General features: G+C 44.1%; 4 protein-coding genes across 8 annotated transcripts; 2 read left to right on the forward strand and 2 right to left on the reverse strand.

Annotated features, from left to right (window-relative positions):
• The first annotated feature begins 12,700 nt into the window (after positions 1-12,700).
• Positions 12,701-98,017, forward strand: LOC112566249 (transmembrane protein 135-like). 4 transcript variants are annotated; one of them, XM_025242301.1, is made up of 14 exons: positions 12,701-12,887; positions 14,205-14,332; positions 22,367-22,456; positions 24,780-24,872; positions 36,092-36,125; positions 39,897-39,962; positions 64,370-64,416; positions 92,272-92,313; positions 92,667-92,934; positions 93,737-93,904; positions 94,471-94,611; positions 94,891-94,989; positions 95,372-95,439; positions 95,754-98,017. In XM_025242301.1, exons 6-14 carry the CDS (start codon positions 39,918-39,920, stop codon positions 95,890-95,892), a joined length of 1,017 nt encoding a protein of 338 aa, XP_025098086.1. In that variant the 5' UTR covers positions 12,701-12,887; positions 14,205-14,332; positions 22,367-22,456; positions 24,780-24,872; positions 36,092-36,125; positions 39,897-39,917; the 3' UTR covers positions 95,893-98,017. The 4 variants fall into 4 exon arrangements, with proteins under 4 accessions (XP_025098086.1, XP_025098087.1, XP_025098085.1 ...); XM_025242302.1 differs by lacking the exon at positions 24,780-24,872; XM_025242300.1 differs by lacking the exon at positions 22,367-22,456.
• Positions 98,018-103,902: 5,885 nt separating this feature from the next.
• LOC112566945 lies at positions 103,903-108,592 on the forward strand. Its single transcript, XM_025243375.1, has 3 exons — positions 103,903-103,910; positions 104,731-105,002; positions 107,317-108,592. The coding sequence occupies exons 1-3, from the start codon at positions 103,903-103,905 to the stop codon at positions 107,604-107,606; spliced, it is 570 nt and encodes a 189-aa protein (XP_025099160.1). The 3' UTR covers positions 107,607-108,592.
• Positions 108,593-108,700: 108 nt separating this feature from the next.
• On the reverse strand, positions 108,701-112,435 carry LOC112567274. Its single transcript, XM_025243904.1, has 3 exons — positions 111,123-112,435; positions 109,428-109,529; positions 108,701-109,223 (listed from the first exon to the last, which is right to left on the reverse strand). Exons 1-3 carry the CDS (start codon positions 111,214-111,216, stop codon positions 108,790-108,792), a joined length of 630 nt encoding a protein of 209 aa, XP_025099689.1. The 5' UTR covers positions 111,217-112,435; the 3' UTR covers positions 108,701-108,789.
• A 1,942-nt stretch (positions 112,436-114,377) lies between these two features.
• On the reverse strand, positions 114,378-117,622 carry LOC112567247 (B-box type zinc finger protein ncl-1-like). 2 transcript variants are annotated; one of them, XM_025243870.1, is made up of 5 exons: positions 117,198-117,622; positions 116,155-116,301; positions 115,615-115,762; positions 114,944-115,214; positions 114,378-114,745 (listed from the first exon to the last, which is right to left on the reverse strand). In XM_025243870.1, the coding sequence occupies exons 2-5, from the start codon at positions 116,291-116,293 to the stop codon at positions 114,512-114,514; spliced, it is 792 nt and encodes a 263-aa protein (XP_025099655.1). In that variant the 5' UTR covers positions 116,294-116,301; positions 117,198-117,622; the 3' UTR covers positions 114,378-114,511. The 2 variants fall into 2 exon arrangements, with proteins under 2 accessions (XP_025099655.1, XP_025099656.1); XM_025243871.1 differs by lacking the exon at positions 117,198-117,622 and having other exon boundaries at positions 116,155-117,188.
• Positions 117,623-118,900: the final 1,278 nt, after the last annotated feature.

Here is a 118,900-nt window from a genome sequence, read left to right on the forward strand (position 1 = left end):
TGTCAGTTGTTTTTAGCATTGTGCTGAATAGGGATACGACTGATGAAGTGTTTGTCACGATGTTACTTGTAGACAACAACGGTGTAGAAAGCGTCGATGTTGTATATCTGGTGTTTGATCTTTGTTTACGCTTTTCACCAGCAATCGTACATTTGTTGGTTTTAACAGCTCGTGTTCTTGTAGACCTGGCACTGCTGTAGGAACATCTCTTCGTTTTACAGAAAGTTCAAGACTTGCCTGTGTTGTATAAATGACTGGATAAAAATTGCTTTGGAAATGTTTGAGAAAATTCTTGAGTATGGTGTGGGGATGAAGTTCAACAAATTAGAGATCGGTATATACTCATCTCTGAACAAGGTTAATCCACAAGGCGTTTGTAGCCAGTATTTTTAGGAAATGAGAATGAGTAAAAAATAACTTTCCATCTGAGTGTTGAAGAAACATCCAGCAACAGCACATCGTGTCCTAATCTTTTTTTTTAACCGAGAATGCATCTCTCCTCTTCAAATTCAGCTTACACAGATAAAGCTATTTTTAGAAATACTGCTTTTTTGTCAGTTTCAACGTTTTCTCCACAAATCCAGGTGTGATTAAGAGAGAAACATTAATATTATATTTCTCGTGCCTTCTCGTCATAAAATACCACGGAAATATGTTTTGTGATATTTTATGTGTGTATATGTATATAATACGTGATATTTTGCAATATTTGTGATATTTATTTTCATCGATGTTCGTTGAACGCTCGTGTTGCCCTTTAAACCTATGAGAAATGTTTCCCTTATGATATCATTCAAACATAGCCTTCAAAACTTGTTTACTTAAAGGTAATTTTTTTAAAGGAAAATCTATTTCTACATAAAAAAAAGAATATTTTATATTTACGTGAAAAAAACTTGCACGATAAAGCCGATGTTAAAAGGTCAATAACAATACAGTACACGTGTGGCCGGAGGATGAGGTGGAGGTTAATGTGTTGGCTATTTTATTCAAAGCCGAAGTATCTTTCCTCTTTTTTCATTTCATCCTGTACTTTATTATTAAAAACTATAGTATGTGGACATCTTTTAGGCTTTAGAGAAATCAAAGTCGAAAAGTGAACTGTTCGTTCTTCGGTCGTCTTCCATAACGAACTAAAATATCAGCTTAAAGTGTAAAAAGTAGACCTCCTAGCATCTGGGACAATGGATCCTGATTAATGGATGGCGGTCTACACCTCCTGCGCTATCTACACTAAGCAAACCAATTTTCTTCGTCCTTTGCTTGACAGACTAAACGTTCGGTGTCAGGTAAGGTAAAGGTCGTCCCCTGACCTTTCCAGGACCTTGGGGAGTGAAGAGAACTCACTTTTCTCTGAATCCTCAAATCCGAGTGAAAGGTGAAATAAAGTTGTTAGTTGCTTGATGTTAACATTTCGCTTTTCTTAGAACCGTCCTATCCAAGAGTTGACCAAGAAAGACATGAACATTGGCCGATAATTTTTTTTAAACTTTGGGGTCAAGATCACGTGTTTCAAGAGAGGGCGAGTGATTATCGACATAAAGATGTCGGGGACAGATCTGGATTCCCTCATGGAAGTGTTGATGATGTCCGTGATAAAGGAAAGGAGTAGGGCAAAAAAACCTGAGAGAGGCTGGCAGGCTGTCATGCTCCCAGGTCCTAACGGAAATGAAGGGGATGGTGTTGAGACTTCCTCCGGAGTCATGAAGTGTAAGGAGGAAGTGGACTACCAAAACAAATCGGGTTAGGTGTGTATGGTAAAGGACTTTGCGTCTAATATCTCACGAAGAGAGATTGATTCTTGAGAGAAAGAAAAAGGAAAAACAGGAAGTAAATCTTAAGATGGTTGGAGAGATAGTGGTAGCTCCAAAGGAAATCGTTTTGTTAGTAACTTTCAGTTTTATTCTATTTATTTAGTTGTTTGTAACACAGTGACACACACATACAGTGACACACACACAGACACAGAGATAGAGAGAGAGAGAGAGCTGATGTTGAATAAAGTAGAATGTCCTGTGCTATACAGCAGAGCAGGTGAATAATCATCTTAACCTGGTAACTGTCTACAACAGCAAAAGAAAGAAAGGAAAAAACGAAAACAGAGAAAATAAAAAGGGAAATAAGGGGGAAATTATACAAAGAAAATGGTGAAATTAAGAGAGAAAAAAAAGATCCAAAGAGAGAAAGAAGTAAAGAAAGAGTGAGACTGGATAATGACTGTTTAAAGCAGAAGCTGAGGTGAAAGAGCGGTGATGTTGATTATGGAATGGACATTTCTTTTTGTGCGTGTGCGTATGTGTGCATGCGTGCGTCCGTTTGTTACTGAAAAAACTGAGAGAGGTAAGAAAGAGAAGGAAAAAAATGTAAAAATTGGAAAGCACGACTCTAAAAATGTACAGAGACAAGACCTATCACTTATGAGGAATATAAACGAACTTTGCGAAAACTTTCATGGCTAGCTCGGAGAGTAAACAGACCTCGCGTATCACTGTGGGGGAAATAAAACTGAACTTTAATGGGGTGGAGGATGAGAGGAGGAGAGGGGTAGATTCCATTCTCGGCGACGTCAAGTTAAAAAAAAAAAAAAGAAGTCTGCAGCTGGAAGAGCAGACAGCGATAAGAACAGACACGTTCACACGCACGGGCGCGCACGCACCTAACCATGCACGAACGCACCTGCATACCTATCCACGGACTCACACACACACACACACACGCGCACACACACACTATCACGCGCTAATCACTAGATACCTATCTGCGCGCGCCGCGACTGCTTTTCCCGTCAACCCTCGCGAGGAGTCGCGCCGTGCCAGAGCCAGCAGCGGAGGATGCTCTTCACGAGCTGTCAGGGAGGAGGTGAAATTTCAGCTTCTACAGGGTTCGTCTGGAAAAACAGTCACCCTCCCTCCGACTGGGGTCAAATGATATATCAGTCCCGGGATATCCGTTGCCTCCGAGTGAATATCGATTGGAATTCTTGGCCACCGATACGAGTACCGTGAAATTAATAACTGATTCACTTGGGAAATCACAGCCAGAAAATAACAAGTCAGCTGATTTCCCTTTCTAGCTATCCTGTAGAGCAGGGGTGGGCAAACTTTTTTGTTGCGAGGTTGACAAAAGCGCGTAAAATCGCCAAAATGTAAACAAACGCATTTCACATGAAATATGTAACACTGTAGGAATAAATATAAAACCAGAATGAACAATTAAGCACACACAATTAATGAGAAAAATGTTTTTGAATACAATTTTGCTGAACAACTCCTCAGGTAGATACTCTCATAACTGACTGCAGTTTGCATCTGAATGAATATTCATGCAGGAAAAACTCTCACAGATGTAACTGAACCAAATATTGAAAATAGGCTGGGCAGCAAATGTGACAGGAATAAAACCTTTCCTTCAATGCATGATCCTTTCAAGTCATCCGGTCAAGAGTCACACTGTCAGAAACATCAGGATTTCATGCCGCAAGTCCCACTCGGTTTAACAACTTCCTTTAAATTGTCTTGCTCTTGAATTGTATTGAGTTACACTTACTACAGGATCTATAATATGTTTCATATCAAGTGCTCTTTGCATAAATGTCCTGGTGAAGAATGCAATGGAATGACTTGTGATTTCTTGTTTTCCATTGCATGCCCTTGCACCATCAGTAGTAATACTAGCCAAGATGTTCCATTTCAAACCGCTTCATCAACTGCTTTAGAACACAATCACATATATCTTGGCCAGTTGTTGGTCTTTCATGGACTCATTGCTAGTAATTCTTGTGTGATTGTAAAATTTTCATCGACCCACGAAGAAAAATTAACTGGCAGTATCCTGTATGTCTGTGCTCTCGTCCAGTAATGAATAACACAAAAAACTTTTACTTGCATCCGTCAAGTTCTTCACTAATCATTTCTACACGTCGAACAACAGTTCTCCTTGATAAAAATATTCTCGAACTTGTTTTTCATTTCCGGACACATTATAGTTACGCAATCCACCAACATTGTTTTACGAACAATGAGAAAGGTCTGTTTTGCTTCGAAATTAAGTAAGACACTTTAAAACTTGCCTCCAGCGCAGTATCCTGATTCGATGAATGTTTTTTAAACAGAGATTGCTGCTTGTCCAGCTTTGAGACATATTCCAAAGCCTTTTTTCTTCTTTCTCCAAGATTGCATCCGAAATCTCCGTCTTTGTTTGATAATGACGCCGTAAATTGTATTCTTTCAGCACACCAACGGTATCTTGGCACAGTAAACATAAGACCATTCTTATTAAAACACGACCTTCGAGTGATTGGCCAGCTGCCTTCTTTCCACTCTCACTTCCACAACTCAAAGCCTTGTAGTCTTGTACACTCAAAACTACACTATTTATTCTGTCCCAGTCGAACGTTCCAGAATGGGTGATCAGCAAGCACTGTCTGGTCATGACCTTCCTAAGTCTCAGTGTAACAAAGGTCCACTGCTACCGGCGAGACAGTTCAAGGCCTGCCATTACGTACGCAGCAGGCGTGGGAGGAACTAAGTGTAACTTGTTTTCGGTAATATTTTTTTTGTGTTGCCAAAGGGCTTCTGCGGGCCGCAGAGAACCACTTGGCGGGCCGCATGCGGCCCGCGGGCCGCTATTTGCCCACCCCTGCTGTAGAGTGATCTCTAACAATAATCCATAAAGAGTGGTACTGGAGGGGATGTCCTTCGGTCCATGTTGAGTAACAAGAGTAATGTGGATTAAAGGAAGTCTTTAGATTATTCTGGATAGACTACCTTCAACCCCAGTCAATGAAGCAGAAAAAAATATCGTTGTTGCCTTGTATTGTGAAATCAATTATTTAAAAAAAATGAAAGAGAGAAGATGGAAAGAAAAAAATGATAGGAGGTAAAAAAAAACAACCCAACTTTAGTGCGTACATAAAATAGATACATACATTAGATACATTTAAAAAAAAAGCGAGAGAGAAAGAGTGGATGGGTGGATGGGTAGATATGGTTAAAAAAAATATCTCGACAAACACTGGGGCATTAACGACTGACTTTATTTGTGTTTCAGCATCTTCACGGACGCAGTGTTGGTAGTGCTAATGCCATCCCCAGACTCGCTGTAACCGACTCCTTGCCGATGTTAACGCCTCCCACTCAACTTTTTCATATAATCTGATGTTTATTTTTATTGACACCTTTCCCCGGAGGGACGTTTGTCTAAAACTGTGCGAGAAGTGAGTCAGCTGCTTGACAGTGATTCTCTTGATAGTTATTTCCAGTGTCTCCAAATCTCCTCCCCCTCCTCCCATCTTCTCTCTCTCTTTCTTCTTTGTTTCTCTTTATTCCTCTTTCTGCTATTCGCAAACACATAAAATGTTCTGAACACAGCTGTAAAAGAAACAGTTAGCAACTCAGATTGCTTCTGAGGTTTTACTGCTGCGTGCCGCCTTAATTTGCTTGTAAAATTCTTAAATTAAAAAGGAATCTTTCTCCTATTAGTGTTCCTTGTTTGAATATTTTGCTAAGTTAAGCGAATTTGGGGAAGTTATGGGACTCGTTCTGTGTGCTGGAGTATTGCGGTCCCTGGAGGTCCGGGTGCAGAAAGCAGCTGGGCGCCCATCGGCATTAAGTCGGGTCAAGAAATAAATGGCCGTTGGCAGGAATGAGATGAGCTGTGCCATCAGTCACCCACCATCCTCTGTCTCCTGCTTTCAAACAGACGATTTGTGCTGATCAAACCCCGACAGGCCAAGAACACTGAGCCTTTGTAACTTGTATCTTAACAGCAGGTCTACAAAAAAAAAAATAAAAAAATAAAAAATAAATTAAAAAATAAATTAAAAATATAAACAAAAAGGTTAAGTAAAACAAAATAAATAATTAGAAATAAAAAGGAGGGATTCGTTATTCGAAGCATTTATTATAATGATGAAAATGATTATGAAGATAATAAATATGATGATGGGAAAAACTAAATTGAAGGATAGTTGTTTACAAATAGTCCATACTTGCTGGACGAAATGAGTCAACATAAATATATGTGGTCTGAAAATTAATTGTGGAACAACAGACAGATTTGTAGGCCAACAGTTCAGCAATGAACTTCAGCAACAGTGAAACCTTATCTACACTTGACGACCTGTCTGTAGAAAGATGGAGTTTTGAACATTTGTTAAGAATTTTATTAGGAGCAAAAAGACAAAATAATATCATCTTTTAAAGGGAAATCATGTTCAAAATGCTGCTCGTCTGAGTAGTCTGAAACCTAGGAACAAGCTCCATTATACACTATGAAACTTTTCAGTGTGTTGAAAGAAAGCTAAATACAGATATTGATTGATTGATTGACTGATTGATTGATTGATTGATTGATTGATTGATTGATTGATTGATTGATTGTGCTTTAATTCGTCACTTGTCTCAGAAAAGTAGCAGCAACATCCCCCTTCCAACTGAACTGTTTTACAAGTATGGTTGGTATCGCATGACGAGCTGAGAGAAACTCTACAATCAGATGACGACGACGACGACGACGACGACGACGACGACGACGAACAAACCAACAACAACAAAACCAAAAAAGAGAGAGAGAAAAATTACCTGTAGGGAAACGGATTACCTGTACCACAATTCTTTTGGATGACCGATGAACCCCAGATTGGCCTTACAACGACAGGCTTATCAGATTTCTTGATTCATCATTTCATGCATTAATTATTCATTGTTCATTCATTTATTCAGAAGAAAAAAATGCATAAAAAATACAACATGAAGTTCCCCTTATTGCACATTCACCGGTAATATGTGAAATGCATGCTAAAGACACACGGCGGTTTACTGTTGACAGCAGAGCTTTAGGACATGTCAGGGGCACAATGACTTCATCATGTGTATAAATTATTCTCTGAGGAATTTTAAGTGGTCACGTAAGCAGTTATATTTATGTTAAAGAGGCAGTAACACCGACCAAGTCTTGTGGTGGTCCTATTTTGTGTCACACACAAACATACATGGACGTTTCAGCTCATTGGTTGAATTTAAAGGTAAAGGTCGTCCTCTGACCTTTTTATCAGGTCGTTAGGGAATGAGATGGTATAGGATTTCCCATTTCTCGACACTAGATTTATGCGAGGGCGTTGCCCATCTCCTTCTCCCTCCCCTTCTGTCCAACTTTCCCAACAACTATTGTAGTAAAGTACCAACTCTTGACAGCTGTATTGACTGGGGGAAGTTTCCAGGTATCGAACCAGAGCGCCTCTCTTGGTTCGGACGCCACTGCTCTAACCACTCGGCCATTTTGATACCTTTTCTTGTGAGCTTTAGCACTGCGCATGCGTCGACAGCAAAACGTGTTTATGTTGCTCTCATTGGATCCCCCATTCCTACACCAGTTGCTTATCGGGTCAGAACTTTTTTAAAGACTTTTTATATTTTTTTAAACCCCTCATTTCTCAGTTAAACATCGACTACCTTTATAAGAAGTCGGAAGAATATATTGTAGGAGATCATTTTAAAAGTTGACGGTTTAATGATATTCTCAAAGGAATACAGTTATAGTTACGAAAAGTCTTGTGGCTACAGAATCTTTATTACAATCCGGCATTTATCAGGCATCAATAGCCTTATAGTACTTCAACTGACAGGTCAGGCTGATAAATATATGAACACCAGATGAACACCCACTAAAATTTTTGATGGAGAAAACAGTTTTGTAGCAGAATTGATTTGAGCTGTAGGATTAAGAATTTTTTAAAGTTATACCTGACAGAATACCTGGATACTGACCATCCGCCTCTGTGAGGACCATTGAAAATGTATAAAGAGCTGAAGAATTATTTTAAGGATTTGCAACTGATGAAAATGAAGGTTTTTAGCTGACTCTGACACCATCACTAATGCAATCTGCTTCCTGACACATGACGATGCATGCAACACTCTAAATAAAAAAAAAAACAAACAACAACAAATCAATATGCCAAAATTGCAGGGCGTTGGCTGTTACAGAAGTCCCACAGTTAACACCGGCAGCATTTATGTTTCAGAAGTAGTATTTATATTTAAGAGTTTGTCGGAAAAATAATCAGCCTGCCGCATGCGCAAACGGTCTTTTGTTCTAAACGAATGTGAGTGACACACATGCTGATTACTGGCGCCTGAAACTACACCTCCAGGTCCATATTCCTCTTGGCAACAAGAAGACCCATAAAGATGGTCCCCATATCGAAGAAACCGCTTTACATATCGAAAACCTACCTTAACTTTGTGGTGAATGCATTTCTTTGGATAACCGCCTTACACACGTATCGGGACCAACCCGGAGTAGCTATATAGCTTTACCTCCACGAGTAAGGGGAACCGTTAGAGGGGGGGGCTTGAGGAAGACCGCAGCAGTAAAAGAGAACTGCATTTGGCAGCCGGCATGTCATTAGCATGTGATTTATTCGTTGTGCTTCGCGCTCTTGCCAACTGATTGCACTTCAACTTAAAAAAAAAAAAAATTAAGTTAAAAAGAAAAAAAAGGAAACCTCCAACAGTGGGATGCCACGTTTTGACTCTTACATCCTGAGGCCCGTAGCTTTGAGGTTTGTTTTCAAGCTAAGAGAAACAGAGCTATTAGCAAAGTGTTCAAACCTCTTCAGACTGCCGTTGTAGTAGTTTACGACTACACACGTAATAAAGGGAGGGAAAGCTACGTCACGCTCATGTCGCTGCTTTATTATCGTTCCTGTTTTCTATCTTGGCGGCGTGTTATACCAAAATAACTTCGCTCCATTAAAGAAGGCTGGATGAATTGAAACACAGCTGCATGACCATGCACGTACATGCATAAAAGCACACACCAACCAAACTTACAAGCACATCTATGCACAGAAAGGCGGGCACTCGCACACACAAACGCACGTACCTACGCATACTCATAAACAAATACGCACACACAATCACACATACACATGCCACTGTGGACTCGTTGTCTCGTAACCAGAAATGTTCACAGTGACCCTGATGTCTGAGCCTGCAGTTACACCCGGGTTTGACGAGTGCACCCAGAGATAAGCACGTGATGTGCAGGGGGTCAAACAGCATCACCACCAAGTGTTGATGTGAGACGGACAAGGGCAAAGATAATGACAACATTCTAAGAGAAGAAGGGGATGAAGCAGCAATATGCGACACCTTCCCTAAGCATACTTAAACCATTTTATGATATTCTAGGCAACTTTTAAAGACATGGTAAAAAAGATAAAAAATTATAATTTATATTTTAAAATAAAATGCTGAAATAACTCATGCACGAAAATGAAATTGTCTGTATAGAGGCGCCCGCTGTTTCCATCACACTCCCAGTTGGTTTAAAATCGTTTGAAGAGACCCATTATAACTTGGAACAACCTCCTCTCCCCACACACTGATCCTCCTGGGCAACTAGTTTCAGTTCTTTTTGTAGGGTAAGGTTCGATGCCCAGCTCCCACAGTTGTCGCCTCTCTCTTCCCAATCTTCCTGGTCTTGTTTTTCATGCTCTCTTGCAAACTTTTTCTTCATTTGTCATCTTTTTTTCGTGATTTTAGTTCTGGTCTCTTTTTGTAGAGAGCTCCACGGTAAATATTCCTAATTGTCACTTTAAATGTAGTGGTCAGCCACGTTTACTGAGAGCTGGGAGAAATAGTCCTTCCTGCCATCACTAGCACCAGGTCTTTGTGAAAAGTGATGAAAATACTTCTTATTTCTCATTAATGTTGTAAATGTCTTTGAGATTCCTCTCACTCGGGAACTATTTTTTTCTCGGAAATTGATTTCGGCCAGTAAGCAATCAGCAGGATGTTTGGAGGATGCTATGTTTGGAGACAAGGCTGTGAAGGAAACAGTAGTACAGTGTGTCGATGTTGCAATACCATCAAAACTGATGATGTCGTCCATCCTGGCCATTGCTGCTGTCGCTGTTGTAGTTCCTGCCGCAGCTCCCACTACTGGATGGTGTGGCTTGTAGTCGGAAGTTACAGATGTTGTTAGCCTTACACATCGATGATCATTATTTGTACGGTTCTGAGATGATCCATTAATTGGTAATTCTTTCTATTTTCATACTGTTGTCTTTCTCTATTTCAATCGTCTTCTCTAGGGACTGCTTATATAATAAACTACTTGTATATTTATATATAAGATAATGTGTAATGATGTGCATATTGTGTGTTTCTATGTATATATACTACTAAATTTAAGAAAAGAATTAGAAAAATATTTTTTCCTTTCACAATCAATCATGAGTGGTGGGCCTTGAAACGTCATTTTTCTTCTTTGGCTTTTCGCTCTGTCTGCAAACAAAGGGGAGGAGGGGCAGAGGTCACGCTTGTGTTTTTCCTTATCCTACTGATGAATCGATTGCGAAGGTGGAGTCGCGCTGTGCGCATGTCAACTGACCAAGGCTGCTGTCCTCCACCATGAGCGCTGTTTGTCCACAGGGCCGGGCCCCGTCGCCGCCGCACGTTCTGCTGACCACGAGTGTGGACAGGGGTGAGGGGCAGCACTGGCTTCGTCGCAGTGTTGGACAACTGCACTTGCAGCATTGATGGATTCCAGGCAAGACAACAGCCGCCGTCACGTCTGGCTTTGGCCTCTTGCTGACACAGGAAGTGACGTGTTTGCCTCCTTCCTCCTCGTGCGGTACTTCGCGCCACCTGCTGGTTTGGCGAACCGCACGCTGGAGTGACTTGGGAGAATTGACTTAAAGGTCACGTGGTGTGCAAGTGTTTGAGGTTCGTGGCTGACTGCTGTACGTACACGTGAACACTATAATATTTAGTATTAAACAAGGACAACATTGCCCGGGTCTCTAACTCCATTCTTGACACTGTCTGTGTACCTGTGCGTGCTTTGTGTGTGTGTGTGCGCGCGCGCAAACCTACATTCCTATTCGTCTGACTACACGCAATTTCCCTGCTCTCTTCTCAAACACTTTCTCTCAGCGTCATCTTCCTCAACCCCTTCATCGTTTAGCAAATGGAGCAGGAAACTCACAATAATAGGTATTGTGAATTGATAAGGACCGATGGCCTAATCAATAAAATATTCGTTGGTTACTTTCTCTGTTTTAAGACAATATGGGCAACAATTAAGACATGATTTGTTCCAAAGATACGGAACCTACTTAGCTGGACTAGGACTACATTGCCAGAACAGCAGTTTCATTTTCACCAATTCCGTGGCTTGTGATGTAACAAGCAGTTTCATAAACTGTAACTAAAGGTTCATTCACAATCATTCATACCATTAATTGTCTACACCATTTATTCAAGCAAACTCAACAAAATTTCATGTTTTCCAGTTTTTGATTCAAACCAAATTAGCAATAGGCGTGAAAATGAGGAAAGAACAAAGCGCCGACTCGTATAAAGGAAAACAACACAGTGATACAGTAAATACTTTCTCAAACCACTGATCAACCATTCTCCCAGTCGGGCGCACAATTCAGGTTTGTGAGATGCTGAAACTGACGGGATTGCGTTTCCAGTAAATAATAACATGTTTGCCTTCATGGATGCTTATTCACTGCTCGTAAATAAAAAAATCTTGTGCAATGTAAACGATGAATATGGCAATATAACGTGATCAACTCATGAGGACATCATCATGTGTTCATAATTATTTTTAAGCTTCCTCTAACCTACCCGACACCTTCAGCGCTAAGAGCATGCTCCTTAGGAGTGGGAGTATGCGCTATTTAAACTTTGCTGTTTTATTGTTGTTGTTGTTGTTGTTGTTGTTGTTGGTGTTGTTGTTGTTGTTGTTGTTGTTGTTGTTGTTGTTGTTATTGGAGCAACTGTTACAACAGAGACTAGGGCACGATTTATTTTTAAGACATAGAATATAATTCACTAAACTGTGATGTCATTAAAGAACCTCATTCAGTAGCGTGTCACCTTGCTGGATTCTGAAAACTTTTCTCAGCCAGTAATGTCTAGAAGCGCTAGCTCTTTACTTTTTATGCAACATTTGTACAACCTAAGTGACACCATCAAGCTGGAAAATCGCAGGCATTTGCGAGCTGAACTGAGCCAAACTTGTGTCGTAGTGAGGGCCCAGCGTGCCAGCAGGACTGGTATCTAAGATAAGCGCGACAGCTGTGAGGTGCAATAAAGGCATCTATAGTTTGAAGGTGGTTTTTATAGGCTAGCAAACAGACATTAACTATACACTGTTTACTTTTCATTACTTATCTTCTGCACTCTTGTTTGCCTCCCTTCTTTCCCGAACTTTAAGTATAAGTTGGTTTGATAACTTAGCTCCCAGCATGTTCAACCGTGAGCGCAGACAGCGCGCTTATAGCTCAGCGAAATACGATATCCGAATGAGCTTGCAATTAAAGTGTAGCATTACAAGCTTTAAATCAACTGAAAGATGACTGGTAGATCAAAACTCTGCACAAGTGTAACAGATGGCATCATAACATTGCACTGTTCTTTCTGTTGTCAAATCGATCACCTCAATCGCTTCTCTAGCAACGCCATAGAAACGCGGACGACTGGGTACGATTCGAGGAGCAGACAATTATAAACTCAGACTTTTTTACAACTATTCATATTTCTCGTCCAAAATAATAATATAGATATGAAGACTTACTTCTTTAAAGCTCAGAATAAAGCACGAATTTTTGAATAATTGAGCAGAAGTGCGAAAGTAAAAGGGAAGTTTGTGGAGTACCAACTGCTCCCTGGCTGGTGAAAGCTGATTGGTTAAAAATCGCTCTTCCTGCGGGACGACACTATGGCGATCCTCAGCAAACCTTTGACCCTACACTGTACATGTTATGAACTGGGTCATTGTTGGACACCTTACTGCTTACAAGCTACAAAAGACGTCGCGAAAAATGTGTTTAAGAAGCGATAAAAATATATGGAACTCTGTATTTGGTAAGTCATTGTCAGAGTACCTGTCGTTTGAGCAGACGATTTTCGTGTCGCTTGCCATCCATTCGATAATCCTTAACAAAAATAAATGTATTAACAGTATGCTCTTTGCTTGGAAAACATACACACACAATCATACACATCTTAATAATAATATTATTAATATTATTCTTTAACGTTCACTTTTTTAAGATCTTTATATTTCTGATTCGTGATAAAATTTGTTAACACAGTTTGAAGAGAATGTTTACATTGTTATAGAATGGCATTGAAAGTCTTATATACTGTAAGACATTTCGAAAAGAAAGTGGCATCAAAAACTAAACCATTTCAGTAAAATCAAATTATTGTCTTTTGTAATAATACTGATTATAACCGCCTTTTTGCGAAAAGATATGTTACAACTATTGTCAGACTGAACTGTCAACTGAGATGATTTTTATTAGTTTTGACTGCATTATTTCACATTTTTGTAAATACCGAAGATCACGTACATTATTAATCTCAGTTTATTAAATAAAGTTTATTGAGTCAGATTACTAAATTAAATTTTATTAGGTTTATGTATATACCAAACTGTTTAAATGAGTGAATGCATTGCATGTAGAGATTACTATGAAGGCAGTCTTATTCATCTCTATCTTATTACTGTTATAATTGTTAGTTAATCAAGATTTAGCCATAATGATTTTCTCAGAATAATGGTCTATACACATATAAAATAAAACAACAGTATGAAAACTTATTTGTTCACATTAATTTCCAACATCTTATTGTGAAGCATATTAATTATACTGATTAATGAGTCAGCATTTGACATGATTATGCTATATTCTTTTGTGTTATTTTTATTTCAAGTCTTATGTGAAGTAATTGCATAATTATGTTTTCCTTGCTTGTTGATTAAGCTTTTTAAAATGGACATTTTGTTGTATTTTGAATAGCTAAGTGTGAGTGGCCAAATAATTGTCACCTGCACCAGGATCTAGTGTCTTGCCTTTAGTACCTGTGATTTATCTCTGGATGTAGTATCAGTAGCATTAATGGCCAGTTCATCATGAACGTGGCATCCTGAAAAGTGTGAAAGATAGAAGCAAACATGTTTCTTTATTACACCAGATGCAGTGTCACAAGCTAAAGAATTAGTTTTAAGAGATATATACCCTTACAATACTCTGAAACAGGTTTAGCTGTAGACAGATTTGTTCTAAACATTTGATTCTGGAGAAGTATACAAGTGTTTACACTGTGTGAACTTATATGCTATATTCATTGGTTACTAATTTTACCATAATACTTTTTAAATACGACATATTGCAGATTACAGCACTATTGCGGAAACGTGGTTGGAGCTACTATATAAAGAAATTTGTACCTGAGACACTTCGGTCAAGTCTTTTCCTGACTGTTAATGGCTCACTTTTTATCACCCTTTTTTGTATATGGAGGTAGGAAGTAAATTTATTCTTTTGTTATATAATTATGCTTATTATTGATACAACAGACTTTTTGTATAGACTCATGCACAAAATGTGTGAACATGATTGCTCAAACTCACATGCACGTGCACACATACACAGAGTAAATCTTACTTAATCTGACAGTTGAATAATAATCTGAAATTAAAATTGTATAAGCATCATATTTAGGTTCGCACACATTTAGACATCTTAAAATGTGTTTATTCTTCACTATTTAGTCTATTATATTAAGCCAGCTTTCTTGGACAAATTGCAGCTTCTTTTATTGATTGATATTGTCTGATACTTTAACAATTTCAATGCTTTATGTCTTATTTGATTTATTTACTATATTAGTTGCTACTGATTTTACATCTCCTTATTTCCAGGAATGAGATAATGTCATTTGCATGTTGGAAACATTTTCAAACAACATAATACTTCTGCATTGTGTTGTATCCACTAACCTGCAGCTAAACCTCATCCACTAAATATGTTTTTATTTCATAGGAAAACGATATGCAGAAATTGAGTGTTTGCCAGCATTATATGGTGCATGAACTGACTTCTATTTCTGGACCAGGCAAATTGCTTGACACATTATGTCAAAAACAATATTAACACATTATCTGCCATGCATTGGTCGCTCCATATAGCTCATCTTTCATGACAATATGGATGGCATTGAAGATATTGTGCAAAGAGGTGTGTGTTTTAATGATGAATGCATTACCCTTTGCAGCTGGGAGATGTTGCTTTTTACAAGTTAATTTTTTTATTTTTTTAGTCTATTTGCAGCTTGATCATAAAAAGGAGTGACAGTTTTATTTGGTCACATGCCATTAAAGTGTCACTTGGCAACAATGGTCGGAAAAGAATTTGAGCAGCTTTGGCAGCGTGAGACAAAATGTACCTTTCATGCTATTATGATATTACTCATTTTCAGAGAAATTTAGCGGTTCATCAAAATTTTTCTGATTTTTTTAGAGCAGCTGTTGTCTTTCTGTGTGATAATAGGCATGGTTGAAAAGTACAATTTCTAGTTTTGGTCAATCAGTCTTATTCAAGAAATATGTGCATCAGATTAGTTTTTGCTGTCACATCACGTGACATAGACATTAAAGGCAAATCTGCACCAAACATGAAAATTGCTAAAAATTGCTGACAAGGAAATATGATATAGGCACTAAATGAGTTAATATTTACAATTTATTGCTATTATTTTATTTTTGTAAAACAGAAGATTTATAGATGAGTTTCAAAATTGAATAAACATCTGGCTGATGGGAGGAGGAGCTTAGATAGATGGTTGGCTGGATGAGACAACTTCTAATTTTTGAAAGTGCCTTAGAGAATGATATTTCTTTCTTTTGATTTTGTGTTCTGCCAAGAGAGGACACTTGAAATGATAGTTTGTATTGAATCATGCTGCCCAAACTTGTGACCCATTCAAAATAAAATGTAATCAATTTGGGGGTTTTCCTACATCAAATAAGATCAATGGTGAACATAAGAGACCCCAGTAATAAGCTATTAGAGGAAGTAGTATTTGGAAAAATGCATTCATCCTATGTAAGTTTTATAATTACATATCTTACTCTGATATGAAAAATACTGAGGTCATTTAAGAAAAAAAGTATGGTGTGGGTGTTTGACTTTGACAGCCATGTCGGCTTAACTCTTTAGTTTCTTATTTCAAGATTCTTGATTCATTTCACAACCCTATACAGTCATGAAGAACATATAGATTTCCTGAGCAAAACAAGTATTTGTAATGTTTCTCTGTCTCTCAGTTTTTCTGTCTTACTCCCTCAACCACCATCATTGTTATCATGTCAGCTTCATACATTGTCATTATAATCAAGCTCTTTCTCGTTTTTTTTTTCTTTCCTTCTCTTTTTTTCTTGTTCTTTTCAACAATTTTTATTATCTGCAGTATTATCTTCACATCAGTGACATGTTCTAGTAATAAACCCTCCCTCATTTTCTTTTTAACTCTCCTATTTTTCATTCATTTTGGCCCAATGCTCCACTGGGGGTGATTAGGAAGAAGAAAAAGACTTTCCATTCTTCATTCATTTCTAACATCAGTTCTAATCATTCACACATGTAGGAATTCATTTATGATATTGTCATCTTCACAGACTTTATATATGGTGTTTTAGGTTGGTTTTTTTTTAAGCTGTCTGTGATTTGAAAGTTAGACATCCATGGGTGTAGGTTTAGGGTTTATACTAGAAGTGTCATTTAAATGCTCAAAGAATTACACACTGAAATGAGCTTCATTAATATTTCTGCTTTTTGGTCCTGGCTATTCAGCAAATTCTAAAAACGTTTTCATGTCATTGATCTTTATCCACTGTGGGTTTTATGACCCTGTATGTTCTAGGAAACTATAAAGAGTTAAGATCAAGCAAAGTCTGGATGTTCACAAAAAATGGAGCCCAAATGGCTTCAGGTTAATACATGGACTATACCAGATAGGATATTATTAGGGTTTATTACATGTTATTATTATGTTATATTACATGCACGCACACAAACACACACATACGCTATGTGTTTTAGTTCCTTCTCCAGTCACAGTCATAGACTGTCCTTCACACAAGTCTTTCAGAGGTTGTCACTTCAAGACTTAGCAGATTAATTTCTCTGTGCCTCTGACTAGTAGAGGGGAACCAATTCAAAAAATCTGCATTCGGGGCTTGGTAACTCCAACACATTCAGGAACTTAATTACTGTGATTGCTGTCTGCACCTGTGGTATTTTGTGTTGTAATAATTGGCATGGGATAAATTCGTCTGCCTACCAAGGCCTTAGATAATCGAAAGCCACTGATTGAGGGTGACTTAGGTTTTCCTGGCTTGTCGTATTAGACAAATCTTAGCAATTCTGTTATTTGTAGTTTACATTATGATCTGTGACAGAACCTTCAAGATAAGAATATGTAGGTCTGGGATGTTTAGCGTGTGTTTTAAACTTATGAAGATGGATGTTATGGCTTGTTTTGGGACAGAATTCTTAGTAATGCTCAAAAGGTAAATGTGATGCATTCTAATTAGAGGCTGGTGTCAAAGCATCCTTTAGGACTTTGAATGTATTCCTTGGTTATTTTTGTATTTCCACTGTATCTACACAAATCATATTCTCTCTCACACACACATGCACACTGGGTGTGAAATTTTATCGCTGGAAGAGACTATTCGATCACTAGGATGAAGTTGATGACAAGTACTCTGTTATTTGTCTGGAGGCTTCTTTAAGATACTACTGATCTAGTGGCTGGAAGGAATAGAGTCTACCATGCTTTCAACAGCGACTGTTTCTTTATCCTCAGTAAAAGGTACATTCTGTGAGATGATAATGACAAGAAATCTGACAGCAAGAAATAATGCAGCCATGCTGTGGCAACATTTATTTGTTTGCTGTGTTTTACCACCAGTTACAATAGGTAAGATCATTTGTGTTGAGAAAATCGAAGATGAGGGCCTTGTCCTCAGGTCTTAGTGATAAAAAGTGCAGGGTAAGAGGCATTGCTATATTTTATAGATGAATAATAGTAGTAGGACAGTTTTTTAAAAGAATGAATAGGCCAATGTTTCTTTAAACATAATGCTTTTCTTCTTGCATTCTTCGTGCATCAAAAATAACTCTGATGCAGTGAATGTTTCATTTTTTTTTCACTGTTGCTAGTTGTGATAATAGTTGTACTTATGGTGTTGGTTGTGCTTCAGAAGACTTGTTTACCCTAAGTTGTTGCCTGTGTGCTAGAGATGGGTTGAAGATGGTATGTTTATCATCAGATTTCTTTCTTTTTAGTCACTAAGCTTCACTTTCTGCCCAGTCTGCATGATGAGCAGTGCAGTGTCCTCCAAGTCCCTTTTGCTCCCATAGAGCTTTCTTTTTTAGTGGAGTTCCCTTGGCCATGGGGTGTCTCTGCCTTCAGCAGGAAGCAATCCTGGAAGGATCTTCTCAGGCGTTTAGTCTTCTAAGATAGCTGTTCAGACTGTTGAATAAGGTTATGAGCCGCCCCACTAGAATCTCTGGTTCGCTCATGATTTTTACAGCAAGGGCCGGAGCTCCTGTTTTTTTTTTTTTTAAAAAAAAAAATTAGAAAACAAAATTGCACGCACGGGGAATGGAGGGGAGAAAGATTCAGTTTCATAGCCGTTACTTGGTCCATGTCTGTCTAAAATTAACCGATTCAAGCCAGATATGCCGTGACCCCGGGACAGGGACGGCTGGAAGCTTCAGACCCCAGCTTGTGTCAGAAGTGTCAAAAGCAAGGTCGATCATCAAACAGGAGTGTAGGGGACACTGGAGGAAGTTTTACCCAGAACAAAGTTTCTACTCTCATGACCTTAGTGCACGTGCTTTTCCGAAGCCAGACGTGGGGGTGATGGGACGGGAAAGGAGACGTGACCGAAGGGGTCGAAGACCACGTCTGGCGGCCGTGAATAGGGGCAGAGCATCGCCGTAAAGGGACAGAAGCCGTTTGACGTGCCGCCTGCGCGTGCTCTTTTGCCAGCATGCAAATTCAGATTCTGCCCCCCCCACCCCCCTTCTCTCTTTTTTTCTTGGCCTCGACGAGAATCGATTCTTGTAGAGAGGGATGGGTGACCAGTCCTTGCTTTCTCAAACTCGATGAAAGGCGTCGAGTGTAAGGTTACCGAGTGCTTCCAGCAATCTCCGCACACAGGCCGTTCTGTGACTATGGGAGCCATCTGATAGCGTCTCCACCATCCCTTCCCTCCCCGAGGGTCCCCCTTCTGCGCCAGGCTGCAGTTGCCGTTGCATTGGACTCTCACGAGGACGCCTTTGCCTTGCGTGGACCTCTGGACAAGCAAGTGCCGCGCTGGAGTGCCGCGTGCAACTGATGGATCCTGTTTGCTGTAGATGAGCGATGTTCACTGTAGGTTATCTTGCTGTAGATGAGCGATAGTTAAGGTAATTTATTATGTTGTGGGTGAACGATATCACATAGCTAGAACCTGTTGAGGATGTGCGATACTTATCACACGGAAGTTCTTCAGCTGAAGAGGAATGTCATGATCTGATGTAATGGAGTGATATTCCTCGCAGGCTACAAGAAATAATCGTGCAAATTCTTACATCATTTTAGAAGAGCCTCCTCGTGTTTAAATTTGAACAATCTTTGAATAATTTTTACATCTCTTACAGAAATCTTCCTCTCGAGTTCAAGAACCAGACTTCTCTCTCTCACACACACACGCACAAAATGGTATAAGGTGTTTTGGGCGTCAAAAAATATGGAAGACTTTTTTGTGTGTCTCCTCAGTTCTTGGTTTGTTGTGAAACATCTAGAGATGCCTATCCACGTAGAGCTCGGAATTTGCAGTGGCCCTCCAGCTACTTGTGATAACAACCAATGCTAGAAAATGGAGACAAAGAAGTTGAGAGGCGGCAGTCCTAGCATGCTAGCTTCATGAGAAGGATTAGCCATAATGAATTCGGGTAGGCAGGCGGAGGTAATTGATTTCGCTCAGCGCAGGCTGTCCTTTTCTTGCCGTCCCTGAAAGTAATGCACGTTAAACGCCCTATTAGTGAATATTGCAGTTGGCGGAAGGGGGAGGTGAGAATTGAAAAGAGATGCCATAGGATCCCATGACTGTAAAGTTTTTGGTATAAAAATGGCAGTAATCTGTGTGATTGTAGAGTCTACAGTTTGCGAAATTTATTGTCAGGAATAAACATCTTTCCCTCTCTCTCACTCACACACACTGAGAGAGTTGGTTGTGTCAGAAACGTATATGGCGAATAGGAATGCAAGAAGGAAAAGGAGGATACTAGTGATTGCAGAGGGAAGAATAAAGAACAAAGAATTAGGGGTATTCGAGTTCTATAATACACTCCACATGTTCTCTGGCTTGTTTGGAATGTTGCTTATCATATGAAGCTTCTGTTCATAGGCCGCAAATCTGCTGAATTACAGTCTGAGTGATCAAACACTTGGATTTTACTAATATCCCACTTGTACAATTTAATTTAAATTTCTTTAAAGCAAATGCAATCAATCCTTCTTAAAAAAGTAAATGTTCAAAATGTATTCAAACAGTCCTCAGATTTCTTAGACTGAAATCGCTTCTGCATTGAGATTAAAGAAAAAAAAAATTTCGGTGGCAGTTTCATTTTCTTTTGACATAAAGTAATTAGATAGATCATGTGAATTGAGGACTTCTAATCATATTGAAAAAGAGCGGACTTGTTTAGAAAGCAGTGTTAAAAATACACTCGTTAATTTTGCTATTTAGAAGTAATTAGGGTAATGTATTCTCGTGGCGGCTGTATTGCCAGAACATTTCGATAAAAGACGATTGAGTTTTATTTTGCGCTTCATTTAGCTCGCTGACTGGCTTTTAGCTCGCTGTCTGGATGTATGGCTGACTGCCTGGCTAATAAATTATAGAAAAACATGGTTTCAGGCTCAAGAGATACAGAAATGTGTTCTGCAGCGTACGTCGTCTTACTTTTTCATCATTTTTTTTTTGTGTGTGTGTGTGTGGCCATGAAACTATTGTACTCTATCGCGCTTTTTGTTCACGTTCACAGAAAAATAAAGATATGAAAATGATGGGAGGAAAAAGACAAAAGCATACCGCACTCCTTCCGGGACCTCCCGTCAATCAACGAACAATTGAAACGGCGAAATTTAATTTTCAAAACTTTCTTTTCACTTTGTGCAGTCTGCGAAATGCAGGCAGACATCTGGGAAGAATTCAACTGGAATATTCGAGGTCCTGGAACAAAGAGCATGAGTGACAACTTCAGTGGAATCGGTTAATGGTCACACTGAGCACAGCGTCCCAGAATTAATCAAGTTTGGGGAGCGGGTGGCGAAGTGGTGTCCCTGGCGGGGCCCGGCGCACAAGGCGTGTCCACATGTTTTGCTTCACTTTCCACCGCTTAAATGGGACTTGAGCATGCTTGTTGCAATCATTTTCCTGGGAGGTGTGCGAAAGCTAGGGGAGGGTTACGATCTGGCGGGAGGGAATGGTGGGGAGGGGCGGACGAGAGCACGCCTGTGCTTTTTTTATTCCTCCTCTCATGTTTGCTCTCACGTCCTTGCATGTGAATAATAGTAAAACTAAAAAGTTTGAAGATTACTTGATCATATTTCATTCAAAATCTTCAAAAAATATGTTGAAGGATATGCATTTTTGTGCAGAAAATGTAGAACAGCGCCTTGAACTGTCTATCAATGTGCACTGTGCAAGTCTCCTAGTATTATTAGTAGTAGTGCGTACTGTAAATCCAGAATCTGATATTTATTTGCATTAGATATGTGTAACAAAACCTATGAAAATTAAATTGTAGCATACAGAAGATATTACATGTATGCATTATTGTACAATGAATCATACAACATGAAGCTGCATTTCTTTTTAAAAATCTTTACATTAATGATGCTAATGTTTTTATTTCTAGCTAACCAGGGAACCAGGGAAGTGGCAAAGGGGGCAGCCGCCCCCTAAAAAATGTTAAGTTTGCTTTGTCTTTCACTGTCATCATAGTCTCGAATTTCTATTTGTTTGTTGTATGAGTAGGGATGTCCGGCTGTGCCACGGTTAGCGCCTGTCACCAATACAGTGAAGGTTGGCTGTCCCTGGTTCGGGTCTCGTCTCGGGCATGCCGTTCTTTCTCTGCATGTGGCATCTGTTTCCAGGGCTGGCTTCCATGTCGTCATATAGCATTAGTTGCTGGTTCGGCGTTTAAAACCAATTCCCCTCTCCCCTCAAAGCTGAGCATCTTCCTACCCCACTAAACTATGGTTTTTTTCAGGTAACATTTGTTTGTTTTTTTTTTACTGTTGTTGCTTCTATTACATCGCAAATAATTTTATATTTCTTGAATCATACTTGCATTTTCCTTAGGGACTAAGATCAGCAACAAAGGAGTACGTGGTCGCAGGGTTTTGACTGTATAAACGCTGAAGTCCCCCGTGTGCAGTCGTAGCTGTGAGCGTTCGTTATGTTGTTCATCGCGTTGGTGTGTTCCTTGCAGAAAGCTGTGCGGCTTCTACATTTTCTACAACACCTTCGTCTGCGGGATTCCTGCTTGCGCCCTGTCCATTGTGGTGGAGCAGAAATGCAGGTTTGCAGCCGCTGGGATCCATCTCCCGTGTAGATGCTTGTACAGCCCTTTTTTGTAGCCGAAACCAGTCTTTATTTTATTTATTCAAACTTTGTCTCACAATCCTTTTAGCGACTGTGTGTGCACTGGAGATTAATATGTTGAATTTTGGTTTGTTTGCTGTACCATATAACCTTTACGCTTGAGTGGTTTTTACTGACTTGTTTTCACCTTTGCTTCTTCTGGGCTTCTGTGCGCCTACTGCATGAATCTCACTGTGTGTTTGCTCCGAACTCTGACCTGTTGACACAGCGACTTTGCACGGCCTGTGTATAATACGTAAAGGGAATGTGTGGTTTCGAATGGTTACAGAATTTGTGGAGTAAATCAGGTAAAGCTCGGTCAAAAGATACTGTTTTCCCCAAATCTGAGAGAATACCCCCCTTTCGTTCTCGAGATACAAGCCCACGAACATCACCATGAACAGAAGTCAACAGCACTGACGTCAGCATTGTACGTGGAGATGTTTGCGTTGTGAAGGCCTCGTTGGGAGAGTTGGAAACCTTTGTTAACCATGTTCACTACTTTTTTTTTTTTTGTTATATGATGTTTGTAGACTTATATTTGTAGGAATGAAAGAGGAGAATTCTCTCAGTTTGGAGGAGATGGTACAAAGCTTCACCCAATCTTTAGACAACAACTTTGCACTCCACTAGTCCTTTAAGTAGCAAGAGAAGGAAACAAGCAGGACACAACTACAACCCATCCTATACATTTCTTCGTCAAGACCAGCAAACCGCCCACCTTCTCCCCTGAGGTGCCAGACCTCCCAATGAAAATAAAGCCAAATCACTGCGCCATGTTTAAACACCGCTCGGGGATTCGATCCCGGCATTGACTTTGGTTGTATGGCAGAGATATGTTGATTGTCACACAGACAAACAGGTTCAAGTGTGGCAGTGTGTTCGCATGCTCGTTTCTGTCCGCGAGCGACCGTCCGCCTGGTGATCCCAGTCGTGCGGTTGCTTAGTCACTCGACATCGTCCCAGCCCGCGTCTGGCAGTAAATTCCATTGTTGTTCCACGCGTGTGAGCCCAGTTTGTGGATGGTTGCTAATTGCTATTGGTTTTTAATGTGAATTTAAAACCTCTTTCCAATTTTGTTTGTGTTTATTTATTTTGTGGATTGCGGCTGCTAAACACAGAAAAGATGAGATGAGAAAGTTAAAACAGTTCCACGCAGCCCTGGTCTCGATCTCCGTCAGCCGCGTTTACTGCAGGACAGCCAGCAGAGATATCGAAATTTATGGGAACTGAGGGGAAATCTCATTTTGAAATGATCATGCATCACTAGGAAATAAAATTAAATACAAATTAAGTAAAGTCAAATAAATTTTAACATGTTTCACGTTTAATATATTTTTTGTTGCGCTGTTTTACTGGTAGAGACTGGGGGATAGAGGTCGTTATTGAATGTGTGTGAGCTTGTGCACGTGCGCTCGTGCATAGGAAGACTGTTTCAGGTCAGCTACAGCAAATTTGGCAAAACAGACCCGCTAGAGACAAGCTATTTTAGATTAACAGAAAGCAAATAAGGAAAGATATTCGGAAGAACCAAGAAAACAAAATGTCGCAAAATGTTGATATTAGGAGAAGAGAGATGATGGCATTATTATCCAGGGTGGGTCAAGATTAGCAACCCTTGTTCTGCCGTGTGTTGTGCCGAAATAAATAAATGTGGTGATATAAAATGGTTTTTTTTACTCAAAAAAAAAAAAAAATTAACCAGTGAGCACTCACGACTCGTATGGGGGTTAACTGTTCACTCGGCGCTGATATTGCAGAGTTGCACCGATGTTTTTTTTTTTTCTATCGAAGTCTAGATATTCTGGTTGCTGTTGCCTACAGAATGTCCAGTCTAGCCAGCGGAGAGTAGTTCTCCGATGCTCACCACTACTCCACGAGTCTTCTCCCTCCCCAAACAGGCTGAGTCACGGACGAACGTCTCGTTACCCCCGCAAAATTAACGCCGAAATCGGCGAGAATGCTAAACACGTGGGTAATTTATTGCGCACTTTTCGAACGACTCGGCGAGGGCGAAGGCAGTTAAGGAATTCACGAGGAAAGGATAAAGCGCTGCACAACCGGAGTCTGGCTGCACTGGCTTCCAAGACGGCCAACCGTGCAACAAGGGAGGCGTAATGAAAGGGAGATTTAACAGAAAAGGAGATGATGGTTGGTGTGGTTGGGGGGTGAGGGTGGGGAAGAGTGGGTGAGAGAAAGAAAGAAAAAAAATGCTCAGTTGGCAGCACATTGTTCATCTGTTGTTTTCTGTCACTCGACAGGCATCTTCTGGGTTGTTTCACTTTTCTCAGCTCATCTTTTCTGCCAGCCTATCTCGCTGCAGCCTGCGCCGTTTTGCTGGAAAGAAAAAATAGGTAGGCATCTCACCTTGCTTGCTTGCATGCTGGTAGCCTGGTACGCTTTGCCATCATTAGTCTAGTAATTATATCGAAAGGTTGGTCATCTTAAAATTTGGGTATCATACTAAGCTTGCAAGCTGCTTGCTTTTTTTTTTAGTGCATTATCTAACATCTATGAAATTATTATTTCTTTATTGTGCAGTAGTCTTTCTTTTTTAATTTTGAGTGGGGAAGGTATATTAGTATTTTTTTAAAATCGCAACTGCTTTTTTGTTTGCTTATTTATTTCAGCATCATCTTGCTTCTGTTCATGTAAACCTCCAGTACCGACCTCCCCTAAAAAAAAATTAGTGTTGAATTTTTGTTTTCTGGGTGCCTGGAGATTGAGATAAGATAAAAGGGGGAATCTCGCCGTGGCTGGATACAGAGACGGCACGAAAGAAGGACGAGAAAAAAAAAAATTAGAAAACTTTTTCCTCCTCTTTGCCCCTTTCAGCAGACAGCAAGCTGTGCCATCGGAAGTAGATGGTGGTGAGAGCTGCACTGTTTGAACTTTCCTGCGAGCGCATGCTACACCTTTCTACAGAATAAGCTGATAATAATCATCATCATGTCGACGATTGATGGTGATCATCACTTCATTATAACTGGATTTCCTTCGGTTTCCTTGGCTGTGAAGATTACCTGCGAGCACCTGTCTAACCATGCAGGGACCAGGTGCTGCTGCATGACAACTACTGTCAACTGTAAGCAGTGGTCACCTTCTCGAACAGACATTTCAAAGACTTACCTGTCCACGCGTCCACATGCAGAGCGGGACAGAAGATTCTGTTCTGTGCCAAACTTTATACACGCACGTTCTTATACACTCTCTCTGTCTCTCGTGTGTGTGCACGTGCATGTGTGTACTCATATCTTCTTTTGCATGCGGGACTTGTCGCCCGCCAAGAACCTCACTTCTGGGGATGCGGTACAGGCAGCCACCCTGGCGTCCTGCCGAGTACAGGGGGCCACAACTCGGCCTCCCGCACTGCCTCCATCGATCTCCATTTTACAACATTTTCTGGTTTCTGCGAGTTCTTCTCTACCGGCTTGCTGGTCCCTAGCAACCCTGTGGTCACGGGCCGGAGTTTGTCATACTTTCCCGAAAGGGTCTGTTCTGAGTCCGTCTGAAAATGTCTGCTTACTGATTCACTGGTCTGGTGCTTTTTGAATGCGATCCGACTGTGATGATGTTTGAACTGTTCCTACCAGATCTTGCACAATCTATTCCTGTATTTGTATATCTAAAAAGTATCTGTTGGTGGCTTCATGTTTTTGTCAACTCCTGTCTTCATCTTTGATTGGAACGTATAATTTCTTTCTCTAATAAGTTGCCGGGTGAAACTCCACGACGGTTTCTTTCTTGTTAATATTTTTATTTGTTTAGGATTTTTTTCTGTTTGCTTTTTTTTAAAGGATGGAGGTTGGAAATATTGTTCGCTTATCCTTTAATTTCATTTATCATTGAACTTCCTCTTTGTTATTGCCATAATTTCATTTTTGTTCACATCCATCTGTTTTTTGCACGGACTGTACTTTCACTTTACGTAATGCTGCCACACAAAATTATCCTAACAAGAGGCGTGAAGGAAATTCAGCGGAAGAAAGGAAGAGAGAAAACGCATCTAATTTAATATTTGTGGAAGGCATAACAAGTCAATATTTTCTTTCTCGTAATTGTTTTCCCCAGTACAAAGTACAACTTTCACGAGTGCTTTTTTTCCCTTGTCCGCGCCTTCCATGTGCTGTTTGCTTCCTTTTCGGATGTGAACATCAGAGGAAAAACAAGGAGAGGCAAGCAAGCAGACACACTAGCGAACATGAAGGAAAGATATTGTAAGGAAAGAACTCATGCATGTCATCGTTGTTACAGACGGCACATAATGCGAGTGTGGATGTTTGTAGTCTAAGAAACTCGCTCCCGCCTCAGATTGTGAAAACACTTCTGTGTAAAGCGACCAACTTAGTATACTCTCGTTTTCTACCAAATTTTCTGGTCAAGGTGAAATTGTTGAAGATGCTTCCCCACTGCACAGACTTTTAAACTGATTGAAGAGCGTGTCTTCATAATATTACAAGCACAGCAATATTTTACACTTCAAAACACTTTTGAAAGTGTTTTCGGCCAGCTGTTGTGCAACTACCAAGAAGTGACCTCAGTGGTTTTCCCATGTTATTTAATTTCGTATGTTAGCAAAATGTTAAACTGATTGTCACGGATATAGGAAGATATACACAAGTCATACCCAGAGATAAAGTCATCAGGAAGTACAGTGTAATCTGTATACCAGAATTTTTAAAAGTCGAAATTTAACAGCAACTCTAGTAAAAAAAAAAAAAATTCGAGTTTATTTTCTCGTGGTAGAATACATCTAATTGAAATTTCATCTTGCATTCATACTACTGCCCACTCTTGAATCCAATGCAGTAGAGAACCATCCTGTTCTGCTTGTAAAAACTACCCTGTGGTGACATCCCTGTGTACCACGCGTTCACCATCTATTGTCCCAAGTAAGCTTGTGCTAAAAGTATTCTCTCCCCCTCCCCTCTGCCCCATGAATCGTCCTAAATTTTGTTGCCCAGCTGCTTATGTAGAGCAAAATAGTTAAGTAAAGCAAGCACTCGATTTCTTTGTACCAGATGTCATGTAGCAGATGTTCTTGTACCAGATGGTATGGATTATCAAGTTGATGCAACAACGAAGCTTGATTGACAAAACAGCTTCGTCTTGTCTGTCATTAGTCGTACATTGTACGAAAGACAGGACAGGCATCTGACCAGAAAGACTGAGATGGACATATAGGATGGGATGCAGGCACAACATCAGCTGAGTGCAGACACTTGAATAGAACAGTGGCTGGTGTGGCTAAACCTTTGTTGTTCTTCGCCATGATTTGTATTTCTTTTGTCACTGAATGTTTACTGCTTGATGTCGTGTTTGTATAATGATGTTTGCTTCATTGTCGTAGCCGCTGGTAGCTCTTGCCATCACACGGTCGTAATGACCACATCACAATCGCCGCACATCGTGCTGGACAACAGCATCATGGGAGATTACCACAGCCATACCGGCAAGAACTCTCGAGGTGAAGGCACTATCAGAAACAAGCCTCTTAGAAATGAAGAGGATAAATCAGAACGAAAGAAAACTACTACAGGAAAACGTTGATGAAAAAGATGCACGCGAAGAGGAAACATTGAACCTGAAAAGTTGTAAAACCTGGAGAAGAGTAATGACAGCTAGTAGGAAAGCGCAAATAAAAGGCATGTCCTCTGAAGATATATGACTTGTATTAACACGAAGGACACAATAAAGTCTAGATGGCGAGGCAGGGAGGAAAATATACAGACGGCGGACACCACAGACAGGAGCATGAAGCCTCGGTCTCGGAACTAAACTATAGAAGCGAGGATGAGATACTTGGCGGAAGATAGCTTGAGACTGCACTTAGGGAACAGTGTGTGATGTGTGTCGCATGAGAGACGAGAGAAAATCTTGTGAAGACTACTACGTGCCAAGATGGACAACGTGGAAAGGAGTATTATGTTAGATGATGATGATGACGATGAAGTAGTACAGGACCATGTTCATTTAAAACAGCAATTTCGAATAAATCACCACCTCCATTGTTTGTTGCTGCTTTAAAGAAACATGTTCCGGTTCCCATATTCAAAGTTGAGAAGGTTGACCAGAGAAGTACGGTCTTACTGTCACCTTGACCTTAGATGTTTACGAGGGGAAGTCGCTCACTGGTCGCCTCGGTGATACAGGGGTCGTGAACTCAAGTTCGTGACAGCCCTTGCGGAACATACCCCCGGGGCCAGTGCAAGCACAGCTAGGGAAGCACTGTAGTCAGTCTACTGTTACGGTTTGTGTTTCTGTATCAGGTTCCATCAACGCGTTAGCTCCGTTGAGTCCGAGGCAGGTATTGCCGAGGCGGAGATGACACAGCCTGGTGGTTGAGGTTGTGAGTGGACGTCAGCTTGACGCTGGGCGTATCCCGGGTAGAGTTTGACACCCAACAGACCGAGATCCCGGTTGTTAAAAGACGGGTGGATGGCGCCTGGGTAGTCGACGACATCGATGCCTGCTGAAGGGTTTACGTGACACACTGAAAGCTGCAGCGGTTTAACGTATTTGCTGAGCGGTTCCAGCGTGGGAGAGGGAGGACAAGGGAGTTAACCGGTTCACTGAACGCTTGGCAGCGTGTGGGGCCGTTCACCTGTCGTGTCGTTGTTGGTGTCCTCATTGCATTGCCGCCGCTTGTTTGCGAGCTGCTAACGGAAGGGAAATCATTTAAAATCGTTCTGATGACGAGATGATTTTTTGTTAAATTTCTTATTGTTTTTGCATTACTAACCTAAATTCCATTCTGTGGTTCGATTTTTAATAATTTTTGAATCATCTCGATCCCCAGTTTATTGTGAAGTCTCATATTTATATCATATAGACGAATGAAGCAGTATTCTCCAACTTCCCTTTGCTCTCGTAAGGCTTTCTTTAAAGGTCAACGACCTCTGAGGCATCAGGAACTTCATATTAGCTTGTTCAGCTTCACTCCACTGACCATTAACAGTAGTTATTATATGTAGCAAAGACAGTTATGAAGTTTGCGAAGCTTAAAAGTGGGATATCCAACCGTCAAAAATAAACATTGTAACAAACAATTGTTTTACACCAGAGGACTTGAACACACCTTTCAGAAAGCCAGTTTTATTCAGCTAGAGGCACTGACAAGAGTATTGTAATGAAAGTCCTGAAAATGAATTAGAGAAACAGCTGCAAAAACAGTGATAAACGGAGTTATCGGCATTAGTCCCTGTGCGCCTTGGTTTCACACAGACGAGTGAACTGATCATCATAGAATTTAAACCTGATCCACCGGCACTGCACCCAATGCACTGCTTTCAACTGACATCACAGCGTCTTATGAGTCTGCTCCATTCTAGACAGCTTTTCATCTTTTCATCTCCAGTAATTGAAACACACCGAAGCACAGGTTTTCGATGATCCTTTCTGCCCAGTATTAAAGACGAAGGAGAAAAGACCCGGCCAATCGGCGCCCAGTAGTGTAATGGTTCAAACCTTCACTTGTCACCACTGCAGAGAAAGCCCCTGGGTTCAGATCTCGTCTCTGCATGTTCGCCATCAGGGGTTTTTTCCGGGTACTTCGATTCCCCATGCTCTCAGGCGATCCGGTGCCGCAACGGTTAGCGCCTGTCATCAATTCAGTGATGATTGACTGTCGTGGGTTCAGAACTCGTCTCGGGCACGCTGTTCTTTCTCTGTTCTTTTTCTGCGTATGTCGTCTGTTTATAGGACTGGCTGCCTTGTGATTAGTTTCTGGCTTGCTCGAAAAAAACCGATTCCCCCTCCTCCCCATCATAGTACGGAATTACCTGTAGGTGGAAGCCCTTCCCAACTCAAGCAGCTCATCAGCCCAGCAAACTAACTAGGCATTTGACCTTTATTCTATGCTCGTAAAAACTCCATCTAAGTCGCATCTGTGTTTAAACAAAACAAAACACAAAAAAACCACAAAAAAGGAAAAAAACAACAACAAACAAACAAAACAAACAAAAAAAAAAAAACAAAAAAACAACCGGTTGGCATCTGTGCATGATAATCTATGGTCTGTCACGCTTGCAGACTGTGATAATGCCCAGTGCTGCAACTGTGGTGTAGCGTGAGTTTACATGCTGCACGTTCCATCTCACCCAGCTCCAATTCTCAATTCTCGGTATCTTCATCGGGTGGCCAGACTATGCGGCGCAATGTGGCGACATCTGAGAGCCAAGAACTTCCCAGACTGTGATCAACTGATATATGATACAATAGGGATGCGAACCTTTACTCCAGGGCTTGCACTAACTGGCCTTTGTGCTTCTACCCAGCGCTGTGTTTGGAGCTGCATGATAATTTTTTTTTTTTTTTTTTTTGTTTTTTTTTTTTTTGTTCTAGATAGGAATTATTCTTCATAGTTTTGATTGGAAAAAAGTATCAAAGAAAAATGTTATGAAAAAAATGAGCTATAGAGTTTGCCTTTCGTGATCTTTTGTGATCAATAAATACAAAATAATTCTTTTAGGGATTCCATCTGTTTCGACACACATCCGTCTAATTATATGTGAAGACTGGTGTTTTCTAATTTTCTATTGAGTACAGGTCTGTCCTGCCAGTTTTGCCTTCTAGAAGAACGGACCCTGTGTAATGTTGCAAAATATTTATCACGACCTTATTTTTGCGATTTGGCATTGAACAAGAGAAGCATGCATGGCTGATATTCCGCAATACACTTACTTTCTCAGTCTTATAAACACTGTCTTGTGTGTACTACGAAAACTGTCAGAATCCTAGACGATAGCGTTCAGGCCATGGTAGAGTACTCTCACAACTATTGACAGTTTGTCATGTGATCGACATTTGGGGAGTGAAAGTCTGTGGACACGCGCTGGCACACAGGTGAAGACGATCAGTTCTGCACATCAGAGCCGCGTGCGAGCCGGCCAGTGGACAGTTAATTGCACCCAACCTTATTTGCCACTGCGGGTCGGCTGCAAGAGGTTTTAAGAGGCTGCTGGGCAACAATTTGCTATCTCCGTGAGAAAATTGTTCTGCCAGTCTTTATGAGCCTTAATTTCCTGCTTCTCTAGTTACACGCCTCGGTTGAAGGATTTCTGCCTGCCTGGAAGCAGGGGTAGGGGGCGGCCACCCGGCTACCACTACCGTCCCTCCCACCGGCACCTGTCTTGTTTTTGGGTGATTTCGGCGCTGACGATTTTCTGAACTGTCTGATTAGGAGGCGAGGGCCGTGCAGTGCCGGGGCATAAAACTTGAAGGCGGTCGTTGTTTCGGGCGAAAGCGGTGTTTGTGAGATGGTGAAGCGGTTGCTGCTGTTGTGGGGACACTATCCCGATGCTTCCATTTCATCGAGAACAACGGGCGAAGAAGGGGTGGGGATTGCAGCTCTTCCTCGGTGATAAACAACCCGACAACTTCTTTCGACAGCGGCGGTACTGATGGATTCATTAGCCCTGCTTGGATCTGGAAGAAGGAGGGGGTAAAAAAAACAACTATCAAAACAATGGGGAGAGAGTTGAGATGAGGGCCGATCAGACAATGGTAAACAGTCTTCTTTCCCTCCTCCTCTTCCCCACTCGACCAATACAATCAATGTCCATCGTACAAACCGAATGGAAATGTTCAACCGGGTAAACATCGGCGTGGAATGTTGTGCAGTTAGTATTTCGAACACGCACTCCAGGCCTCGCTAAATTCCTGTTCGATGATCTGACCATTAATGTTTGTTTTTAACAGCTGCCGGACAATGTCGGGTTGCACCGATGAGAGCGTAGGTGATTAGTACATGGGGGAAAAAAAAGGTCTGAAAAGGAGTGAACTCGAGCCTTTGTCATTCGCGTTACGTGTAAAGCCCAACGAACACAGCTTCACCCGGTAGCTGATGAGGTTGCCGTTGCCCCGTGCCCGGGCACTTGACCCGTCGGCTGGGGTCGTGGCACTTTGTAGACCCCGGGTACCGACAGGTACTCGCGAAGTAAAGCGGGTATGCGCTGAGATTAACAAGAGCGTGCGGAGACGAGAGAGCTTTGCGCGCATCAAAGGTGAGGCGGGGACGTCCGCAGCACAGGTAGGAGCGAGGTGAGCTAAGCGTCTTGACGGCGAGGTGTTACCGTCGACGAGGACGACGATGGTAATGATAAGGAGGCGTCTGGACGCTTGAGCTGTCCGCTTACAACGCGCATAGGTAACGACCTAACCGCCCACCTACTCACCTGCGACACCCGCTAGCGGAAGATGGAGGACGATTTTGATAACGAGCGATGCCTTGCATCATTCTTATGATGGCATTCCGCTGATGATGGCTGCCCTGCCCCTTTGTGTTTCCCATCGATGGACGATATTTCGCGAAGCATCTCGGCCTTCGACTGGCCACGAAGTCATCACTGCCCACCGGCACATATTTTGTTACATCCGATGTAGTTCTGGTTTGGACACCCGACTTTGGTCCTAGCGAGTCGGACTATCTTGCTCGAGGACAGCAGCTGGACGACATCTTCTCTTGCATCTTTGTCTAAAGAATCCTGTTGGCCCATACCACGGGCCCCTTTGCTATAAGATGAGAATGGAACGCAAAACACCTTCGACGAGGGTGACTTTCAAGCACTAGACCTACATGGGAAATAAGTATGTCTGTAGTTGAAAATCTGTCTTGCCCTTTGACCTGACAAAACCCGAGCAGCTAGCAGCTCATCTGTACGCCGTGCTCGCGTGTGGTATCTCGGGGGTAATGGGGATCGGAGGTCTTCACCGTGGAACAAAAACTCGCACGCCATAGAGATTTAAGATTTCATCCACTTCGGTCACCTCCATGGAACTTTTGTCTATTTTTAGCTCCACCCTGACTCCACTAAATGATTATACCCTCGCACACAAAAGCGCCGAGCGGCTGCCGTAAACACTTTAATGAGTATTATTTTACACAGACTTTCGTCAAACTTCAGTGTTCTCTAATGTCTCGATTTTTATCCTCACGTCCTCTGATATAGGATTCCGTGCAAAACGGTCTGACTATAGGGACTATAAATGCAAAGTTAAACGGTTCAGGATTTCGTAAACAGTGAGATCATTTCAGTATTCAGTGCGATTCATAGCCAACCTCCCTCCATCCCACCTTTCAAAATCAGCTAAAGATATTGTTGTCTTTTTTTATACGATACTCTTTTGTTGAGATGCCGGCTTCTTCGTCGGTGTCAGTCGTAGAGGAGTAACGAGCTGATGAAAAGAGAGGATTGGAGTGGATAGAGAGATGTGCAGCTCTCGACTGTCAACAAAACTAAGGGTGGTGCTGACAGTACACTCTCTCTGGTTTTTACAACTACAAAACTCGCTGAAAGAATGGGGAGTTACATTAAAAGACTTCGTCCAAAAAACAAACAACAAAAACCTCAACAAACAGTAAAAGAAGAGCAAGCGTGAAAGTGGTACAAAATTATGGTCCTGGTTTGATGAGAGCAGTTGAACAAAGCAAGCACTTAAGATTTGCGTTTCAGTATCACCAATTTTCATTAATGATTGAAAGATAAAGAAAACCATGATGCTCCAGACAGAAAATACATCGTAGACAAACGGCTAAACATGCAACAGGCGATTTTTTTTCAGACTTTTTTTTATATACTTTTGTATACAAACTTACCTTGTTTACATTTGTAATGTTTTGAAACATTTTAAAATACTCCTTCATTATTGCTTGTGCTTTCTTGTCAAATCTCACTGACGAACATGTCTCCACAAAGGTATATGTGAAGTGTTTCCATAGTTATCTAAAGAATTAGAGTATGAGCAGATAGAGGACGAACTAGAACTTTATTATTTCTATGTACAGTGGCATTAATTATGGGGAGTATAACAATTTTACTCTTGTAACCTTTCACTGCTGATTAAAAATATTTTGAAAAGGGAAAAAATGGCTACATTGAGCTTAGAAATCTTATACTGGGTTGGTACTGTTTTAAAAACTGTATTGTACATTGTAATTGCTGAGTGGTCCCAGACTCCCATCGGTTGGTTCTTGACAAATGTATTCATGTACTGATCGTTTGTGTTCACCTCTTGTTGTGTTCACTGATGTGTGGCTGCACATCTCGAAAAGAAAAAAAAAAAGTCGGGGCAGGGTAGATTTTAGGAAATGGTATCGTGTACCAGCGATTAGGAAAAACAATTTTTTTTTTTTTGCACTCTTCTACACCTTTCAGTCTGTGATCCAAAGGCGACCCGGGGTGGGGTTAGGCGGTTCGCATTTTTCCCTGGGAGCCTGTTGACGCTGCCAGCGCTGACCGACGGGAATGGCTTTGAATCACAAGGGGTTAATCAAAACCACGACGACCACACCAAGTGATGCGCGCGGAGACGTGTCTATCGAGGATATCGTCAACAGACGAGGAATTTCCTTGCCTTAGGCCGTTGGACAGATACAAGAAGACTGAAGAAGGTAGCACAGACAGTTGGAAAAGTCAAACACGCTGTAGGACATGGCGAGACTAAACGCGGATTGCACCTGTGAGCGCGCGGAGTGGGTGGGAGGTACACACACAAAAAAAGGAAAAAGATTGGGGTGGGGAGGGACTATAAAGGTGTCAAGGGTCTAGGCTAGGGTGTCATGGAAGGTGACAGAGAAACTTCGTTTTTTCGTTCCCTGCCTTTCGTGATTTGCTTTCGTCATCCTTTGAATGGGAGAGTATGGAGAAAGGTTATGTGCACATGGGCGTGTATTTACTAATATATGTGGATGTATGGTTGGTATATATATATACGTGTACATTCGGACAAATGTGATGTACCTACAAGTTGGGATATATTTGATGTACGTGCATGTATATTGGAGTATATGTGTAGTGAATGCATGTATTTGTAGGTGTTGATACATAAGCATGTACGTCCAGAGACGTTTGCACTGATGCATGTTTATATATAAAATGATACACGTGTTTGTATGTATATTTATGAAAGCAATAGTGTAACACAAACGATTACGAGTTTTCTTACACTTGTTTACTCAAAAATTTCAAAATTTATAAAAATTTATTTACTCTAGATATAGCTATTTTTTCAAGTTTACTCGAGATTTAAATTTTTGAATTTAATTTGTTGTTGTTGGGGTTTTTTGTGTTTGTTATTTCTTTCTGTTTTCTCCAAGATGTCATTAAGGTTTTAATCGCAACAACCTCTGGCCTCTGACTAAAAAGTAGAACATGTTTGTGAAAGCTGTCAAGTTACATTATTGTGAACACAAGCGTAGCTAACCAAGCCTTCTACATTTTTAATTAGAATAAACACCAGCGCCTCCTCCACCGCATGTTGCTCACCTTTGCCTGCGACCCCCACCTACCCCACCTACCCCTTGCTTGTTCCTGCACGACCTGTCACACCTTCACCGCGCTGTGATGTTTACCTTTCCATTCAAAGATGCACAGGTTTGCAATGTCGGCTTGTTATGACGAGCTGGTTCCTGCTCGCCCACTCAGGGGTTCATGTATAATTTTTTTTACTTGTTTTTAACATGCGCGTGTTTTAGCAAGCGAATTTTAAAGAAAATGTTGGCTAAATGTCAAGGGCATGTTCCCAGCCCGTATCTGGATCAGTTGGTAATCTGCCCGATTTGTTGTCTTTGCAGGCGGGGACCGCTGGCAGTCTACCTGACGAATCTGGTGAGTAGCGAGTGGGGTGCAGGGTGAGGGGTAGGCGAGGGGATCGAAAGCAAACAGGTTCCCATCCACCCGTATGCATACACCTACATGCGTGCGCGTACACACAGACACGCGCGAGTGGAGGGTGAGGGGTGTAATATAGTGCAAATGGTACTAGAAAGGTTTATGTATCGTATATATTTTTATTTCGTTTCCTGCTGCAAAAACAGTAATTGCTGGAGCAGCGTGCAGATGTTTGGCCACAGGAAATAATAGTTTGCTTATGCACATCCCGCCCACAGAGTCAAGCAGGCACGGTCGCCCACAGACACACGTACACTCATGCGCCGGGTGTTTGCCATCCTCCTCTCCTCCCCAACCTCATTGTCATTTATTCGTAGTCTTACCAGGCAGCTTCATGACATTCCCACATACCTGTTTTCCACGGAACCACCTCTCTGATTGAGAAACTCGCACCCTTTGTCTAAAGTCCATCTCACAAACACGCAGGCACACTCGCAAACACTTGTGGCTACCCGTATTTCGGCCCTCGACCCCCTTTGTGCGAGAACCACACACCATTGCGCGCGCAGAAAGCCCCGGCTGTGCGCGATGGCGTCACAAGGAACTGTGAAGGTGAGGTGAGGTGAGGTGAGGTGCCACATTCCTGGGTGACGGTTACTACGTGCCGGTGTGTCAGCGCTGCAGATGACGACACTCACAGGTGCACTGGCATATTGGCTTACGCCGCTAAACTGCTCCATAAACGCCTGCCTGGTCGGTTTAAATCCATCAGCCCCTTCTCAGCCCCTCCGTGCTGCCGACAACCGACACCCAAGTCGTTATCAACCTTTTCAGGAAATAAAATACAAGTGTCTGTCTCCCGCCCTCAGACCTCCCATCTTTGTTGTATACTGTTTTCGGTGTCTGTCTCCCTCCCTCAGACCTCCCATCTTTGTTGTATACTGTTTTCGGTGTCTGTCTCCCTCCCTCAGACCTCCCATCTTTGTTGTACACTGTTTTCCGTCTCCTCCCTCCCCTACCTCAACACAGCTGAACTACGATCAGTTGCTGGTCTACTCTTCTATGAAGTCAAACATTGTAAAAGTTTTTCATAGCTTCCATCACCGCGGTTTTCTCCACACTGGGGACCTGGCATTACTTGTCATCATTCCACATTATCACCGAAACATCTCGGAGACAAAGCAAAACATAGTAACATATCATAATCAACACATAATGTTTAAACCAATAATGTTGCAGATTTTCATTGAAGTAGAAGAAAAACGAGTGAGCTCTTGGTTGTATGTTAAAGAGAGAGGTATTTTCTTCCGCATCTAACACGATTTTTTTTTAAACTCTTCTCATTTTCCAATCCTTTTTCTTAAATTTATGACATTTTATTTTCTTTTGATATTTTATGCTGTATCTTTTCAAAATGCAAAAAATATATTTTTTAAAAGTGCACCCAGTGCCCGACGGTTGCGAATGCATCAACAGCATGCGTAAGGAATGTGAAATATGGTTGTGAAATAACATTGGGGTGCACAAAGATGTGAACCGAACCTGGTGACCTCATGTCAAAGTCTGTGTGAATTAGTGATGGAGAAGTCACTTCGACAGTATGCGTGAGAAGTGCTGCCTTCCACTTTTCTCTTCAGGAGTCTCAACTTATATCTCCAGTAAGAGTTGGGATACCAGTTACTTTCAAACAGTCTAACTTGACCTGTGACTTCAATTAAAAAAAAAAAAAAAATAGCAACAAATATTGTGTAGGTTGTATGATTAATTAATGTCGTCGGAAGCTGATTTTCCTCTCCTCCATTCCTCCCTCGACATTAAGGTATTATTATAAGTGTTGTGCTGTTTACGTAAGGCCTTGTCTATGATGACTACTTTATTAAAAACTGGACCTGTGATGTTATTTATTTGTTTTTCTGGATTGCCGAGTGTTTCTGAAAACCGTTTCCCCACGATTTTCCCCCTCACACCACTCACAGTCCACTGCGAGGTGAGTAGGTTTCCTGTCGGGTCACCTAGAATCACCGCCAAGTACAACCACAACAAAGTTCTGTCGAGAGAGATTCTGTGGTAGAACGGGGACCGACCCTCCGCCATCCTGTCGTTGGTGTGTGAGAGAGAACGTGACGGTCACAAACCCGGCCACGCCCCCCTCCTTGCCACGTGCGGTCCTGACTCCACCTCCGCGCGGCTGATTGACAAGCGGCATCCACAAAGCACGCGGTGAACGCGAGGGATGTCTTAGAGCGACGCGACAAACAGCGGCGCCAGCGCGTGGTGGTGGTGGACGTCAGCACGCGGCCAGAGCTGCGCCACCCGAGGTAAACATGGTAACGAGGCTGATTACAGGGGGCGCACGGCTGTGGAGGGGGAGACAGGGTGTTACTGATCAACATTGCTCACAGTAACACGTTACATACACAATCGTCGGTGCGTTCCACTGGTTCCTTTAATGCGTGAGGTGAAATAATGCGCGCGTGTGTGTGGACAAAAAATAAAATTAAAAATTAAAATTAAAAAAAAAATTCACGAACAGACTCAATAATTATTTTAGGAAGAGTGCACAAAGGTCAGAAGTCCATCGATTTCGAGATTATCGTAATGTAGAGCAAATTATTTCTTCATTACACCTTACACAGTTTACATAACACTGTCCCGACTTCAACACGTCTATGTTCTCAGACACCTAACCTGCTCCCGCCTGTAAGTTTTGCTCCTACTTACCTGTAGTAAGATAAATTGTAGATTGACTTGTTGATTACAACGCTTACCTGTAATGTCATTGGACCCTGTCATCACAGTTTGAGTAGCGGTGGAAACACCTTCACGCGCGCCAGGTTCACCCCGGTACCCGTCATTTATCTCTCAGCGACTCACTCACCCACCCGCTACCCAAGGGCCGGAAGGAGAGATGGTAGCAGGGTGGGTTTGGGTCACCGCGAGCCGGCACCTCGTTAGCACCTGTCACCAGCAGGTGACTGTAAGGCGGCGCTGCGCTCCAGCATAGGGGCCGCCACGAGTTGCTTCACCTTACCTGTCTTGATCTTTGGTCGGCGAGGTTGGCGGGTGAGGGGTCATGGGTCAGTGGTGACCTCAGCCATGCGAAGGTTGCTGCTCATTAGTGTTTGTAGTCTGCAAAAGTGACTTCATGTCCCCACAAACTCAAAGCGTAAATAAATAAACAAACCAGCAAATAAACAAGCAGAAACGAAACCAAAAAAATCAAAGACAAAATAAAAACCCGTGCAGGGCAATGTATTATCATATCAAGGATGGGGTTCGCATAGGCAGAGATTAAAAGTTAAGGTGGTAGTTGGTGTTTTAGTCTGTGTCAGCAGCTGAGCCTGTCTCACGGCAAGATTTAAGGTGATAAGGCTAAGGCTATGTACATGATGCACACGCCAGGATACAAAACATGAAAACAAGATCGTAAGAATGATTTTTAGGGGCCGATTTTTCAAGAACATTTTCTTGGCAATATCATTTTCATATTTTCTTACTTTTGTACATTTGTTTTTTTTTAGCTTGTCGTGGCTTTTGTATGTTTTTATGAAGATATTTTTTCTTCTGACTAATAAATGAAACATGGTTGATAACGTTTGGAGGTCGTGTGTACTCTGTGTGTGTGTGTTTCAGCATTCATAAAATGCCCCAACTATTAATTTTTATTGAACTTTATTATTGAATTTATCGAGATCGAGATTCAGGCGCACCTCTAGGCAATGATTTGACCCTTAACCTCAATATCCCTGTTTCTTTCTGTCCATGCAGGCATTGGAGACAGGGTTTCGAATGTTGGTCAACCGAGGACTTGTCACGCCAATCAACAACGGAGAGGTGAGTGCAGATTTCAAATATAGTTTCTAGCAGATTGCTTGTTCTAAAAGAATATCACCAAGAGTTCTGCTCTCTTCATCAATATCCTTATCGCCATCAGGATCATCATCGTCGTAGTTGAAAAGTTAACCTAAATATGGATAGAGGTTGTCAGAGAAACAAGAAGTGAAGATGCTGAAGCATCATCCGGTGGTTGTAGGTGTTGATCGCTGCTGCCAGTGTTAACAAAGTCTTGCTGTCTCTGTCCAGCCGGATATTGCCAATGCCCACCACCGCTTGTGTTAGTTAATCAAGCCGCTGGCCACGATTGATGATTGTCAGTGGAGATGGATGATTGTCGCTCCACAACGGCAGCACGTGGTCGTGATGAAACGGTCGGCGAGAGCGGTGTCGTCCGTGTCTCGTTCAGCACGAGATGCTTCCATTAACCCTAACGAAGACTAATCTTTACGGTCTGCAAACAAACCGACCGTACCCCTTTCATGTCCCTCTTACTCTCAGGCTGATATTTCCAGCTTACTGCAGTTCCATCGGGCCACTCAGACCATCCTTCAAGGGCGAGTGATAACCGGAGACGCTACCCGCCAAGAAGCCATTTAGCATGACAAGTGGGCGCATCAGGGTGGAGGGCCGTTCCCTGCTCTCCTTCACTGCTTTCTGGACCTAGAGTCGTGTCGGTATGTTTCCGGATGCTAAAAATATCGCACTAAACACACACACGAACACACAAAATAAGTGGCCTTTGCGATGCAGTGATTTTCTGGGTGACGAAGCGGGTACTGCTGACATGACCTTCTTTGTGTGGCTGTCGGAATCTGTTGACATTGTTGTTACTGGAGAAATATCTGTTTTATGGGTGGAGATCGCTAACGGGGTTGTGTGTGTGGTGGTGGTGGTGGTGGTGGGATGAGGGGGTGTTACCGGGTTTGGCTGCTATCCTCAGACTTCTGAGCCTCCCTCTGGCTTTCCACCTGGGAAACTGATGGCTCTTGTGTGTCACGAGTCGAGCAGCGACTGGCAGATTTATTGCTGAAACGCGGTACAAGTGGCCATCCACTCCACCCGTGCGGTAACAGATAGCGTGCCCCTCGACTTTACCTGTCTGCTTTGTGTGTGTGTCTCTCTCTCTCACACACACACACACGCACTCACACACACACGCACACTCTCGCTCTCTGAGGTATGTCTACCTGCGTGCTCGCTCATGTGTGAGTGTGGAGGGGCTTGGGGGGCTGACTCAATTACTCGCTCCCTCCGCCTTATCGTAATATGGTCCTATTCATTTTTTTCACCCTTCATTGAAGGCTGTTCAGTGCCTCATTAAACATCCACGTGAAAATATTGTAATCTTTATTTCTTGAGTTTATAACTTAGGTTTTCCTCCATTGCAGTGCACAGAGTCAAGTTCGGTGTTATTGCCGGTGGGTGCTTGAGGTGTAGTGTAAAATATCCGTACAGTTCCATCCGGGTGTAGTCAGCAACCCATAAGATGTTTGTACTATAAACCCTGAGAAATACTGAGTGTTAACAGCAGTCTGCTTGTTAGTACTTTAATACATAGCACGTTTCTACATATCTACAATATCTACATTGTCTCATCTAGTATGTCATCAACACCACATTCCCTGACAGTTAAAAGTCGAGAATTTCTCATATAGATTGACAAATTTGAATTAATGCTCTCTTCTTTTTTCAAAAAATAAAAAATTAAAAAAAATTGATGGCATTTAGGTCTCTAACCTATATAAAATAAATTAGTAACAACTGATATTATTCTGTCAGTCTCAAACACTTCGACACAGTTACTGCATTTGTTGTACTGTGAAAATAGTCATATATACTTCACTTAGTTCATCACAAATGGGAAAACAGCTAAAGTAGTGTTCACTCTGCTGGTTAGTCGACTGAGACGAACGTATGGTGCCTGTAATTTTGCCATAATCTATTTCTTCCATCATGTTTACATGTTTATGTATCGTCACGCACACACAAACACAGGGACTGCTTCCTGAAACAGGACAAATACTTCACTGCACACCTGGACAACCGGCAAAAAAAAACACTTGGTATGTCGGAATATCAACAAAGAAATATGGCTGATCAGTCGATAGGGTGGTCACACGTGTATCGTACAGTCGATAGGGTGGGTGACACACGTGCAGGAATGTATATACAGCCTGTACTTTTATACAATATGTTTCTCTCGTTATTTGTAAATCTGGATCTAACATTAAACTCACCGGGTGTGTTTCGCTAAGCAATTGTAGTCGTCACTGCATGTCAACAGACCAGGCAACATTTGTTGTGAGTTGAATTGTTGTAAACAGAAAAATGAATGTTTGTGCGCGCGCGCACCCGAGAGAGAGGTGGAGTGTTGGTGAGAGCCCGTGATTTCTAGCTTAAAGGACTAGTGGGTTGCAAACCTTATTCTAGTGGTTAGTTTAAGCTCAGTGCCAATATCTTAAATGTAGTTTTATCCATTACAAAATAATTTATTACCTAACTAGTCGTATTTAAATTTTTTTTTTGGTTGAAACTTTAAGTGGGACAGGAAAATCTCCCACGATTAAAGACCTCGACTGAAATTGTCGACATATCCACTCCCAGAGGAACCTTCGGTAATTAAAAGGGTCTTGTGTAAGCATTATGTAAGGTAGACGGCCTTAAGTCCCTGAGAGAGTCAAGTGTGAACAGCGGCGCGCCAGGGGGGAGCTGCCTGCAGGGGAGGTGTGAACGTCTTGAGGGTCAGAGGGCATCGCGGCGGTTGCATCTGACTGCGGGACAGAAAAAACATCGGAAGGCACTTTACACACCGTAGGACGGTGAGAAAAGTAGTCTTTGTTCTCCTTGCTGTCATCTGTGAGACCTGGGCTAGTCACAAATTAGGTGGGTTGTGATTTTATTGTCTGTTCGCGCGAGCTAGTCGATAATTTGTTGAAGGATGTGTGTTGGTGTGTTCGCCTGAGGTCGTCCCCTGTTGAGTGTCATGTGTTGATGAAGTTTAAGCAAGGGAACAAGTCTTTCCTAAGGCACTTCCTGCCACATCGTGAGTGCAAAAGGAGGACTTGGTCAACCATTGGTATGTCTTCAGCTGCCTTCCAACGCCAGTGGACTTCCAGACCGAGACTTTAGCCATGAGGACAAAGAATTGGGAGAAAGTCTGAACGCTTGGGTTAGAGAACCATCACCCAAGGGGTAATTAGCGACATGGACCATCGGGACTTCCAGCTGTTGTCGCGAAAACTGTCCACAAACGACCAGAACTAGGGTTCCCTCTCAGAGGTAGAAGTTACACTAAGGTCGGCAGGAGAAGTTGTCGTTCTCAAAGGTTGCAAAAGCCGGTGGTGGTTTTGAGAGCACTGTAAGTACGAAAAGCACCGATAACACTGAAACCCCTTTTAGATGAGCGATGTTTTATGGGGTTGTTGTTAGTTTGTTTGTTGTTGTTGTTGTTTTTTTTTGCATCACTTGAATGTTATTAAATTACTTTCTTGCGTACTTTGCGCGTCGTTAAGTCTTTTATCCGGGGAGGACCAATTATGGGGGCTCGTTGGAGATATTAAATTACTGACATGTGAACCTAGTAAGTAACATTTCCTCTACAGTATAACATTAACATGAATGATAAATGAATGTGTCATAACTGATACTCACGGGCCCAGTTCCAGGGCAACAATACTTCACGTTTGACGAGCAAACACAAGAACATTGTAACAACATTCATTATCTAAAATCTACGCTAAAATTTAGCGAGTGCTTTAGCTATAAAATGCCTACAGTGCTTTGAGTTGATAACCCAGAGGTCCCTAAACAGAAAAAAAGTGCCTGATCATGTTCATGGTCATGCGTGAGGTGAGATAAGAACGATGTGTTGTTGTTGTTTACAACACGGCGTTTATGCCGTCAAGGAGTGCGATGGGAGGAAGAAGAAGAGGGAGGGATGGCGGAACAAGATGTAGTCCGTGTCACCTGCACGACAAGCCGCGGCACGTGGGCCAATACACAGTGACAGGTGCGGCCAGTCGCGGCGGCCGAGCTGCACGTGCTCCAGGTGTTTGTGACGCGGCTGGAAGGAAATGGATGGCAGGTGCTGGACAGTAGGTCTTGATTAGCCAGGCATTCCTGTTCCACTGAGGCCGCAGACGCTGCATAGCATGGCAGTGCTGTACGCACGTGTGCGTGCGTGTTGGTTGGTGGGTTGGTGGGTGGCACTTGCATGAATATAAGTATAGATGGGCGTGTCTACTGTGTATGTTTATGTTACACGTGTGGAAAGTGAGTTCTATCATATGTAGAGGGGTTGAATCCCGCGATCGACAAGAGAGTTATTTGTTCATATTTTGGAACTTATGCTGTAACCATTCCTTTAAAAAAGAACATGTACTCGGGTAGGTCTTTAAGTGTGTGTGCCGACAGAAATACATTGTGCGTTTTACGTGAGACGCTTCATCAAAATGCGAAATGGACGCTCGAGCGTCTTAAAAACAGAGAGAACCCTCCATCCGACAGTGACACTTCGATCGCCAATCGAGTTCCGAAGGAACAAAGCATCTGGGACAGTAAGCGATCGTGAATGTGTCGCAGGAGGGCGCTTGGGGGGAAGGAAGCAGGGAGGTAGGGGTGTGAGGCTGATGCCGGGTGGTGGCGGGTGTGATTGCGCAGTCGCTGGAAGGACGGCCGGCCAAGATGGAAGAGGGGAAGCGCGACACGGGGCCCGGCCTCGTCGGTAGCCACTGACTACTAACGCTGTTTGATGCTGGCCTTCCCAGACGGAAGTCAGATCAGAAACGGAAAAGTGGAGATTAAAGGTTGGGAGGGGGTTTCTCAGAGAAAGAGATTTTTTTTTTTTTTCTTCGATGACTGAGGCTCGAGGCCCGATGAGCAAATCAAACGTCTGGACGCAAGCTGGGCCGTTTGAAGAAATGAACGCGCGAGAAAACTGATCAAAGGTTTTTTTCAGTACAAGTTTGGGATGGAGAGAGGGGGTAGAGGAATAGGGGTGGGAGTTGAAGTGGTGGGAGAAGGGCAGAAAAAATAGGGAGGGGTGGGGCGGGGAGGCTTGAATGGTGGGAGGTTCACTGGTTCCAGCGAAGAGATGCTGCAGCCTCCATGCACGCGTCCCCTGTCTGTCTGCCTGGCACGTGCAGCTTTCTCTCTCAGCAGGAGCTGGAGCGAGGTCGATGCTCAAGCACTTGCTGACCCCTTAGGCGATACACTTGTGACGTCACTACTTTTAACTGACGGTGGGACGGTTACTTCCCCAGGCTGCAGGAGAAATGGGCTCTAACTTCCGAAACTTTTCTAGAAACTTCACATTTAAGATCAACTGAGGAAACAAAGCTGTCCATTGTCTTTTGGTTGAAGCAGAAAGGATTGGATAATTAAGTTCTATTTCTATAGACGTTTATTTCCCTTAGCTGTAGTCATTTTCGGCGGAAGGATGAGGACTTTAGTGCTTATAAGTCGTGGAAGAGTTTGGAATTTCTCTTTTTTTAATGTTTTACTGCAAATATAAGCTTCAATAACTGAACGTTTATTTTTTACGGTTTAAGGCTTTCTTTTGATGGTCCACCACTCGCCATGCCATCAACCTCCGCTGTCATGTCTTCCCGATGTATCGACTTCAGGGTTAGAGATGTTTGTGCCACTTTGACCGATCATTTCCAACTAATTTTTCCCCAGCGCAGCAGTTCTGCGTTGTATTTACGACTTTTTCTTGCAGCCGCATCTCATTCGGTCGCTTGCATGCGCTCGTGCGTGCGCGCTTCCTGAACGGAGTAACTCACCATTCGCTGGATGGCTGATTGGCTGGATTTTGATCGAGGGCATTGTTTCTAAGAAAATGAAGATCCTTACCATTTTTCACCGTGTGTTCAGAGTCATCGCGCTTTTAACCCTTCCTACCTTCTGAATCTTTATCCACCCTGTACGCATCCCCGACAGGTAACAAAATGAGTTACTCGCTGATTCGGCCGCTAGGTCTGGCTTGGTCTGCAGGCCCAAAATCTGGTCTAAACTACAAACAAATCTTCTTTTTTGACTGGGCTTAAAACTAGGAACTTAAATCTGAGAACTAAGCTAGGAACTGAGACTTTAGATAGCCTGGAATCTTTTTAATCATCATCACTTCTTTAAGTGGCACCAGCCGGATACGGAGCAAGCCGCCACCCGTGGGCACTTGATTAGACGCTGCAGCGGCAGGGGCTCGCCATCAAATCTGGTCGTGCACTGTTTAGCAGGTCCTCCATTGAACAGCCTGTCCACTCCTTCACCTTCCCAAACCAGTTTTTCTTTTGTTTACCTCGAAGTTGCCCTCCTTCCACGAAGTCCTGGACGATTGTCTTCGGTAAGGTGTCGTGTCCAGCCACATGGCCGACCCAAGCTAGTGGCTAGCAATGGTTTCCTGTGGACCCTGAAAAGGAACTGAAATAGTGCTTATACATCATGTGAGAGCTGTCAGACCACCTCTAAACCAGTTCTTAGTCGGCAAAATTGAAAAGAGTGTAGCGAGTTTTGTTTTTGAAATAGCGATAGCAGTCCCTTCATCGCCTGCTTTTATCGAAGTAAGAAGTGGGGAGACTAGGTAAAGAGGAAGAAATGAGGAGAAACATTCCACTACCTGTTGATGCTACACGTCGCGCGACAACAACCCCTGCCCATTGGCTGAACTTATTAGCCAATCAGAAAACAAAGCCGTCGGCAGCAGTAATGGCCCCCGGCGAAAACAAGCGCAAAGGCCATTAAATCATTCACTCCATTATTGACCTTTGCATAAAAGTGCTAGTGCCGACGTCGGAAGCCGGTAAGAAGTCTTTGATTTCGCCGGCGCAGTCTGCCTGCAGGGCTGAAGGGGGAAAGGAGAAGTAAAAACGAGGAGACTGGCGTTTTCTTGGGAACTGGCGCGGCGCAGCGGTCAGCTGCACACCAGAGTGGATGGAGGGGACCTTGCAAAGGGAGAGAACCGATTTCGTTCCCTGCAGCCGGCGAAGATGCTCCACTTGGACTGCGATTTCTCGGCGTTTTTGTTTCGCCACGGCCCTAGTCATTAACACAGGGGAGATCATAATTGAAAATTGACATTAAGACGGCCGTTAAGTGTCTCCTTTGTTACGAGTGCTTATGAAATTTACGATCACAGCAAGAGGGAAAGAAAGAAGGGTAGTAGTGTCGGGAGGAAGGGGAGAGAAGGCAAGGTGGTGGTACCTGTGGGACGACGAAAGCAGCCAAGTCAAGAGAGGGGAAATGATGTCCGACTTCAAAGTGAGGTGTACTCAGTGTCTAGTTCCGTGGCCATTACGATGGCTCGACATCAAAGAATGGAGCCTGGCTTTGATACTGGACCTTCAGGTTGGGGTTGCCGGCAAAGATGGACAGGTAGTCTTCTTCTTCTGCTTGCTTCTCCTTCCTCGGCGGAGGAGGTAATGGTGGCACGGCCATCAGCGGGGCCTGGCAGTTTTGATCTGTCTTTACAGGCCGGAACGGAGGCACAATTACTTCAGGCTCGGATAATGTATTCAGAAATTGCCGAGACTTTTTCCTCTTTCCGCGAGCGCTTCATCCTCTACTGATCACTGCAGCTCCTGGCAGAATTGTCTCGCTCAAAATGGCTCTACTGCAGTCATTAAATTCGACTAAGGAAAGGTATTAGATTGTGCCGTCTGCTTTGAACTGCGTCGTAAAGTTTGATAGGACACAAGGTTTTAAAAAAAGGGCTTGATTAGATGGGGCAAGAAATCCCAGCAAGCTTTAATTCAAGAAGAAAAAGAAGAAAATAAGACTGAAAAAAAAAAGCGAACACTTAAACTTTGCATAGGCGGGCTGTGTTGTAGTTTCTTTTGTTTCCCGAAAAGAGCACTTGTTAGCGGATAAGATGGCAGAAACAAAAAGGTGGTTCGACGGGAAAATTATTACCCAGGAGCTGCCTGCGATCATCTCGGATAGCCAGCTATTGAGGCCGCTGATTAGAGTAAACATTGCATGATTTCTTGGTTAACTTTATTAACAGCCTTCGCATTATTTATGTATGGGGTTGGGTGTTTGAGGTGGAATGTCTGTTGGGACAATATTTATTTTATGTTCGTTGTTGCTTGTCTCGCTCTCTTGCCCGTTCACTCACTCGCTTCCTCCTTTACTGCATGCTCACCTGAGAGAAGATTTTTTTTTGGTTAAACCACTACAAGCGCCAGTAAAGTCTATACAGGTATTGTGTCCAACCACTAAAAATTATATTAGAGCAATAGCCATTGCGCTGTCATGCTGATTGAATATTATGTCGAGGGTTTAGGTTCCATCATGTGATACGTTTTGACCAATCACACGTCTTTTTTTTTTTGTTTGTGACTCGTTAGATCTCAACTGCTGAACACCATCTAAAGGGTTAGGCTGTTAGGGTTAGGGTTTGTTCATTTGCCAACCGTTGCTGGGCAGGTGGTGTTGTCAAAGGTAGTCGGTCAAATCACCGAGTGACCAGCTCGTGACAGGTACTCAAAGTACACCGGACTGTGACTTGCGTTACTTGAAATGAAACATGACAGGTGTCAGTGGCTTGGCCTGCTGCATCTCTCACCTGTCCACGTGGACGAGAGGACCAGGTGGTGTATCGAACATATAACTCAATGCAGGACGGTGACCCGTGCTTGACCTCGCGCAATGACCGTGACCTTCGCGTTTGTTTTCATCTCGATTGATGTACCTGTCCACATATTTATGCCTTCATATCATTAATTTTGGTTGCCTCTGTGCCACTTCAGAAACTCGGCCGAGTGCTGGACGTTGAAATTGCAGAGTTCTCAATAGTCTGGAGCATTTTGTGTTGTCGTCTTCTCATCCACCCCTTAGTACACGTTCGTTCCTCACCAGGCGAAATCAGACTATGTAAGCGCCGTCCACCTGTCAAAGCTTGGAAACATTTGTGAGGAAAAGGTTTTCTGTTCCAAATAAACAGCCGAAGCATATTTTAAGTATGAAAAGTAAACGGTAAAATCGTCCCGAAGATTTGTCGGTCGTTGGGGAATGCGATGTCAGGTGAGTCAACTGGGGGAAGTTCGCTGAGCCACAGGGTATCAACTGGCCAATGTACACTCTCTTGGCCTCGGACCACTCGGTTGCTTGCCTATAGTGAAAGCGATACTAATCACTAACAGCAAATACTTAAGGAACTAGCGCCTAATTCAGAAGATGCAATAAACTGGTCCCCAGCGTTCGTCAAGAGAGAAACGGGTGGGACCGTCGGGCGGTCACGCGTAAAGAGAGGACTGACAGCGGGTGTGGTCACGTGACGCGGTGCCAGAGGCTGGCAGGCGGCGATCGTTTGTCTGGGAACAGCCTCCGAGTCTGAGCCCTGCCGCCCGCTGTAATTGCTGACACTTCAAAGACAGACTGCCGACCATCCGGGCCAGCGGCCGTGCCAGAAAGATCGGCCAAGAAATCGACTCATCCACCCCTTCCCCACCCCTCGCGCCCGCTGGCCACCCCCACCCACACGTTACCATTTGAGGTCCACCACCCCCACCACCTCTCCCCGCCTCGTATCCTCTAATCTCGTCAGAAGCTGCCGATAACTTGGACACCTCATAACTTCAGCTCCAGTGAGGCAGAACTTCAAAAACGTACAAAATATTGAATAAGGACGAACAACATTCATTTTGCAGTCAATTTTTTTGTGTTTGAAAAGTATTTTAAAAAAAGTTAGTCAAGTTTTGGCACAAGTTTGTGTTCCTAAACGTTTAGCCTATTCACCCTGATGTAAACGTTTTGATTTACCAGCCTCCTCCATCCTTCGCCTTACTTTCTGTCGATCGTCTTACCTCGAGTACATTTCCCTTGAGCCTGTAGTGGCGTTCTGTGTTTTTATAACTACCCGGCAGGGTGGATGAATAAATGCTTTTGAGACTTGGGGATATTTTTCCTTATCAGGTTTAGGCCATACTTCGCTGTGTTTATATAGGATGCACTAGCAGTTGTGTCCCTTTATGTATACCAGTGCCTGCAGCAGTCGAGGGTCGTGAACCCACGCTCTCTACGAATGACACCTATGTGAACTATAAATTTTTTAAAAGTTAACTAGAGAAGCTCGTTGGCTTGGGAACAGATTATTCCACAAACGGCAGCTACCTTTTGTTCTTGTGGTTTGAGTTTTTTTTTTGTTTGTTTTGTTTTTTAAAGTTTTTAAAGCCTTTTCGCATTTCTTGAGATCGCAGAAGCTCTGCTGACACGATACTCGGGCTGCCATGATAGGAAGCCGTCCTCCCATCACCCCCGATGGTGTTGACGATGACCGGCAGACTCGACGGGTTATCTGCCGCTGTCAGAGCACGAAGCCTGGCAGGAGGGGCGATAAGTCAGGCAAGGGGAGGCAAGTCTCTAAGGGGCCAATTTATTTGGCTAAAAGGACACGGTATATCGTTCGGGTGGTTCAGTCCGGGCAAAGCCATCTTATCATCAGACGTGTATATATTGCATTTTTATCCTTACTATCGTCTCTATTCGTTTTCTTCTTTATCCATATGAGTGGGGTGTCCGCCTTAGCGCTGGAGATAGATGACTCTTAGTAAGACCAGAAGACCCGTTTCCTTGATCCAGACGTGTGATGAATGGAGCGGCATTATGGCCGCACAAAGAAAAGAACAAAAAGATGGCAGAGCTAAAGGTGTTTATAATCCCGGCCATTATGTCCAAGATTACGGTAGGAACGTGCTGTGATTCTACCCACGATATTGAGAAATTCCTCCACTGCCTGAGTTTGAACATGGCGGCAAAATGTTTGTGCAGTTTCGCTTCTTTGACTTGTCACAATGCTACTAACTTTAGGCTGTCTAAGTGTTTATTTTAGTTACAGTCGAGAGAACACGAGGCCTTAGTCACTAATAGCTTAGTGTCCGGGTCATTTTCTTCACGTTGAAGACGTTGGACGTAATACTGGATGAAGATTATTTGTTTTGTTTTTATTTGTACAACTAAGAAAAATATTGTAGCTAAGTCTGAGATCACTGTAGCTATAAGTAGATAGCTAAGCACTACCACATTGAAAAGTGGAATTAATTTCAGTGTGACGTGTGCAGTAGATTTGTCAGTCTTCAAAAGTTGTTTGTCCAATGCAGGTTTGGGTTGGTAGTGTCTGGTTGCATGTCTGCTTCTCTACCAGCTCGTAGTTTCCAGAATAAGGGTGTTGAAAGATTTTATGCCTATGTGAATTCATTGGCTATATATATCGTCCAAATTATTTACTAAGAAAACATTTCTGTATAAATGCTGATTATTTGCTGGTTGATATAATTTTACTGCATGCGCATGCTTCTGAACAGATGCGTGGACGACACTAGTGAGGAAGAGGGCGGTAGATTAAGTGGATGGGGAGATGACACTCAGTGGCAGACGATGCTGGAGTTGTCGAGCCTGGCAGCTGCCAGCACGAAGAAGCTTCGCCTCGCCGGCAGTTTGTTTGTTGTTGCTTCCCCTGCCAGCTCTGGCCGTAGACATCCCGCACAAGCTTGCCTCGCACGTCTGCGACCCTCGCCTCGCTGTTTTTGTGACCCGCCTACCCGGCCGACTTGTTTTCCTAACCCGCGTACCCCGCCCCTTCAGCCTTCAGGCACCATGACCCCTTACCGTACCCCGTGTCCCGATGATGTTGTGTTGCCCCCCATCTGACAGGACCTCCACCGTCTGCAGTCCGGCCCCAGTACAGCTTCCGCGGAGTCCAGGAAAGTGTTTGGACCCTGATGAGTGGAAGGAGCGTGGAAGGGATGGCGGACTGAAAGACTAAAGCAAGGCGGAACGTGCCACCCGCGTTACTCCGACTGACACGCCGATGTTTGACAGCAGCCGCGCACCCCATCGCCAGGATTGTCTGGCTCGTCGCCTCCTGGAGAGACTGCGGGCATCTGGGGCTGAGGTTCCTCCTGCCTTAGCTCAGACGGAAGGCCTTGTCATCTTGGGTTAGCTCACGACAGCGAGGCTGAAGGCTGCATCCAGATGTTGGGGAACGAACGGCTGTCGTTCCTGCTGATGATTGGAGGGTTCGGCCCTGCATTCCATCCCCTTCTCCGTACCTACCTGCCTACCCAGAAGTCAGTGATTGCCGCCAGTCCAGTTTCGGATTACAGCACAAGGTCCAAGTCCATCCTGGCGCCTGGCAGGGCAATGAGTTCATGGACGACGGAGACTCCGTGACTGGAATGGTCCTTGTTTTGGTCAAAGATATGTTTGGCCTATCCGAGGTTTAGTTGGGTTCTCTTTGGCAGAAATTCTTTCTTTTTATTTTTTACTTTTCGTAACGCTTGAAAGGTTTGACAAAGGACTAAAGGGTATTCTACAAGAAAGGGTGTAAGCCGACACTTTTTTGAAGCATCATGTAATCATAAAAAGAAACTCGTGATTTATATAACTCATGATCATGCTTGTGACAAAAACAAGACGCGGACAGTATATGAAAATGGAAAAGTGAACAGTACTGACAATAAGTAAGAGAGAAAAAAAAAAAAACCAACAGAAGACGCAAAGAGGAATCCGGTGATGTGGTGTGTCGACCACTTTTTGGTGCAATTCAGATTGCTTTTAAAGCTCGGGTCGAGTCACTTTTTTTTTTTTTTTTTTTTTTTAGTGGGAGCATATTTCTTTACCTAGTGACCACCATCAGCGAAATAACGATTCGCATTTTCAGCAGTGCTGGGAATTTTGCTCATTTTATTCTTTGTTTCTGCTGTCAAATCCTTGTGACCTTTGCATTGATGGCAAACAGTCGACAACAAAAGACTGGCTTCAAACAATCGACAACAAGCAGAAAGCATATTTTCCCCAGAGAACAATATGAATAAGAACAGAGTTGCAGTAGGTACCATGGGTGTGTGTGTGTACATGCAACTGTTCGTTTGGTTTTCTTCCTCCGTCCAGTCCGAGGAAGCTTATGATCAGAGCTAATTAAACAGAAGTTGGACGGTTTGGGGCTTTTTTCTCATTTTCCTGATAGACTACAAGTCTTGCATGTCTTTGGTAATCGGGACTATTCTCGCAGGTGAGACATAGGAGACTGAGGTTCCAGCCAATCACAGATAACGACACAGAATAGTCCGGTGACAAACTCTGCATTTGTCTCTTGAAAGAAGTTTCTTTGTTGCGATGACTTCACAGTTTTTTTTTACATGGGATGAGATGATGAGGTTAAGCATTTTCATTCAAAAGACAGCAGAGAGTATTTCCCTCGTTACATTTCTCGTTCTCTGTACCTGTGTGTACACGCGTGGACCGGGGAAGGGAGGGGGAGCTTGTGAACGCACATCCACAGGCAGAAACGCACAAAAACAGCTTTTTATTGATAGAGGATGTGTTTTTATTTGCTCTTCATTGAAAACAAAATCGTGATGAAAGCAGCAAATTAGTGGCTGTCACTTCCACCAGCAGAGGGCTGCCATTGCATGACAAATAGTGCAGAAAACCTCGGACACTCGCTAATGGCTTCGCACCAATCGTGCACTTCGCTTTTCCTCCCAGCCGCATGCAGCTGCCTCGTCGCCAGTCCACTCCGGGCCCTTTAAGGCCTCGATGCTTGGAAAGCATTTTACTCGTCCTTCAACTGACGGAAGATCAGCCGGGATTTAAACAAAGAAAGTTTCAAAACACAGTTATACTTCAATTTGGGGAGGTTTGAATTGGAGGGGTATTGCTTGAGGTGTGCCGATTATGAAATTGAAATGATGGGAGTCATTGGATGGCGGTGTCGGGTACATCTTAGCTGTTAGGGAATTTTGGGGATCGAGCAAGAATTTGGAAGGTCTGGGAAATCGAAGCACTGTTTAGAAACAAACTACGATTAGGTTGGAGAGAGCAAGGAAAGACGAAGACGGGTGCAGCATGACGGGGGAAGGCCAGCAGACGACTGCTGCCGTGGTAGCTGCAACACCACAGCAGCAGCAGCAGCGGCGGTGTCGCAGGAAAAGGGGCGGCAGGGGTACGCGTCCGGCGCCGTCGCGTGCGGCGCTGCAGAGGCTGCACGGCGGTCGAGTCGACAGATGATGGGATGCCATTTATCGCGTCGATAATTGCTCGGCGTATCACCTTCATGAACTGCGTACTTCAGTCAGGCACTTCCAGCCCCTGCTGTATCCCTCGTCCTCTCCTTGCAGCCTCTTCCCCTCTATCTCTGTCTCGCTCTGTTCTGCTATGATGTTTTGTTAGTTGACATTGTGAGACGCGAACATGTAACAACTGATGTGGACAACTTCTGCCAAAGATAGGTATATGGAGTTCCTTAACAAAGGTTGGAAGGTGAGACAGAAGTACAATCCTAGGATACACAGTTTGTCAAATGTGGACGTCTTCGTGTTGTTGTTTTGTTGTTGTTTTTTGTTGTTGTTTGTTTGTTTGTTTTTTTGTTTTGTTTTTTCTTTTTGTTTTTTTTCTTTTTTTTTTGTTTTTTTTTTGTTTGTTTTTATTTGTTTTTTTTGTTTTGTTTTTTTTTTGGTTGTTTGTTTTCTTTTTCTTCTTTTTTTTTGGTTTTTTGTTTGTTTGTTTGTTTGCCCCGACTTTACTGTTTAGGGTTTTTGTCGAAACTTCACACTTCATAACTTTTTTTCATATTATAACTCTGACATCACACGTGTATAAATTACTTACCTGTATGCCATGTAGTCGCATCTTTTCCTCTTTTAATTACTGTCGTGTTCTTCCGTTGTATTGTAAATTTATAAATATTTCACTATATTTTTCATTGTTATTTCAGAGAAAGAAATATAAGCATGAGCGAACGATTTAGTGAGTCCATGTTTTGCCTGTATTGTTTGCCAATGGCGTTTTAGCACTTATATAAGAAAATGGATATTTCCACGTGTAAGCCCCATAAGTTGCGCGTGCGTTGCCCCTCGGGTAAAACCGTTCTCAGCGGAACTAGCTATATAACGGGTCCGTGCAGTCATATCGGTTTTTATGGAAGAATGCAAGAGCTGGGTTGTTGAGGCACTTTAGACATTCTGTCTGCCATCATGTTGGTTGTGTGCGGGGGGGAGGCAGTGCAGTCACTAGCGCACCCCGAGTGTTTGGTGTTGGGGAGGAAACTCGATACGTCATTTCCGCTCACCAGAAACTTTCGCCCGCCTGTATGTCCTGGGACTGAATTTCACTCGCCATTTGCACCCGCCTGCGACTCCCGTGTCAAATCACGGTGTGCAAAGAAATGTTGTAAACCGAGCTGCCTCGGGCTTTTATGGGTATGATGGTGCACTGCTTTTAAATCTCCAGTCCAGTCTCATTTTCTCATATTTTTTTTTCATATTTTCTTCTTTTGTTGTTATCGGTGTGAGGGTGTGTGGAGGTGACATTATCATCGTCATCCATTTCTGTTGAAAAATGGTGGGGATAATTATATCTATGTGGTGATGAGATGTTAATAAATATATCTGCATATATATATGGGTTGAAGCGTGTATATAATAAATATAAATAAAATTTATTATGTTTTAGGGTTTAGTATTAAACATGGTCTGGATCGGAAAACAGATTTGCATAACTCTCTCTCCCTTCCTCTCTCTCTCACACTGAATGATTATTGGCATGTTCATATTCCGGGTATCAGAATAAAGCAGTGGAAATTATTAATTTTTTAACGAATTCGCTGGCTGTGTTAATTAGTCGGTTATTCTGTAGTGTGATGAGAGCGTGGCTGGCGGCTGACCTGCCCGCGTGGACCAGCTTGCGGAGGCCGGGTGCGGGCCCCGATGCAGTGGGCCAGCGAGCCGGAGGCAGGGCCCGCCAAAGGAAGCAAGGATGAAAGGAGGGCTGATGACTGCGCGTGAGGGGTTAATGTCTGCGCAACCTTTGGTCACGGGATGAGTCTGCGGAATTGAATAGACTCTTGTCACCGCCCTCCGTCCACGGCCGGCACTTAAAGTCTTGCCATCATCTTCTCGGGCTGATGGATGGAAATGATGTGCGAGTTATGTTCGTTCTTTCCCCTCCCCTCTCTCGTCTTTCTCTTTCTGCTTCCCTTGTCGACTCTCCCTCTTTTTCTCTTATTTTTTTTCTTGTGCTTGTATCCGTGTGTGTTGTGGGCGTGTATGCGTGGATGGGTTGGGTATGCGCATACATTTATGTAAAAATTAAAAAAAAAATTCTTAAACTTTCAGCTGTTGGGGTGTGAGGTATTAGAGATCGTCATCTTATTTAAAGAGATCGTGCTTATTTCGTGACCAATTTTTTTTTTAAATTTGTGAGAGCATCGTCCAACACATTTCTCTTGCTGCTTTTTTTCTTCTAGTGTTTAAGGGGTTTAACACCTGGGACTAGCATGAGGTTTAGGGGCAATTGCCATGGCTGTGTGCCTCCTACCACTGACTTTGTGCTATAACCACCCGGCTACGTGCGTGTATGTAGAAAGGTAGTTTGGTTGGTAAGTACATATATAAATATATGTTTGTGCATGCTGTGTGCATCCACCAGAAAGAGAGAGAGAAATATTCCGCGGCTTTCTCAACTCTTGACATTCTGTGCTTGTTATCGCTATTTTCCTCATCATCATTCCTCCTGACTCTTCCACAAGGTCTTCCGGTTCTCTTGATTCATTCTTGTCTCGCTTCCTGTTTCGTTCTCGTGTCCCCCTTACCCAAACACCACCATCCCTTCCTCGCCCCCCCCTCTCCTCCACTCACTTCCTCTTGACTTTCTTCTGCCCTCTGCTGGCCACTCGTTTGCCCGAGTCTTTGTTGGCTTACGAATTTACATGATTGTGTTTCTGTGAATGAATCGGGAGGAAGAGAAAGGCAAGTTTCCTTCTGGCATGCGGTGGGCCTATGTAATAATCTCCCTTGCCGTGCAGGCGAATACCATTTTCCACGATGTCGCCAAGGGACAGCACTCGGTAGCCCGGATTGCAGCGGCCGATCCATACACGTTGACAGTGTGGAAAACTAACGGTCGAGCCACAGCGTCCAACAAAAAAATAAAATTATTAAAGAAAAAAGAAAAAAGGACTGCCGTCCACTTGCCAGGCCGCGTAGAAGATGATTGGCTGCTCCATATTTTGAGCTCCGTGACGTGACCGATAAGAACTATTTAGAATTCAAATCTTCCGAGGGCTGCACCGGGGAGCCACTCCAGTGCGCATGCGCTGATCGCTGTGGTTGTAAATCATGGCCAGTAATAAGGATTTGGCATTATAGAAGATTTCAAGAATTCCCCCCCCCCACTTCCAGTTTATTTGAATGAAGGCGAAGGAAAGTTCTAGGAAAATGCATTATGGATGATGTGTGACTTTTCTAGTGCATTTGAACAGAAAGGTCCACGGCGAGTCCATGTGCTTTTGGGAATATTATATTACGCTTAGTCACGTGACTACTTGTCTAAAATTCATTACTATTAACAAATTATAGTGGACATAATTGATGTTTTATGTGAGATGTAGCTGACTGATTAACCTTAGCCATCCAGCGATTGTCTGATGATGTATGTACCCAGCCTCCTGTATTAGTCTGTAGACTAGACTATAGTGAAGGATCAACTGGTAGATAGAAAAAGCCTGCCGGAGCCGTAGCTGTGCTCGGAATAACAGGGAAGGCTTTGAAGGTTACAAAAAGTAATAATATCCGCAGGACCGACTGCTCGAGACTTTCAAGAGCAGGTTGTCCAACACGAACATTTATTTGTGTGTAACAAGTATTCGCAGAGGCGATGGCGGTGGCGCGCCTGTGATCACATGGATTAACATAATCAGGACGATGGCTTCATCTAAATAATCGTCTTTACGATCTCTCGACCCGAGGTCGTCTAGTCTTCGCGCCCCGCAATCCTTGCGCACGAGGAAAGGATCCCTGAGGACGTCACAGAATTTTTCAGGCAACGGATTCGCACGAAGACAACAGATGACATCTGACAGAAGCGAGCACCCAAGGAGGCAAACCATCGACACATTCCACCTTCAGTCGAGAAGCAAGTGTTTGTGTGTTAGTGTGCGCGTGCGCCTACTCTCGAGGTCTGCTGTGACTCCACTGATTCAATTGGCTGGGCGACTGTTTCCACGGTGCAGTGAGCATGTACTGCCGAGCTGGGGTCGTCAATTAGATTGAACCGAGTCAGATGGGGGACAGGACCAAACTACCGTACAATCGCAGAATAGAAAATTGTAGGCGGTCTACTGCTGACAGGAAAGAAGCATACACACAGATGCAGAGAGAGAGGAAACATCCACAAACTAATCATATAAAAGTAAAAGCAGCGGTTGATACGATGTTTGTGTGTGCTCGCGCGTGGGTTATTCAAAGGCAATGTTTCTCTATCCTAAATAAATTTTGAAAGTTTTTTAATGTTAAAAATGTATACTGTGCATGGCTGCTCTCACCAACCCGGAAAAGGGAAAAAGGCAAATTTCAAGATGTGAATACTCTTTTTGGTCACACACATTGGTCACTGGTATGGAGCTAGACCAATCACAATGAATCGAAAGTGAGCTGCCAGCGATGTCCAGTCCTGAAGTCAAAGACCTTCTGCAGGAACCTCTTCTTATCTTTTCAGCTCTGTTGGGGACCAGACTTCTGTTTCTCTTCGTGACCGCTGACCAGTCACGTGTTGTGTTGCGTGTTCAAAACGGCTTCTGAAGTCTGAAAAGCAGGCGTCAAGTGTTTAATTAAAACATCAGCGAGGACAATCTTCAGAACTCATCGATCACACATTATCAATATCCGGTGTTTGATGACGTTCGTGAGTTCGCGCGGAGAAACAATCACTTCTGCTTCACGAGAGCAAACAAAGTGATGTGATTGAAGCGAGCTGCAAGTGTACACACTTAATAGCAAGGCTTGACTTAAAAAAATAATGTTATTAGTTTTTTTTGTGTTTTGCTAATTACGTGGAGGGACAGGAATGGAAGAGACGGAGAGCTTTGAGGTGATGTGTGCAGGTGAACTCCATCACAGCTATGGATGTGTAGGTGCATGCCACCATGTTGTTACTGATGCAAGTGATTTCTGTCCTGCTACTCTGTTGTCTATTTTATTTTTTTTTTAATTTTTGACCTTAATTTACGGTATCAAAACTCTCGTCTTAATAAAGCTAATGTTCGGGCTTTTTCATAAAGGTGAGAAGAGGAACAAGTTGGTGTGGAACCTCCACAAAAGTGTTAGGTTTTCCTTTCCTTGTTCAGAGGAACTCGCTCCCAAAGGCCTGCGAGACCCTCTCAGCCCCCAACTTCTCTCTACCCCATCCCCACCCGGTCGTGTTCCATGGTGAACGACGTGTGCAGCGCCAGACTCGTAGGCTTGTCTACAAACAGACCTAGCCCCCACCTACCCCTATATCTCTCTCTCTCGCCTGGCGAGTACCCCGCCCTGATCTCAACAGCCGCGGGTTGTCAGGGGAGCGTTTGGCCCAAAGTTTATCTTCAGGCCGCGGGTTCCTCTCCTCCTAGTGGCCGCCAGCTGCGGTTACCATCATCGTCAGGTCGTGGTGCAGGCTCTGGTGTAGCAGCTTGTTGATGGCGGCGCTGACAGACAACAGCAACACCGCGGCCGCGCGCACACGAGGTGACGTGGCTGGCGCTGAGTGACAGCCCGCTGTTGTTGGGGTGCGTTTACAGGTGAAAGTAGTTTTGTCTTTGCTGGCTCCTCTTTTGCTCGGCGAAACTTACCTGTACATGTACCTGGAGTTGGAACTTGAAGTCGTTTCCTCAGTGAAAGCTTGTTTTCGTTGTTTCAAGGCAGTGGCATACACTGCGGACACTGCTTTATGTTTCTCTACCTCCAAGGTATCTTTGCCACCGCTTTCATCAACTCTAGGGGTAAAAGAACTTGTACGGGGTCTCCACACCCTTTAATATCTTTGCAAATAAGATGCTTGACCTGGAGCTTTCCATGTTCCTCGGTGCAAAGACTTCCCTAGAGCTCCTGGAGGTCCCGGCATTTCCTACTTTTTTTTTCCATCGATAGTCGATCTCCTCATCGCTGTCGTCGTCATCATTGCCCTTTATTATTTTAACTCTTATAAAATGGTTATAGGTCTCATTGGTTCGTGGCATTAGTGGCGACAAACCACTCTATGCTTGATCCGCTATTTCTAGGGTACTGGAGTTCAAACCTCACCTTACTCAACCATTACCTTCTCTAACACAAGCTGCCATTGTTGCATGAACAGGAGTATTCCACCCATCCACCCCGCACATTACCGGCTCGAGGCGGGTTTTGAATTCATGACCTTTAGCTCGTCAGTCGAGCGCACTAACTGCTCTTATCACCGAGAGTTCTGCCGAAACCACTGATGTGATTGGCTGCGAACATAAACACCGGGAATATTGACTCTCAAGTGGGGAGCAGGGAATTGCTACAAACTGACACTTGAATAACTCCCACGGTAGTGAAAAGAATTTCGTTAACTTCGTTTGGTGAAGCAAGGTGTCATGCGATGTCGTGTAGTTAGTTTTTCTTTCATTGGGTGTGGGCGAGCGGGTGGCTGCGATTCACGAACACCTGGACACGTGAAAGCCATTGACGAAGGTGTTTTGCTGTAGGCATCCGGCCTTTGTATGGGGCCTGCTGCGACTTATAGAGTGTTTCAGACGACATATCTTTGAACATAAAATAGCTACCCCGAGTGTAGAGACTAAATTGAGAGAGAAGAGAAGGGTGTGAACTATTGCTGTTGCTGCGTTGTATGACTGGACAAACCTCACAACATGTTTCCTTTAATCTTGAAAAAGCGACAGACTGGAACAGATTTAAGCTTGCCTTCAAAGGTCCTGCAGACGTGTTGTACCCGGGCTTCCAGTTGTCGTTGATGTTGAGATGTGGTAATGAGAGAGATGCTGGCGGTGATGGTGAGGAAAATGGAAAGAGGTTTGTGCTTTGTTCTCAAACTGAAAAGAAGGATGACGCCATTTTGTCTTCCCCAACAAATGTTTCGACAGTGACTAGGTGTTCTCCTGTTGAGGAGGTATAAACAGCTGCTTGTAGTTTATGATGCCACACACAACATGTAAAGTGTCGGGGCACTGACTGTTGAGACTCGTGGCACTTAACGACGACAGCACTGCACTTCCTTTAATGAAAAAACATGAAACAATGAAAAAAAACAATGAAAAAACATGAAACAATGAAAAAAAAAGAAAAAAGAAAAAACACGAAAAGCTCCAAATTGAATTTCTAACTAGGTTTTTTCCTATTCCCTCCCCTCCCCAACCACCACGCCACCAACTGTTCACAGCACAGAATCCAAGATGTTAGTACACAAGTTACAAAAGTCATCTGGTGCACTAAACTGTAAATGGACCTGGAGACGAGAATCTCTGAGAAGAAGGGAAAGATGTAAATTTGCTGTGTCCATTAGGAATGGAATCCCTGGTCCCATGGATGGGATGGACGGAAGCACATTGTATTTCCATGGTACCACAGTCGATACAGCTGACATTCATCAACTTTCTCCATCTATTGTATGTGAAAGTAGCAGGAATTATAGAACAAAAGCCGAAAAGTTCTTTGTCCATGTTGTTAACTACCAGTGGGATCATGGACGTCCGTGGGATGGGACGGGATGGATAAATGGGACGGGATGGGACAGGCATAAATTGCATGGGATGGGATGGCATGACAACAAATTGTGAAATAACTGCCCGTTGCCGCCTCAAGAACTCCAGGTGCTGAGGTATTGTGGGAGAGTTTGAGGTGCAGGTACTACAGTCTGTAGGCAGCCAGACACCTTCACTCGACACTTGAGAACAGTTCCAAAACTTCCCTCTTCCTTGTGAACACCCAGTGTGAGTATCGATGGTCTGTTGCGATTGGGGCAGCGCTAAAGTCATCGCCAGCAGGCCAGTGCTGACTGGAGTAAAACATTTCGTATCATTATTACTGGAAATTAAAATCGTACATAATAAGACGCACTTAAATGTAGACGAAATCCGGTATTGTGTATGTGTGTAAATCTCGGTGACTACCTGCCGCTTGTCGCTCAAGGAATGATGGTTGTCACAGCTGTCAGTGACCAACTTCTGTCAGCTGTAACCTCTGCTGTCAGTTCTGATGTCTACTCTAAATTATCTCACAGCTGTTAGTCGTAGACATGTGTCAGTTATTATAATGTCATTCTTGACCCTTGACCCTCGACCGCTGTGAGCATTCAACTTCCAGGTCAAAAGAAAAAAAAAACCTCCACGCGATTAGATATCCTTTGTATGACGATTTTGTTTTAAAATTATTTTTTAATTCATCGTTGGAGTCTTAGCTCATACTTCCCCCGGAATGCATGCTGCAGCGCTTGCGGTGTTGTTATCGCGCATCTCGCTGTCCACGTCAACCGGAGGGCCTGCACACGCAACATTCTCCTGGCGGCCGCTGACTAGGCCGCACTTATCAGCCACCTGCTGACAATGGTAGGAGTAAACAAACGACACACGAGGCCGCGTGTCGAGGGCCTCTGTTTGTTTACTGACCGACGCAAACCACACTCAGGCAGGTCCGTCAACACGGACCAGCGGGCGACAGAACGCACGGCTGTTTGCTCAGCGCTTGGCACTTAAGCGTGTGGGAGGGGCTCAGTTCTACCTTTTTTTAAAAAAAAAATTTTGTGGATGTTTGTTTGTGGGAGGGGCAGCATGTTCTCGTTTCTGTCTTTACAGACGAGGCATCAGCGGGCGAAGAAAAGCTGTCAGGTGGGAGGGAGGCAGGAGAAGGTGTTGGTGAAGGGGGGATCGGGGGAGCGAGAGTGACCCAAGCGCACCTGGGATAATCTTTACCTGTCAGACGTCACGTTGTTTGCTCTTCCACTTCTGTCTGAAGCCTCGAGCCTCGTGTTTTGCCAGCAGCTTGTCATATATAGTCTGTATACCAGGCTTTACCTTTACTCCCCCTTTCCCCGTTACCCACCATCCCCTCCATCCCATCTCCCCCTTCTTGTTGCCAGCGCCATGACACAGTGGGGAACGTAATCATAGCGGCGTTGTCTTCGTAACCGGACGAGTTTGTAGCGGAGGAGCCGACGGAAATTAATTTTTGACAGGTAGACGAGTGCTTAATGCAAGAGGCACCGCGACAGAGACAGAGAGGGGAGGCAAGATCGCGAGACGCTCGTGAAAGCTAAAAGGGAGCTAACCCCGAATTTAATGTAGTTTGCAAAACTTATGTCAGAGCCTGGACCGATGCACTTTCTGTTTATTCAGATTTGAAAGGAGGAAGAGACATGCGTGGGAGTTGCACCTCTTGAACGCACACCAGCGTCGACCGTTCATGCACGTTACCTCCCTTTAATGTTTAGCAACGTCGGCGCCCTGGGGCCGGGTGCACAGTCGCGCTTTTAATATTTTGTAAACATTTTAGCTGACTGCTAGGGTTAGCATCTGTCTAACATGACCGTCTCGTTACAACAGAGGGAGGGGAAAAAAAGAGGGGGTGGTAATGGTGGGAACGGTACACACAGCTGTTATGAACGATAACTCTTACCCACGTCTTCTTCGTAGTCCTCTTTGAGGACAGTAATATTGATGACTTTGTCCTGCTTGGCCCTGGACAAGGATACGTGGGATATCGGACACCACATCGTCATCAGCCCACTATCATAGATTGTGGCTATACCAGCATCCTCCAGGCGTTTCATTGCTTATGGGCAAAGCGGAAAGTCGTTTAAGGGCGAAAGACTGAACTCCTAAGTGCAAAACTGTGTTAAACGGTCATTTCCAAGCTCTTTGCTGTGTCCTGCCCGTGTCAGAAACTGAAGAGATATTCGCAGGGAGACAAATCGGCACAGCTTTGTCTTAGCTCAGAATGGGATAACAGTTTTGGAATATCGAAATCCTATAAAATATTTCACAGTTGTCATTTCTATCGGCTGAAAATAATACAATTTATAATTATACAATTTCTTATTAGCCGCTAGAATTTTATGTTGTCTGCAGCACATGTCACATGTGACACACCGACGACACAGTTAACCTTCGCTTTATTGTACTGAACATTATTTCTCGTACCTACTAACTACACCGGCCCTCTAGGCCTCATTTTGGTTGTAAGATGGCGCCTGTGTGAATAAGGTGTATTGGCTGGATAGTCCAGTTCTCGCCCTTTCATACTAACCGCTGTCTGGTCCACTCAAGAAGACATTAAGGAATCGTTTTCACCTCGAACCAAGACGTTAAGGAAGCCGAGTGTGCGTGGGTCGTTGCTCAACCAAAAACTTTTTTCCCCGATGGGAAAATGAAGAGTGTGCAACGATGAAAGAAGATCGTTGAAAAAGAAAGGGACTGTTAAAATGATTTTGCAAGTTTTGTATTTTTATTGAAAAAGATTTATTGGTATGATAAGGATAATTATTGACTCCTTATAGGTAAATATAGGAATATAAAGAAAGATGAACTTATCCTTTAAATGATAAATGAAGGAACTAATTAATCAAAATTTGTAGGGTTCACAAGTGTCCAAAGGACTAAAACTGTTTTTGTATTGCAGGTGATATTGTTCAGTTTGGCATCTGCCGTCTACTTGTACCTCTTCAGGTGAGTTGCACATTTTTAATTTGTTTTTACAGTGTTTTGCCTCAATCTAAAATAAATGGGCATTGAGAATGTGTTGTGCGTGCATCACACAGTAGACTGGGGGGTTAGTCAGGTCTATTTTGGAGTAGGTCACTTGTTCGACCAGCCTGCTCGGAGCCGTGACTGAAAATCTTTCAGAATTCATTCATTTGCAGGTGACACTGCATGATGAACATTATGGCCACTACTTGACAGACAAATAACAATTTAACACACTTGCAGACGCAACTATACGCACTTCCATGCATAAATTCTCTCTATCTCTCTATCACACACACACATTGTGTAGAAACCTGTAATAGAATATCCACCTATAGATGCCGGCAGCATCTCAGGGACATGATGATATCAGGGATGAAGACATTGTGTGTGTGGTTCGTGCATGGATGCATGCATGTGTGGTCCTCTTACACATCGTCCACAGTTTCCCTCAAGCAGAAGACCAATATATAAAGCAGCATCTCCTGTCTGTTAAACTCGCAGAATAGTCGAGGTTTTCTTCACTCTTCGTGGCGCGCAATGCCGTGCTGTAAGTGTACTGGGTTCAAACCATGGGAAGATAAGTGTTAAAGGCGGAAGTCCCTACTCGGCGCAAGATGGATGAAGACAGTAATGGGATTCCTCTGGTCCGCCAATGGCTCGCAGCAGAGGTATCCTCCTCGCACGGAGACCATGTTCTTTCCTCCGTCGGACGGCAGAAGTGTTTGGTTTTTTTTTTTTTTTTCCAGCTCTACACTTCTGTCGAGGGTCGACCTGTAGCACTCGCTGACTGTCTCCCGCTTCCATGGTATAAAACATCACTCGGATTCGCGGATTGAAATGGGAAAAGGCTCAGGTAAAGATTTAAGCTCGGGCGACGTTTTATGCCATTTAAACTGGAGTGGGCTGCTTCGGGGGAGCCGAAAACTGATGTGAGAAGTGAATCCACTTGAAGCGAAATGTCAAAATAGTGACTGTTAAGCAGCCATATTGCGACGAGCCTTTGCGCATTTTCCGGAGGGCACGTCACGAGCCCGAAGTGCGCCACTAAAAAGGCGGGAAACCGCTTGAGCTCCTCCTCAGCCTAATTGGAAACGTCACTTCTGCCAGGAAGACCACCACCCTCCTCTCAAACTACAGCCACTTCTTCGGTCTCGATCCCTGCTTATACCCCCATCAGTAGGGGGCGGGTAATGTCGTGGAAACGGGTGAGATGACGGGGACAGAATCAGGGTGGATGGGGTCTGTGCCATTCATTCTAAACCTGGGTATCTGTGTGTGTGGGATGGGGGAGGTGGTGCGGTTCTCATCCTGCTTTCTGAGAAACACTATTGCCTGTGAGCCATAGCGCATTACCGTGTTCACAAACAGTTTGTGTTGCCAGATTAGACTGGTATGAGATAGGAGGGGAGACTGTTTACTCAGGCCCTGCCAGCTGTGTGTGCAGGAGTTGTAGTCTGGCCCGCGCAGTGTAAATCATCTTTAATTCCTTTAATTCAAATTTTCGCGGCCAAGAGGACCTGCACTGCAGTCTTCAGCGGGCTGGTGAAGACACAGGAAATGAGGCGAACTGAGCGGCACCGAACTGACGAAACAGTTATACATAACCACGATACAGGTCGTATCCGGTCTACAGAGCACGATGGGAGGGAAATGACCTTAGGGATTGAGGGAAAAACTTGTAATAAGTGTATACACAGAGGGGAGAGAGGGTGGGACAAGGTCTTGTGATGGTGGTTGGTTGCAACTGTTACAAACGAAAAGGAAATGAGAGGAAAGGGAAACTACATTTACTATCTCGGAAACTAGTTCTTTATAAGACTTGTCCATGCTGGGTATGTGGAAAGACTGGAGCACACGATCCTGACTACTGCCTCGGACTGACTGAAGGATTGCTCTTCCCAGACAAACTCCTGTGCAGAGTGGAGAGCAAGCGGTCACAGGTGATGTGGGACTGACAGGAGAGCGCCGGGATTATGGATTACCCCGAAGTCCATCGCTGTAGCCTGTAAGTGATCTCCCCTTGTAGCGCGTGAGGGTGATGGATGCGGAGGGCTTCGCGGACCTCGCCGCCCACAGTTTTTGCGGCAAGAGCATGCGGTCTGGCAGGCACCGCCAGGTTGTCCGTCCTTGCCGAGCTTGATGCCCCGTAACAGGGGGATGATAAGCACCTGGCATGCGAGCCGGGCAAGAGGCTCGAGCACGCGATAATAGGAGGTGATGAATGAGGCGGCAATGGAGTGGAGATGCCGAGAGCTGCGAGATGAAAAATGGAACGGGGTTTCCTGCATTTCCAAGAGACATACTTTGTGTGATCACCGACACATTGGAAAATTCCAACAACCGGGTATATACGTATGTGTAGCGTACGTTTGTGTGTGTGTGTGTCTTACATATACATTAGACCCTACAGATGCATGCACACTTGCAAACTCGCACGTGCACATTAAGAAACAAATAGCAGACAGGGAGGCACGTGGATGGTGAGGTACTGCAAACAGGCGCTGGGATGGTGACGTGCATCAAAGAGGCTAGCGGGCGGTGGTGTACAGCGAGGAGGCAAACAAGGTTGTACATCTGGCCGCAGAAAGTTGCCATTTCAACAATGTTTGACTGGATGACTGACTACCCTAGTCCACCCAGCGAGGTTGAAGACGATGGAAGTAGAGCATTGCGTCACTCACATTCGTCCGATGAAAGACTATCCGCCGTCTGTTTGTCTTTGTATACAGCGAAGCGCCCTCTGTTGGTGTCTTCTGCATATCCATCAGAGTGCTTTCTCTCTCTTCTTCTGTGCTTCGGGGTCTCTCTCACCGACATTCCCCCATCTCCTCTACACTTTGGTGCATTATGATCACAACTGAGTAACCTTAACCATTAGCAGTTCGTTAGCCCTGAAATAAACACAGGGGCAATTAATTTTATAGAGAACATCTCGAGGTTTTGCTAGGTGTAAACAGCAGCAGTTGCGTCAGTTGGGCAGCTGTTGATGCTGACAGTCTGCGGGGCATTTCTTTGATTCATATGCCAGCATCTGTTGATGCAGATTCGTTATGGTTAATGGGACACTTCTTGTATCTGTCTGACCAGAGCTTTGCTTCCATCAAAATTGTGCAACTGCTGTTCTCTCCATCGATTATCAGCCTTGTGACACTTGCTGTACTTTTGCGGTAGCGACACCGTCTCCTACTTTCCCCCGTGACTTTGTGGGTCTGTGACAGGACTGTAGAGGCATGGTCTGTCTGATTATCGGCGAATTCGTTACAAACCCAGATATGATCGTTGTTGCTGATAGCATAAAACTAATCAACCAACCGACCAACCAACCCGCCTGCCAGCCTGCCAGCCAGCACACCGATCACACTGGATGGCGGGCACGTCAGATCGCTGAACCGAGTCTTCTTCTCCTCAGCACATGATTAAACATGACCCAGTTGCTGAGGTTTTTTTTTTATTTTATAAATTTTTAATTATGTCTTAAAATCTGAGAACGGAATTCCATTCTGGTCTTAAGCCTTCAGACATGGACGTCCTCAGACAGAAGTCAGCTTCGTGATGTCATTTTGGGATGTGCCTGCCATGTTGTAATGGTTACAATTAATAGTCTTGTTCTTCTTCTTCTTGGAGGGTGAGTTGCAGTATTGGGAAGCTTACTCCATCGGGACCGGTCTTGAGAAGGTCGGACAGCTTACCCAGTGGGTGAATAGCGATGGGTATGGTTCCAGAGGTGTGGAGCTGGTGGCGTGCTGGGTGCTGATGTCAAGCCCTGAGCTCCGAGGCAGTCTGGCGCAGCTGGCAGGAAGGAGCCTGGTCGGAGCCTGGGAACTGAACTTGAGACCGGAGTCTGAAAGTGCGAGCCCGGTGGCGACTTATTATTTACTGACATGGGCTACTATCGTGTTCTGTGCATTGCAGAACAGCTAAAGGCTGTTGTCTTACTAACAAACATTGACCTAAGTTGTTTCTTCTGTTCATTCTGTCCGAAAGAAAAGGCGTCGGCAAGAAGAATTGTCACCCCCTCTATTTGCAAGTAAAAGAAAGTAGTTTCGATGGTTCCTGGATAAAAATTTTGGAGCAGTATGAAGTCCAGCTTTTATTTCTTCTTTGTGTACCTCCTAGAAAAAGAAAATGGAAAAAATTTCAGATCCGATTTTCTTAAGAAAGCCACAAGCTGGGTGACCTCACACAGTTCACCTCAGACCCCCAAGTCGCAGTCTAACGCTCTACCGCAGCCATTGGCTGTGTGCTTGTTCCCTGGTCTGTGAGAGTGTGGAGGTTCATCTGTCACCATTCGGTTTACGCGAAGCTGACCTGGTGTATAAAGTAGCCTGGTGGCAGTGTAACAGGAAAGGCCACAAAGACAGAAAAGCCATTGGTCTAATCAACCTCATCTAAAATAGGCGCGGGTGAAACCAGATAGGCAAGACCGCCAACGCCATCTAGTTTTGACAAGATTATAATCTGTTTGTCAAGGGAAATTTGTTCCTGCTGCGCTGTTTAGATGGTAACACATTAATTTGCCAGAGTTCCTTGTCGACGTGTCAACCGCGCCGCTATCAGAAGTGAACACCGCGACTCCACCTTGTCGACAGATCGGCGGCGCTGCGATTCGTTTCAAGAGTTTTGTCAAGTTCCAATTAAATCGTGTCGAGATCGTTAACAGGAGGGCTTTGTGGTGGTAATCACCTCCCTGACTGAAGCTTTGTTCTCTTGACATCAGCTTTTACATCAATGTTTACATCAGCTGTACATCAATGTTTACATCAGCTTTACATTAATGTTTACATCAGCTTTGCATCAATGTTTACATCAATATTTGTAGCAGAGATGAACGTTCGTAATCAGCTAAAAAATAAAAATCGTCATTATTACAATTGCGTCATCGATCTTGACATCATTCATGACGCGAAATCCATGTGACGTCGATGAACTTAGATTTGACGTCACAATACCAGGCTTTTGGCTGCTTTGAACTTGCCGTCTGCATCACCCCTACCGTTGCCACCCAGCCCACCACCCCCTCCTCCATCACCTTCACAGTTTTCATCACCATCGTCGTCCTCATCAACACCATTGCCACCGGCGGTATCATCGGTATCTGGGACTGGGGCGTGGTTGTGTAGGATCTTTCCTCGGTTAGGGAGGTTAGTTCAATTCTGACTCGCTCCTAGAGAAGTCACCTCTGTCCCTTCTCTCCCCTTCAGCTTCTTGTTGCCGTGGAGACGTGGGAGGGGAGTTCCGTAGTGCTGATTGTAAACGGCTTTCAATGAGGTCTGGGAACATGTGGGAACTATGTGACAGGCGCCTGCTGTGTGGGTGGTCTTTCATATCTCGGGGCGTTGCCACTGCACCAATGGACATTGTACAAGGCAAATAACACACATTCACTTCCAACTGTGGAGGTGGGTTCTTTTTCTTTCGAGGGAAGTAGACGGCTTTGGGCCAGTTAGGTGGCTGGTTTGTTCGATTGGAAAGCCATTGATACTCGAAGTGATTTCGCAATTTGAGAAGCGTGCCGAAACTCGAATAACTAGAAAGGAAAAAGTACAGGTGTGTACAGGTGTCACATTCTGAAAGTGGAGATCTCTTCTTGAACGTTGTGTTTATCCCTGAATTGGTTGCAACTGATCTTTTTACCTCCGTGTCACCGGCATCCCTCCTTCATCAAGTGCAAGGACACTAGACTACCTTTATATAAGGAAGGCAGAGGAGCACTGAATAACCAGTTTGCACCGAAAATTACCTTGTGCTAAGTGCTGCTCAGCATGCTCCGATGCAAGCACCTGCTGTTCTGTGCATACTACCCATTTTTTTAAAAAGATATTGTTGCGTGTGATGCGCCGGAAATCACTTCGATAATGCTGAGTCTTTTATGCAAAACTACCCAATCCCTCAACACCTACCCCAATTACTCTTTGATGTACGCACACCTGTCTCTTGCCTTCGTAGTTTGGGCTCTTATTCCACACGTCCTCCCTCCGTCGTCACGCCCTCCACTACCCCGATTTCGGGTACAGTATACTTGTGACTGTGTTCACCCACCCATCCCGTCACCTCACTCCGCCCCCTGGGTGCGACGACACCACCACCACCCCGCCTGCCACCGACTCCGTCTCCACTCGTCTGTAGTGGAGAGCGCTGTTGGAGGCCGATCCATTACGGTGTTGACGGCGGCGTCGATGTCGTGTCGCCGCCATACAACGTAGTTATCTGCTCAAGATAGATGGCGTGGCAGCTCGTTACACCTGTGCCCCCTACACCCAGCGCGTGCGCAGCCACTTGCCCCCGACACCCGCGCCCCTTCCATCACTGTCCTGCTTGCAATCAGCAAGGTAGGGCCAGGTGAAAAACGGTAATGCCAGCATCGCCCTGCGTCCAGGCAGCGGACAGGCGGACGCCACGTGTTGGCGTGACTTGACGACAGGTGGGTGGGGACAGGTGGGTAGGTGTGCGGGAAGGGGTGGAGGGGTATCCTGCCCAGACCGTTGTGCTGAATGGCATGGGGTTATCGCACGCGCTGTCGGAGGAAACCTGGCGACGATACAGCATACTCGGTTTCCACCCACTGCTCCACGGTGCCTTTCCCCAACCCACCCAGCCCCCTACCGCCAGGTAATCGCTTAGACTAGGTGTCAAAACGAACTGAAGTATCGAGAAACCGAAACAGGACGCGGGCTGTATAAGCACGCCACTGCCATTACGAGCAAAGTGCTTTCTCTTGTGTATGTGCGCGCGCGCACGTGTCCACCTGACTGGGGTGCTCTCTCTTTCTAACTGAACCCTCTCTCCCCCTCCTTTAGTCTCACTCCTTTGCGACCAGAACCATCTTCGCAAATCAGATTTAGCTAAAAGAGAAACAAAGAAGACTTTACCAGTCTGAAGAAAAACGGTCTGTGGTGCGATGCTTGCCAGAGTTGTGTCCCTTATCGAGATGGTTATGTTCGTGAATCCTCCGCAGGTGACCACACAGGCAGATATTCATTCTTTCGATTATTTTTTCTTTCGTCCACCCTTCCTCGAGAGACCTCGGTAAAAATGTGGAGCGCGTGTGCGGTGGAGTGTGTGTGTGGTTTGCAACAAACAGAAGGGAGAGCAACTAACGGCAGCAACTGGAGGTGGAAGCGACGTTAGTCTGATGTCACCTGTCCTGTCCGACAGACCGCAGCTACCGTACTGTCGTGTCTGAGATTGCCCCACACACCTGCCTTCGTGACGTCACCTATGGTGTCGCGAAGAGGTGTGCAGGTGTCTGGAGTGATATTGGAACGATCCGTTTGCAATTATTTTTTGGTGGTAGGGGTGGGAGGAAGCAGCGGGTGACTGAAATAACCCGGATGATATGTGTGCTGGCTTCCGTTGCAATCTATGTTTTTTATAGATTTTTTTGGTTTGTTTTTAAAGAAACTCGTTTTCGTTTTATTAATTATTGTTTTTTCGCAAACATACTAGGCAAACTGTTCTTTGCGGATTTGGAGGTTTGCAGCGCGCTTTATTTTCGTTAATGTTTTTTGCTCCAACAAAATGGCTGCCAGACTTGAGGACTAGGGTTATTTATCGCATATTTAATTGAACTGGGGCTCAGTGCGTCTGACAAGCCTCATAAAGACTGCGAGTAATTATTCGCATAAACTGTTTAATCGAGTCGGTGTTTTCCATGCAGATACCCGTGTCGTCAACAACGGAATATAGTGTTTAGATATGCTTGCAGTTTCTTTAAAGCAATATTGTGTGACACTCACTTCATCATTGTCATATCAAGAAACCCCAAGTCGTTTATTTAATCGGTTATATGTCGTGATCTTTGTCCTTACATACGTCCATGTGGCTTCGAAACTTTGCTTGTCTTTCAGAAAATGCATACTTGACACACGTTTGCTAGACACCTTTTTGTGGGTGTAGTCTTTTAGTTTTCATAGACTAGTCCTGCTATGGCAACCGCGGTTTCACCTCCCCTGGCAAGCTGGCTCCCTCCTGAACAACAATTAGTGGTTAATTAATTGTCTAACGACGCTGTTCAAAACTTGAAGAAACTGAAAGAACAATAATCATGGGAGACAGTGCGGATTGTCGTGACAGCAACCACGTGATGTCGTGGAACAGGATGACGGATCGCGGACCCCCGGCTAGCGCACGTGCATCGACTGGCGTCGGGTGTGCGGGCATGGAAACGTGGAGAACATGGAGAGCGACCCCAGCGATCAAGTTTACTAACCTCTTGCTGCCTCGGCCTTTATCGCGCTGCTGGCAACCACGCCGACGCCACTGGCTGGGGTGGCTTCCCCGGACGTCGCCGGTCGTTGGCGCCTCGCCGCTGATCTTCAGCAACGCCTCAGGTTTCCAGGACCCCTCGACTGTGACTTTTCCTTTCGCTGGTCACGCCTCGGACCTCCTGCGTTCCACTGGATAATCTAGTGGATGGGATTCACAGCTCGGGTTGCGTTACTTTACTCATAGAAAAATCTGATGTTACCTCCCCTTGGTTCGATTTGCATGACTTTGGTGAAACAGTTGTTAACATGCACATGTGTGTCCACGCGCTCACGTGCGGTACCATCGGGATTTAGATAGTGGACATTGTATCGACATCAGCACGACAAATCCGTTCAGCCTCGTTGTCGCCAGTTCCTGTGGGTGTCATCGCATGTGCCGGTAGTATGTGATTGCACATTCGTGGCGGAATCCCACTCAGCGTACACCCGCACCTATAAAACAATCATGTGATCATTTCCATCCGTGCTTTTTTTTTTCTTTTTTTTTAACACCTTCGGGAAGCAGTTAGGCGCGGTGTAAACTCGCTCAAATTATACAAAACAAGCATGGCAGGCCTTGTTCTGGCTTCCCCCGGTTTCCAGTATTTGATTGCAGATGTTTGCTGCTGACAGGCGGCTAATCCCGCTGGAGTGCCAAGTGACGGGCTGGGAGGGAAGGGATTGTGAGGAGAGGGGGGAGAGATTACCTGCGGCACTGAGTGGTTTCCGTCCTTGGCAGGTTCCCGCGCGCTTTTTGCACCCAGCACCCCTATCCCTCTCACCCGGCCTATCCCCATGTTCCCCTTATACCCTTGTCGACGTGTCTTGTTGCTAATGAGCAGGTTGGGGTGGGAGTCGCAGGGAGGTGTGGCTGTACAGTGACGTGCTGATCCCCAACCTGGGAGTGGAGGGAGAAAAAAGAGCGGAAAGGGGATAGGAGGAGGAGGGGTAATGCTGGTGAGCGGATTGAGAGGAAGCAGTTTGGGTTACCTCCCGCATCACCACTTCTCTCCAGTTTCCGTTGCTGGCGCCGCTGCAGTTAGTTATGGTGAGCGGATGGAACGGAAGTATGTTGGGTTGTCTCCCCACCACCATCCCCGCAGTTACTGTTGCTGACGCTGGTGAGTGGAAAGGTTGGGTTGTCTCCCCCACACACACACCATCACCACTGCTGCAGTTGCTGTTGAGGATAGCAATGTGCGGGTTTTACGATTGGTTGGGTGAGCCGTATGACAGAGGAGGAAATAGGATAGGATACCCAACCCCGGCTTACAGTAGGTGTCGACGGATTAAGTTCTCTCAAAAGAACAGAACAGAGAGAGAGAGAGCCCACAGGGGCTGTTATTCGAGGCGAACCATGTAGAAATGAAGGAATACGTTTCGATGTCGGTGTGGCTGGAATGGTTGGAAGCGTGTATTGTAAATAAACCATGAATATTGTGGATTATCATTTCTGTTATATACAGTTGTAGATAAGCCAGAGTTTGTATGGTATATAAATCACGTGATCGTTTGAACCTCGTTCAGGCAGCTAGATTCGTTTGTAAATATGATCAACTGCGGCCTGGTTTCGTGCTGATCGGGGAACTCAGTTTTGTTTGTTTACTCGAACCCATACAGCTGACATGTTGAATATACGTTCAGCTGTATAGCATCATTCATTCTTCTGTATGTGTACGTTATAGTTCAGACATACAGGGCACCCAGATACACTCGATATTTTTGTATTTACTATCATCCTTTCCCACAGCCCCCCAACGCACACACGGGCGAAAGGACATCATAATATATGCTTGACATTAGTCTTTGTAATTAAATTTTTGGCGAAAACGGCAAATCAATGAAGTGGGTGGGGGCTGGGGGAAGGAAGCAAACAAGGCTCGAAAGATGGACTAGAAAATGCCAGAAAAAGAAAGTCGTAAAATTTGAATTTTTACAAGGTCGTACATCTCACTCAGGCCAGGATGCCAGAACTTGTTCAAGGGAAAAACTTCTCAAATAATTTATCTGACACCCTTTTGCGAGAGAATTACAGCAAAAATATTATTTCAACCCTGCTTCTCTCTCTCTCTGAACACACGCGCGAGTGAGAGACCGAGATATCAGGGAGACAGAGATGTGGCTTCATTTCCGGTCTACCCACAATGCCGGAGCCTGAGGGAAGTCTACGGCAGCGGGCGCAGTGTTGTCGGTGTCCAGTCGCTCGGAATGCCGGCCACGGTGGGGAGTGGGAGGGTACGGGGGGAGAGGAGATGGCCATTCTGCCACCACACTGGCTGCTGTCGCGGCTCTCGCGCCTCCAGTCTTTGATCTGCCGCCGCCCCCAAGATGAGATGCTGTGTGGGTAGAGGCGGTGTGGCCCTTTCTTCTCTCTCTACCCTTATTACTCCTCCGTGTGTAAAGCCGCGTCTACACTGATAGCTTTACATGAGACAGGCTGATGAGCAGACAGACGTCCTCATCGACCCCCTCGTCAACTAATTAGAGTCGCCAGGAGACGGAGTGTACTTATTGAACTGTGTTCTGTGTCTGTTACAGTCGTGTTTTGCTTACTGTGGTGTTCTTTACTTCCTTTTGTGGCTAGTTTGTTTTATTTGGATTGTTGGTTATGTTTGATTTTTTCCTTCTTTTTTTTTCAAGAAGCTTTGTTCTTGAAATAAGCGATGTAAAAGCTCTGTAGGATGAAAGGTCGCTGGTAAAAAAAAAAAAAAATACATTCACGCTATTGATCCCGGTAATAATTGTCATTTATCGTTCTATGTCTCTCTTCTCCGCCTCCTCTCCCCCCAAGTATTGAACCCGAGCTTCAGCAGTCCTACCTGTTTCTATATAGCGGTCCGGTGGCGCAACGGTTAGCGCTGTTAGCGCCTGTCACCAATACAGTGAAGGTAGGCTGCCCTGAGTTCATTTCTCGTCTCGGGCACGCTGATCTTTCTCTGCACGTGGCATCTGTTTCCAGGGCTGGCTGCTTGCCGTAATATAGCCTTAGTTTGCTGACACCGCGTAAAACACCAATGCCCCCCCTACCTGTTTCTAGTGAGCTGCTGTCAGTTCACCGACTTGCACCTAAATATAGTCCACTCTATATTCCACTCGTTCTATCACCAACCCCGTCTTTCGCCGCATTTTGCCGCAAAACGGATTTCCCCTAATTCTGGGTAACACTCTTTATTTTACCACCCACACACAAGAGTTACATTGTTTCATTATAAGAGCGAAAAGGGAGCTAATCCTCTCCCCCTCTCCCTACTTTTCCTTGTCCTCTTCCTCTTCTTTCTTCTTCTTTCAACAGCTGTGTAATCAGATTCTTTTTCATATGGATGCGGGAAAACTGGAAGCTGGAGCCTTGGAGGAAAATCATTTGGGGTCACTTACAGACGGATGCTGATGTCCACCCGTTTCAGCTACAACTCTGACGTGGATTGAACGTAGAACGTGGGATGCAATTTGCTCCACTTACCCGTTCGCACTGGGCGATGTCTGATGCCTTGCTCCTTAGATGGCCACCCAGACCAAAGTAACCACCCCCAATCCTGCACTCACCCGTTGAATGTGGTAGATGATGGTCTCTCGATCTCCTGTCAAGCTTTAGACTTTGGATCCCACTGAACTTGATATCAGCCCTTGACCGTTGAAATTCCCAGTTTTCTCTGAATCTGATTTGGATGTATCTCTTCCCACCCCCGAAACAACTTTTTTCTCCCCTCCCGATCTCTCTATTCATCGTAAAATTAACTGTCGACCATTCTTGGTCTTGCGATTAAAAGTCTGCGTGTGATGGAAGCTTTAGTTATAGCTGGCGAATGCGGGAGAGAGGCTGGTAAGGGGTCTGCGGACAAAAAAATTCATGAATTTTGCTAATGAAGGGATTACATTGATTCGTGGGCTCTCCCTCCTTCATTGTGTTGGTGACTTGACAGAGACGACGACTTTGGCGTGATCTTGTGTAATTAAAGGCTGCGGCGAGAGTGACGCCCCCTGATAAAGAAGCAATTTTAGCTTTGCGGACTAATGGAAGAAACGTGTGGGCAAACTGCACATCGCCACGTACGGTGCACAGATCGTCAAAAAAAAAAAATTCCAAAAGATAGACCTCTCTCTCCCTTCTACGACTCCCTCCCTCCTTCACTCAAATACCTTAGCGGTGTACTCGGGCGAAGTAGACGGAAACGAACAAGAGTTGCCTCCCGTTTTAGACTGCTGCTGATGCAGGCGGCTTAGCGTTTCCTGGTGCGAGGTCTGGAGCTAGCAGGGACTTTGTGCCGGCTGGCAGTGCTAAGCTAGAGGTGACAATAACAAATGCTCCTTTAATTCTGCTTAAAGCCTCGTTGTCGTCTAGCATATTCTTCTTCCGTCGTATTGTGTTCCATGCCGTCTTCATTATTTTTTTTTTTTTTTTTTTTTTCTCCTCAAACTATTTCTTGCAATTTTTCGTTATGTTCTTTATTATTATTTTTTAATATTCTTCTCAAGATGTAAAAATAAAGCGAAAAGATGATGAGTCTTCGTGGTCGTTAGGGATTGGTGGTAGATAGGCTTGTTCGGGAAGAAAAAGAACACAGGTATTCAGTGAACAGTTCCTTAGTAAACTGTATCCAACCTCCTGTGTGGGACTTAAGACCAACGGATGGGTACAGAGCATAGTCACCAGCTTTGCATTTTTATTTATTTTTTTTAACCTTCTGATGCGAATGTTATAGTTCTCATACTTGTTTTCACTTCTTGAGAAAAACTGAGCCAGCAGAGGTATGCTGGAAACTAAAAGGAGGAGTTTTGTGATAAGGAATGATGCTTCTGAAACTGGTTAACTGGCTAAGGAACGAACAAACTGCTTGTCAAATTTTAATACATTAGGAACGAATAAACTGCTTGTGAAACTCACTGCAAGGTAAGAAACCAACAAACTGTGAACCTGGCTGTGAAAATGGCTGCTTAACTCACAAAAGAGCTGTTCCTGATTCTCCTTTTCTCTCTCTCTCTGGCGGAGGGAGTGCCCTTTTCCTGCTTGGTGTCCAATTATTTAAATGAAAATTTTCGTCGAAGACATCGCAGTTTTTGCCGACGAAAGGCGATTGTGAGGGCTGTTACGAAGATTACGGTTTCTTCATTTCCTAGTTTGAGATTCGGTACAGATGGTGTTCAAAGAAAATGGGCAGCCATGTGTGGTGCGGTGAATAAAGGCCAGGACCATTAGAGAAATGAAATTTTTTCGTGGAGTAAAAAAAAAAGAAAAATCCATATTAAAATTAGTGCACGGTGGACGGTTCCGGTGGCAGATTAGCGCCTTTCTTGAGGTGCAGTTGGAGGACGAGGTAAGGAGGGGTGGATGGGTCGGGTGCAGGAATATCAAGGTATGGACGCACGACTTTACACTCTGTCCACTTGCAATGAACAGAGACCAGAGAAAGATGCACTTCTACCTGTTGTCATCATTGTCCACCTCACCCTTAACCAGAATTGTAATTTTCATATACAGGAATTGCTTTATGTTCACTCATTTTCCACAGAACTTGCTGACCTCCGCCCAGTTAGGGTCAAAAGTCGATGGGAGGGGCTTAGAGGCTTGGAAAGAGGATGGAAATCATGAGAAGAACAAAACAGTTTCAACTCTGAACGCGGTTGGTGTAAAATATTAAACAGATGAAGAAAGGGCAACAATCACACGTGAAACAGAGCAAATGCTTCTGATTGAAGCAACAGGAGAAACAACTCTAGATTGTTGTCACCTTTTCCTGGACTACTTTTTGTCCCAACCCCCAACCCCGACTAAAGGCGCCCTCCCTCTTCGTTCTTTCGTCCTCCTCCTTCCCCCAACTTTCATGTGTGGCTTTGGTAGAGGTGTAAAAAAAGTATAAAAGAACTCAATTTGCTCTTTCTCTCCACTCGAGTCAGTTTGCCGGCTGCCGGAGGCCGGCGAGGACCACCCTCAAAGACGAGTGTCAAAGAGCCTGGTATTTGATTTCGCGGCGCCCACGAGCGGCGACAGACATGCTGTCCAGTGCCTAGCGAGGGATAAAGGTGATTGGTCGGCGCACGGTAAAGGGTTCTCCGCGGGGTGGTAAACCTTTTGATCGCGGCAAGCCGACTGTCAAGTGTTCTTGTTCTGGGATTAGCCTCCATCCTCCTTCCCCTACACACACCCGTGTTTCCTTCCTACACCCTAACCATCCCCCTACCCAGCTTCGCATTTACTGTCAAGTTCGCAAGTGTTGACCAGGAGCTAAGGTTCCTTCCACTTGTTTTTTTTTTTCTTCCCAAGTTCTCGCTCGGTTGCCCTTATTTTTTCGTACGGTGGTCATGATTCTTTTTTCCTTTTTTTTTAAAGTGTCTTTGCGTGCCCCCGGCGCCTCTCATATCGGGAGCTTGCAGGCCCGAGGTCCTTCGGGGCGCCTCGCGTCCCTTTGACTAGCGGTCCTTGGCGTGCTTCGCCACCACTCGAGCGGCTTCCCTTGATGGCCGAGGGCTTCCACTAGTGCCAGAGAGGCTAGGTTAGCGGCAGGTCGTGACCTGTGACGAGAGCCGTCAGGATTAGCCAGAGTGGCAGCAACCCTGCATGCTTGATTGGCCCAGCGGTTGCACGGATGCGGTCGAGCATGCAGAGACGCTAATTATCGTAAGCCGCGTGTGTATGGTGGCTGGGTAGGAGGAGGGTGTCGTGGGTGGGTGTTAGGGTAGAGAGGAAGTGGATCTCGTTGTCTGACGGCGCTGTCTGGCATCACCTCGCCTCCGTGCTCGCCAGGCACCGTCACGCGTGGACGAGATGCTTATCAGGCCACGCGGGACCGTGATAGAGTCCCACTTCCGCCCGAAACCCCCGTCGAGCTCGTCCAGTTATCTCTCTTTCGACCTTTTAAAACGCCCGGTATTCTTGTAGCTTATTAGGCTGTCAGTGTTGTCAGACCGTGGATGTTGTCTCCCGTGCACTACTTTCCAACCACGCGGGCGAAAATTACTAAGTGCGGAGAGTGACGACATTAGCATGGTCGTTGATGTTTCGCTGAATTCTCTACTCGGTTATCACTCAGCTTTGTAGTAAATGGCTGTTAAAACGTGATCAAAAGGTCGTGATACAAAAAGTTTGTGGAATAAATTAGAATAATCCACGAGTTTTCTTACCTTTCTTTTGTATATATATATATTTTAGTCATCGGAACTAGAGATTTTCCTGACGCCATTTAAATTTGAAGGTAACTATAAATGGAGTTTGTCTGTTTTGAATGTAGTAGTTCCTTGTTTAGAATCTTAATATTTGCCAAAGTAAAAAAGAATTTCAAACGAAAGTCCGTGCTGCTTAGCAAAAACAAATAAACAAACAAAAAAATAAATTTATGAAGCCATGCAGCTCTTTGACCAGACTAAGCTTAGGTTGAGTCAGAAAGGTTGATACTGTTTGACCAAACTAAACGATTTTCTGAAAAGTTGAGATTGAGAGGCCTTCAGAAAGTAATGTTGACGGCTGCAAGCAACTGTTAACATTGCCCGTTGTCATTTGTCCTGACCGAACACATGTTAGTCGTTTACCTGTGAGTTGACCTGATTTTTCTCCCCGTACTATCTCTCTTTCTGATATTTTTTAATTCTTCTCTTTCTGCCCTCGCATACCTTTTGTATGTGTCAACCTTGCCTCGTCTTAGCACTGGTCAATGACCGGATAGAAGCAACAACAAACTTCAGGAAACGGTTTGTAGTAGGTAATGATTGGAATTGTCAGATTTTAATTAAACTCTCGGCCGTGTGAATAGTGAATATGTCGACAGTGACAGCCCCGGGAGTGCAGGCACCGCTGGATGCCGGTAGCCGCCAGAAAGACTTTTACACCCGCCCTCGGCAGGGGAGGAGGGAGCGGAAGGTGTGTGCAGCGCCTGGCAGAAAGGCGGTACTGACGGCGACAGAATGGAGTCAGCGGGGTGGATGTTTTCCCATCAGGTCGCACGGTTATGTAGCTAATAGTCGCCTTTGACACCCTGACGGCGGCCGCTAAACTAGCGGCGGCAACCGGGACATGGCGGGTTCTCAGGGGACACAATTACGCTTCACAAGCCATTTCAACCGCTTGCCGCCCTTTTTCGCCGGCAGGGTTAGCGGCGGCGGTGGTGGTGGTGGTAGGTGCAGTAGAACTGCTGCGGATGCTAAGTAGGGGTGGTGGTTGGGCTGATGGATAAGCAATGTGAAGCGATTAAGGGCGCGAGCTAGCAATCAGCGCGAGGCGTGAGGTCGTTAGGATGCTCCGCGATGTGATCACGATCCTTTTTTTTTATTAGGGAGGTGGAAGGGGGGAAATAATCAGGGGAATCTTTTTAGTGGGTGACATATGCTTGGGATCGGTTACCGGTAATTGTGCTGGGACTGCGCCTAAACGGATCCGCACTTGCTGCATGCGGGGCTGCGGTCTTCGTGGTGTGCGTGTCACCTGCAAACTCGTCCCGAACCGTAGCTGGGTGCATCCAAGATGAGCCCTCGACAATGTTCAGACTCGAGCACCGCTTGTTGGCAGCAGCTGCAGTCTGTTGTGAACAACCTAAAATTAGTTTCAGATCATCTGATTAGTTATTCTTATGGTCAAGCATGGGTAAAAGACTAATGAACAAGGACTAATGGATTCTGCACTGTGACTGCCATGCGGCTCGATGTCCATGCCCTGTGCCGAGCAATGTTCTTGGCTTCAGATCTTGCCCAGTTCCTTGGGACAAACCTGATTGCATGTTTAAAGATTTCCTTCTTATTTTCCTTGCAAAGAATTCAACTAGAAAAGGGGATACGGGACAGAGAGGATGAAAGACCAGGGTGGCAGGGATTGCGGTTAGAACCAGTTCGTAAAGTACACGTACTTTTCCCACGCGACCGAAATCAAAGGCAGATAATCTACTGATCGGCAAGCAGCGCATGACGAGTGGAATGACATGCTAAGGGAGGGTACTCGGTACAGAGTTGCCTTTCTTCGCAAAGCTAGAGCATCCGGGCGCTGAGAACTCGGTCCTGTCCAATCGCCGGCTTTGTCGCCGCAAGATCCGGCAATGCGCGAGCTGTGAAGATGATCGATGCGCGAGCTGTGGCCGTGCAGGAAGTGAGGGCGCTTGTGACGACACAAGGGAGGATGCATGGACCCCAGTCGATCACTAAACTGTCCTGGCATCGACTTGAGTCTGCTACAGCGCGCTCTGGCGGTGCAGTGGTGTAGAGCTTGTCACCGATGCAGGGATGATCCCAAGGTCCTGGGTTCAAATTTCGACCGGGGACACAATCTTAGAATGTGATAACTTGCTTTTATTGGTATTTAACTGTTCTTTCTTTCGTCACATATACTAGCCATACTCCAAAAATCACTTAAATTTTCCTGTCAAACCAACCGTATTTCCAGGAGCAACCGTATTGTATCGCAAACTTTTGCTATTGGTATTGAGGATCCACGGAGCTACCGTGGTAACATACTGTCTCTGTTTTCTCTATTTGCACCCACGAACATACGCTCTTTCTCACACTCACACTCCACATGCACACCCTTTACATTAAACTTGCATTTGACCCCTGACCCATTCTCTTAATAAAATAATAATCAGCTGAGCTGTAACCAGGTTCAAGAAATCCATAACTTTTTTTAAAACAAAATTTCAGTTAGAGAGAAGAAAAAAAAAAGAGAAAAGAAACCCCGAAATATAATTGTCTCATTGTCGTGCTTTAGGAAAATAATCAGTTTTGTGTGGCTGGGTTTAATTTTCCATCTTTCTGATCTTATTGATTTGTCAGTTTTGTCTGTTTTTCTTTCGAATGGCAGATAAAACTAATTGTAGAAAATCGCCATCTTTCTTTTGTAATGATCTGTGGCTAAGTAACCAAAAGCCAGCTTGCTTCGAAATATTTGATTGAAATCTGGCATGAGGACCGGAACTACACGCGGCTTTATTTCCCTGAACTGAAGGCAGGTTGTGTTGCAGGACTCGGTGAAAGAGCTTTTGCCGCGGAGCACTTCTGAAACTGGACGAATGAGATTTTCTTGGACATGCAGCACCTTGATGGGAGCTGAGAGAGAGAGAGGGTAGAGAGAGAAGAGTGCAAACGTTCATCACTGCTGGCAGTTGGTGGTGGTTCTTGCGAATTATACTTGAGGGTAGTAACAGGGTGTCTGGATGGGCAGGATGTTCTTTTTTGCTTCCAATTGTTTGCCGAGTGACATTTATTGACCAGAGCGCATTTGCAGGCTTCAAGATTTGGACACTAGGGGCCGCTGCTTTGGTTTCTGCCAATGGGATGTCTGTTCAGCAGGCCGGCCAGTTCACGAGGGCTTGACAAGAATCTCCTCTCTCTTTAGACGGGAGACAATATGGCCGCCATTCCACATTTGCTGTTTGAAACATGCGATGAAGCAGCAAGGGATGCAATCGACAGAGATGCAGGGTGGTGCTGGTGCAGCGCAGAGGAAGGGAGGTGCAGCAGGACGCCGAGCCATCTGCAGGTGCTGCCACCAGGCGGACTAGCGGCAGCGTGTCACGAGCAATCAGAAACACCTGGCCGGCCCACGTGCAAAGGTCGGCGTCCGGGAATGGAAGGGGAAAGAACAGCGGGTGGGTCAAGATTCGGGGATCGCTGGAAAGGTGTTGTATATATCGGTCTTTAATCTGCCTGCATACCGGCAAGGTCACTTCTGACAGGTTGCGTCAAGGAAGCCTGGAGAACCAACACCAAGGGCTGACTTCCGGTTCTATTGTCGGGCTGGGGGTAGGGGGCAAGAGATGGAGGGAGTCGTGTCGCCTTTTGAGGAGCTTGACTATACAGAGTGAGTGGCCCACGGGTGCAGACTGGGTTTGTTCCTGTCGTTTTTCCAAGACGTCTGGCCTTTCCGCTGGCATTTCGTGGTTTGCTTTTGTGTGTACACGTACCAGCACCCGGGTCTGGAGTCGTGTCCACAAGAAGCTTGGGGCGGGTGCGCCGCCGACAGCTCGCAGCAGGTATCATGCAGCGCGCACCTGACTTGGTAGGAGACGTGCAAGAGTGGGCTTGCCAGTAGCTTCTTGTCAGAGACTTCGCATCTGCTGCTGTTTTATGAGAATGTCAAGATGTTTGTTACCAGAACAATTTGTTATTACCATCGGAGATGAAGTGCGTACTGCGGAGAGAAAATGTGAAGGTACAGCCAAAGGCATCAGACGATGGCGAGGGACTCTGACGGGGAAGACATCACTCAGCTGGCTCTACATTTCATGGTCTAACCTCCCTCATGATCTTGGGTGTGTGAAGTCTCGCATTGAAAGACCTGAGACTCACTTTTTTCTTTGAGTCGGGTGGACAGCAGTTCCAGGCCTGATTCACTCCGTCTGTTTTCTGGCTTGGAATCATCCGTGGATTTTTTTTTTTCTCTGACTTCGCGCTCTTGTTGATTGTGCTGCTAATTGCCTATCGCGTTCGAATTTATAACCTAGCTAATGATTTTTTATATTTTTAAAAATCTCTTTGACTGTGGTGTACAAGTGCTGCATCAAGATGTTGGTTGAGTTGGCGTACAATCCACATGACAGCTATCTCTTCTTCCGGAATGTCAGAAAGTTGTAGGAATTGCGTTGCATTTGATTAGATGCTGGTGAACTGGATTATATGTGTGTGTTATTAACCTCAACAGAATATTTCAGTTAGTATGATCTCATCAAGAAAAATGAGAGCTGAAGGACTTCCAATGATCATGTCTGCGAGTTGAAGCAAGGCACTGGGTGGCCCCGAGTATGCAGTCACCTACCGTTACTCACTAGGACTAGGCAAGGCAAGGTCCTTACCCCTTGCTAACATACCCCTGTCCTCACATTGCCACATTTCGTGAGGGAGTTTGTGAGGCAGTCGTCTGACTGGTCGATAAACGCTGCTTTCAGTGCAGTTTTCCTTAGGTAAAAGGTCAGCCGCATGAACTTCCGCTTGCTTTCCCTTTCTCCCCTTAGTCTAGCAACCTTCTGTGCCTTTTGAACTTGCCTCGCACAGCTCTGTCCATCAAATTGCCATTTCTCATGTCTACACCCATAACCCCTCTCCCCCTCCTTCCCTCCTTTTTCACCCCACCCACCTCCTCACCCACCCAACAAGGGTCCAGTGTTTTCCTTTCCCCGACACCCTAGCGGCTGATCCTCTCCACCCTGCCAGTGTTGACACGCTTGCCTCTGTGGTAGGCTTTTCACAAAAAAAAGAAAAGATCAGAGATGAGGAACAGGTGTAGGGTCCCACACAGGTACCCTGTGTCGTAGGGGGGAAAGGGGTAGCCAGTGGCAGCCAGTGGAAGTGTGTGAGAGGGGGTGAATGCAAGGTGGTGATGGAATGTACTACCGCTTCGTGACCCACAGAACTACCCGCGATGCTCTAAGCTGCTATTGTCGGGTGGGGCGTCGGTGGTGGTGGGGACAACGCCGACCGGACGATCGTTCCTCGACGATTGGACCTCAAACCTAACACCGTGTGATTGACAGTGCCTCTCTCGTTGCCTGAGTGATTTCCTCTTGATTGCCACGTCTGCATCCGGGGGACCGAGCGCCGGCTTGACGGGTGCGTGCACGTCCGGCGCGTGATGGGAGCGACGTCACTGACACGCTCAAGATGACACCCGCTCACCGTGACGGGAGCCATAAAAATAAAGAGCAGCAGATCACAAGATGCCCATAACTTCCACTAAACATCGCATCGAAATTACGGAGGGAGAGGATGTCTTGCCTGGACTTTCTCTTCCTTCCTGCACACCCAGTCTGTACCCGGTGAGGCTTAGAAGCTTTATGTCTTCGCTGTTACCTGTGAAATTTCTTTTCTTCATTATCTCGTCCGACAAAATACCTGTAATTGTTGCTAGGTGATATAGACGTAAGCAGATATTTCTGATTACAGTAGTCTTTATTTCACAATGTGTTTCATCATGTCCGACGAATAAGTGGAGACAGGTGAGTTGTGTTTACTGTTCATCCAACCAATAGTTATACGCGCATACATTCCGCACACAACGTGCAAGGAACTGATCTTCATTGTGTGACGGGTATGGGGTGGGTTGGCGGGGTGGGTGGAACAAAACAGGCATTAAATAGAAACGTGAGAGACAGACACAGGCGGGTGGAAGAGTGAGTGGGCTGCGCGGGGTCAAGGGGTCGGCACTTTGACAGGCGATGATTTATGGCGGCAGGTAACACGTGTCATTGTACACCTGACACAGGTCGGCCCCGGCTCGCCTTTTCCCATAAGTCATTGTGACACCTTGACAGCGGACCGTTACCACCGGTCATGCGACGCCGTTTGCCAGCCCCGGCGCGCGCTGACGTAAAGCCGACGTAGCCGCCAGGGGGAGACAAGACTAGCGACGCTCAAGCAAAACAGGGGAGGTAAGTACGGGTTCATGTTTGCCGCCCGTCCTAATCCTGCGATTTGGTTTCGCTGAGCGTTCCCTCCCCTTGCCTACAAAAAGGGAAAAAGTCCGGGTGCAGGGTTTGGTGATCAGTGATTTAGTGACGTGTGTCGGTTTAAGCGCTTGTTGTAACGTCACCCCCTACAGGGCTGCAGGGATCTCGGCGTCAGACGGGAGCGAGGCTGGTCCCTAAGCATTACCACATAAAGAAAGGAGGGGAGAGGGTTGGTGGCGTTGGCTATTAAAAAAAAAAAAACCCACTTTTTGCCGAACACTCGTGCACACAACCAAGGAGAAACTTTAATTTCTAATGGATTGCCGACTTCTGATCACGTGATCCATCCTAGCGCGAGGGACCAGCCACTTCCGGTTTTGTGATGTTTGTTTGATCTGTCAAGAGTTGATCAAATTCTAGTTGTAACTACACATTGGTACAAGGAACCTCGTTTCTAGCAGACACTGTGTCACCAGGTACCCAAGGTGGTAGATGCTTGTCGTCGTCAACATCAGCTGCGATGAAGTGCCTCATTGTCGTTATCATCTCCAAAATCATTATTTCAGACACACATGCTTTCTCCTGCACATTGCACCAAAGTCGTGTGTAAAGTCTTTATTGAAATGTTCAGGGTTTTAAGCACATTTTGGAACGAAGGGAAGCAGGGGCTGACCTTTTCAGGGTTATTGGAAACAAGAGTTGAGGGTTGTACTGATGGTGGTGGTGCTGCTGTCACCAACGACGAATTCCAAAGAGCGGGCAGACGGGTCGCCGATTCCCCGAGTTCCCCCGCAGTTTGTGGCAGCTGACAACAAAGAAGGTGGCATCGGGCTGTTGTTGGCTGGCCTGGTGGCCGTCAGCAAATCACATTTTAAACCGACACCGACCTATTGAAACATTTCTCCTCTTCACTCAAAAGCAAGATGGCGGTGAAGCGAGGGAGATGTTGGGTAGTGGAGGAGAAACTCTCAGCATTAGTGTTTTGGGGGTGAGTGTGTGGGTGGGAGAGAGAGAGAGGGGTGGGGGTGAGCAGGGCAGGCTGTCAACGGGGGTGCTATTGATGGCAGAATAAGAACACAACTTGTCAGAAAGTGAAAAATGGCCTCTACGTGCTTCTACCACCAAAACGCCTTCTCCGCCTTTTTCATTGTAACAGCATCTCACAGACTGCGGTCTTCGTGTACCACCTCCACCACCGCTACAGGTACCACCACCGACGCGGCTACCAGCTGCTGCGCTCATCTCTCGTCCGGACGATTGTTGCCGCCGTCTGCTCAACCGTTTGAATCATCGTCCCTCCGCCCCTCGCCTTGCCCCTCCCCGCCACTGTCGGTTCCAATCTCGGCTCTACACAAGTACTTTCGTTGTTGTAGTAAGGATGGACTAGTTGGTCACTGATGAGGAGTAAAACTCCAGCAATGCTCGTGTGTGACACGGTTGAGTGCGCATTAATACCACCTCCAGTGTCGGCACAAGATACGTGTTGCAGTCACGTGGTTACACCTTCAGTGCAGCAACGTTTTCTTCAGTGCAGATTAATATATATTTGTATATGTTGTTAAAAGGGTCGCAGGACTTCGCCGAAGTCGGGTGTAGTGTTACACGCATGGCAGGTGTCAAAAGTACAGATGATCAGGTGTGTGGGACGAGGAGTGTCCTGTGTGTCACTGGCCTCGCTGCTGACACAGGCATGAAGCATTTGCTTGCGATGACCCGGAACCTGGAATCCTGGAGTGAGGTCAATGATAAGTAGTCAGCTTAGCGCCGGACGTTTGCGTGTCGACTGATGATGTACAAGCTTCTGTTTACCTGCTTTTTTTTTTAATCTTTTGCGGAAATGAGGAGCAGGCTACGTCACGTGTCGTTAATAGGAATGACATAGTTCGCATTTTTGTTCTTCCTTATGTTCCCCTATTACATTCCCTCACTGCCCCCTCGCGCGTGCATGACATGATGTCCCCTATATGTCTGACCCTGCTTTGACCTCCCATCCACCCACACTTGATTTGTTTTTCTGACAGGGACACCCTGATTTTCTCGTGAGGTACTAAGAACAGGGTCTGGGGCCACTCACGTAGTCGACTGTCGCCATTGAGTTGCTGCCACCACCCTGCTGCGCATGCGTGAACCAGCAGCTTGCTGCTCACTGCTCATTTGCACAGTAATTTTTGGTCCGGAGAACTCCCAACCCCCTCCACCCCAACATTCGTTCTCCCCGTGGAACAGCTTCTCGTGTGCACGACCCAGGGGTAGGATGTGCGTGTTTGTGAAAGCGAATTCGTCCTCTCCAGTTTCCATTTATGTTCAGTCATACAGTGCGTGGGTTTGGTATCGCCGCGTGTAGCATCTCATTTGTTTCACATCTTGGCGCTGCCTAGTCAAGGCGGGCATCGATCCGGCGTGTCTCGGATATCACAAGACGAGCGCGGCTAAAGACTGGTGGAACCGCGGCTAGGCTTAGGACAGCCGCCAGAACTGCCTTCCGCTCATGAAAATCACAGCAATTATGGCAACATGAAGCAGTCGTTTGTGTAACTAGCCTAAAGTACAGGCTCGGCCAGAACGATCTACAGGAATGGAAGAACTAATCCAGGGAAACATCAGAGATGGTTGCTACTGTGGGGAGACATGAAGCCTGGGTGGTGAATCTGTTCTACTGTGGAGCAGACGTTCATTTTGAGGCCTGGGTGGGTTTCGGTTGCACTTCCACCCACTTCATTCCACCCATAGATGTCCGACGGAAATCGGTACCTGATTTATCAAAAGTATTGATGGAAGACCACCACTTGCATGAACTTCCCTACTAGGGTTTTGGAGATAAATATTTAATGGTATCTGATTGTGGTGATAGGTATTGCGGGTGTGGGTTTTAATGGGGCGTTGGTTCAGTGTTTTCTCCAGAGTTATGTGTCGTTGTCAAAACAGGATGGCGGTGCCCATACGGCTGCGACATTGAAGAATTAACCCTCACCCCAACCCCTCATTTACACACACAGAACATTCTCATTTCCTCTTCAAGGAATTAACAGTTGACAAGGTGCGCCACCCGACGACGTGTAGTCTGGTGTTGATGGCAGACCGGCAGCTGCAAACGATGTGGGGCCAGACTGGCGAGCGACTGGGTGCGGAAGCGAGAGAGTGCGGCTGGTCAGTGAGTGATGAGGATGGCGCGTGGGGCACCGCGGAGGTGTCGGCGACTGGAGGACGAATGGCAAGGGGCGAGGAACGAGGGACGCACGAACGAGGCACGGCTGACAAGGGAGAGAAGCGAAGGATGACTGCTATCGCTCTCTCGACGGACGAAGGGAGAGGATGAATGCTGTCGCCCCCGCACGGACGAGGTGGTGGCAAGGGAGAGAAGCAAGACTTGCAGCAGAGGTCGCAGCGGCGGACTCTTTCCAAGTCTCTGATTGTCTCCCCTGTCGTCACCCCAGATCCTCCCTTTACGCGACACTAAACTCCCTTCACTCACCTCACCCCTGCATCCTCTCACCCCACGCTGTCTCCCACCCCGTCCTCCACCCTGACGTCAGCTCTTTTCGTCGCACCTCGCGTTCGCGCGCCTACGTGTCGCACAAGGGACGCAATCATGCAATAATCATGATGAATCGCGAGACAACTCCGTGACTTAATGCTGTAATTTCCCCAGACTCCGTCCCCCGCCCTCTCTCAGCGCTTCCCGGGACAGGGCGACCTCTCCTTAGAGGCCCTCGCCACGGTCTCGCCTGATGGTGGGTTTGCATGCTCGATGTTGGTAAGCTTGCCCCGGGGACCGTACGCACCTACGATACAGTCGGCTGCCCTGCGTCGCCCTGTCTGCTGCATTGCCCAGCGATACGGAGGATGGTCACGGTTCCCAGTCGGATCCCGTGACAAGCATCAGCGACGAACTAGAAAACAATTTCCTTTTTTTAAAAAAAAATTTTATTTCTCTACTCCCTTCTCAGCCTCGATTATTTTGACTGGTTTCTCACTCTCCCTACTGTGTGTGGGGTGGCGATGGATGTCTTGGAAATGACTAAGTGTGGGGAGTGATGGGGAGGAGGGGAAGAGAGACCACTGACAAGTGTTTACTTCGATATTTAATCGAGCGAAGTTAAGACGAGTCCGCGTGTGCGAGTGCCAGTCACACGCCACATTCCCATCAGCCTGATGGCTTCAGCGATCGTCTGCTTCTCCAACGTCCTCTTTGGTGCTGGTGGTGTCTCCGCAGTGTCCGGGCGGCCTCCCTGTCAGCAATGGCAACAGTGGTGTCAGGATCAATACGAGGCTGAATGGCAGGCTGAGAAGCAGAACTAAGCGATGACGACATGGAGCAAGTGTCTTGACGATAGTTCAGCCATCACGTGGACAACCGTCGTTGTGTCCTGCGACTCGTTGTTGTGCGAGCTGAGCGAACTTGAGCAGAGCACGGCATGCAGAGAAAAATGGATTCTTAAACATTCAGTTCCATTTTTTTTTTCTTTTTTGCTTTAAGTTACCGTTTCCAGTTATGCGAAGTTTCATGGGTTCGCATTGGTGCCACGCCTTGGGAAGCGAACCGCAACTATTCACCTTGTAAGAGTTTACCTGCTTTGTCACGTGACGGCTGGTCAGTATGATCCTCCTGAACATCCTGCAGAGGCTCGTTGTGGTTGACACTGATGTCCTCGAGTACAAACATCGTTTGATAAGGGTGGAGCTGATGTCAGCTATGAACGGGTATCCTTTGCTTTGACGTACATCACCGACCTGATGTCAGATCTTAATTGGAGGAGGCTGCGTGCTCGGTCTGCAGTGAGTATGTGGCAGTAATGATAGCTACATACCAGATAAGCTACAATCAGCACAGCCATCTGGATCTCTCTCTTCTCTTCTCTCTCTCCCTCCCCCATCTCTTCCTGCCTTTCTTTATTTTCTTCATTCTTCAGTTTCTTTTTCGTTTCTTCCTCCAATTTTTTCGGTCTTTCCGTATTGCCTTCGTTCATATTTAATGTGAGATCGATCAGTCGGGGGTCCTGATCACCCGTGTGGCGGGTTTTCTGGGCGGTTGCATCCAATCTGAAAGGGGTTTCCGTACCAGCACGTCGGATTTTCCGCCGCCTGTGAGCGGTGCCCTGCCGCCCTTCAAGTCGCAGACTCGCCAACGCTATCTGACCATCGCCCCCGCCACCGCCACCGCCAACTGCACAGGGTGGAATGGTGGGTGGGGGAGGTTTGACTTTGTCGGAGATAGCAGTGTGGTGGTGGTGGGATAGGGGGTGGTAGACTAGAGGGGGCGGGAGGGAACGCAGGGTCGGGTGAGGAGGCGGTAGGGGTCGTCTGTGTCCTGAAGTACCTCGCCCCGCGCCGCCTGCGATATGCACGGCCTGCCTCACCTTGCTGCTGTCTGGCACCGTGCCAGGGCTCGTGGCCACTGGCCTGTGAAAAAAAGTTTCTCTAAGTTAGGCTTGAACGTCAATATCTTTTGCTGTTGTTGGTGGTGATGGTGATGACACGGAAACACTAGTATAATAACAGCAATAAATTTGGTGGCATCGGAGACATAAACACTTACCCTCCATACCCTCCCATCCCATTGCATCACGTGGGTGTTGTGATATGAACAAAAAAAAAAAAAAAAACCAATTAAAGGATTGTTGACATATGTATGATGATGTTTGTTGGTCTGTTTTCTTTTACCGAGGACTGGATCGTTCCACGTGAAATTCAGCTCGCGCAGACGACGCTATTTTTAGAAATACTTCCCTTTTGTCACTTACTGTTTTTTGCGACAAATCCAAGTGTGATTGAAGGAAAACAATTACTATAATATTTATCATGTCTCTTTGTCATAAAATACCACATATATATGTTTTGATGATTGTAGTTGTGGCCCTATACTCCACTGGGGGGTGAAAAGATGATGTTTTGAGGAGACTTTATGCTTTATTTCATTTTTGCTTGTCGCTCGTGTTGTCCTTTAAAACTTTGCATACAACTCAATCACTGAAGACAATTTTTAGGGGCTCGTGTAATAATAAAGGGCAGTCAGTGTGTCGGGGCAGCTGGGAGGGAAAAAGGACTTTGGTGATGTGAGTGCGCGAAGGTCTGACCTTAGAGTTAGAATGTCAGTCCACGCCATCGACCAGTTAGCAGACGGCAGGTTATTGGCAAACGTCAACTCGTCTTACGAAAGATTAGAGTTGACGCCCCTGCCTGAGATGTGATGATTGTGGGGGCGCTGTCATTTGCCAGGCTTTCTTGGTGTGTTGCAGAAGGCGAGATGGCCTCCCGCCTGTCAGCCGCTCAATTTTCCGGTAAGAGCTACTTCGTAAAAGAAAAAAAAAATCGTCATTTCATATGATTCTTACAATAAAGCACACATCTCTGCTTCTGGGACATGTCTGTCAATCGTCCTTCCTGTTGCCATGCCTATCCCTTGCTACCTCCATCCTCTTTACTTCAAATGAAAATGGCTGCAGATGTTCTCTGTAGTCTAGATTAAAAGTTTTACAACTTTAGGGTCTGTCAGGTGTCCATCATAATTAGACCACGTAGGTAACAATCTTATCTACAGTTTCTGTCAGTCTAGTGAGAGTACATAGAAGGCTCAACTACTAGTAGTCTTGGGACGATAGAGCATCTTTATCACCATGTTGCTGTTGTCAAGGTTCTTGCTGGGCTCGGAGGAAAATCCAGACGCTGTTCGCGATAACAGCCAAAGAGAGAGCATTTCCACCAGCGACAACCACGACAACAGCAGCAACAGCAAACGACATAGTTCTGCTTCTGATGACGGATGGAGGGCGTCGATCGCCAGGATACCCGGGGTACCGTATCTTCGTGAGCGCGCTCTGGCTTTGCTACAGCTGATGAAGGGTACACCTCGCCACCCGATCTGCCCTCACCGCCACGGGTGCCTGCACTATGTCGTCACGGTGAGACTGGTATTGTCATAGGAAGTGCGACTGATGACCAACAGAGGGCTTCTATAATTATTATCTTTATTAGACGACAGTTTTTTGTGCTTAACTACGGAACTAAGAACAAATATAATTTTGTGTCTTGGAGAGATGGAAGTCGTCAAATAAAACACTGTCTGCACACCTGCTGACACAAAATAACAAACATAAGAATTAAATACACATCGTTGTTGCTCTGTGATGATTTTATGAATTTTGAGTAAAAGCATTTCTTGGTGACAAGAATGTCGTGCAAGGGAAGCAATTGTTGTAAATGTTTCAAGAAAGAATTTACTTATTACCTCCCTTGTATCGCAACACCAAACCGTTGTCACGGTTGCTTTCATTTGTTAATGATGGCGAGTGTTCGATGAAATCTGTAATCTGTATCAATCGTTGCGTTAGAGAAAGTATAATTAGACATTAAAATTGTCTTTTTTATTTAAATTTTTTCACTGTTATTATCATTATTTACCGCGGTCCTATGTGGATGGAACATTTAGTGTAATTTCTGTGCCCAGACGGCGTATATCATACAAAAAGACACTACCGTACCGAGTATACACTATTTAGACACAATCTTACTAGTGTATCCGAAAATAGTTTTATTACAGGATAGAAAATGATAGAATTGTTCATAGATGGTTGGTTGGCTGGTTGATTGATGATGTGATTGATTGATTGTGACACTGGTAGTGGCGGCAATACTGAGTCTGTCCCCGCAAGACTGTCCTTGCGGAAAATGACTCTGATACCTGTTGTGTTCTCATTGCTTAAGGGTCTCCTCAAGATGTTTGGTGTTGGTCTCCTGGCTCAGAGTACCATCAAGCTGATGTCATCGATGTCGTTGTTGAGGAGAAGGCCGTCTCAAGTGCTCCGATCTCTAGTCAGCATGCATAACATGGGACTGGGAGCCTTTCTTGGTCTTTACTGCGCTCTCTTCAGGGTTAGTATTAATGTGATGACCTGTTACAGAAAGAGCAGCTTCCTCCATCTAGTTTAAAAAAGAGGAACTGTCAGCCTCAGTGTAAATGGAGAACTGGCTATTAGCCTTAAAAACTGGCATAAAGGCGGTTCTTAACCTGACAAATACGGCGAATGTTTGAGCAAGTTGGACAAAGTTTTCACTTATCGGATATATAAAACCTTTTTCCAGACTTAATCAAAAGTCCATCAATATTTGTCCTGGTTAAAACAGCCTTCAGGGGAAAGTACCACGCTGCCTTTCGGCGGGGAGAGAAGTGCACTGTCCCATGTTGCGCTTCTTACTTCAGACATGACTGTTTTGTCCCCCTTGTTATCTTTATATTTCATCTTAACTCATCTATTTTGCCACTGTAATCTGTACATACAGTCATTTGATATATGTATAACATACACAACTGTAGTTTCATGCTATTCTATAGGCAGTGGGTTACTAATTTACAGTCATTTGCACATGCGGTCTTCTGCTATTTCACACTGTAATACATACAGTCAACTGCTGTTTCACACTGTAACATGTACTTGCAGGCAGTCAACTGCGCCCTCCGTTGGCTTCGAGGGGAAGACTCGGCCGCGCACGGCTTTGTGGGAGGCCTGGCAGCAGGGGCGGCCATGATATTTTACAAGAGCATCACCGTGTCCCTGTACAGCTGCGCCAAGCTGATGGAGGTTAGCGCCGTGTCGCAAAGTCTTCCTGCTGCTTGCTTCAGTCAGAACAAAGTCCCCCATTTAAATATTATTTTATCCTCTTCCCTAAGCGGCTATCCAACTATTTCATTTGCATACTTTAAACTTGAACATCTTGGCTTTTTTTTTAAAACGCAGGGTTTTAAATAAGTGACCAGAACATTAATTATTATGCCGTTATTATTAAAGGGTATTACAAAGAGTTTTGTGCAGTCATAACAGGTCGGAATGCAAGCTAATCCAGTATTGTGGTTTTTACAGATCCTGTACTTTAAAGGGATTGAGTCGGGGCACCTGCCGCACATCCCATGGGCAGATGTCTTAATCTACGCCTTTTCCACAGCTTTTGTTTTCCATGCTGTAAGCTTCTTCACTTCTTATGACAGACCCATTTGTACTTAATCTTCACACAAACAAGCAAGACTGACTGCCATCTTTCACACAATTTGTACTGTCCATTACCGACCAGTGAATCTGTCTTTTTTTTAAAAAGTGTTTTAGCTTTCGTCGACTATAAAGAGAGATTGTCATACACAGTAGCAAATATATAATGAAGAATTTTAGTTTAAAAAAAACCCCAACAAACCATTAGGCAGTTTTGTGTCGTTTTTCAAAATATTCTTGTGTTTATGGTTTATTTCAGGCTGTTTTTGTGCTGTGTTTCATTCTGTTCCGTGTCGCGTCTCATGCTTGTGAAATGTTTCATGTCGTTTTTTTTTTTTTTTTTTGGTCGTGTTTTCAGGCTGTTTTCGAACCACATGCGCTTCGTTCTGCCTACTGGAAATTTCTTCTTCGGGTGACTGAGGGCAAGTGAGTGACACTCCGTTTCGTGAAATATCAGATTTGAAGTCTTGCAAGAATAATAACGAGAACCACTTTTTCCATAAACTTTAGGACACGTACCGACACACGAGTGCCATGAAATAACACACATGACAATCATTGCCATGTACAGTCAGTGCCGTTGGACTTTTTAAAAAAATGAATAATTATATGAATGTTTCATTTGACAACAGTGACGCATTTACGACATGATCATCAACTATTTGTCACAGGTTTGCTGGCATAAATATATCCTTGTTTGATCACTATCGAAGGTTTGCTGATGTGACTGTTTGTCACAGGTTTGCTGGCATGAATCGCCGTCTGCTCGACGGATTCGGCACGAAGTCCTCCCAGCTGTACCCCAACTACTGGCCGCAGTACGACACTCGCTTCACACAGCTGTCACCAAACACAGACCTGTCGTCTCTCTACAGATGACATCGCACACACCCTAGTCGCTCTCAGGCCGGGTAACTGAGCCTCGCCACATGATTGTTGCCGTTAAAAAAAAAAAAAACCGAAGGAGAGCTGACTGCGGCACAACATGATCATCTTACTCACTACGTTTAACTAACGTGTGTGCGTTCGTGCGATTAGTTTCATGATAATTTGGGTCACCTCAGGTAATTGTGTAAGGCCAACACACCAGTCTGATTAATGACTGGTTTCGACTTGATATTTAGATAAGGTCACCACACCAATCTGTATTTTGCAGCACGTACTCAATCTAATTAATGACCAGTTCTTAGTTAACCAACACCAATATATATTTTTCAACATAGACTGCAGATTTTCCTTTTGCTTCCCCAATCCCCGCCCACTTTACCTCCCCTCTGCACACCGTTCTCTAGTTTTATTACCATTCCACCCGGTTCCCTCTCCAACACTCCTCAAAGTCATGGATGTGAACATCGAGCGGCCGAAAGCGTGTCAGTGTATGCATGTGTGCGGTTCCGTCTATTGTATGTATGTGCGTTTGTGTGTTTGTACTAAACTACTCCTACCTATGTGTTACTCAAAAGTTAATGATGGCACAGTTTTTGTGATTATGTTTGTCAGGTCCCTAGATTCCCCCCATTCCTCTTTTTTTTTTTGTAGTTACGGTGGCCAGTATGGATGAGGCTGCGGCAATATGTCAGCCTGTCGCTTCTGATAAACGCTGCTGCAGTCTCAGGTTTTACATGTAGTTGACTAGCTACATTATCATTAATAACTACGACTTGTCAAAGATTTTGCATTTGAGTTAAACATTTGTTCCAGTTTTAAATCATGTTTAGAAGTGTTTTTAAAGTTTTATTTCCCAAAGAATTTTGTATACTTAACAATGCTTATTGTAAAACAATACTTATTTTTTTACAAAGAGGTGCCTTTACTTCAGGTCCTAAGTCAGACTGCTTGTCTCAGGGCGTTTGCCTGCATTCCACGTTTATTTCCAGACAGCACATGAGTCTAAACTGCCTCCCTGGGTTGACAAACAGAACAATCATTTTCATGCATTTATTTGACATGATTGGTTGTGATATTTCAGTAACCGAATACCACACCTATCCTCTCTGCTTATTTCACAAGTACATGAACACCGCCAACGAACACACACACATACACACAACAACATTGACATATTCTAATGTGTTCTACATCACACCACTGGCATTATATACTCCCTCACCGTCATCACTGTCATCGTTACAGTTTCTGGTTTTCCGACTGTTCGTCGGTCCCTCCAAAGACCTTTTTGCTTTTTGCGCCGATTTTCTAAACTTTTTGCATCCAAAGATTCTTGAAATGATATTTGTTAACCACAATGACAAACCACAACAAATGTAACTTTCTTTCGCGACTTTCTTGCATAATAGTTCGAAAAGGTCATGAACGGGTTATTTTTCGACATGTCAAATCTTCACAATGTCCAGTCAGAAATAAATTTCCATTTCTAATAACATGATGGCGATGTATAATTACAAGGGCCTTTCGGCGAAAGTTTTATTTGATTACTGCTGAGTTCCTCCTCATATTTCCCACTACCACCTCCTTGTCCATAAAGGTATGTGTGCAGGTGTGAACGTTAGCATGTTTGCACGTATCCTAATATCTTCACGTGTACTTGTGTCTACCTGCCTGTCCGCTGGTTGCTGTGGTCCAGTCTCTGTTATTCTAATATCCTATATTTTATATCGGAATCTTGTACATTTCTTAAGCCAATCATAACCACGCTATCCATTACTATTCTAGATGTGTGCAAAACCACAAAGTGAAATTGTTGTTTATTTTGATCTCGAGAGTTCTCGATGTTTAGACGTGACAAATGCGCGTGCCTTAATGATTTTTTAATGGAGTAATAACGAGGGTGTTTCTCCATTACGTGTCGGTATACTTGATAAGTGGCTCTGTAGAAGATGTGATATATACCTCTTGATGCCTACATGGCCCCAGTTCAGTGTGCGATACGCCTTTTGAAGTGTAGTGTTTCTGTATAGTGTGAGATAGCCTTTAGCCCCATGAAGTGGCTATGCAGAGGCGATATCCATTCTCGATGGCAACGGTAATAAAGTTGATTGACTGGCTTGAAATATAAAGTGGCTCTGTGTGACGTCTGCAGTTCTACAGTTTGTGAATGAAAGCGCGTGGGAGTGATGGAATGCACATGTATGTCACGTGACTCCTAGTTTCTGGTCTGTAAAAGATTTTGCTAAATCGAGATGTGACAGCGGTTGATGCGTGTGCTGTGTTGATAAGAGGCGAAGGAACACACGAAACGCTTGAAGTTTGCGAACAGAAGTTAGCAGTGAAAACTAGATTAGTCATTACACACGCACACATACACACACAATATTTGCATTTTTCCGTCAGTTTCTGAAATTTCGAGAATTCTCGATACTTGTTATTCTCTGTCCCGAGCTTTAATGCTTCAGGAATCTTTATGAAGCCGCATCCTATGTAAACTTCCAAACCGACCCGAGTCACGTGACCAGTTGGCTGTGCCCTGCAGTGTCATTCGCCATTTTTATGGTAGCCGCCTCCAACTGACTTCTGGAATGTTCGTGCTAGGAAAATGAATGATGGCATTTTTAATACTTCAATAGTTCCTGTTGAGCCGCTCACTCTCGACGAGGTCAACTTCTTTAGGTTTCCATCATCTCCAATGGTCTGAGCTCGGAAGTCAATGTGTTTCCACTACCAAGAATGTCCAGAACGTCTTTACTTTCTCCGCCAGCTGAAGACATTTGGCACAAGAAGGACATTCTGGTCCAGTTTTGCCCGGAGTTGATCGAGAGTGTATTGACATTCCCTGTTCGCCGTCTGGTGCGGAAGTTCCACCCAAAAACAGAAGATCCTACTCGACCGGGTGGTGCGTGCAGCTAGTCGATGCATTAGCTGTGACCTCCCCCCTGTGGGCACAATCTACACCCAGTGCAGTCTGTGGCAGACGCAAGATTGTGGTGGATGCTTCCCACCCGGCCAATGGCCTGATCTGTCTCATGCCCTCTGGGGTCAGAACTTCCCGGTTAAGATAGAGTTTCTTTGCTGAAGCGATAGGCTTCCTGAACTAGAAGCTATTGTCAGGATCAGTCCTAGTGAATGTCTGGGACAGTCTTGTATAGTACTCGTGGGCGACCACGCATCCATTTGGGTTTAGGTTGACTCTGCAAAGTGAGGGTTAATGTGGCCAGTGTCTGTGATAGAAAGGAAGTGTTGACGAGAGAGCAACGAGGAAGAAGGATAGATATGTATGTGCATATTTATAGGATGATTTCTTTCTTGTGTTCTGTCTGTATATCATCAAACCATATTCCGAGTGCAATGTCACTTGGCCAATAACTTATTCTTGAAACTAAGACATCAGGAATTCTGTATTTCCTAGTCTGTCCGTTGGCCTACAGGCTTATCCAGTTATCATTTCTCCATTCTACCATACTCTCATATTATTGGAAGATACGCTTCTGTTACTTGCAGGTCTTCCATTTCCTCTCCCAAGAGTAACAAATGACAAAACAAAACTGGTACACGGAGGGTCTGTCCTTAACCGAAGCCTCCGTTTCAGTCTTTTATTATTATTATTTACTTACACAGAGCCCTGTGCTGTCAAATAAATTACCATACGATTGAAAATCCTCAGTATGCAATCAGATAATAAAGGTCAGAACTTACAAAGTTTGCATATACAGATAATAAAGATCATTGCTTGTTTTAAGTTTGTGTGCAAATATAATCTACATGACACGTTTCCGACAAGTTAATTAAATAAAATCTTTCTCTGTCATAATTTGTCATAAACATGAAATGCGATTTATTTTTCTTAGAAGGTTAGTGACATGAAGCTTGCGTAGGTCTTTAATCTCTGAGGTCACCGAGGGTCGCAGCAAATTAGAAACCTTTGAGCACCTGTCAGCGAGCCGTTGTCACACCTGTCCTGGAAATGAGGCCGACCTCTTGGCACACGTTTTCGAAGCTTAGCCCTCATCAAAGAAAAGAGTTATTATTTCAGGAATTTGTTTGGTGCAATGAACAAAGCCGCCAACATTACAACTAATTGTTTCTGTCGAAATAAATGCTATGACTGGGTGTTGAGGACATTAGCCGTTGGTCACGTGCACATTACGAGCATCAGCGCGTCTGTCACCTCACATCAACGGAACTTGCTAGATCACGTGACTGTGGGACATAAAGCTGACATCCTACACTGGAAGTTATCAGCTTTGCTAGCAGAACTCGTACATCAACAGAATAACACGTTAACCATAATGAGACGAAGTTGTCATCAAATGAGATGAAAATTAGGAGATGGATGATAACAGGACAAAGTTTACACCCGAACAGAGTTGGACCCAAACAAGTGTCAGATCATTTTATTTTAAGTCCTCTCTATCTTCCATTTCTCTCCCACCCGATTCATCACACACACACACACACATGCACACACACACACGCGCGTTTAAAAAAATGAATCAAGTCTTTGCCATTCGCCAAGTTGATGACTGGAGTCTTCACAAGAGAGCTAATGGCCGCCATCACTGTATCAGTGCACCTGGGCTCTGGCATCGTTAACTAACACCTTTGTGGCTGCATTGCATATATCGATCTGTTTGTCAATGTGGCCGCACGTTATCTGCATGTTTTTCGCCCAGTCCTTTCTACATGACCTCTCAAATGACCTCTCCTGGGATACTCGTACGCGAGAGGGAAAAAATCTCCTCCACTGCATGTTGTTCAGGGAGGACCTGAGGTAATGATTGTGAACTGAGAGTTGTCATTGCGAAAGAGAGGCTTTACAGCTGAACAGTGGATTTGATTTGTTCTAAATTTCTCTGTCCCTCTCTCTCTCCCCCTCTCCCTCCTTCTCTCTGTCTCTCTCTTCCCTCTCTCACTCTCTCAGTTGCCGGTGCTCTTCGTGTTAATGTTTGCACGAATTGCAATAAAAGTTATAATCCATTCACCTCGATGTCTGTAATCCGTATTGTATTCAGCGTAGCTGTTGCTGTTTAGATGGAACTCTAAATGTGCAATTTATTTTTATATCTGATATTATCTTCCAAATCAACGAAAAATATTTGTGTATTGAATATTTTTATATGTGAATTTCCCTAGCACCGATCAGATAACTGTCATTACACTGAGTTGCAGAATACTGTCTCCGTTACACACTGAGCAGGTGATGCATGACTGCACACGACACACAATCTACACATGACACAATTCCTCTGACACATTTGCCAATATATGGACCAAGTCCACTCAGGTTGTCAGTGCGAGGAATAGCCACCCTGAAAAACTGAGGCGACAGCTCCTCAGAAAAAAAGAGAAAATATTTGCTTTCAAGAGCTTTGGGGACTTACTAAGACCATCTTCAAGCTTCTTTTCACTTTCAATCGTCAGGAACAACAGACTGGGTCCATCTGTTCCAAAACTCCAGGTAAAAATTCTGTTACAAAGTCTTCGCTGGGTAGTGGACAGACGAATCTGTCATTTTTCTGCTCTGCACCCTGCTGACCCACAGCTGCACACAGGTTTGCAGCCTATCGCACCTTGTGACCCGGGGTATCGACAGTCCACGTACTCCAGGTCGCTGCAATCCACCCCTGGGGACTGCGCACGTGACGTCATCGTCTCAGTGCACATGACAGGAAGTGGAGGGGTGAGTGATGTCTCGATAGTTTGAGACGAGGGACATTGTGATGTGACGGGGTGTGAGTGTAGATTGTGGTGTCCAGGAACTCCTTATACTGCATTGAGTGATGCCTGTGGTGTTTCATATCATCCGCGACTTACTTGCTTAGGTAAGATACTGTTTCTGTGTGTGTGTGAAAGAGAGAGAGAGACTTTGTGAGAGCGAGTCTTCTTGTATTTTTTCATATATTTTGAGAGTTGTTTATTATTTTTTTTCCATTGCTGTCAAAATGCTTCACGGATCATTCTTTTCTGCCCTTCATTTGTCAGAGGGTTCAACCCATGCAAGTACGCCAACCTAACCCACCCTGTTCTATCGGCTACTATTTCATCGCACAAACTATTACATTTATTTTTCCCTAGTCCTGACCAACCACTTTTGTATATTACTAGATGACCAGTCTCCTTCTTCATCCCGTCACCCACAGCTCCTACGGTCATCCTCCGTCGTACCTGAAGAAGACAACTTCTGAGACTTGTTTGCGATGGTTGTTTACTTTAGCCAGGTATAATAAGATAAGCACAGGTGTCGCCCCTCGCTAATGAGTTAGTAAACGCACTGTCAACAGTGTCACGGCGCCGAGGTTGTAAGGTCGCTACCCGCTTCATTTCTGTTTTGCTGGCCATGACGTCAAATCTGGTTGTGACGTCAACATCAAACAGTGGGCGTTGTTAACTCTGACCTTGCCGGACCAGAGGTCGCTTGTGACTATGTACACCCAGCTCTGACCTTATGAAAGCCGAGGGCTAAAATTAATATCAAGGAAGGTAAGGTAAGGTAAAAGGTAAAAGGCCGACAGTCGTGGGGCAGACCGCTGTACGTGGTTCACCTTGTTCAAACCCTCGATAGGAGTGTTCCAGCCTTTCCTTCCGCGGCATTTTATTTCTCTGGTCGATAGGCCGGCGACCTTCTGTCTCGAACCCGAGAGCACGGACTACAAAGCTCGCAGGAAGTAAGTAAAATATACGTTCAGTCTTTCCTGAGTTCGGATTTTGTATGCTCTCTCCTTTCATTCCATTTCCCCATTGCTCATGCAGTCTTTTTGAAGTTCAGTTTTCTAGTGGACTTTTACAGCCATTTAATTTTTTTTTCCAGTTCTGTTTATTTCATATCACCATCCAATTTCTTAGTGTATCTACCTTGAGGAAAGTTAAAATCTGGTTGTACCTAAGTGAGCAAATGTACAGGTTGTTAGTCAACACTGCACAGTCTCTTAAAGGTACTGCCAGCTTTCTGTCTCGATGTTTACGTTCGCTCCATTGCAGGAATATTCTTTGTTTTACCAACAGCGAGTAGAATATTTATGCTTTGATGAGTCAAATCACCAAACGCAGAGAGAGAGAGGTGCTGGATATGCCAAGATGGCGCAGAACGGTCATCTTCACATATCACATCAACAAGCTTAACGATAACAAGTGGATGTGCACGAGACATATTTTTTAATAACACTAAAGAGGACATTTTCTAAAATGACACTAAGAGGACATCATCTTCTCATGTCAGCCTGGTGACCTTTCTATGTATTTGCTTCTCTCAACCAGGAAACAGTATTGAATTTATTCAAATGACAGAAGTATTTCAAGTGGCACCATTTTTATTATTCTCAAATGGCAGAAGTTTTTTTTTTTCACAATAGCAGAGTTTAACATTAATATTTTCAAATGACGCTCTCAACTGGCACTTAAAATAGTTATAACGCTCATGGCGCGATAATATTATATACAATATCTATGTCTCTTGAACAGCGTCTAACCAATATTTATACATCTCAAAAGCCACTTCCAAAAAATTGAATAGACAATTTTTATGTGCTTTGTAAGTAATATCTGGAGTAAAATAAAATAAAACTACAAACAAAAGAATAGGCTCAAGACTGGGTAATGGAGCTCAGTCTGGCAAGTGGAAGTATTGATGAAAGGCTGATGATATCACATCGACTGTTGTTTACGAACTTCGGATGTTTGAACAAGTTGAGTTGGATTTCATGCAGGCCTTGCTGTCGGCGGTATAAATGTTGACTTAGTCTCGGTGTAGACCTCGGGGCCCTGTTGACCCCAGACCTCCACATGTCAGAGCGTGTGTTAGTGATATCTCAGCATTTTTTTGAAGTTGATGGCGACTGTGTGTGTTTGTACCCGCATCAGCAGGCTGACAATTTCAAGTGGTGGTCGAAGTGCAGACCGCGAAGAAGCAGTCAGTGTTCAGAGTCGCGGAATATTATGGTCCGCGTTCACATCTCAGCTGAGTTGGTTTTAGTTCCAAGCGATTTAATTATGTCCAAAATGCCGATGTAGGCCCCCGTCTTTTTTAAAATTATTTTTTAAGGTTGAGTGGGGGAAGAGAAGTGAAAGGAGGAGACGCTTAAAGTGTCCTCCGTGTACTTATGTGCTCAATGAACTTTGTTATTATGCGATATGAACACAATGTTACATGTGTTTCGCTTGATAAATGTCATTTCACAAATAGACGATTTATCTCCGATGATGTTAAGTATATTGTCATCAATGTTACACCCATATACCTGAAACCACTCTCAACTTTCAGCCCCACCCGACATCACGAGATTGTGTGTGTGCGCAAATGTGTTTATTATCGAGTGTGATCTCTGCATAGACCGAGAGTAACACAACTGTTTCTGTTTTTACCTCTTTTTTTCAAAGTAATTTTCTTTCTTCTCCCCGTAGGAGACCCCAGACGCGTTTTCATTACCCTTGTGTCAACAAGTTTCACGGCTCTGACTTCAAAACACGTCGGCGCCCACGCAAGTCCCGCACCAGCGGCCAGTGTCACAACGGTGCACCACCACCATCAGCAGCTGCCTCCCTCACTCCCTCATCCTCCTTCACTCTCTCACCCAAAAAAAACCAGTGGTTGCATAGGTTTATCTCTTTACGTAACGAGTCACTGACAGTGGACATCAGCTGCAGACCTCACTAAATCCAGTTCAGCTCATCCTTGACCTTTGCTAATGAACCAACTGAAGCTAATGACCTGTTTGAGCCTGTGATTATAGCCGAGTTCTTTCCAACACAAAGATTCTTTGAGGACACTAACAGTGACTCATGCTTGCTGACTTCGGGGAAAAAAAACCGACTGTACATTTAATAAAGCCAAAGGAACTATAGCATCTGGACGGTGGTGGCAAGATGTCAAGACTGCAGTCAGGTGGACCGCTATCTGAATGAGAGCACCCGCAGCTTCCGGCAGTGCCAGGTGAAGAACACAGCCCGTCGCCACTCGCTGATGAAGCGGACGTTGGGCATCGAGGTGGAGCGCCGAGTGGTGGCGGCAGAGAGGACAAGACAGGAGAAGCAGCTGCGGGAACAGCTTCGAGGCATGCAGATTGACCGAGTCAAGCCGACTCTCACGGCATCCGTCAAAGGTGTGTGCGTCTTTCACACTTTTTACTATTACTTTAAAAAAAATATAATTCACTATGATTGCTAGTCTGTCCATGGAATTTTGTAATATTTTTCACCCACTTCGTATCGTCCAAGGGGTCTAAATTTTCACTAGTTACTCAGTTGAAAAATCTTAAATCATTTTCAGCAGTACACAAGTAGTAAAATAATTTTGGAATAAAAAACAAATCGTGTATACAGTATCAATTACCGAACTAGGGGAGATAGGTAGCTTTTGCTCGAGGACAAGTAAAGTATAGTTACCTCCCCTACTTTGGTCAATGCGCAGGAATAAGTCACAGAGTAATGCGAAAAAAAGTCGATAACAAAATTCACAAAGACTAAAAAGTTCAAAATAAAATAGAAATTAATATTTAGTTAATATTATTGTCAACGAAATTTAAAAGTTTTTTTTCAGCTTCAAGACCATGCAATACCTTAAAGTGTTCATCCTTGACATCGTTTCTTTTTTCTAGTTCAAAGTCAAGAAACAAAGCGTCCGACCGATGATTCTGAGAAAAAAATCCTTCCTATCTCAGATTTCGACCCTTACCCTGTGACCTTTGGCATCACTCTCTCTCCCCCGAGGACACGGGCCGGCACGATGGGAGAAAAATGTAAGACGGACTATCTCATTATTCTATTTCTCGTTCACTCACCCACTCGCTCTGTACAGTGAAGATATTCAAAACACCGTGTATTCAGATAATTTTACACAATGACCCAACTTGTTTCCTCTATTTATCTACTTTCCTTAGTAAGGTGAAATAATTTTTAATCGTTTAAGCTGCTTATGTTAAGGAAACACTTTATTGAAAATACTATCTCGATCCCCCCACAACATTAGTTATAAAGCAGTGGCAATGATGCCCTTAGCTAAAGTAATAAAACATTATCCACGAGTCAGAACACCATGCACTTTGTAACCATGGAGACAACACCCTTTGCCCTGATTTCCCCATGTTTCCCCGAGTCAGCGACAGACCCAGTGTTTTATAACTACGGCTTTTGAAGACTCAACCTATCAACCTGTCAGCTTGTTTATCAAGTCTCTTATCTCTTCTTTGCCTCGAACTGAAGTGAACTGTCTTTGAATTGAGGAACACGGTGACATGTTCAATATCTCTTAAAACATGACATAAAAACTGTTTATGTCTCGCGGAAAAGATAACAGTTTGTGTGAAGGCATGAATGCAATGTCTAGGTGTCGCCACTGGGGGGAAAGGACTTGAAACGTCGACACAAATATTTACAGACTTTCTTTTTTTCTTTCTGTCTGTCTTTCTTTCAGGAAATGCAACATGTCGAGGCTATTGTATTGACCAGCGAGAACTTTAAGATGAATGAAAGGTCTGAGAATGACGAAAAAACGGTCAGTAGGTAGCCAGGAACAAATACAGTTTGTTACGATGTACCGTTATTTTTACTGATTGTGTCTTCCCACTTCAGAGACTGCCTGGCTTGACTAGCTCTGTAAATACCCTGCTCTTTTCAAAACCTGCTCTGATAAAGTGTACTAAAGCTCTCGGTAGGCCGAACATGTTTTTCTTTCTGTTGAAATGCCAAGAGACCGATCCGTATGGAATCTGATCCCAACCACACAGGTGGCAGTGATTCAGTAGCCTGCGTTTTCTGTAAGGTCACCGGTGACAATGGTTGCAGGTGAAAGGTCGGTTGTGCGCTCCTGTGAAAAGGTGGTGACCCTTCAGTCTGCTTAATAATGAATCCATTATTTTCTTCTGCTTCCTTCAGCATCTGTGAGAGGTATGCAGGAAAATCACGAGCGGCTGCACTTTTCTTAATCACCAGTTTTCTTGTCATATTAACAAACGCTAGGTACTAGAAACACTAGTCGACTGCACGTGCACAAATCAAAACAATAACCAAGTGATATGTGTGTGTGCACGAGCGTGAGTGTGTGTGTTGTAAGTGACCGGCTCTGAACATCACAACATCAGAACCAAGATTTTTTATAGCTGTTAAAATTTAGTCAGGCATGTCCTTACAGCCGTTATCATCAAGTAGTCCAGGGTCTTTAGAGCCACTTACAGCCAACTTTGTCTTTCTAGCTACAACCATTTAATCAACCATGTCCAAAACTTCTAAGCGGTCAGCCATAGGTTTGTGTGGATTCATCAAAGGGACTCTTGAGGTCCTGCTCATGATATGCAATGAGAGAAATAATATTGGATAAGTAATGACAACCACATTACAACATTCACACAAAACACAGACAACTCATAGTTTTGTGAACGTGATATTTCTCTCTATAGATTCATTTCATTATTCATTCAGGCCAGAAATACGCCACCAGGCGAGGAAGGCGCCAGTCGCACGAATTCGAGGACCTTCACGTGAACACGACAACAGGTAAGCTGACTCTACCCAAGCTGCAGATGCTGGGCGCACGGAGCAGCAGGTCAGGCACCCCCTCCCCCTACAGCCTCTCCCCTTCCCCCTCCCGCCGCAACGTGGATGGGAACTGGGTAGGTGACCCGGAAGCCATCAGGTCGGTCAGACGCCCCCGGAAGTCGGTGGAGGAGCAAGGAAAAGACCGCGCCATGTTGAGGTCACAGGTCGCCTGAAGGAGGGACCATACCAATGTAGTAGGACATAGTTTCTGTTATCGTCATGTCAGATGTTTGCGCAGCAGCGATAACAGGAAAATAGTTAAAATATTAATAGTCAGGGTGTACATACGTTAGTTATTGTGGATACTCACAAGAGTGTTCAAAATATTTAGTTGGAAATCAGCACTGAATCCGTGAGGGAATGTCAAACAGTGCAACCTGTCTCAAACGGCCACCTCATGACAAGAATGCCATGAGCACTGGGCTCTTACCTCGAGGTGTCTTAACGTGGAAAACCAAATCTTGTATGCAATAAAAGCATAGGAAAACAACAACAACAAAGAAACAAACAAAGAAACAAACAAACAGAAACTTATTATTGAAGAAGACACGGAACTCGGTTATTTTCTAGACACTCTAGTGTCTTTGAACTGAGAGTCTTCGGAGAAACCTCGTTACGACACTGCTTGGGTGCAAAGGTATGTGTTATTAATGCTGCGGATCCACTCGTCAAACAAAGTGTAAGTCAGGCCTAAACTACAGAAGGTGTGCTGTCAGTCATGTCAATGGAACACAAGAGTTTGTCTGTTAGGACTTCGTGGCAGTTATCGAGGACAAGGGGTTTAAATCCCACTCCTCGACCCCCTGGTGTCAGTTTTCTCGGAGACAGTAAACTTTGTATCCTCTTCAACAAGTAAACAGATATGAAGACTGTTTCTTTTCAGATGTTGGGCAGATATCTGATGTGATCTGAGTCTTCTTCACTGCAACTTCCAACCCCATTTCCCAGCATTTTTACAAGAAAAATATATATTTAGCGTTCATTTGATTGCAAAAAGTACTTAAAATGAAAGTGCTGAAAATATGGCCTCGAAATGTGTAAGACGCATGTGAGAAATAAAAACTGTCGTGCATTTGGTCTTAGTCTCCATCTTCAATTCAGTGGCATGTGGAAGGTGAGTCCTGTGACGAACCACAAGACGGGTTGTCTTGGAATGAAAGAAGTCTGCAATTAAGGATATTTAAAATGTCAGGCGAAAAGAAAGCAAAAACAAACAAAAAAAACCTTCTTAAACACTCTTTAAACTATTAAAAATAACAGACTTTTTTAAATAACAGCCAGTGCATCAAACTGTAATAGATGTTCCATTCGCGAGGAAAGAGAAGGGCTGGTTGGGAGGGCGCCAGAGTAAGGCAGTTATTTTGCTTTGTGTTTTCTGCTGACTATTGACGACTCAGCATGTCCTTCACCGAGAATGGGATCGGGATCCGCGATCCCTGCCAATCTTTCATCGATCTTCTGGCGTTCCTCCTTTCCCAAAGTCATTCCCAGAATTCCACGTCCAATATGGCCGACGTTGTCTTGCCCATCACCCTGTCCAGTCCCATGATGCCTCGCAGCCAGCAGCTTACGTCTGTTGGGAACGGTGGGATCGGAGATCCTTCTGTGCTTCTGCTTCACGGGGCTGGCCTGCTGGTTCGCAGTCTGCGCCTCAGAGGTCGCAGGGTCTTTGGTGGGCTGGGTGCGGTGGTGACCTGACCTGGCGGAAGACAAATGTAGACGACCGGAAGCGAGGCATAGGTCCTCGAACTCTATTGACTTCCGGCGCCCAGCGCGCGAGCACCTGCGATCTGTCGAAGAAAGGTGGATGAGGAGACAAATCTGGACAATAGCTTGGCTAGTAGACAAAGAATCAGTGCTGAAAATTTCGTTGCTGATGTTTTTCTCAACCACTTAAACCGGTCGCTTAGTGCTAAAAAATTAGAACCAATCAGAAAACACTAAACAATCTCATGTACAGTGATAGTTTATATAAGCTTGGTATAGGCACTCACCGTAGGCTATTTGCATAGGCGACGTAGGGTCATACACCGGTGACCCAAACTTGGACTGCAAGATCTTGAGTGTGTCGGGTTTGGCATCATCTTCTTCCTCTTCTGTAAAATAACATTGAAGCAAAGAAGACTTGGAAAATGCAGCTTTTATCGCAAAATTTAGTATTGTACCCCAGTAACCGCTGTTATGACAAATCACACACTCACACACTTTTCCAAAAGCTACACGGCGGGCCAAAAACTCAACCAGCAGCTTACAAGAGAGCTCATGGAATGAACATAGTCTTCTGTGCTAATCCTCGTTGTGAAGTAGGAAGAGAAAAAAAAAAGACATATAGTTAACTTCCCCGCTTGGCAGTGAGTTCAATGTTCTTCAGTTAAAGAACAGCATAAGAAACCTCTAGAGTACAACAATTTGCAAACTACAAAGAAGGACTAGGAGAAGGGAGCGAATGACAGTGAATGGAGGAAACCAGCAGCTGCTGGAGGTAAACCTTCAATACACCCTCCTCAACACTTTCGCAACTGTTAACCTCTTCTTTAAAAACTGACATAAAAACAAGGGCGAGACAAGATGGCACAACACTGTGTAGAAGCCGGTACACACTGCTTGATGTCCAGAAGCCCAGACTGAACAGAAAGCCTGTCTGTGTCAAAGGACAATGGAGTACAGATCACACCTCAGTCACTGGGGTGATAAACGAGTTTCATAAGCTGGTATACCTCTTCTTTTCACTTAACAACGAAACTCGTTTATTCAGCGACAGGTGCATGGAATTAAAATGAAATTAAACTCAGAATTTAACTGCTGAGCTGGTGACAAATGGTGAATTCATGCGATGGCGCTCGAGAACACACACTCTCACACATACACTCTTTCTTCACAAACAACATGAAGCTAAATGTATATTATATATACTACCAGTCTACCACACTGTCATGGACACCTCTAGTGTATAGTGTGTCTGAATGTGTCAATAATTTATACAAGATATATATTTATACAATAGCCATCCAGGAGTGCATAATTTGTCTGCACATATCCTTGCATCAACAATCTGTGTACACACATCATGTCTTCAATACTTTTGTGTCTCTGTATGTGGTATGTCTTTGCTTCATCAGAAATGTGGCGAAAGCATAGCTTTTATTTCTCTCTAAAACTTGTCATTGTAAAAACCAAAAAATAAATAAATAAAAAAGCATACGTCGTTTTAAATGTTTGTTAAGAGACTGAAAGTAGTGTTCCAAAATAGAGTTGACCTTTGAAGTAAGAGAAAGACAGACAAAATGATAATAGTAGTAGTAGGAGGGACTGGCTATCACTTGCCTAGTCCTCGCCGCCTGCTTAACACCCACTCTTAAAGTCACTTATATTGTCTGGGTCTGACTTTTAAGTAGATAATATATTTCCTTCATCGTCAAAACTGTAAAATAGTTCTACAAAATTATGGACTGTTATCTATAGTTATTGAAGCAGTTCAAATTTCATGAGTATTTAAAGTTACTCGGCAGTGAGTTCCAATTAGCGGCAACATTTTGTGAAAAGTTACATTTGCATTTAGTATGGAACAATATCTGATGAATACTTTGCCACTAGTACGGAATGGAGTCAACTAATAATAAGGAATTGGGGCAGAAGATAATGAATTGCCTAACTGTAGAAAATGTCAAAGGGGATGGAAATAAACTCACCTTTAAAATCACGCGCTTTTTGACCGCGAAGTCGATCCAACCGCTGCCTCATGTCGGCGAGGGTGTCTTCCTCTTGGATCCAGCTTGTCGCCATCTTTTAAAATTCCTACAAATGTAATTCTCAATAACTTGTCAAAGTTCACGCCTAACCCTACACCTGCAAGATGTTTAGTTATTAAAGTTTTTTCCGTCGAGATTAAACTTCCATCTTTTGAGGCGGAGGTTGAATGCTGAGTGTCCTGTTCAAGGTAGAGCTGGACTTAGAATGCTACAGACTCCACATCTTGGGCACAGGTAAAAATCTGCGATGTCAATGATGACATAAAATAGGTCATAAAGAAAGACAACACATTCACGAAAAGATTGTCCGTCCAGAAGAAATGTGTATTACTTGACAAAGCTTCAACGAAGATGGAACATATCATAGTGATGCAGGAGGCACAGTGACTGTCGCCATCTTTTGGATTTGCTGTATGCCTCAAAGACTTTGCGAACAGGTGAAAGCAATAATACGGTAAGCCAGAAGTGTCAGATTAGTAATTATTCAGTTAGAACGGTGCCATCAGTCAGCCGACTGTTGTCTGTCACAGATGTTTGACCAGATTACTCCAGTGGGTTCCAGAGAGAAGACTGGATGATCTGGAGAGCACAAGGGCGCCTCAAGCGGCTATACTTGTCCAAACCATTGCCTGCTACCAACTTCTTCCGGAGATCCTCCGGTCAGTTCTGAATATAGCTCCAAGTGCACTGCTACCCTTTCGTTGTTAATCTACCCCGGTTATCGCCCCATCTGATTCATGACAGTTTTAATAATCTCACCCCAGCCCTACCCAGTCGAACCTCCACTGATCTTGCTGGTACCCTCTTCACTCTCCTCCCCTCCCCTATATACACCCTGGCCACCACAGACTTCTACAATCTCTGTTGTCACCCTACAGCATACCAACCTTCTTGTAACAGCTACCTCCTGCTCCTGGTATGGCTCCCGGTAGTTCCTGATAACACCAGTCAACCTTTTCTACAATCTTTAAAGGGGTTTCTTGTCGATCTCCGAGAACAACGAAAGAATAAATAAAGAAGATGGATTAATGGACTGGCGATAAGCTTCAAACGTGACCAGGAACAAAACCAAATGGCGCACCTTTGGGCAGAGAAGGCATTTGAGTGATGAAAGACTTAACATTTAGGCAAAAGCACCTGAGTTTTGTTTCAGTTTATAGTGATTTAGTAGCAGCAGAACGATAGTGTCTAAAGGTGACCATTTTTTTCTTGTGGTGTACACAGTCTTTGCAGTGGAGACACAATATAAAAAATATGTGTGAATACTTCAGGAGACTAACACAAAAACATAAAGTGAGAACATGGAAATAAAAAAAAAAGTATCTTGCAAACTAACACTATCACCAGACCTTGAAACAACCAGCCGGCTAACCTGCCAGTGTACCTCTGTCCTCATTGTGACATGTTTGTATTGTTTTATCAACAGCTGTTATAACTTGCAGTCTGTTAGCATGTATTCAATGCTGTATTAAGTAGAAGGTAAAAAGCCTTCATCTGAGCTTTTATCAAAAGATGATAACATGAAGATGTACCTGTTCTTATATTGTGAGCTGTATATGAACTACACCAGAATTTCAAACAGCAAAACTGCATTCATTCTCTTTATGCTCTGCACCTTTGGAGAAATAGAATCTAAAGAATCAACCACAAAGCAATGACAGTTTCCAAAACAAAGATCTTCAATTAAAATTCATGACAATCTGTTGATTCTTTCTTGGCACTAGTTGTCAAGTCTTTCTGCCTCTCTCCAGTCATGATATTCACAAACAAATGATAACTGTTTCTCTCCATCAGTGATTTCTGTAGCTGTTTGCATCAGTGAATGAATGATGATTGTTGTTGTTGAGTCAGCGACAGCTGTGCCTGTATCACTGAGCAAGTGTACACCTATTACGAACACACTTGAACTCTTAACTGTTTCACAAGACAACTGAACAGCAGCTGAAGTAGAATTCCAGAAAATTCCAGATTAAACGCATACAGACAAATGTTGCAGTATTGTATAAAAAATCGATACAGAAAAGCTCTGATGTCTTTTTCAGTCAAAGTGGAAATTTAAGCCATAGATGCATGAAAAACACTTGTCAAACCTCTTTAATGCTCAATATTGCTAAGTAAATGTAACAGATTAATCACAAAATGTGCATTATGTAGAGAGATTAAAATGTAATATACTTACAAGATAACATCCTTTACAACATCCATATAATGCCATGACATATGCCTCTCAAAAACATGTTTAGGTAACAAATGCTGGCTCTTAAATATTAACATATTGCAGGTGCATAGATATGTTGTAGATACACATAAAAATGCACTCATACACATGCACATGCAAAATACATGAATATATTTTCCTGAAAGTAAAGAGTGCATATACACTCACACATATGACACATAAAGTTAAATTAACTCTGCGGTGATGATCACAAGGTTTCTCAGTACCAAGTCACAGTAAAATCACAGTAGATACTGAGCTGATAAATATCACCAGACAGAAAGACAATGTTAACCTCCTCATTACAAACATTAGACAGCAATGTAAGATAGTAAGCAAGACATACTCGTTTACTGAGAATATTACAACACAAGATAAGAAAGTGACTATTAAAATGCATCTAGTTTATATTAAAATAATATAAATAAAAATTACTAGAACTTATTGCTCGAATTATTGCAGAAAGTTTGCCATAACATTTTGATCAGTCTAAAAGTTATTTTATAAAAAAGTTGCTTGGCAGTTGTGCCACATTTCACACTGTGACACTTGTTATTGCAAAACTCTGTTTTCCCTTACGAATGGTCATTAAACAAACATGTATAACAAAGAAAGCAAATTTTTTTTTCAGGGTTCTGAGCATCACTTTGAGGCTATTATCAAAGACACATACAAGACACCTTTTCCATCTCCTCCCTATAAACACCTAAAACAGAGTAAATAGAAAAAAATTTTTTTTTTAATCATTTGCTACTTGGACTCAGTCTTCCATGACACAAACACTTTTGAAAACGGAAAATTTTTATGCAGTGATCACCTGCGATGGAAAACTCTGAAGTAATTAAGTGACCCTCAGGGCTAACTGAGACAGAGTGAAAACAGCCAGTGCCATCGACAGGCTGTAACACATGCTGTAACACTGTGCCATCAGATGAATACAGACTAACCCCATGATTTAGGGTATCTATCAACATTATGCAATCAAGAGAGTTCACACACAATCCCCCCGGTGCAACATATAAGCTATCTTTAAATGCTGCTGGCTGAAACTGATGGAGAAACTCCCCTTTAATATTGAAAAACTTTATATGACAATCAGCAGAATCACTGACTACAATTTTCTGCTCAAGCAGGCCAATGTGTAAGGGCAGTTACCATTTTGCCTGCAGCCTGAAATTACAGGCACAAGAAAGTGAGATACAAGAGTGCAGTCTCGTGCTTGGTATATTTCAACCAAACGAGTGACAGAAGCAACTGCTATGATGTCACAGTGATCAGCGGCAATATCATAAGGTTCATTCATTGTAGAAAAAGTGTAGCAGAACTTGCCTTTTTCTGAAAAAACCTGTAAGATTATGAAAGAAAATGTTTACATTTAGGTTTGCATTTGGGAAAGTGTGTGAATTTACCTTTAAAACTATTGACCTTTTATCTTTTTCAAGAAAAATAATGTATCTTTTTAGAATTAAAAAACATGTATGCATAAGTTAGATCAATTTTAACATTCACATGTACAAATATACACAAGAGAGAAAGAGATAACCTGTACTCTTCTGTTTTTACGGTCAGCAACAGCAAGGTTCCTATCTGGGAGTTCAGTGACGCCAGTTGGTTCATCAAACTTTCCTATGTCTGTCCCGTGCTGACCAAAAGCAAACTTGAAAACACCATATCCGCTCAGCACTTGTACCCTATGATTCTTGCTGTCTGCCACAACAATGTCACCCTCCACAGTTGTACAAAGACCACGAGGATAGTTGAACTCTCCATTTTTCGATCCCTTGGCACCCAGCTTGTACAAAAGTTTATCTTCCCTACATGCAGAAACAGAGTAGAAGTATATGTGCATTCACAAGCAAATCTACTATTGACAAAGGAACCTGAGACATATGCAAAGACACTGTAGACTGACAATATCAAACAATGTAGGTAAGACTTAGTGCATCTGCTGTGATGTTATACTAAACAACAATCTTAGACAAACTTTTGAAGATAAAGATGTGTAACTACTTAAAAAGGTGCTCTAAGTTTGCAAACACATTTTCACAGTTTAAAGTAAGATCATAGTTTGTATAGATGTTGAAATACTGCATCAAAAACATGAAGAAATAAATAAGATTACCACCAGAAAAAATATGAATATGAATTTATCAAAAAGATGATGAAGAAAAGGTTGATTTTGGCATTCAAAATATAAAAAAAAAGTAAATCTACTTTTGATCTGTAGGTGTATTGCTTCCTTTCTTATCATGGGAGTCGAAAACATCACAATAAGTGGCACGTAGACCAGGTAATAGGAGACATGCTTCCCACTCAGTCGGTGCATTTAAGTCTTGAACCACCTCTGCTCGACAGTCATGGACTGAAATCCAAAAAATGTAACAAATTTAGACAGCAAAGGCAGTTCATCCCAGTAGCGCAGTGTTGGCATTGTATGAGAATCCCACTTATGCTTGAGGTCCTTGGTATATCTGCTTCTTATCTTATTCTGGCCAAAGAAGATGTATTTCATCAGATGCATTTTTACAATTACTTTTGTTGCTTCATGTCTCCTCCAAAAGAAAGTATAAAAATTTAATTGCAGCAGTACACCTACACACACAACCACAAACGCATATGTTACATATTTAATGCATGTATAGATTGTGCATGCATCTGTGTATGTCTGTATATAATTAAGTATATGTGTGTGTCTATCTGTTGAATTTATACCTAAGGGGTTGGTATGTATATATGTTTCTATTGTATTTATACCTGCAAGATTGATGTGAGCCGGAAAGGTTTTACGATCTTGCACATGATACTGCTCACGGTATGAACAAGATGGTTCAGGAAACACAGTAGCCTTGTAACCAAACCAGTGAACTCGTTGCTTGGATTGGAAGTCTACCATAGTTTTCTCTGCATGATTAAAAAGTCTGGATATATATTTTTAAGTAAATGCTTTTGATTATGAATTACAAAATCTTGTGAACACTTGTTTTATTTGAGTCCAGTATTCTTTGCCTATGTCCTAGAAGAGAATGATTGCTTTGTTTTAATGTTACTAACATTAAAGTCAGGTTTAAAGATGCTTCTTCCACTGGCATCTACTAAAGTCAGTGCTTCTCCTCTTATTTATTACTTAATTAGATATCATGCATATTTTTCTTCTTAGCTGTTATCTTTTCACTTTCATTTTTTCATGTATTTTCAAATGCACTGCTCTAAATTTAACATCACAAAAGTAGTTTAAATTGTAAGAACAGCTAGGCATGTTTATATAAACTTTTATGTTCTTCCTGTTGTAGATCCCTTTTAGTTACAGTTTAATTTATGTACTTCTTCAAGGTGGGATTAATGAGGCATTTAATTGTTTTGAATCACACACACATGCGGGCGACCAATAAATTTAACAGGCTGACAGGTCAACTTTTTGTTTGTTTTGATTTACTTTCACAGATGGCTATATATAAGTACTCTCGTATCACAATTCTGTAGCTGGACAGCAGTTTCCTAGCTTTTCCCACCCACAATTAAGCAAATCCGGGTCATATTATGTATTTTAAAGATCGAGACAAAGCCTATAATCTATTTAATGACTTCGTCATGGAATTAAAGCATCATACATTTGAAAAATCCATACAATTAAACCCTGAATTGATACACGTCCGAGGCTAAACATAATTTTTAGGGGTACTTTAAATATCGATCACTGATCAATTAATCGTTTTCCCGTGTCTGCCTACAATTTTTTGCACCTGTCTATAAATATGCGCGCGCCCAGAAATTGAGGAATATAATTAAACACATCTTACCTTTATTATGAGAAAATGATACTGTGAAACGTCGTACTCAACAAAAAGCAAACATCTATATATACACGCCTTTATAGCTTACATTAGCAACCGACCTTAGCAACCGGTCACTTCCATATTGTCGTCTGCTAGAAAACCTCGTTGCCATGAACTCAAGGACTCCTATGCCTGTGTACTAAACGTATCTTTGGTACTACTACTAATAATAACAACCGAAATTTATAAAGTGTTTACCCCTGCTTTAGAGAAGGCTCAGTTTGGTTAAAAAAAATGTAAAAGCACGAATTCGCAGAACAGAGACTAAAACATGTCCACAAACAATGTACGTACAGATCGAGGTGCATCAACAGAATTAATAACGTTGCTAGTTGTTATAACAAATCGCTTTAACTAATTGTAATAAATCAACATTTTAACACAAAAAGGACATTCTGTCACATTAATCCGACCAAATGGTCCGGTTTTTATTTGCTCTATATAGTTAGATTGCTCCGTAGTGCGAGCAGCGGATATAATTGTTGATTTGCAGCTCCAACTAGAGAATTGTCAGAATGCATTGTAAGACTGAACAAAAATCATTAAAACAGTGTAACAAACTATGTATGCATGTAATATGTGCTTGTTTTTACTAGATTTATGTCCGTGAACTTCATTTAAACTTGTTTTTTTTTTGGCACATGCCCAGGTATTTTAATTTCAATGCAGATAGCTATATCTATCCTTGTAAAGCATTTTCAGGCATTTCTGCAGATGTTAAGTTCTCCATAATATTCAGCGTTGGTAATGAATGATCTTTTTCTTTTTAGATGCTAAGTTTCATTTAAACTGGTCTACTGAGGGCACCTGTACATAACCCGAAACCACTAAATTTTTTTTAAATCTCTACTTTTTTCATAAATAAGCAGCAAACATATGCAACTTGAAAACTGCATTGTAGGCCTTTCATCTAGTTTACAGCATGAGGGTGTGTGCTTCAGCAACTGATATGAATGCTTCAATTGTATATAGCTTTGATTTTAAAATGTAAACAGTTAACATGCAAACTTAACACTTTAACACGGAGCTCATCAAAAAATTAATCAGAATCTTAAAAATTCGCAAACTGCATTGCAGTTGAAGCCACAAAGTTTAAGAACGGGGAGAAGTCGCAGCTTATAGTCAAAAATTTATGGTATGCCCCTGCTTCTTGTCTTTTCTTCCAAAAACTTTGTCCCTTTTAACCTGCTGTTTCATCTTTCCTGTCTTCTATCTACACTGATCTTTCTCGTCTTCTCTTTCCCATCACACCAACTTTTCCATTGGTCTCTTTTTAGAACCTTATGTTTGGAATGAGGGCAACCCATATTGAAGGAGGATGGGATCCTGGATGTTGAGATCCCTGATGGGCTGCAACTTCTTTGACATGGACTTCTAGAGGGCAGGTTGCTGTGGTCAGCACCAATTAATCAGCTGGTCATGCAATGCTCTAAATTTTGCTATGAAGGTGCAGCCTCAGTCAATCGAGTCCGCCCATCTCTGGAGTACATTCCTTCTATAGCCCTAATGTGACCCTGCTGGGAATAACCTGTGATGTTGCTTGGTTGCATCTTTATTGGATTTTGTAGTGGGTGGAGAGTAAAAGGAATGAAGCCCAAAATCTGGGAAATGCAGCTAAGAGGATGAGATGTTCAGTGAGGAAAGAATCTGACATAGGGGCCTGGCTC

The sequence above is a fragment of the Pomacea canaliculata genome, linkage group LG6 (assembly GCF_003073045.1).
Source record: "Pomacea canaliculata isolate SZHN2017 linkage group LG6, ASM307304v1, whole genome shotgun sequence".
Classification (NCBI taxonomy): Eukaryota; Metazoa; Mollusca; class Gastropoda; order Architaenioglossa; family Ampullariidae; genus Pomacea; species Pomacea canaliculata.

Coding starts and splice junctions, on each gene's coding strand:
- LOC112566945 (XM_025243375.1), top strand. Junction 105,003..107,316: donor TCTCACGGCATCCGTCAAAG/GTGTGTGCGTCT, acceptor TTATTCATTCAG/GCCAGAAATACGCCACCAGG.
- LOC112567247 (XM_025243870.1), bottom strand. CDS start 116,293: ATGGTAGACTTCCAATCCAAGCAACGAGTTCACTGGTTTGGTTACAAG. Junction 115,763..116,154: donor GGCTCACATCAATCTTGCAG/GTATAAATACAA, acceptor TTTGGATTTCAG/TCCATGACTGTCGAGCAGAG. Junction 115,215..115,614: donor AATACACCTACAGATCAAAA/GTAGATTTACTT, acceptor TTCTGCATGTAG/GGAAGATAAACTTTTGTACA.
- LOC112567274 (XM_025243904.1), bottom strand. CDS start 111,216: ATGGCGACAAGCTGGATCCAAGAGGAAGACACCCTCGCCGACATGAGG. Junction 109,530..111,122: donor AAAAGCGCGTGATTTTAAAG/GTGAGTTTATTT, acceptor GTTATTTTACAG/AAGAGGAAGAAGATGATGCC. Junction 109,224..109,427: donor GCCTATGCAAATAGCCTACG/GTGAGTGCCTAT, acceptor TTTCTTCGACAG/ATCGCAGGTGCTCGCGCGCT.
- LOC112566249 (XM_025242301.1), top strand. CDS start 39,918: ATGTTGGTCAACCGAGGACTTGTCACGCCAATCAACAACGGAGAG. Junction 64,417..92,271: donor GTCTACTTGTACCTCTTCAG/GTGAGTTGCACA, acceptor GGTGTGTTGCAG/AAGGCGAGATGGCCTCCCGC. Junction 94,990..95,371: donor CAGCTTTTGTTTTCCATGCT/GTAAGCTTCTTC, acceptor TCGTGTTTTCAG/GCTGTTTTCGAACCACATGC.